At 40.6% G+C, this 144,179-nt stretch overlaps 1 long non-coding RNA gene across 1 annotated transcript; it reads right to left on the reverse strand.

The window, feature by feature from the left end:
• Positions 1 to 564: 564 nt before the first annotated feature.
• LOC141923122 (uncharacterized) lies at positions 565 to 82,236 on the reverse strand. The gene is made up of 6 exons (XR_012623192.1): positions 82,191 to 82,236; positions 81,494 to 81,542; positions 71,675 to 71,798; positions 51,886 to 52,090; positions 41,677 to 41,801; positions 565 to 1,681 (listed from the first exon to the last, which is right to left on the reverse strand). It is a non-coding gene; the product is annotated as an uncharacterized LOC141923122 (long non-coding RNA).
• Between the last annotated feature and the right edge of the window lie 61,943 nt (positions 82,237 to 144,179).

Here is a 144,179-nt window from a genome sequence, read left to right on the forward strand (position 1 = left end):
GACTCCCAGCTCAAATTGCCCTGTCCAAGGACACTTGCTTGGGCTGCTGTCTTGGAGTCAGAAACTGCTGTATTTCACTGGCTCCAAATGAATGCCTCTCAAGAAGATGGAAGATAGTCCTGGGAGGTGCCCCTGGACCCCTGGAAGAAGTTGAGGGATTGTGTTTCTTCTGTTGGGAACTTTTTTTTTCCTAGAACCTGGAACTGGGTGATTACTGTATTTAGTGCAGGCACATTTTATGGGACGCATTTGCAAACCTGCCTTGAATCATCTGAAAAGCCATCTCTGTGTGAGGGCCCAGGAGCTCATGTGTTCACAACACCTGCTCTATAAGACCTCTTATTTTTGTTCAAGCCTGCATGCTCCTTTCAGAAAGAGAGCATTTTGGCCCTCAGTTGGTAGCAAATAGATGATGGATTGAGTTCCCCCTGCCCCAGACCCAGCACACCTGCATGTGATCTGCTAGATCTGCTGTTGGGTGATCTTAGTGTTCAGTAAGGCAGAACCCCTTTGTAGCGCTTCATGGTGAGGTTATAGTGTGACCGTGGTGCATTTGCCTTGTGGATGACATGACTGAAGGACCTCCGTGATGGTCCTCTTCCCTCTGGGAGGGCTTCGGAGACTGACGTCAGGCCAGAGAGCACAGAGCTGGTCTCCGCCTGAAGAGGGATTTGGGATGCCTGAAGGCCTTCAGCGTGGACACAGGTAGGTTCCTCCAGTTTGGGGCACCCTGAGTCAGACGGTCTGAGGAGTGATCTAGCAAGGCCCTGTAGATGTGGCCAACACTGTCCTTTCAGGGTTATGTGCACAGCTCTGGAAACCTCTTCCCCCATGTAATCCTGCATGTTTCCCAGGCTTTTGAAACTTGCAAAGGTTTAAAGAGGTTTCTCTGCACAGGGCTAACCTGCTTGGGAGGCGGGGTAGATTTAGGAGGGGGACTAGTGGAGCTCCAGCCCTTCGACTTAGCTGCTGTGTAGCCACGCAGGTTTACACAGCACCTGCGGTCAGCCCAGGAGCTTGCAAACTGCACCGGCTCCTCCCGGAGCACAAAGAGATGCTTTCCCTGCACACACCTTCGTTTAATGAGCAGTAACTTCCCCCTGTAGACAAGCCCTTGGGCTGCGACAAGCGGCCATCCACTATTCTGTGTTTGTAGGGTGCCTGGCAGGTCCTCGCTTTAGGTTGGTACTTAGGCGGTATTGTAGTAAATTATAAAAGATCCTCTCTTTGATGCCTTGTGGGAGAAGGCACTGGGCCTGATTTCCCCCTGCCTTGTTCCTTGTGTTGTGATTCGCACAAGTCGCTATAAACTGCTACCATGCTGATTTGGTAACCACTTTGCCACAGGTATAAATTACAACCCTGGGTGCACAGCAGTGGGGGAATGAGGCCAACCATCTCTAAAGGTCAAAGGAGCATTCATCACACTGCCAAGTCTACTGTGACTTCATTGTGACTTCACATCAATCAAAGTGCTGTTGTTGTTAAAGAATTTCAAATCGATACAAAATAAATAATAATAATAAAAAGAGCCACACTTTCCTTTTCTGCTCCTTTGTTCTGTGCAGAAATGTCTTGTCCTCTAGTCTTCCCAGACAATGTTCCTGGGTGTACAGGTTACAGGTATAAGTGTACTTAGCTAGCAGCAGAGTACAAAGGGGTGGGATCATTCTCAGCCAGCCTAAAATAGAAGGGAGCAGTGGTTAGAAACAATCACTATAACTGTGACTTCCTCAAACAGCATGGCTCTGATGTCAGATACTGGGAAAGAGGAAGCAACGGTTAGCATGCATGATGGTTTAACCAAAGGTGCAATTTGTTCCAGCTTTCTGATGAAAGGCTCTCCCTTGTAAAAAGGAAATATGAGTGGAGCAAGCAACTAATGTTAGAGATCGCCAGCTGTACAGAAGTAAATGAGGAGCAGATTCGGTCACCCTCAGCTGCCCGGCACAGACTGCAAGAGCACATGCTTGCTCTCAGTTCTCTCCTCATATGCCTCTGCTTTGATCTGGAGAGAGCCTGCCCCCACCCCCAAAAAAACAGAAACTCCTACTTGATAAGGTTAAATTACAGTTCCTAAAAAAACCCCAAACTGAAATAATGTAAAAACAAAGATTATGCTATGTTTGACAACTGTATCAGGATTTTTGTCTACTGCTTGTTTTTGGATTAAAGCATTAAGTTTGCTTTGTTCGATTTGTTACTAAGTTTGAGCAGCTTACAGTTGCTGATTTCTGGGTATGCTGCATTTATCTGAGAAAGCTGATCATGAATCAGTGTCACGTTAAAATATGCCTTTAAAGTTAGGGGAGTGGTTAACTGAGAATGTACTTATGAAATTCTGAATTCTCCATTTGATGCTGCATATCCAACACACATGCACATCCCTGGTGTTTCTGTTGTGTTTCATTTTGTTGTTAATTAGCCATGATCTAACTTAGAAGTTGCCCTGCTTGAGCAGAAGGTTGGACTAGGTGACTCCCAGAGGTCTCTCCCAAGCTGAAGTGTCTCTGTGGTCGCTCTGTGTGACGATGGCTGGCAGAGGAGAGCAGCAGGCAGGAGGATCTGTGGTGAACCTCAGTGCCGCTGCTCTTGTGACCCACTCTCAGCTGATCTGGGCACGTGGTCCCCACTCAATAATATGAAGGAAAGTTAGAAACCTGAAGCTTCCTCTCCATCAGACCTACAGAACTGCATTTATAGAAAAGTGCAGGAAAAGGTAATTTTCCTGCAGCATTTATCAACCATGTGATTGAATTTACATGTTTTATAGATGAGTTATTTTGGAAGTCCAATGGAAAGGAGATCTTTCTGTATCAAAACATAAATTCTACTGACTTTTCACAAGTCTCTGTATGATCACATTGATCTCATCCCTACTACATTCTTTAAGTCTCATAAAAGTAAATTTGCTGGGCCTTCATGACCTGCCAAACAACTGCAGCCATTCTGCCATACCCAAACTAGTGGTCTCTAGGTTTCTAGTGGTCTTTTTTAACACACTTGCATGGCATCAGCTCAAATTCCCTTCTCTGCAGCAATCTGAGTGTCTAAATTCTGCTCAATGGACAACCACGGGACAGTGACATTGACCTATTCAAATGCTGTGAATGATATGAAAAAGCATTAAAAAAAATTCAGTAGGAGTTGTTAAAGGGAAGAAAATTCTATCAGTGGTTTGGGAAGCATTCTTCTCGTCCAAGGAGCCTTGGCAATAGTCCTGTCCTCTTACAGGTATGAAAGATGTGCTGGCCACAGGACTGTCCGGTGGACAGGCTGATGTGTTGTCCATTGGGAGGGAGTGTCTTGATTTTGGGCACGCCTGGAGCATGCACTGCTGCTGTGTGGGGGCTCTGCCCTGGAACTGGAACCTCACCTTTGCTGTGAGTGGCTCTTCGTTCCCATGAACAGCAACACCAGCCTTGTTCACCACTGGTCATGACATCTAGTGGGTTAACCGGTCATCCCCACCCGCTGCGTGCTGCCCATTGCTTACCACCTCCTTGTGCTTTAGCATCTCCCACAGCAGCCCAAGCAGCTTTTGAGAAAAGGGATGGTGACAGCAGCAGGACTGAATGAACTCCCTACCTTGACAAGTGTTGTATGTATGTATTAACTATAATTTTGTAAAGCCAGAAGCCCTGAACATGTGTCAGTTACCTTGTAATGCCAAAGAAAGGAACATTTCTGGCGGTAGTTTGTGAGTGGAGAGATGAGATGCCTTTGCAGGAGCTCTAAAGTGCCCCTGCTGTAGGAGGGGGCTGCCCTCTCCCTGGACAGGCAGAATGAGGAGTCCAAAACTGAAAAGTGAGCAGTTGTGAGGGGTAGTAACTGAGGAGGAAGGCCCACAGCAGAACGGCTTCTTTATCTTCATTTTTATGAACACCTCTTTAACTTCAAAACCTATTCAGCACTTGGTACAAAAGACAAAGCCAAATTTTTTGTGTGTCTAAAGCATTTCTGATGTGTCTCTCAGCATAGCATTTAGTCACCTGTTGCTCCTTTAAAAACATTTTAAGTGGAGTCCTGGCTTGAATTAAGTGGGGCTGCAGGCTCTATTGCCAGTGAGAGTTACAGGCAGAAGTCCATGTTTTTTTGATGAAAATTAAATTGAGACATTTTTATTTAAACAGGAGCATCCCTTAATCAACATAAAGGCAACTCATCCCCAAGTTTGGAAGCTACTGTACCATCAGGTTTGCAGTTTGCAGTAATGGCTTCTCCATTCTCCTGTGATGATTTAAAAAAAATACCTGGATTTTTCTACTGATGTGAGGCCCCAGTTTCATAACTGAAAGACAGTGCAGTGTGCTATCATGTGATGTTATAATTATCAAAAAATGATGCATAAGGTCAAGAGAAATGTGCTGAGTGAACCGGGACATTTGGAGTCTGTAGGCACTCGGCCTTAAGGCTGAAGGACATTAATGCTTTTGGCATCACACAGAACCAGTATTATGTTCATGCTGTGGTAGGGATTTCTTTTTCCATAGACCTCCTGATTGTAAAAGGGGATTCCAAAACTCACATGCAAGCAGCAAGTGTCTCCAAGTACACTGTGGCACCCAGCCAGGAACAGAAACCCCTGTTACTGTCTGCTGCCGTGCTACACTGATTGGACATCGGATAGCCATCCGAGCATGGTGTATCATGGCACTCGGGAGTCATGTGAGAGAGACATCAGGAAACAGTAGCTGACAGTCACATCACTGCCAGTCAGAAAGGGATCGGTGCTTAAAAGGAAGCCCTGGATGCTTTCAGCATGACTGAACCCACTGCTAATCTGCATATGTCTGGTTTAGAAGTCACACCATCATAAAGATGCCATGAGCCAGGCAGTACCCATATGTCATTCGTGTGGTGACAGTTCCTAAATATCCCGTCCCCCACAGCTCTATTCCTAAGCATAAACAACAAATAAGAGGCAAAAGGCAGAGCACACAGGCTGTAAAGCATCCCAGTCCTGATCCCAGTATCTCTGTGTTGCTAGGATTGTTAGATTTTTATACTCTGGTTGTATTTGCACATCCTCTTCATCATTTGAAAAAGAAGATTGTTGCATTTGCCAATAGTGTCTCATTTTAGTCCTAAACCAACATTATTATGTGGGTTGACTGAATATATCACTCTTAATCAGATGCAGAAAGGCATACCTTACCTTCCTGACAGTGTTATGGACCACATACCATTTGATTTAGTCTGGTGACAGGGTTGTAAATGTGGAGCTTCACATCAAGCTCCCCGCCAGGGTGGTGCCTCCTATTCCAGCCTGAATGTAAATACTGCTGGAGGTGGGGGCTTGGTTCTGAGTAACCAGAAGATGAATATCAGTGCTGGTGTGTGTTTGCCTCTGGTTGTGAATGCAAGCATGAGCTTGAAGCAGAAAGGCAGACAATTTTGGACAGATTCATACGGATCATTTTGGCCATATGGCTAAAATGAATCAAAGCTCAAATTTGATGAACCCAGATCTGTGCAGAAGTGGTGAGCAATATACGTGATACATATTTTTTTCAGTGTGTTGACTTCAAGGGAAGACCTGTGTGATGTGACTTTCCAAAATACTTCTCACATGGTAGTGATAAGTTCAGTGATGAACTGTGATTTCTACAGCAGACTGAAATTCAGAAACACAAAAAGGCTTTCATTTATTTTCATATAACAATTAAATTAAACGAAAGTTTCCCAATGAAGACGGCCATACCATGAATCTGTGAACAATTACTTCTTGAACCAGAACTGACTTTACCGAAAGTTTCATTTCTTGCAGGTCTTTGTTTATCTGCTGTGGCAGAGGTAAAAATCTTTGCTCAAGAGGTTGTTGATGAAGTCTCCTGCATTGCATGTAGAATGACAGGTAAAATGGTGGTGAGCAGATCACAGCCCACAATTTGGTTAGCACTCCCAGGTGAGAGGCCTCTGGAGCATAGCTTCAGGTTGCAGGCTACCTGGCAGTCCTTGCCAGAAATGCTCCAGGTTACCAGGGAGGAGGAGGGGAGAAGTTGTGGATATGCAGAACCTTTCTTTTTTCTCTTTTTTCTTTCAGAATCCAAGTACATGAGGCAGCTGTTCCAATTGCAGGTGCTCTTCAGGCTTCAGGCTTCAGTAAAATAGCGCTAGCCCGGTTTCTGCTGGATCTGAATCTGGGATACAAAGTGTATGGAGCCAAAACTAAAGCTGAGTCAGTATGTCTTATCTGGAGCAACCCAGCTATTCTGAGCACTTTCATGTACTAGACTTAATCAGTTTTGTGAGTTTTGTGAGGGTTTTTTTTACTGTGTGTCTAGACAGACCTCATCTATAAGTAAGGCCAAATGCCCCCAAATTCTTAGTTATTAAAAGATGTTTGCATCAAGGTTTCCAAACATGTCTGAAGAAGTTAGGTATCTCAACTCCTACTGATTTCATGGACGCAGTAGGAGTCAGCCAATCGGCCTGTTTAGTCATATTCGAAAATCCCACAAAGCTGTCTTTCAGCAGCTTTGAAAACCTCTCTCCTAGTGCTTTCTAGAGTATGTTGTCATTAATATTGAAAGGTCAGTCAGGGTTGCAGCATTATTTGGACAGGACTGATGTGTGTGGAGGAGACACATGCACATCACAGAGGAAACCTGAGTCCTGCACTGGAATGCACAGCTAAGCCTGTATGGACTTTGCTCTGCATGGATAGAGGCACTTCTCGATGGAGATGGAAATGTAGACTGAGAGTAATATCATTTAAATATAGGCATAAATCCTGGATCAGGACCCAGATATTTCACGCTGAACTAACTGATTTGACTGTGTACTCTTTTTTTTTTAAGAGTATAATTCATGGCACTCAATGCAAAGTTTACTCTAAATAATTCAACAGTTGTGGGCCCTGTAGGTATTATTGCATGATAACTAGCTTTCCTGGATTAATGTTGCTTATTCTACTTTTGAATAAAGCTAAAAAATTAATTGTTACAAGCTCAGAGCTTACCTTGTTTGATCTCACATACCCTTCTTTCTGTAGAGTTGGAACTACAGTGACTTTTGAGGGTTGGGTACAGTGCTTGTCCAAACTCATGAAGATGAATAAAAAATAATATATGTACTTACCTCAAGGACACACTAACAGGAGGCAAGCAAAGTCACCATGGTGTTGATACAGATGCTCCTAGTTGAAATGACATTCTTGGGCTTAGGCATTTGTATTTACTTTATGGGCTGTTAACCAAGTACATAATGTTTTGCCCAGAAAAAGGACTTACATGAGCTGGATTGCTCATTTTGTGGCTTCCATGACATGGGATGGCTTGAAGGAAACTAGTAGCCACTAGAGAAATTCTTCCTTTCAACCTGTCTATCCTACAACAGCCATCTTCTTAGCCCTTCTCACTCTCCATGTTCTCCACTTGATTCTTGAGAATTGTTTTCTCCTCCTTCAGTCTTCCACCATAAACTTCCTATGTCAGAGTAGGAAGGGGGAGACAAGGGGCATACACATAAGAAGGAAAAGTACTGTGAGGAAAAAAGAAGGCCTGCAAAGCCTGGAAGAAGAGTGGTATCCGGGAAGAAGGAAAACCCCTGGACAGCAGATAAGGTGAATGAGGGAGTTGGCAACGTGTAGTTACTAGCACAGTGGGGCAGCAGTGTCACTTTTGCTGGTCAAGATCTGTGCAAAGCCTTGGGCCAGACAAACTCAGACAGCTCAGATTTTCATCTCCTCTTGACTTATGTGTAAGGTCTGTCTCAGTGGTGCACTGCCTACCAAACCTGATCATGAGTATACAGCATAAATCAGGATATGCAAATCTTTGTGTGTGGGCATCTCTCACCCTGATCCGCCTTTATCCTTATCATTTCTGTTCATCACCTGCAAGCGCATAGTGCTATCTGCTCACCAGAGCATTTTTTGATGAAGAGTATTTGTGATGATGGCTGGTTGTATAGCAGGGATGGTAAAATGCTTTGGTGATTTTTGTCTTGTAACGATTGCTGCACCAGGAAGCTTCGGTATTGGTTTTGTCTTGTTAGAGGACAGAGAGTGCCTGCGATCAGGTCTGTGGTGAGCACATGCGTGTCTGTCATTACTGGTCAGAGCTAACCAAGCCAGACAGAGAGGTGGAAATTTCAAAGAGTTCAGTTTCTGCACACTTTGTGACCACAGGTAGCTGTGTAGAGGGATGAAAACTCCCTCCCTGAGCTCGATCAAGGCGAAGTCTGTACTTTGGACATGGCCCGCTGCTGAAGAGCTGTGGAGAGACACTCTCCTGGAGGCCACAGTGGTGGCAAGAGGAGGCAGCTGCCCCCAGGAGGCTCCACTGCCCCAGCTCTGTGCCCACCGGGATGACCGGGGGGTGTGGGGGTCCGTGGGTTGCGGAGGGGAGCAGAGCGGCCGTGCGGGTGGGGCCCGGGTGTGGGGTGCAGAGCTGTTTTACAGTTATTTTATGGTGGCAGCAGGCCGGGAGCGATGTTCCGGGGGTGCCAGTGAGCCGCCCTGCTGCTCTGCCCCCCCCTCATTCCCCTGCCCGCCTTTATGCCTCACTGCATGCTCCAGAAGAGGTACAGTTTCTGCTTTCCCACTTTCTCTATATACCTTTTTTATGGCTCAGTGTTTGCCACCCCCTCCCCCCTTTAATTTTTTTTAATATACCCTGGAGGCTCTCACTTCTCTTTCCTTCTTCCCCAGGGACATGAACAGCAGCAGTGACTCCTCCGGAGTTAGCCGGGAGAGTGAGGCACAGAAGAGTGAGTTTGGAGCAGTTTTCTTTTCTTAATAGAGTCATGCGAATGGCTCCCTTTTTTTTTAACACACTGCTCTTCCATCTTTCCAGAGCTGACCCATATAACAGCGCCACCTTCACACACGTTTTGTGTGGATAAAAAAATCAGCTTTTTTTCATGAGCCATTTGTTCACCCCCCAGAAGGGCAGAACTGAAAAAAGGGAGGAGACGGTCATTGGATTAGGGTGTCCTAATGTCAACACCAGGAAAACAGTAATGAGAGAGAAGGCAAAGGGGCAAAAGCATACAAGGAATGAAAAGAAAAATGCTGGATGCGCTGTAGTTTTGAGATAATGGAGGAAAGGTTATTTGCTAGAGGAATGTGGAACCTGGAGGTTAAGGGGCAGCAGATGTTAAGTAAACAAACACATTTGAGCTTATAGTCTTCTGGCTTTTCTACCATCCACTGAAGAACTAATTAATGAAAAATCTGGCAGCTTGGATCTCATTGTCCAGAGAACAGACCACAGGAAAATGTGTAAAATTTTGGCAGTGTTTTAGTCATAAGGTCAGTCTAGGCACATGAATACTGCAGCTCATTTAGTTACTCTGTCCTAGGAATTTACATTAAAATTATCTGCATTTTTAACAATCAGCAAATCTGAGACTATGCATTCAGAAGGTCAGAAATTAGCTCACAATTCGATGGGTTTTTTCACTTTATACCAAAATAGCATTGTAGCTATCTAACAAAAATCTAGTTTTGCTTGTATTTTTGAAGCACACTGGTAATATGACAAGAAAGAAGAAATAAATGGGGGATATGTAAACAGGAGAACACTGACATACATATTCCATTAGTGGAGACAATGATATGCAAATTGTCAGCAAGTAAGAAGAGAGGCAGCGTAGAGATCTCATATTTAAATCTAGGAGGACACATTATTAGACCAGTTTTTGTTATAAGTGCTTTCTCATAGTTTTAAACAGCAATGTCCTTTTTATAAAGTATCCTGTTGATTTTGACTGGGGGAAGAGTCCTTCTTACAAACATCATGATGCAGGTAAGAGCTGCTGATGTAAAAAAACCCCAACTCTGTGGTGTACCGAAACACTAAATAAAGGAGAAGTGATATCTGAGGGAGTAACAGGATACCATTGCACTGACCTCATTGTTAATCTTGATATTTATTTGATTAAACATATCCTTTGTTACAGTAGAAAAGAAGTAGTGGCAGAATTGGCTTTTCCCTCCACCAGATTGTTGCAGAATCTAGGAACTTTGCCAATGAAATTACAGGGGAGTTGGCTGTGGAGTATGTGAGGCCTCAATCCCAGATCTAGGTAAACTGAGGCATAACCATATCCTCAGGAAGGAGGACAAGGCAGTATTTCCAAGCATATAATTACTATAGAATGTACAATGGGAATTGCAATACATTATCTTTGCCCCAAACAGTAATGCAATTACCAGTCTAGGTTAGAAGTCTAAACCATATCTTCTCTCTACCTGATCTTGGCTGAATTTTACAGCAGATATAGAATAGAAAGGGATGTTAAGGAAGTATAAATAGAGGGTTAGCTATATTCATGTTAGAAAATGTAGCATTCAAACAGAAATTCCTAGAGACATCTTTTTATAGAGAGGAAGACACAGGGATGGATATTCCATGTGTTAGCATCTAAGAACAAGAAATACATATTCACCCTTTTCCATAGCACACTGTGAAGACATCACTGACAGGCAAGAGAAGGGGGCATGGGCAACTGCAGGGCAGGGAGTTCTCAAACATGACTAGAGTCAACATTCCCAAATAATTTAAACATTAAAGTGACAAACACAAAGTCAGTCTCCCTCTCTCTGGTGTGAGGCAAGCAATAGCGCTGTGTTTCTGCTCATTTGCTTCCAGCTTTCTGAGCAAGCAGCCCACAACAATGATCTGATGCTCTCAGTGTCACTAAAATGGAATCTCAGATATTAATCCCTCATGTGCACAGGGTCACATGTTGGTTTTGGGACACCATGGGTAAGGTAAAGAAGGACAAGCCTGAACAGACTGCACAGCTGAAATACAACCCTTTTATATCATATCCATCATGTGTTTTTTCCAGGGGGAAAGGCATGATCAGCAGGGATGCTAAGCTTTTTAACCTTGAATGACATCCTGTGATAAGCCCAGGCATACAGGAAAAGAAAGAGGCAATGGCTTCCACCCACCAGAAGTCTTATATTTCCACAGTGCTGAGGCTGTGATAATTACGACGCATCCAGCTGGTGCTATTATTCAGCCATTCCTGCAGGAGAGGGTCAGTCATAAGCAGCATAAAGATTGCTACAAAACTTCACGGCGGCAAAAAGTTAATTAACAAAAAGCAGTTAACTATTCCTATGAATGGCAGGAACAACTTCCACAGCCATGTGATTATATTTGCATTCAGTGCAGTGCTTAAGATGCCTTGCTTATGGGCCAGAAGCCCACTGTGCAAAGTGCTGCATGAAACGGGTGAATGGAAAAAGGAGAGAACAAACTCATAGTGGCAGTTGTCAGCCTGCTCTTGGAGGAACAGTTGTTGCAGTTGAGCCAGTGCCAGTATAAAACTTGCAGTGGGAAAAAGGGGGGAAAGAATCACAGCATCAAGAGAGCATCAGCAAAACTATTAGTAGGGGGAAAGGACAAAAGGTTGAACGCAGAAGCTGATGGACTGGAAGATGCATGAATGCCAGGTGAGGGATTGTATCCAGGAGCAATGGATAATGCTGAAAGAGACTTGGTCATGATAGGAGGGGGAATTTAACAACAGAGGGAACAAAGAGAGAGACTATGGCTTGATGAGGTGAGAGGGAAAGTTGAGGCATGGCTGCAGACAGCATGAAGACACAAGTGCAAATAAACTAAAACCTATAGGATCAGGTTGTCATCAGCACACAAGCATCTGCATCCGAAGATGAGTGAGGGTGGAAAGAGGATGAGGAACTCTCCAAAATTTCTTAGGAGACACAATCTGAGGAGAGTTATGGCTGAGAGCAATGTGGGAGCAGAGAAAGGGCTTGGATACAGGGTTATTCAAAAGAGCAGAAAGGAAGAAGAAAAGAAGAAAGAGAAAGGGAAGGGAGCGTGAGAGAAGAAGAGGCATCTTTGTGAAAAGGTGGCCTCAGTGACAATGACAGCAGAAAAAATGCATGTTTCTGTCAGGCCTGGGAGATGGTGGAGAAAATAGTTTGGCTGTCTGCAGTAGGTTTAGAAATGCTATGGACATGCAACAGACTTCCAGGGACAGGAGGGAAAACCTGAGTAGAGAAGCATTCACATTGGGCATGTTGCCATCAGAGGTTATAGCAGGAGAAGCTAGTGAGGGCAGCAAAGAGGAGTGTGGAGACGGACAGGCAGCCAGGTTGGGTCAAGTGTCATCAGAGGTGTGACAGAGGAAGGACAAGGTAGGGTCTGTGTTTGTGTTACCGAGTAAGGTGAGAGGTGGGAAGAGCAGCAGACAGAAGTGTGAGTGGGACAGAAACCAAAAAAAAGGGCTCAAGCAGAGCAAGTAGGCAAGAACTGTATGTGGGAGGAGCTCTTGGGGAGTAACAAAAAAGCTAGAAAGCTGAGTAAGTTTCATCTGGGGGGAAAGGGGAGCACTGTGAAAGTTATTGTGGTACTTCCTTGCGTAACCTTTCTTTGTAAGGAGAATGGAAGGGGTAGTTGAGATTTCTTAGCAGGGGTACATGAGAATTAAGCCTGAGGTAATAATTTTATCTTAAATGCATGGTTTTTTACATCCATCTTTGTGGCAAAATTGTACGTAGTGACCTTTTCTGCAGTCTTCTCTCCAGCACCTCATTTTGCCAGCTTTTGGAGAAAAAGAACTTGTCTTAGACCATTCCTCAGTGCTTTCCTGGGCTTCTGGGCTTTGGTAGGATAGCTGTCTGCAGTTATTTTTAGGTGATGTATAGATTTGCATTTCTTCAGCTGGAATTTCCTTGTTGTTTTCAACCCTACTAGGTTGTCAATCTCAGATCTTCCCCAAATGCTTGAAACTGTTCTTAAAACATGCTCTAAAGACTTTTCATCGATCCCACCGTTCATCCAGCTTCTTCCCTTTCTGCCTGTAGACCAGCTGTACTGGCTAGGATGTCATTATAGGAATCATCACACCAAATTTCTGTTAGCACTCTTAAAAATGCATGTTCTGTCAATGACTAGAAGTGTTCATTTTCCTTGCCTTTGTGTTCAGACAGCTTCCTACATTCATACTTTCCTTTTTCTTCTAAATCTTTTGCCTCAGACAGAGTTCATTTTCTGTCTTGCTTTTTATGTTAGAAATACACACCACGTCATTTGAGTTAAACAAAAAAGTCCCCTATTCCTCTTCCCCTACACTGTTTGAATAGAAGCCTGTGTAAGAAGCCCTGCCAGCTTTGAAATGGGAAGGCTGGTAATTTTTTTGCTTACATGGAGATCATTTTAATCCAAACAGACTCTCATTACGAAAGATATAAAGGACATTCCATTGCTTCTTGAGTCCAAAACACTCTTAAACTGACACATTTACCACTTGGTCTCAGTTTGCACAGCACAAAGCACATAAGAGTGCTTTGTCTGCAGTGTTATAATGCTGTTCTTTCAGAAAGCTGATAATTCTCTAGCCTGAGCTTTGGCATGATCTCACTAACAAAGCTCAGCACATGGGCGATAGGGTACATATCTGAGGGATGCCTTATGTCAGAGGCCTTAGTTTGTGATAGCACTAAGTGACCCCTGTCCTTTCTATATGCCTTCAGCCAATGTGAGACAACGTGAGCTACAATCACAAGCATCCTTTACACGCCAAGACTTCAAGCCCAGATCACTATCATCAACAACTACTTGAAGAGTCTTTACAAGCTAATTGGGCTGTAAACACTGCTTTCAAATCTGTAGGAACTTATTTATGGCCCTGAGAAATTCAACCTCAGCTTTAATGAAAGGCCAAAACCAAGGAGGGAATCTGCTCAAGACACCATTGGTCTAATCACTGACTATCTCTTCATGTATTAACTGTAGTGTCTAGAAAGAGGATGATTTGGACTGGGCAGCAACTGCCAATCTTCCTGAAGAGAAGAAATAACTTTGTCTGAGGATACTTGATCGTTTTCTACCTGCCAGTCATATAGGTGAGAAGGTGAGCCTGCAGCTATCTGCACAGGCTGCTCCAGCTCCTTGCAACCCTTATTAGCACATAAACTATGGCATATGCGCTATAGTTGCCAGGTACTTTAGCTTTTGGACTGCATACAGCTTTTGAACATTACTGTTATAAATTGAGACCACAATGGACTATAATTCACTCTTTATTAATTATAGCAAGTAGAATATGAGCAAAGACAGCGCTGGACGGCAGGGGAGTCTGCGCTCCGCCAACTGCCGTGCTGAGTAGTTCAAACAGTCCCCTTTTTATACATCTTTACTTCCCTGCTCATGAGGTAGTGGAGGTACTCCGCGCATGCTTCAGTTGTTGTTAGGGGGGTCGTTTCCTGCCTCCTGGTATTTGTTGAGGCTGAAGTAAGAAGTCTTCCCTCTTTGTCTCATAGTTGATCTTTCACTCATATATCCTTATATGGGCTGTCTTGTCCTGTTTCTTGTCGCTTTCCTGGAAATCTGGTGTTTATCTTGCATGAGCAGTATCTGGTTCAGTTTGTGTGAGCGATTACAGTTATCTTATCTCACACAGGCGGCGTCCAGTGGTTGTTTGCATGAGTGGTTTCTGTCGTCTAACTTTACCTTGAGCTTAACATAAATCTTAATAAACAATACCTTAGTCCATAGTTTCTCACAATCCCCCCTTTTTCTTTTTATCCTATTGTTTATTAGGTGCTACTTTCATCTTCATTCTTGTAAACAATTTCTTTTTCACAATTTTGACATTTATTATAGCACTCACAATAATGATTTTCGCGTGGCATAATACATTCACAATAATTTTCATCTTCATTATTAGATACACTTTCATATTCTACTCTCGAGGTTAAAATAAGCAATTTAGCTGTGTCAAACCGTTCTTTAATAAAATGAAAAATATAGCGTAATATACAAGGCCCAAATATAAGTCCCAGGATCAACATAATAAGCGGTCCTGCTAAAGCCGACAACAAAGTGGTTAGCCAAGGTGAAACATTAAACCAGTTTTCATACCATGACCTGCCCGCTTCACGATCCTTTCTACGTTGGTCTAACCTTTTCCGAAGTTCGGACATGGTGTCTTGGACAACTCCCGTATGGTCAGCAAAAGAACAACATTCTTCATTGAGAGCTACACATAACCCTCCTTCCTTCAAAAATAATAGGTCTAATCCTCTTCTATTTTGTAGTACTACTTCTGATAAAGACTTTACTGAAGTGGCTAAATTTTGGATAGATTGTTCTATTTTCGCTAAATCCTCATCTACAGCCATTTGCAAACCTTGTAATTCCTGACCTTGTACTAGAGAGGCTATACCTGTGCCTGCTCCAACTCCACCCGCTATCAGTAGTGTAGCTAGGGTTACCGCTGTAATTGGTTCTCGTTTTTGTCTATTCCGGTCTCCCTCAAAGTGATGCAATATTTCTTCCGAGGTGTGATAGATTAGACGAGGAACAATAATTACCTGCACGCAAAACTGAGATTGATCAAACACATTTAGAGATAGACAAGGCGTTATTCCGATGTCTGAACAAACCCATTTAGCTCCTGGTGTCGGGATAGCCCATTTGTCCTTTTGATTTTTGTGTTTCTCTATATTGGTATTAGTGACTGTTCGGTTGCATAAAGGCTGATACTTTTCAGGCACTGTACCTATACATTTTCCTTGACCCGTTACTAATTGAATAGTAATTCCTTGCGTATGATTCCTCCGGCCATCCCATGGACATTCTCGTGGGTTTGAACCGTTAGACCATCGAATCCTTCCTGGTTTTCCAATTGCCTCAAAATATGGTGGTCTAATATTATAACATAACCAGCATTCTTCAGTTAAATTTGGTTTGCTTTCATTAAGGGTACGATAAGAGGCTTGCATTAGATTCCATAAAGGGTCTTTGGATTCTAACAACTTTAAATCCCTGGATAAGGAGAATTCAGTCATGGTACCATTAGCTGTTTTCAAGAAGGAGTCTGGGGAAGGGGTTGCGATGTTCACGGGGACAACTTTTTTTTTAGAGAAAGTGGGTGGATTCAGGACCGGATTTGGTCCTACTGGTAAAGGATCGTGGGGTATCCTTTCTTTTATTATTTTGAAAAAGCTTCCTCTATCTGCTCCAGGTTCCCAATATCTAATTCCCCAGGTACGGCCAATTAACCATGTGTCATCTTCTGGTTGTTTAACTTCAATTTCTATTCTGTCGCATTCTGATGGAGATGATTTCACCCCCCTTACAGATCCCCAGACCCCGGAGCCGTCAGATCCATGTTGTGGTGGAATGCAACCTGGAGGTCCCCAAGTGATACTTATATATTTGTCTCCTTTTGTTGGCCAGTCTGAGGCTATTGTCTCGCAACCCCAATAACCGCAATAAAAATGGCCTGGATAGTTGCAATAACTCTTTCCAGGATTGGAAGCTGGACACACATAGAAGGCTTTGGAGTTGGCTTCCGTCGCCTCCCAGCCTCTCTGGATATCGACCGGAATCATTGAGACTAATTGGACAGTAAAATTCCAATTTCCCGGAGAGGTCTGATTTTGTATTAGTCTAGATTCCTGTAAGTTATATAGTTTCCAGAGCATTGGTTCATGGGGGTTTCCATTTGCTTGGGTTATTATCAGTAACAAAACTAGCGGTATACCAGAAAAAAAGGTGTCTGTCAATTTTGCCAATTTAAGTATATTTTTATCATCCCTGGGGAAGTTTGGCCATTGTTGCTTTTGTGTCCCATTGTTCTGATTCTTTTCTCCACAGTTTGTTCCTCCTCTGCCTCGCCCGTCGACTCGGTTGCTTCGAGCCACGGGGTGTACCATCTTCTCGGCAGCAAGGGAATTCTTCAGGAGAACAGCTGTTTTGGGCTTTCTGCCTGTTTATATAGGCTCCCCACTTTACAGCTTTAACTAATGGGATGAGGCAAGGCACAGTTGGTACTTCCCTTCTTACACTTTATAGCCAAGATTTCAGTTACAAAGGGGATTGGTTCATTGGAATAGTAACAATAATATTGGGGGTTTATTCCTTTGGTAAAAATTTCCCACCACTCATGGGATTCTTAAATAATTTCTTGTTTAGATTCTGATTGCTTTGATTTTCACTCAGTGAGAGTTCTTTGGATTTTCCAACACTGTGTGCAAACCCCTATTGAAGGGTATCCACATTCACAGTGAGTCCACCATTTATCCTGGCATACCATACACTTGGAACAAGCAAACGGATAACAATTGCGGTTCAAATTATTATACTTAATTCGTATATCTAGAGTGTTTATATCAACATATTTTCTATATTCAATATTGTGTGGTTGCATGAGTTTAACAATTTCCTTTAGTACATTTTGTATGCTTCCATATATAATATACGAAGAGAGAAATAATTATTGCGAATATAAACAACAATACACACTTTATACCAAAAGGTAATGCGACAAAATAATCAAGCAAAGTTTTTATCATTACTTTATCTTTTCAGGGTTATCTTGGTGTCACCTGGAGTACTGATTACTTTCCAGTGGGGTCTTGTCACTGGGCCTTTAACGCGACTGGCATGAGTCCATCCACGCTCAGCAGTCCGGACAGCTGTTTCTGTTGTAAGCAAAATAAGATAAGGTCCCTCCCAATTGGGTTTTAGGGTTTCTTCTTTCCATGTTTTAACTAATATCCAGTCCCCCGGTTTGAAAGTGTGAATTTTTAAGTCCAATGGAGGTCGTTGCACAATCAGCCCATGTTCCCAAAGTTTGTTACGATGCTCTGCTAATTGTGAAACATATTCATTAATTACATGATCTCGAATTAAAACATTTGTTTGTGGACTTTCAATTCTATAGGACATTCCATATACCATCTCAAACGCTGATATTCCTATATCTGCTCGGGGTCTGGTTCTGAGTATTAATAGTGCCATGGGTAGGCACTTGATCCATGATAGTTTGGTTTCTATCATTAATTTAGTCAAAATAGTTTTGATTTCTCCATTCATCCTTTCAACTTTTCCCGAACTTTGTGGATGCCATGGCGTATGGTATTCCCACTTAATTCCCAGGTTTTCTGCTAGATCTCTAACAATTTTTGACACAAAATGTGTTCCTCTGTCTGAGTCGATTACATCAGGTACTCCATATCTAGGTATAATGTGTTCAAGTAATACCTTAGTAACCTGGTTAGCAGTTGCCTTGGAGGTAGGAAAAGCCTCAACATAATGTGTTAAATGATCCACCATTACTAATAAATATTTGTAACGCCCTACTCTGGGTAGTTCAGTAAAATCCACTTGTATGTGTGAGAAAGGTCTGTATGCTGGGGAACGTCCTCCAAGAGGTTTTTGTCTCGTGTTGTTTCGATTAACCTTTTGACAGGTCTCGCAGGCTGCTGTGACTGTCTTTGCTATATTATATACGCCTATACAGGCAAACTGTTGATTGAAATGATCAACTAACGCCTGGGTTCCCCAGTGGGTTTTACTGTGTATTTTTGAAAATATTTCGAGTGCTATGCCCTTCGGCAAGACTTCTCTCCCATCTGGTAATATGTACTTACTATCCCGTTCCTTAGCTCCCATTTGTTCTAGTTTTTCCTTTTCTGCAGACTCAAAACTCAAATTTTTACTAACAGGTACTGGTTGTATAGTCAAAATCGTATTATAATTGCCTGCCACTCGTTTTGCTTCTATATCAGCTGCGTTATTTCCCCTGACTTGATAATTTGTACCTCGCTGGTGTCCCTTTATATGTACAACTGCTATTTTATTCGGCACTTTCAATGCCCCCAGAACTCGCCGAATTAATTCCGGGTGTATCAATTCTTTTCCTTGTGAGTTAATAAATCCTCTTTCCTCCCATATTTTTCCAAAGGTATGTACCACTCCAAACGCATAGCGTGAGTCTGTATATATAGTTCCATCCTTTCCCTTCAGTGACACTAATGCTTTCCACAATGCATACAGCTCACAGGCTTGAGCTGACCAGCTGGCACTCAGGGGGCCTGATTCTATTGTCTTAAATTCTCCTTTTTCCAACTTAACGATGGCATATCCGGACAATCGTTTACCTTCCACTATTCGTGATGACCCATCTATAAATAATACTTCCCCACATTGTAGTTCTTCTTCTTCTAAGTCTGGCCTAATGCGTGTCTGTTGTTCAATTGTTTGAAAACAATTGTGTAATAGTTCATTACCTTCTCCTGGGTACAAAAATTCAGCGGGGTTAACTGCTCCAATAGTTTTTAAAGAAAATTTAGGGGATTCTATGAGTATTCCTTCATACTTCAATAGTCGGTTATCTGTAAGCCATTTTTCCGCTTTTTGTTGTAACACTCCCCTGATGTTATGAGGTGCATATAAGACAACTTCTCCATTAAAGGTAATGCGATTCGTTTCCTCAAGTAATAAGGCAGCAGCGACAATGATTTGTAAACAACTTGGCCAACCCCTGCTCACAGGATCCAACAGCTTCGATAAGTATGCCACCGGCTTCTTTTGTCCGGCCCATTCCTGAGTTAATACTCCGAATGCCGTTCCTTCATGTATGTTAACGAATAAGTGGAATGGCCGCTTTAAATCTGGGAGGCTTAAAACTGGTGCTTGACTTAGCTCCCTTTTGAGATTAGCAAACTGCTCTTGATCCCGAGGGGTCCACTTGAGTATTTTGTCTTTAGACAATTGTTCGTATAAAAATTTAACTTTAAAGCTGTAGTTCTCTATCCATTGTCTACAATACCCAAATAGCCCTAATGCCTGCCGAATTTGCCTCTTAGTGACAGGCATAGGTAATTCTAGAATTCCTTTAATGCGCTCTGGGTCCAATATTTTTTTGCCATTAAACAAATAATGTCCCAAATATTTCACTTTTTCCTCCACAAATTGTAACTTTTCTTGTGATACCCGTAGTCCCTTTTGTGCAAGAAAGTTTAGGAGTCGAATGCTTTCTTTTCTTACATCCTCCTTATTGTTCCCTGCTATGAGCAGATCATCTACATACTGTAACAGCACGTTTCCCGTTTGTACCTGGTATTCTTTTAAGAGTTCTTCCAGGGCCTGTCCAAACAGATTAGGGGACTCAGTGAACCCTTGGGGGAGCACGGTCCATCTCAATTGCTGTCTTCGGCCTGTCTCTATGTCTTCCCATTCAAAGGCAAAATAATCACGGCATTCTTCTGCCAATGGACAGGCCCAAAAAGCATCTTTTAAATCAGCCACACTATACCAGGAGTTATGGGGTCCTAGCTTGCTTAACAGTGTGTATGGATTTGCTACTACAGGGAACCGGGTGATAGTTCTTTTGTTTATTTCCCTTAAGTCATGTACAAGCCGATATTTTCCATTTGGCTTCCTTACAGGCAAAATAGGAGTGTTAAAGGGTGACATACAAGGTTCTAAGATTCCTTGTGTTAACAATCGATCAATTTCTGGTTTTAATCCCCTCCGTCCTTCTAAGGATATAGGATATTGCTTTACCCTTACAGGTATGTGGGGTTCGGAAATTTGAATTTTAATCGGTGGGATTTTTAATTTACTTATTGTATCCGGAGAGTACCAGACATCGGGGTTGATTTGGTTTTGATCATCCATGGTCAAGGGATAAGCAGACACCGTTAGCTCTTGATTTTCTACTTTGATTTCTAATTGTAGTTCAACAATTAAATCCCGTCCCAACAGATTAAATTCTGCTTCAGGGACGAGCAAGAGTTCACCCATTCCAAATTTATTTTCAGTTTCGAATATCACATTTTTGATTTTGCTTACTTTAAAGGGTTCTCCTTTTGCCCCTATTACTTGTACTTTTTCAGGGGAAGCTTTACATCCCTCAGGTATTTGCCTAATAGTCGATTTCTCAGCCCCTGTGTCTACTAAAAAGGTGAACTCTTGTTTATGGGGACCTATTTTTAACTTTATCAAGGGCTCATGATGACTCCGGTCCCCTAAAATATAGAGCCCCTGACTCTCCTATTCTGCTTTCAATATTTCCTCATCTCTGATCCTTTCTCTGCAATTCTTCTTTATGTGTCCCTTCTTTCCACAGTAAAAACAACATCTCTGTTCCTTCTTTACTACTGCGTTCCCTTGTTTTATTCCAGCAGATCTGTGTTCACCAGTTCGCCCGTTGCGATCCTCTCTGACAGCTGCTACCATCATTTTTACTTGTCGCTTGCTGCTCTCTTCTTCCCGCCTTACGTAGACTTTCTGAGCTTCCCTCAATAATTCATCCAACCCTCTATTTTGCCAGTCTTCTAGTTTTTCAATCTTTTTTCTGATATCTTCCCATGATTTTGCTACAAACTGAGTTTTTAGGAGCGCTTGCCCTAAAGGGTCGTCTGGATTTACCCCAGAGTACAGTTGAAGGACTTTCCTCAGTCGTTCCAGCCACTCAGTAGGGCTCTCATCTTTCTTTTGCATTTCATTAAATGCTTTATTGATATTCTGGCCACGGGGTACTGCTTCTCTAATCCCCTGAATTACTATAGTTCTCAGATCTTGCATATGAGTTCTATGCACCGGATCCTGATTATCCCAGTTAGGTCTTTGGAGTGGCCATTTGATATCTGCTTGGGGTCCCTGGGCATGCTGAACATCCCACAGTCTCATTCCTGCTCGTCTAATCATATCTCTTTCCTCGGTAGTAAATAATTGACCAAGGATAGATTGCATCTCATCCCAAGTATAAAGGTTTGGTCCCAAAAATTGATCTAATCTTTCTGCCACTCCAAGTGGGTCCTCAATCAAGTTTCCCATCTCGGTTCTTTTAAAATCTCGTAGGTCAGCCGAGTTTAGGGGTACAGAAATATATCCAATCATAGGCTGAGGTCCCCCCATGGGCATTTCCCTTAGAGGATACATCTGAGCTGCCCCTTTTTGACTTCTAGTCATGCGTCTAGGAGGAGGGGAAGACCCTTGTTCCGACTCCGGTGGGGGAGTGGGAGCTCTGGGGACCTCGGGAGGGGCTACGGGAGCAGGAGGAGGAATGTAAGGAGGGGGGGTTAGAAGGGTTTCGTCTAACTCTTCCTGCTTTTTCTTTTGTTTAGTTTTTACTTCATTCAGTGGGTAAAGTTTAGCTCCCGGTCTTTTTATCCATACTTCCGCATACTGACTCTCCTCCGGGTTAAGGGGTTTTTTATTATTGACCCAGAGGTTTAATTGCTGTCTTACCCAATCTTCTTCTGACCCATAGACTGGCCAAAAGGTATTTTTAGAAATCTTCTTCCCTCCCCATATCTTAGTACAGTATTCTATCATTTTCTGCTTATCTTTCCCTAGGGTTCCAGGGAAATACCTCCAATTGTCTAAGACATATGCCAAAGGGGTATTTTTAGGTACAGTGTGTACCCTTCCCATGGGAGTCGAAGGCTTGCTGCCCTTCGCCCCCATCTTCTGGAATATCCACAAACATACACTCACTCACTCCCCTTGTTCCTGGCCCAATCCCTCGCGGGAGATGGGAAACGCAGTACTTAAGAGTCCACACTCGCTTGGTTCAGTATATCGAACCTCTCATTCGTTATATTCCAGGAAACCCAGTCCCGCCCGAACGGCAAACCTGCGAGCAAATTCGCAATATACTTACGCGTCCTGCGTCTTCGTCCGGACTCCCGTGCACAGAATTTTTATGGGATTTTACCGGTTTTCTCCTTTGCTCACTATTCTAGAATTTAGGTTCGTCGGTAAGGTTGAGGTAGGCTGTCAGTCGCGGGGCCGCGGATTGCCGCGGGGCGCCTCCCCGGAGGACAGAAGCCCACCGTTCCTTATCCGAGTCACGGCACCAGGAATTGTTATAAATTGAGACCACAATGGACTATAATTCACTCTTTATTAATTATAGCAAGTAGAATATGAGCAAAGACAGCGCTGGACGGCAGGGGAGTCTGCGCTCCGCCAACTGCCGTGCTGAGTAGTTCAAACAGTCCCCTTTTTATACATCTTTACTTCCCTGCTCATGAGGTAGTGGAGGTACTCCGCGCATGCTTCAGTTGTTGTTAGGGGGGTCGTTTCCTGCCTCCTGGTATTTGTTGAGGCTGAAGTAAGAAGTCTTCCCTCTTTGTCTCATAGTTGATCTTTCACTCATATATCCTTATATGGGCTGTCTTGTCCTGTTTCTTGTCGCTTTCCTGGAAATCTGGTGTTTATCTTGCATGAGCAGTATCTGGTTCAGTTTGTGTGAGCGATTACAGTTATCTTATCTCACACAGGCGGCGTCCAGTGGTTGTTTGCATGAGTGGTTTCTGTCGTCTAACTTTACCTTGAGCTTAACATAAATCTTAATAAACAATACCTTAGTCCATAGTTTCTCACATTACCAAGAGGGAATGTATTTGTGAATAGAATGAAAGGGTTTGGCCGGAGAGCAGCTGAAAAGCCATCTCCCCCTTGAGATGTGTAAAATGCCTACCTGTCATGTAGTTAGGGCAGCAAATATTTATGGAGGATCTGTAAGGACGCTCATTCCAAGTCCTGTGAAAATGTGGCTGCAAGAGGTTTTAACTGACCTTACCTAAGAAGTCTGAGCCTAGCTTGAGAGGGGCAGTTTTACACCTTCACTTTGAGCATTCTGAGCTCTTTTACAGTGTGGCATGGATTTCAACCAGTTCCTAACCTACTCCATTAAGTGAGATGACAATCAGGCTTTCCAACTTAAAATGAAATATTTTTCATCTCAACCACTCCCTATGGGTAGAGAGTAGATGGATATGGTTCAAAATGTGGATTGAAATGGAAAAGAGACCAAATTTTAGCACACAGGACACCCTGAAATATTGCCTCTCAGAGAATGAGTTAGATTGGCAGAATGGAGACTAGAAAACAAAACTGTGTTGAGAAAAGAAAACAACCCTGTGGTTCTCCAAAAGGGGCAGTCCCTCCTGATAAAGAGACTCTGGAGGCAGCTGTCTCCCCTATCTGCACCGCAAGTAGGATGCACTCCTACTTCCTGTCTGAACAACAGAGAGATAGTGTGAAAAAGCCACCATGACATTTGACATTTCTTTTAGTTTCCCTTTTTATAGCCAGACAGTGTGATTCACTGGGGTTCTTCTTGAAAGTGGAGAGGTGTGAAAAGAAAATTCACTTATAGGGCTCACATATTGAAAGGTGACATTCCTACCCTTATGACTGACTCCAGAAGGGCTGAGAGCAGGTCCCATTCATAGCAATGTGTACCTCACTTTCTGCTCCATCATAGATACAAGACAATTCCCTTATGACTGCGGTTCTTCTGCCTCCTTGACCCTTGCCGCACAGGAGTCTAATCTAGGCCAGACACATAGGAAAATATTAGTGTCTTGGCTTTTGTTCGGGTGCGTTTGTTTTACAGTGCTCTGGAGCAGCTCAACACATGCCCTCTCTCTTCAAAGCTATGTAAGTGGAAGATGCAACACTGTGGAAGATGGTGAACAAAATGGCAGGCTTTAATAAAAGAAGCTTACAAAGGCATTCTACCAACCAAGGCTTTTTGGAGCTACATAGAGTCCTTTGCTGCGCATGAAGTATTTAATTTATCTATTGTCTCAAAGATCTACTTAAGACTGTGCTGGGAGACACAGACCCCAAGTACTCATGATAGGCATGTAGCTAGAGGGAATTTCAGAAATTAGAACAGGTCATTAAAACACCTAGTCGCAAGTGAGTCCCATATGCAACATGCATATCCATCACATAATACTTTTCTGAAGTCCTTTAAATGCAAGGCAGGAGAGAGTGAACTATTCACTGCTCAGTGCGCTGGGGTGACCAGAACCTGTAATGGCATGGCCTGTGTGTGACCGTTTCTGTGGTGAAGCTGGGCCCCATGTTTTCACTACTTCTGTGTTTTGCTTGAGCATGGTGAGAGACCTGCCTAGCCAGTACCACACACAGCCACTTTTTCTTACTTCCCAGCCACATCCCTTGCAGGAGAACTTGTTTATCTTCTGGGGGGTGGGGGCACTGATATTCCAGTGGGGCAGTATGCTAGTAAAGGGCTTGTTTGTATACATACATATATACATACATGCAAAAACATTTACACAAACACACATGTGCACAGACACATCTGCAAATGTACACGCACACAGACACATGCATATGTACCTACAGTATATATAGCGAGACATATATCTATATATATATATAGATAAAACTATGTCTGTGTAGCTTTGCCAGTGATTTTCCCTTTGTAGACAAGCTGTGTCTGTGTGCATGGAGCTCCTGAAAAGTTTCATTAGCAAAGAATAGAGCAGGTAGCTGATGAGCTCACAGAATTGTAGAATAATTTAGGTTGGATGTGACCTCTGGTGGACACAAGTCCAACCGCTTGCTTAAAACCAGGCAGGCCTCTGAGCAAGATGAGGTTGCTCAGATCCTTGTCCATCTGGGTTTTCAAAATCTTGAAGGATGGAGATTCCACAACTTCACTGAGCAACATGTTCCACCGTTCTTCTCCAGGTCCAGGTCTTTTTTCTCTGTGTGTATGTGTGTTTGTGTGTGTGTGTGTGCAGAGAACGGGGATGGCAGGAGAAGGAGGGAGTGCCCACAGAGGTGTGTATATGCTTGTTCACAAACAGAGTGGTGTTCACAAAAGAACAATCCCAAATTCTGTTTCCTCTTTGTCAGGTGAAAAAAGCACTCTGCCACTGGCAGTCAGGGCAATTGCTGGACAGCTTTTAAAATAATCTCCATGTTAAGCAGAATTGCATGTTGTAATCAGTGAGATATTTTTAGAGAGAATATGCTTTTAGTTTGGAATTAGTCTTGCAGTTATGCAAGGATTCACTGCTTTTAAATAACTGGAAAAACGAGTGCCTTGAATTTCTTTCACATTGAGATCTATTGTCAGTTTATTAAATTCAGATTTATTGCTGACTTTCCTAGCCAAAAATAGCTGTTAGCACACTATAACAGGGCATAAATTTGAGTTCACTGAATCAAAGACATTATTAAAGAAAAAAAATTACTTAATGACCTGTCTGATCTAATAAATCCTGCCATTCGCATAAAACAAGATGACAAGAATTTATGTCCACTAGATGTGTAAAACGAAGGCAGTCATGGTGGTTAGGATTTTAAATGGTTTCTTTAACCATCTGGTCTTCACCATAGACTTGTAGGTAAAAATAAGGTAAGGATAGAAATGGCTACGTAAGATGCTATTACGATGATAGAGACATTTTCTTATGTATCATTAAAATCAAAGAAGCCAGATGGCTTGAGACTTCTGAGGTTGTCTGTGGGCCACCATGCTTCATGACTGGCAGAATCCTCTTGAGAAAAGACCTGCTTTTAAACTGCAGGCTTACAGTATGAAAGGAAACTAATCATAGTCCCTGTTCAAGAAATCCTGTTTGACAGTCTGACATGAACTTGCTGACCACCAGCTCCAAGTGCTAGCATATCTGTAAAGTGACTTTTCTTCTTATTTACCATGGATAATGTCTGACTGAAGATGCCTGTTTCTAGCCTGCCCACCACTTGCCTTGCAGCTGCTCCCTCTAGCTACTGCAGTGGCCCTCATCTGTGAAATAGAAACCACCTTAATGACAGACTCTTCAAAGCCTGACTGAAATTTGCCCTATGCTGTCCTCTGACGACCTTCAGTGAGCTAGCAAAGAGCACAGGGTTTTCAGCTCCCTCATACCCTTGGTGAGCTGCCACTTGCATGAGCACACAAGTTCACATGCACTTTTCTGTAATGAAGTAAAAATAAGAGAATGCTTTTTCATCTGTCATATACTTTTGCATTTACTGAGCACCTACCGTTCATCATCTGAAAGTCAAATAACTAACTTTGTAGTTTTACCATTAGGCTTCATTATACAAACATATAATTCAGATTCCTTAACATATATGTTTGTGTATATACATATATTCTCATTAGATTGTATATAAGCAAAAAGTAATTCTGAAGACCAGTTTCTGTTTAGTTACAAAGCTTACATATGCCTAGAAAATTTCATACACCCGTGGGCCATGCCTAAACTTTATTTAGAGTCAGGCATGTTTTTGTTCAGGCTCAGCCACCAGTCTTGTAACAGATGCCACAGAAAGCCAAGTGCGTCTCTTCTGTTCTCCTGGAACAGCATTGCCCCAGGGCCATCCTTGGAGGCATCAGTAGAGACCCAAGTTTCTTTGTTTGATTCAAAGCACATCAGCATAAATTCATTGATTGAAATGTACTTTGGTTCCATTCATTCCCACTCATGTAGTGGTCCCTCATGGCAAGGTCTTGTAACTGTGGCTCGAGCATCACCATTTTTGCTGTCACATCTGGGCTGAATTTTCCCAGGAGCATAAACACTCCAGGATGGGTTTCCTAGCACAACTTCAAAGTGGGCACTCCCATGACAGCATTTCAAAGTGCTTTTCTTTTTTTTCCAAATTCTGAAGCGTGCGCGCACACGTGTGTGTGTGTGTGTGTGTGTAGGACTGATGTGCCTGGGATAAAGGGTAATGGCAAATCAAAGAGGGGATCTGCTCAGAGGGAAAATGAGAAAGAGAGGAAGGGGAACAGCTTTGTGAAGAGTTACAGCAGATAATAGTGAGCTCATAAAGACCGTGAAGAAAGGGGAAGCAAGTGGATGACTTAGGTTTAGGGAGGCAGTGCAAAAACATCCTGCGGTCTTCAAGAGTACAGCCTTTTTGTCTGGATGATTCCTTGCAATGGCTTCATTGCTTCTAAGGCAGGGCATCCCCCATTTACCCTCTTTACTTCCCTTTGCAGAATCCTGTAGGACACTTGGGAGCAGAGGAATTTTCCACCCACAAGAAAAAAGCCCAGATGGCCTGGCAATGTTGAACTCCCTTGCCTCCAGGGCTTCATTGCTATGTCTTTTCTGGTGATAATATGTCAAAATGCAAATATAGTTGGATTTCAGGCCCCCATGTGGAGCTTTTGCCTAGGAAATGTAGCTGATGTTCACATCATACTTTCATGTATTTATTTTTGTTGGTAAGTTTGAACATATTTTCCTCAGCCTGCGGTTCTCTTCCTGCTGGTTGTACACATGTAGTGAATAATTCATTTCTGAGAATATAATTTCACTTCCTTAGTCCTGATGTTTTTCTGCTACAAATCCAGATGTGTTGCTCCATTAGTTAAGTTCTTCTAATGTTAGCATTAATAATAATAGGATTTACCACTGATGGCAGGTGCATTTGCATGTTTCAGCGCAAGGCTCTATCAGTGGACATCTGTGTGCCTTGAAAGCGTGCCCCACAGACAGTGATGTGATTTTAGGGTTATACCAGCTCTGCCTATTGGCAGCTGTGCAATAGGAGACTTTGGGGAAAGAGACAAGTTAGTCCTCTGTAGCTTTCTCATTTATGGTTAAGATATGGCCAGCTATAGAACTGATAGAAAACTTGTTCAGGTCAGTGTTGTCTGTCCAGTTTGCTTCAGCATGTCTTCCCATGTTTGAATGAGATGGAGCATAGCTGAAGCTGAGTCCATGATACATATCAGGACAGGGTAAACAAACACATTTTAGGAATGAACTGCTATGTATTTTCAGTTGGTGGAAGTGAGTATGAGCATCTAACCTTGAAAAAGTGTAGCCCAGCATCTAGTACATTTATGTCTCTCCAGCCCTTTGCTGAATCATCTGTAAATCCTTCACAGCCTCTTGCCACTGGACACAGGTTCCATCAAGCAGGGTACCAGCCAGAGATGGCTTCTAGGTTCACCATGCCAGAGCAGCAGATGGAGACGTTAACAAAAGAAGAGATCTTCCCTGCAGGGAGTCTGTCAGGTGGCTCTAGAAAGGAAAAGGATGCTGCCCCTGAGGACCAGAAGGTCTGAGAGTATTGCCCCTCCTGGAGTCTTGTCTGGCTGGGCTTAGGGCCAAATTAGAGAACGTGCATCTGAGGGGTCCCCCTCTTCCTTCGGTGATCTTGAAGACAGCTCTCCTACACAGCTCTGACCCTTTTGACCCAGTCACTGGTTGGTGTTCCCCAGTTATAAAAAAGAACGCCTTCACAAATTAGAAATAGATGCCCCCAAACACCACATTAAATTTCTCTGTTCATTCCCGAAGTTAACTGTGCAACAGGGTTTCCGGGTCAGACCTACATTTAGTAATGTATAGATGTATACTAAAAATATATTGGTAAAACTAGATTTTTTGTGAATGTAAGGTTGCTGTTTCCGAGGGAGAAGGCATATGGGATATAAGGAACATACTGTGCATGAAACATGAGTAAATAAAGCTGTCACCAAGAGTTTAAAGTCTTGCCACTAGGCTGATCCATACTCATGGGGTGATCTTGAGCTTTTAATGAAAATGAATGCTCTCGTCCAGAATGATCTAGTCCTCTAGTTAACAAAAACCACAGGAAATAAAAGGAGAAATGTAATGTGTTTCAACAAGAGTGCACAAAAGCTTTGTGGGTAGCAGTCTGCTCTGGCCCTCAGAGAGGGGACTGATGGATGCAGAATACAATGAACATATAGTTGTAAAAGTACTGGCAAAAGAAGGTGATACTGTCTCAGTTGCTCAGCTGCATCCCCTACACTCATCCTCACTCTTTCTGTGCCTCTGTGTGAATTGAGGTGTTGTCTGAAGAAAAGTGCTAGAAAAAAGACTATCACAGGAAAGATACATGACATACTCAAAGCATCATTGGGTTTTACATGCCTGTATCAATATTCCAGCCACTCGGGCTGTCTAAAGAGTCTTACTTGCTTTAAAAAAGAACCTCTATTAAGACATCTGGGTTCTCAGATGGTCCATGCAAAATATTCAACAGAGTAGGGCTTTGCCTTTTGAATCTGGCTTATACACTATGCTTATGACATACTTGAAGACACCCTGTACATCACATAATTCATTTGATATGACTCCATTTAGACTGTCTCACACCCAGAGACACGCAGCTGATCAGGTGCTGAATATGCATTATACCAAGAGGAATTGCAGACATGTCATACATCTAGACAGCCTCCAAAGAATAAGTGATGAAAATTACATTCAAGGTCAGATGGGGGAGCAGTTGGATCATGGGCAGCAATTAGAACATCAAGAGAGGAAACAAAACATTCTTGTTGCAGGTCCCCACGTCTCCTGTGTGGTTGCAGTTGATCTGTGAAATTCAGGTCACTTGCCAGGTTTGTGTTGCTACATTAAACAGCATTACAGTAGAAACAACATTGTACTGCACAAGGCTTCAAATGAAGTCGTTGCAATACAAAATGAATGTGAGAGCCAAGAATGAAGAGAAGGGACACGTAACCTTTTGAAATAAATATACGCTCTTCATTTCTAAATTAAAAGCAAAACCAACTGGGAGGAGAGTTTAAATTTACCTTTTCCCCCTTTCTGGGAGAAATTCTGACACTTGGTTTGGTGGGGCCCAACCCTGGGCCAGCAACAATCTCAATTAAGCTGAGAAGTATACGCTGAGCCAGAGTGTATCCAATGGCAATCAAGCAGTAGTAAAGGAATTTTTTTAAAAAAAAACAACTTCCAAAAAGAAAAGAGGAGCCAGCTGTGTCCACTGAGCATGGGAGAAAGGCTGTGAAATTGGGAGATTCAAATGATGGTGTACCAGTGTGTGCAGGGCTGGGTTTCTGAGGGGACCTGACAGCGGGATGCTGCCCTCACAGCGGGGAGGAAGAACAGGAGTGCAGGCTCTGTCCGCTCAGCACAGTTGAGCGGGATCACAAATAATAGATTATAGACATGTGCCTGTTTGATGTGGGTGTGAAATTCTAAATTAGCTAACAAAATGGTGCTTTGTATTAATAACATGCATGCAATTTAGTCCATAATTTCCCTGAGAGAATGGCAAAGTTAAATAATTAAGCATGCCTCAAAACAGGATTATTATAGGGTTTAAGAGGAAAAAAATATAGCTGCTAAAATTAAAAAAGGAATGTAGAAACAATGCCTCCAAACCATGGCCGTTGTATATAGCATTTTACATGTTAGTTAAAGTAGAAACAGCTGAAAATGAGTAATCTGGATGCATCTATTAACCTCGCACTTTAGTGAGAAGAATGATCTCTAAAAGACTGCACAAAGGTCAACTGATGCTGTTGTTAATCACTTTTAGAGTGTCTGTCTCTAGGAAGTTTAGAGCATCTTCTCCTAGGGAGAAGGATAGGCTTTCACCTGTTTTTCTTAGAGACACACCAGGTCAGAGTCAATTTTTTTGCATTGATTTGAGTAGATCTGCTGATCATTTTTCGTTTCCTCAGAGTAACTGTTGCATATTCACTGTGCGTTAATTTAACCCCTCTGATCTATGCCATGTACTTGACTATTCACTTCATGTTTCTCCAATGTATCTTTGTGTTCTATTATCACATACATCTTTTGGTTTTTAACTGGCTTTTTTTTTTCCCACATTTCAGTGAATCTGAAAAAAGCAGGTTTTAAAATTTCCCAAATACATGGGCAGAAACCAAACAAGGTAAATCCAAGATGAATTAAAGATAGCTTTAATCACAGTTACAGAACAGGTAGATTTGAAAACCATGATGCTTATGTTATTCAGTCATTGTGCATACTTCCCTGTTCTGACCACTTCATCTTTAATTCTTAGCTGTGTTTACAGTGACAGATAAATATTCCCTGTTGTCTTGTACTTCCCTGCAGAGTGGATCATCCACTCAGTACATGTAATTCACATCCAGTGTTGCAAAGAACAGCAGCAGAACAATTTTCATTTGTGGTACGTTCCTCTAAAGGGAAAATATTTTTAAAGGGGAACAAAAGGGAAGACAGTAGATTTAGTGAAGGCATGTACTAATTAACCTGTAGAAGTCCCTCTCTCTCACATTCAGAAATCACACCAGAGATGCTCACAGTTGCTTTAGCAGCTGCATGCACAAATTCATCAGCAGTGCCTGGAATTCTGTCCCAGCTGAAGTCACTGAAAGTTTTGCCATTGATTTCAATGGAGCCAAGACCCCATGCTATGTTTCCAAGGGCTTTTCTTTCCTTCCGGATGTAAGTCCCTAGCTTTTACATTTGCAAAAACAGTTTTATCCAGAGAGCAGAGTGGTAATAATGTCAGCTCTAACTTTTAGACGATAAATGTTTCTGAAAGGAGAATGTCTTTGATTCAAAACAGTGCTAATTCTGAATATATTCGTATGAACATAAATATTGGTAGTATTTGGCATAAAGACCAATACTTATTTTTTCCAAACTGACCCAGGTGGCCCAAAACCCAGGAAGAAGAAAGGACCTGCCTGATACATTACTGTCTCATTAGTGGTGCTCATGCCCAATTCTGTTTTGAGTGTGTTCACCATCTACTGAGACCTGTACTGTGTAATGGGAGCTCACATGTGTAACAACTGCATGCTGTGTACAAGGGCTCTAGTGGGGGACAGTTTCACTCTGAGTTGATGTCTCAGACATCAAAAGAAAGCATCGTCTTTTATTTACCTTGTGACAAAGCTACTCTAACCTGGCATCAGTGAATAGGACAGTGCAGTCTCATACGTAGGTGTATATACCTACAGTATACACCCGGAAAAGTTTGACCCTAAAGGAGAATGTTTGGTTTCCAAATCAGAAAAGTGTAAGGGAAGAATCCATTCAGCTGCGACCATCTAAAACTGAAGTTTAGTCTATATTAGTGATCTTGGCTTTGTCTTTAATTAATCCAGAGAAACAGGAGACAATTCATCCCATCTGCAGCTAACAGCTGAGAAGAATCAACCCCTGGAAGTACTCATCTTTCACTATGGACTCCAGTAAATGAGTATTTGACTTCAAGATCTGAGTGGGCCAAATAATTTCTGTTACTGCATACATGTTTAAAGTACATTGCAAGGTTGTTTCAGATAGCTCTTTTAATATTCTTTGGCAGGTCAGAACACATCCTCTTTAATTATTGATCAGATAAGCAAGCAAAGTTTTCCAAAAGATAGCATCTTTAGAAAAAAAATGTTTTCCCTTTGGTTGTGTACCATTGCAGGCCAATATCACAGGCCCAGAGGTGCCATCTCCTAGATCACCTAGCTTGGTCACAAGTCAATGTCATACATTATGACTAAATTTCTCCATCATAATATGATCGAGTTGAGTTAAAAGCCCTGAACGATTAATTTAACTATCCCAATTCCTGAAAACTTAGTCTTTGGTATCAGATACATTCACCTTAGAAAACCTTTATTAATAAAATCGGTTGAAATGGCAGGAACAGGTCACTGCCTCACGTGTAAAACAAATTAGCTCTATGGAGTTTGAACAACGTACAAGAGTATATGAAAGTTACTTTTCCTTTCCAATAATCTGTTACAGTATATTTAGGCATTATTATTAGACTCTAATTTTTAAATTACTAAAACTATTATTCCTAATTTCCAGTATTTTCCACAAGTGATATTTTCTGGTCAGTGTCTGCATTTCTGCCTCCAGCCCACATGACCATAGTGTGGTTTCTCCCTCTAACAAATTGTGTACAATTTCTGGAAAAATCAACCTTCTGATCAATCCTGTTTGCAATATGGACATACTTGAAGGTTTCAATATTCCACAGAAAAACTGAAATTAAGCAGTCACTGTCACAGGTAAGTTCAAAAGGGAGAGCTACTGCATACCCCAGAAGAGAGACATGCAGAAAGTGATGGCCCTTGATGCTGATTAATTAAAACCAAATCACCAAAATCTCTAAAGTAATTCAATCTCCTACTTCTGGATGGTTGGTAGCAGCACCTTCTTAGTTACTCACACACTGAGCATGATGCCATGAATCAGATCAAAAAGTGTTATTTGTAACAAGATCTCAAACCTGACCTGTCAAATCAAGGGAAGAATTGTTGTTTCATTTTATCTTTTTTGGCAGGAATCACCTGTTTCATTAGTGTATGACCACGTTCAGCCTGTCTGTGACCAAGTTCTTTGTTCAAGGTAGAACCAGTAACGTCTGGTTATTGCTGCGGTAATTTCTTGCTGCACAGTTCCAGTTGTTTGCCACAGAGAGATGTGAGGGTGGGGTTCAGCTTGCAGATTTAGACTTCAAAATTTAATGTAGCTTTACAGCTATTGAGCTGACCAAATGTAGCAACTGATTTTTAGGTGTGTTTGAATAGCCCTTAAGTTTCCAGTGACTGCAGGGGCATCTTGGACACCTTGCTCACATGTAGAAACCTAAGTTTAGGTATCTTAATGTGGATCTGAATTTCTACTTGGATACTGAATTGGGATTTGTACAAAGAAAAATTGCCTGTGCTATTTGCTTCTTTAGTTCAAAGACTACTGCATGCAGTACCTCAAAGGACTAGTTCTCAGCAACCTCAGAGTAATTTTGAGCAATTGCTGATGCTGACTTTACATCTAGCTTCCATCTTTCCATGTGGATATGGAAACAATCTTTTGGCTTCCACAAATGCTTGTGACAACAGAAGACTCACCACCCAGGTTCCTCATGCTTGAAGGAACTCAGCCAATGTTTCAGCTCTATTTTAGCTATTCATTTACTTTCCAGATCCCCTAAGTTCACTCTGTAGTTGTGGGTGGTCAGGAATTTTCCCATGAGAGACTGGAATGGAGTTTTCCCTCTGTGGCTGGGCTGAGCTGTGCAGTAGGTACAAACATGATGTTCCCCTAAGACTAGAGATTTCAAGATCAAGAGGGACCTTTATGCCTGTTCTCTTTCACCAGCATGTGTCTTTGGACAGAGCCTGGAGTAGCCATTACTTGATAAAAGGAAGTGGAGATGTAGGCAGGTTCTTTTCCAAAAGACCCAGGGGGAAATTGCTGTTGCTACAGATGCTGCTCTTGGTTCCTTACAAACTAAGCTTGTAAGCACGCATATTAGAGTATACCTGTGCTGATATTTGGTCTATGCTTTTTTCTGTCAGTAGAGACCCTAAACCATCATTTGTTTTTGTGGCAGCTTTGCTGTCAGATTAAGTCTTTCAAAGGGGCTTTGCCTTTCAGTTGTGCAAGAAATTAAATCCCAGCACTTTCTTTCCTTCCCAGCTCTGCTCTGCAAGTTGGATTTTGCAGTAACTCTGGGTAACTGCATCTGTGGAGCAGCAGTCTTTCAAAGGCTTTACTTTTTTGGGTCATATTCTGTGTAACCTTCTTATCCCTCACAAAGTTTGGCAGAAATGCACATTTTGAATCCCAGTCCAGCATTCCAGGGACATGGATAGCCCAGAAGAGCAATTCCCAAAGTTACCACACTATTATGACTGCTGTCAGTACTCAGAGTTTCTTGTGAGGTTGCTGGTGTTGATCTCATCAGCTTTTTAATTAAAGGCACCGGTCAGTATGGAACAACTTTTGACCACCAGCCAGTCTTTTGGAGCATGGCTTAATATCAGTGGGTTAGAGCAGTATGCCCTGTACAATTTCAGTAGTGGTAGAAGTGGATTGAGAAAAATTTTTTAAAAAATAGCGTAGTGTCACGGAAGAATTTTCGAACCCTGAAGCACCTTGGTGGTGTAAAAGTCAATAATGGAACTAGAAATGCTGGTTTCATGTGAAACTGAACCAGAAAATGTATTTCAAAACTTGCTGAAGGGAACAGTCCAACAATAATGGGGAAATGTGGGTGGATGGAAAAGGCTTCCCATGTCTCTTTTGTATGTTTCTCTATCAAAATGACAAAGGACCAATTGTCTCCAAGGAATAGTAGTTGCAAGCTTGGAATGCATTAAAAAATGATCAGCAATACTGGGATTGGTATATATGTAAAATGTGGTGTTTGTGCTTTAGTTCCAGTCTGTTTCCTTATACTCAAAGTAGCATTCAACTTTAAATACTTTTTCAGTTTGTTTCATTGCTGTGTCAGACCTGAGGTAAGTAAAATGTTCTTATAGGCTGGGTTCTACAATGTGAACATCACTCCTGCACTTGCAAGGGTCCTTATTCATCTAATTGTAGTCCCTGATGGAATTTTACCAGATGATCTGAATGAATCAAGTTGTAAACTACAGTATTGAAGAAGATAAGAATTTTGGTTCATTTCTGAAATTTGTACCACCATTTAAAATTACATAACAGCACACCATTCTGCAGCTTTTATTTACCTTTTCCAGATCCTAGTATAGTCAGTTCCTCTAAAAGGTGCATGAATCAACCTTGTGTGTATTTACAAAATATATCCTTACTTTACAAGGTAATTTTCATTGCAATGCCTGCCTATGGCATGCAGTGAAAAATGCATACTGTCATGGAATCCCAGGAACATCCTTTCCAAAGAATGCTCACTGAAAAAATGGCACTTGACCAGGTTAAATGGTTAATCCAGTTTTAACCAAATCACGAGTACTGTATGCCTGCCATGGTGTTCCTCTGCCTCATGTGCTGGAAGGGACTGGCCACGTGTAGAGAGGTGGCTGGTCAGTACACTTGTCTGACTGTGGGAGTCAGGTATGGGAGAGGCTGGATGGTGTGGGATGGATACTGGAGAGACAAGAGGAACTAAGAGCTGGCCACTGGAGGGACTGGAGGTGCAAGCCCGCTGTTGGAGAGACCAAGGAGTGTGAGGGTCAGGCACTGGAGAGACCATAGGTCTGGACCTGCTACCAGCGAGACCTGTTTCCTTATGTGTGTGTGCCCATGCATGAGGTACCAGCGTGGCAGGGGGATCCAGGGGCCAGTGATTGGATAGCCTGAGTGTCCAAGGCCGCTTGCTGGGGGATCTGTAGTGAGTGTATATGTGTGTGTATAGGTATCTGTCAGAAAGGAGGTTTAAGTACCAGCAGTTGCAGTGGGGCTGTGGGTGTCAGGTACCAGCAGCTGGGGAGACCAGGGATCTAGGTGCCAGCTACTGGAAAGACTGAATATCTAAGGGGGGATCTATATTGTATATATCTCTATATATGCATATGTTTTCTTCTAATGGACTTTCATCTTGATCACTGAGAGAGGGAAAAAGGATCAGGCTACTCATTATGTTTTTATTGGTGTGGGCGTTTCCTGTGTACACTGATCTGTGTGGCCAGTGGTGTATATATATATGTACATTGAGAATGTTTCCACAGTTTCCTGGAGAAACCAGCTGCACATGACTTGGATGGATGTACTCTTCACTGGGTAAAAAACTGGCTGGATGGCAGGACGCAGAGAGTTGTGGTGAATGGAGTTAAATCCAGTTGATGGCCAGTCACAAGTGGTGTTCCCCAGGGCTCAGTACTGGGGCCAGTTCTGTTTAATGTCTTTATCAATGATCTGGATGAGGGGATCAAGTGGACCCTCAGTAAGTTTGCAGACAACACCAAGTTGGGCAGGAGCATTGATCTGCTTAAGGGTAGGAAGGCTCTACAGAGGGATCCAGATAGGCTGGATCAATGGGCTGAGGCCAACTGTATCAGATTGTCCTGGTTTTGGCTGGGATAGGGCTAACTTTCTTCCTAGTAGCTGGTACAGTGATGTATTTTGGATTTAATATGAGAATAACATTGATAATACACTGATGTTTTAGTTGTTGCTAAGTAGTGCTTATCCTAAGACAAGGATTTTTCATTTTCCCGTATTCTGCCAGTGAGGAGGTGCACAAGAAGCTGGGAGGGAGCATGGCCAGGACAGCTGACATGAGCTAGCCAAAGGGATATTCCATACCATAGGATGTCATGCTCAGTATATAAACTGGGGGTGTTGGCCAGGAGGTGCCAATCACTGCTCGGGGACTGGCTGGGCATTGGTCAGCGGGTGATGATCAGTTGCATTGTGAATCACTTATTTTTCTTGGGTTTTATTTCCCTCTCTCTTTGTTATCTTCCTTTTCGTTACAATTGTTGTTGTTGTTGTTATTATTATTATCATTATATTCTATTTCAATTATTATACTGTTCTTATCTCAACCCACAAGTTTTACTTTTTTTCAGATACCCCTCCATCCCACCAGAGGGGGAGGAGTGAGCGAGTAGCTGCATGGTGCTTAGTTGCCAACTGGGGTTAAACCACGTCAGAAATTCAAGAAGGCTAAATGCTGGGTCCTGCACTTCGGTCACACCAAGCCCATGCAATGCTACAGGCCTGGGGAAGAGTGGCTGGAAAGCTGTCCGGGAGAGAAAGACCCAGGAGTGGTGGTCGACAGCCAGATGAATATGAGCCAGCAGTGTGCCCAGGTGGCCAAGAAGGCCAATGGCATCCTGGCTTGTATCAGAAATAGCGTGGCCAGCAGGACTAGGGAAGTGATCGTCCCCCTGCACTTAGCACTGGTGAGGCCGCACCTTGAATACTGTGTTCAGTTTTGGGCCCCTCACTACAAGAAAGACATTGAGGTGCTGGAGTGTGTCCAGAGAAAGACAATGAAGCTGGTGAAGGGTCTAGAGCACAAGTCCTATGAAAAGCAGCTGAGGGAACTGGGGTTGTTTATCCTGGAGAAAAGGAGGCTGAGGGGAGACCTTATCGCTCTCTACAACTACCTGAGAGGAGGTTGTAGCGAGGTGGGTGTCAGTCTTTTCTCCCAAGTGACAAGTGATAGGACAAGAGAAAACAGCTTGAAGTTGTGCCAGGGGAGATTTAGATTGAATATTAGGAAAAATTTCTTCAGTGAAAAGGTTGTCAAGCACTGGAACAGGCTGCCCAGGGAAGTGGTTGAGCCACCATCCCTGGAGGTATTTAAAAGACATGTAGATATGGCACTTAGGGACATGGTTTAGTGGTGGCCTTGGCTGTGTTAGCTTTATGGTTGACTCAATGATCTTAAAGGTCTGTTCCGACCTAAATGATTCTATGACTGTGTGTATGTGTCTGCACATGCCTCTTGGGAATACATACTCAGCCTCACTACTGGCCAGACCTAGAGACATGGAGCTGCAGCAGCCTCACCTCTGTTGGGCTACTATATGTTGGGCAAACCCTAACACAAATTTTGTCCTGTTCATCCTGTCAAGTGAGTTTGCCCAGTCTTTTTTTTGTGCATGGCATCCCTGCTTGCTTGCTGTAGAAGTTTTGCAAAAAGGAGTCAAACATGGAGTTTCAGCTCTGAATTATTTCCAGAAGAGGAGAGAGAAATGTTTGGGGAGCCTCACAGCCATGGGCTTTGATTAACCTGTCTTCTTATGGCAAGGCAAGTGGATTATAAGACCATGCTGAAGTGAAACAAAAGTTTAAATTTAAACACTACCTGTCCTGGATTGAAAGCACTGTGAAGTTAGGGTTAAAGACTCTCTGTGGGCAATCACAGAGAGCTAACTGCTGTGTTCAGGTGACAGTCAGGATCTACTTTTCAGTGAAGACATTTTGGAATTTTTTTTGGTCCTAAAAGCTCCTCAAAATCCATAAAGCTCTGTCGTTTCAAGTATATTGATCCAGTGCTGACATGTGTTGTTTATAGAGATTGGAGCAGGCACTGATGCTAGCAAAGACAGATCCATATTACTGCCTCACTCTTGTCCTGTGTGTAACATGTCAGCTGACATGTATTATGGTCATGTTGTAAAAACTCACTCTTTTTCCTAGTTCTGACTCTCCTTTGCTGAACAAGACAGTAATATCTTTCCAGGGACCCTATTCCTTGTGATTATACAAGGCTCCAGTGGGCAGAAACAAATATGAGTGTTGTTACCTTCAGTCTTTTTCACAGTTCTTTTCTTATGATGCTTTGGAGTTTTTTCAGAGCTGCTTTACTAGTGACAGTCAAAAGGAAGACATGGAGATCATAGTAGCTGATAAGACCCTTATGTAGGTAGTCCAGGATCTTCGAACCAGGGCTTGATTTTAAATGCTATGGTAAAGCATGCAGTGTCTCCAGTATGGATGACTCTGTCAACCAGAAAACATATTTTTTCTTGAAAGTCACTAATGACTGGCTTACACTGTGAGGTATAACAGGTGGCTATACCAGATTTGGGGAGATGTAGATGCATTGCATGTATTTAATATTTAATCTAAGTTGGGTTAACACATGTACTAATTTATGAATGGAAATCAGACAAGGATTTTGGAAAATAGCCTGTTTTTACCCACATAATAGCTAACCAAATGGCCAACAATAGTTTTCAGAGATCTTTTTCAGAGAAGTAAAATGCCTTCAGTGGAACTAAACTTACTGAAGTATTTCTTATTAGTAGTTACACATCTTTTTGCATTCCACATGCAGGAACAAGAGCAGACCAAAAGAAACCTGTTTCACTCAGGTCATTCTAGCTGTCTTTTCACAACAAAGAGCCTATGCTCAGTTTCCAAATAATGAACAGTTTCCTTCTCTCCTGCTTTGCATGGAAACAATTCCTCCTTTCCCCCAAAAAACAATCAAAAAACCCCCACCCCCAAAGAGAAAGCCAGTACCAAATGATCAATAAAATACGCACAAAAATGTGTGACTTATTACATTTTATGCTTCATCCTGAAACCATTATAAAAGTTCTTACAACATTTTGGCAGTCATTTCTAAAAAGCTGCTCTGTATTGGAGAGGGAGCATATGCACCATGTGATATGACATCTGCCACAGTAAGTAAGCTTTTAATTGAATATTTGAGGAAATAAACATGTAAAACCCATGTAACTTGATGTCAAATAAGTTATTGTTGCCTCAAGGCTTTCTTGATTTTTTCCATTTTTATTTTTGGCAGGAAAGTTTGAAATATTGTACATATTGGAGACAGGAGCACTTCACATACAATCGTCCATCAGGACAGAAAACATAACGTCGTATTATTGCTGCTACAGCAGCCCCCCCAAAATCTTGGCAGTTATCAAAGTGGCATTTGGGATCTGAGATTAACAATGTCTCTGCTCACATCTAAATATATATATTGAGCGCAGAGAGGAAGAAAGGGAATTGACACACATTCAATTGACTGCTGTACCAGTACTAACTACAAACATCTTTCTTACATTACCTCTGTGTTTCTTTTTACTCCTGTAACCTTTCACAACAAGCAGTGTGGTGTTTTCTCTCCCCCTCTTCTCTTGCAAGTACACACATATCAGCACAGGAAGCTTGTGCAGCTCTGAAACGAACAGTGTTGATCCTCCCCTCCTTAACCTCACCATCTTCAATTGCCCCTCATCTTTGTGTTCCCCTGTGCTGCACACTGGCTTCAGGTGAAGCGTGTGAACAGAGCCAAAGATTAGCGTCTCTTCAGGGAACATATCCCTCCCAAAAGACCCTCCTAGCTCACTTTTCAACTTTTCCACTCATCTACAATGGTTAGTTGCTTTTTATGTCCTCAGTAAGACATCCGCCAATGAGATATACTTCAGTCCTCTGGTAGGATAATAGATGTAGTTTTTTCCCCACCCATTCAATATCTGGTGGTGCTACAGATCTCACATTCTTGTTTGAGTAGCCCATGCTGCTGGAACCTATGGTTCTCCCCAGGCAATGTGTTCCACACTGGGAGTTCACTCTACAGGTTCAAGCTTTCTCTTTGACCCTTCTCCAATTGACTGACAATGATGTCAAAAGTGATGGTCTGTGCAGCTTCTTACAGGGTGATTCCCTGCGTCATCACTGCATTTATATTCACACAGCAAATCTGCACAATCCCATTTGAATTAATTTAGTGGGTGAGATTTTGTGAGAGCCAGGTATCAGATGCTTTACTAAAAAATCCCCAGGCCCTTGATATTTTAAGCCTAATTCTCACATCATATGTGCTGATCTTATTCTCTTGTAATTCACTTGGGCCAGGTCCTCCTCTCACTTAAGAGTACTATAAACTTTGATTTCCACAAGCTCAGCTTCAAAAGGGGAATCCTGGACCAAGGGAGTTCCTCTTCCCATTAATTATGCCTTTCTGCCATAGAATTCCCTCACCGATATTTGGCATGGATTTATCTTGTACAAGCCCATAACACTTATTGGCCACAAACCCAACATCTCCCAGTTGTTTAAAGAGTCTTCTCTAATAGTTACCCCATTTTTCAATTGAGCTGTGAAGCAAGAGAGCACTACCAGGCACAGATGGAAAATCAGACCATGATGTCTCAGTAATACCAAAAGAAACACAGACTCACTTCAGACAAGATATGTCAATCTGTGAAGGGAAGGTGGAGCCACTGGTTCTCCAGAGCAAGGTCTTGGTCCTGCAGCAGCATCTCAGCATACTCACAACATGCAGGATGCTACACAAGTTCTGGGGCTGCAGAAGAGAACATAGGGGATCTGTCACAGCTTCAAGGAGGCTTAACAAGGTGACTGACTTCAGTTTGAAAATGAGGAGCCTACGCATTATGGTTCCCTATGTAGTATTTAATTGGTTGTGAAATTCCATCTGTTTTGCTTCACTTCATATTTTCAACTCGGCTGCTAAAGCTTATAGCAGGCACATGTGCCTGTTCTGGAAAAGCAATCAGGAGGTCTAGAGGATTTGGTAACTGGGTAGGGGGAGCATGGGATGATTGGGATGGCGGATGGGTTTTTTTCTAGGAAAAGGCCATTAATAGGATGCTAAAAGGTCCTATACTGAGACAGACACCTGAGGTTAGAGATTTAGACAGGAATACTGATACTGGGACAAATGAATGGCAGCCTATGCACTCACCAGGCCCACTCTTTCATGTCCTTGTCTAATTTAGGCAGCATCACTATGACTGAAACCAGTCGTAGACTGGGGTTTTTTGTTTCTTCACAGCAAGATGGGCTCAGAAATTGACTTTTCCTAAATGAGAGCATGTGATTGAGAAGCAGAGCTGTACTGTGAAGCATGGTCTTTGACTGGCACCTGCAGCAGACTGCACCCTTGGGACAGGAGACCTGTTCACAGGATGCTGTGCTCTCCTTCACACAATATATAGACTTCTCTTATCAAGGCTCTCTGTAACAACAGCAAGCCACTGCCTGTAGAACAGGATAGGTACATCCACAAATAAGGGCTATTTATACTTTCTGTTTTGTTGGCAGTTGGGGAAGAGGTAGACTTAGCTTCACTAGATGCTTGAGAAAATACACACCTAAAAGGCTTGGCTTCCTGGTTAAGGGGAACGTAATATTTTAGCCCAGATGGGCACTTGGTCATAAGTGACCTCTGTAGTAATGGAGGCTAGTCTGGGGCAGTGTCCTGCTTCCTTGTGAAGTGTCAGTATGTGGCACTGGCTAGAACCACCACCTGGAGAGCCTGGAAAGATCAGGAAAACAGTGGGAAGGAAGGAAAGGAAGGAAGGAAGGAAGGAAGGAAGGAAGGAAGGAAGGAAGGAAGGAAGGAAGGAAGGAAGGAAGGAAGGAAGGAAGGAAGGAAGGAAGGAAGGAAGGAAGGAAGGAAGGAAGGAAATCCACTTATTTCACCTGTGCTTCTCTTGAGCTGGGAACTCAGAGCTAATGTGTAGGTGGAAGCCATAGGAGGAAGAAGACAATGAACTCAGCCTTCCTGTGGTTCATCTGGGGTCGTATGTGAAATGAGATTGACAACACTGACAGAATTGTGCTTAGAGATGTGTGCCTTCAGCTGTCTGATATAGATCTGCAATACAGATATCTCATGACCAGAGGCACCAGAAGGTGAGCCAAAAAAGATCTTGTCAGAAGCCTTAAGGTCATTCCTGACCTGAGTTATTAGAGAAGTGAGCAACTTTTCTGATGGCAGAAGCCTGAAAATGAATGATAACAATCTATACTGGAAATCATGGTGAGACTTTAAATAGTAGCCTACTCAAGGCACAAGGAATTCTAAGTGAAGAACAGAAAAAGGAAATTTTTCTTGGACTTTATGATTAGCAAAGCACAGAATGTGAATGATTCTGATTTTTTGGCATGTTTGTGTTGCCTTGTTTCTGGGAGACCAGTGTTGAAGAAGGCTATGTTGAATCTTTAAGAACCATCTTATCTACTGTATCAGTCAGGGACTTGGCAAACATTTCAAATGTGAAAAAATAAGTCTCAAATGTGTTGATGCATTGTTTAGTCAAGTGTATATTTTACCAGGTTTATTTGACCCTCACATCTATTTATTGATGGCTACTTTAAAGCAATCTATTTCTGCAGGACACAGTTGGCACTGTCTGAGTGTATTGTCTGCTGCAAAGGAGAGAGGAGATGTTAAAAGCATTAGTTTGTCATTAAAGAAAACACTGAAATTAATTTATTCAGAAGCAAATACAGATGACGTAGTAGAAGTTGTTAATATCCTAACCACAAAATAAATAAAATTGACATCTACAGTATGGATAAAATTAAATAGCCTCTCTTAAACACATGCACACACACACTTTCTTATATGATGCAAGTGTTAATATGTGCTTGAATATCCTTATTTGCCCACTTTAGCATGCTGTAGAAGGTTACAGAAGCCTCTGTGTAGCGTAACCAGACAAACAATAGCCTTACCCCTCTTTATTTTCAGGGGCAGTATGAAAAAAAATCTCCTTGTCTGACCCAGTTACAGTTACTTGTCTTTCCAAAAATATTTTCCATATGGAGATCTCCAAGTCTGAGTACCATCTGTGAGGACTTCTTGGGTTTCTTTTACAGAGAAGTCTCTGGAGGAAGCCCAAGTGCAAGACTGGGCTAGGCTAACAAGATTTTTTCAGTGAGAAACAAGGACACTTGTGTGTGGTGGGTCCTACTTCCCAGTCATTCAGTTTTGGGTAATTCCTTAGTCAGGACCGTATGGCTCACTGGAAATGCTGTGCTGCAGATGGACCTTGTACTTCTGTAAGAATGTATGTAGCCATGCAGTTGCTCTGGGGTCTCCAGGATGGATGTTTTAAAACAGCAGTCAGGCTTTGAAGTGGGTGTCCCATTCACTCTGGTATAACTTAGTTCTGTTGATCATCCCACTGTATTTTCTTGTATATGTTTCTACTTTCTGAGTTGCAAAGCTACACAGGTGGAAACACCTGAATTTAATTTGAGGGGGATAGTTTACTGAAGACTTCTGAGAAACAAGAACTGAATATTAGATTCATGTTTTGGAAAGAGACAGGGAACTGTCTGCATCCCCAAAGATATGTGATGTGGTGTATTATACTACCTGATGGTGCATTGGCTCATTCATGTGGGATCACTAATATCATCAGGACTCAGTGAATGCTCTGTGTTAGGACAAAAAGTCCATGGCTACATTTTGTGACATTTGAAAAGCCAAAAGCAAGAGAAGGAGGGAACTATAGTGAGCTTTTAGCAGAACTATCCAACAGAGATCTGGACATCCTTAGAGTGACCTCCTGGGATTATGTCAACTTGATTTGTTTCAAAGGCTTGTCAGCTTTTTGAGACAGTAGTACCTCAGCTGAATGCTGCAGAGATCTGTCAGTACAAGCATGGCCACTGTCCTCCCCACAGAAGTTAAAGGAAGCCACCACCACCTGGCTATGTGTCATACCCATATGGAAAGCTTAACAGTGAACAAATCAAGAAAATGTCAAAGGTGGAAGGGGAAGCAGCTACATTCAGCTTTCCAGCTGTGTTTCTTGGGAGTAGGAGATTGCAAACTAGAAGGAAGACAGTAAGTCTTGTTTGTTCAGATGGGGGCTAGAAAGCATCCTGCTGTAAGGTGAGCAGCAAATGTGTTGTTTAAAGAGGCACTGAGGCTTTCTCTTAGCAAAAGGCACAGGTATTAGTGTCTGCCTTTTCACTAGCTTTGGAGAACACAGTTTTTGTCCTAGTACTGAAGGGACTGCCCAGTTTGTGCGAAAGTCAGACTCAGAAATGGAGGATGTCACTAGTATAGCCTCTGCAAAAGGATTATACTGCCCTGGATTCTCTGGGTCCCAAGAAGTGTTTCTGACTTGGAGCCCTACAGCAGGAGTTAAGGGTCCCTGGAGGGGAGCAGAAAATTTCTGGCTAGCCAACCAGCTACCTGGCAACTTCTAGTCACCCTGCTGGGCATGATTTAGGACTCACCTAAATAGGCAAATAGACAACATTGAGCTAACAAATCCTGGTGCAGACGCTTTGTTGTTGTTGCAGCGTGGCTGTGCCTTTTCTGCTCTGTCACTCTGTCCGTGGTGGAAGGCTAGAAGATAGAGGAATCCTGACACCTGCCCTTCTTATGCAAACTGCCCCAGCCTCTAAGTGTGCCCTCAGCATCCTTTGCACTACCTAAGTGGATGAATTGGTCTCTTCCAATGCTGTCCCTGAAACATGACAGCTCTGCACCTCTCCCACTGCAGAGTAGTCTCTTACAAGGCACATTCACAGCTGCAATAAAAAATAATGAATTTGGATGGACAGAAATGTCACACTGATGTCAAGCAGAATGAAAGGGACCCCAGAAATTTGCTGTTTTTTTCTAAATAATATTGTGTATGCTGTTTTGCACGAATTAAAGCACACTGAGGCCACAGAAGAGTAATGATTACACTTAATGAGAGGCAATTGAAAGGTATGAAGTAGTTCTTCCAAACAAGTTCTAATCGAAGCTGGAACCATACAGACACTGCGCTCAACAAGCTTTCCTATGAATAATGCACCTAATTACCATCTGCTTTTTTCATAACATGGATGAAAATGTGATCACATATAAAATTCTCACTGTGTTTCCTAGGATACAAGGTGATCCTCATTTCAAACTAGCTTAAAAATGGCAAATGAGCGAACTTAATTTTAATAAAAACAAGGAAACTCACACATGTGAAATATAATCTGCACACTTCTGATTTCATGAAGAAGTGTCTTTGTTTGCTTTTCATACAAAACCTAGTGAAGAACTTGATAGTATAGCGCAACAAGGCACTTCACACTTGTGGTTTAGACAGTCCACATGGAGGATGGCAGCATTTCTCCTAAGGGACAGTGTGAGAACAGTGTGAGAAAGTTTCCATATTAAACAACGAAACAGTAAACTCTACCAAAAGCTGATTTTTCAACAATCTGAGTCAAAAGATGAGCATAAATGACTCTCATGATACAGCTTTTTTTAATTACCACCATAGCTAGCTAGCTTTTTATGTAGTGACACTAGTAAGTACACTGCTTAGTGAAAACAGAGAAAGCTAAAATTATACTTGTTTTACTTGCATCAGCCTCACAGCGAAAGGCCTGTATCACAGAAAGCTTTTTAAATAGCATGATGTCTGCAAGACACTGTGAATGTTATTCCATGTCAGAAGTGTGCCTTGTGCAGAATTAAGGAGGTCAGCAGGGATTTTATAATCTGAGCTCCCAATCCTTCCAACATTTGCTGTCAAGCATAGCATGTACTATCCACCAAAATATTTCCATTATTTCAGTTATGTTCCTCAGACTAATTGAATGGTGTGATGGAGAAATGAAGACAGTGCCTGCCCATCTCCTCATGTTCACCAGCACAACCATGGTGTTTTGTGACATAAGAAATTTATGAGAGGGGGTATGGCTTCTCAGTGTTCATGGGTTGTATGCAGCACTAAATGTTAAGAAACATCTCAAGACCTATGTCTTCTCAGTACCATATCTGTTTACACCATAGACAGTGAAGATGTCCAGTGTGATGCATGGGAGGGACTTCAGACAATATGATCACTCCATTTCACTTCTCTCCATCACCTGAGCCTGACAAACAACACTAAAAGCAGTTGGCTGGCTACTGTTATGCCCTTTTGACTTCAAACATATCCTAATATGACATTAACCTCATCTTACCAAACAAGACATAGTTGGATTAATCTGCTCTCTCCTGCTTCTTAATTAACAGGAAGTTCAACCAAGCCATTCCCACACTGAAGACAGAGAGCTGCAGCTCTGGCCTTATGGACTTCCACTGCTGCCTTGGGGCCAAGTGGAGCAGTGGGGAAGAAAGAATAAAGCTGTAACTGAAGGGAAGCTCAGCCCTTGTGCTTTGCAAATCTTAGGAAATTCTCCAAAAGTCAGATCTCCTGCTCAGAGACCAACTGTTTCTGAGGCATCCCACGTGATAACTGTTCCCATTCTTTCCATTCTCTCCATTCCCCAAGGTGGAGAGGGAAGGAGGAAATGACAACAATGCAGTCGGGCTGATGTGATTACATATTCTGCTGAAGGAGCTTGTGCATACTGAAGGCAAAAGGCTCAGCAACGACTGTGACTGTGCGTATCTCTCGGGGAGGTGCTGCAGATAATGATGAGTCTGGTAGTCTTCCAGCTCTCCTCCTCCCACATTCTTCTGCCCTGAGGAGCCTGTCCTTTATCGGTCATTCTGGAAGAGGGCTGAAAGTAGGGCTAATCACAATGGTGAGTGTTGGCCCTGGCTTCCCTGGACATCAGGGTCCTCTTTGCTCCCCTCTGACCCTCTCTACGTAAAACTCCATGAGGCAGGCACAAGATTCATGTGCACACTTCTGTCCTCTTTACAACCTCTTCTTTGCCAAGGACTGTGTATTTGTTTTAGTTAAAGAAGCTTGTGACTGAAAACAGCTGCAGACTGAGTGGAAAAATAACACCTAAAAATAGCCTCAGCCTGAGAGCACAATGTGCATTGATTTTACTATGAAGAGTACAAGAGCAGGGAGATGGTGACTAGGCTGGTATGTTCTAATACGTCTCACCCTGCCATATTTAGAGTGCATGTAGTAAGCCAGGCAGCCAAGTCAGTCCATGTAGGTATTTGACTGCTTTGGAAGGGTTCCCAGCAGAGCCACTCCAACTACAACAAATTAGTGTGGTATTTTTATAAGCTGACAGTGAGGAAATCACCCCACAATATTACCATGTTCTGCAGAGAACAGAGAATACCTAACTGCTGAATAAGGAAGACAAATTTCTTGCTGATTGTTTCCACTCAAAATATTTTTCTAGAATAAATTATCAGGTAGATAATATAATTTCATTCTGTCTGCTATATGCTGGGATGGGACCTGAAGGAGAATCCAGTTCTAAATGCAGAGCACAGGCCCAGATGCATTAGTTTCTCTTACAGTTTTCCCAACTTCAACAAGCCAAGCCCATGCAACAGCTCAATAGAAACACCTGTTCAGATTCACTACCACAGACAACAGGGGTGCTAACATCTCCATCAGAGACATAATTTTTATGTTATGATGACTATGACTACCCACTTAAGAGGTTGGTGGCAGGATCATATGCTACCCTCTTAAGAGATGGCAGCTATAAAATAAGGACCATTGTCAATGAAGACCCATCCCAGCATGAACCTGCCCACTGCCTGGCCACCACCAGGCCTTAGGCCATGGAAGCAGAAGGTGAGTGTTGAAGAACCATGTTTTTTTCAAGGCTAACCTAAGTAATGAAAGAAGGCACAGTTTTAAAGATGGAAGGGTTGTCGGTTCCTGCACCTGTTGTCAACAAGGGCTATAGTTCTGCCTTCATCCTCTTTTCTCTGTAGGTTTTGAAATATTACTAGCTCATTAACTGAGCAGTGAAAATCTGCTCTGAGAGGCAGAAGAGTGCCCTGTCAGGAGTTTTCAAATTGTTACTATGCCAACTACATGTCTAATATCACCCTAACTCCTAATGGAGGGGACTGCTGTCTGAAGAGTGAGTCAAGAAGATACCAGGCCTAGAGAATGGGCCTGGGTGAAGAAATTCAGTTATGAAAAGCTCAGTATTGTTAAACACCTCTAAAATCATTGTGTTTGTTACATATTTATCTGCAAATTTCAGACAAATAGACATTCAGCCACTTGCAAGATAAGCTCCAGCACCTTGTAGGTGTTTGTGCTATGACCAGATCTTTTTTGTCCTTTTAAACAACTATCTTAAAACTAACTAAACTGCCCCTCACAGTGCATACACAGAAAATTTTTCTCTTTAGAAGATACAGCTCGCTTGGTCTTAATGAAAACAGGAAGCTGAGAGAAGCTCAGCACTTCATCTGTGATTGACAGACTGTCCCTCACCAAAGGGATATTCAGAATAGTCTTTTTGGAGAGGCACCCCGAACTCCTTTCTGCAGTGGGCAGGGGAGACATCTGCCTGAGTTTACAAACATCCAAGCTCGTTTCTGACTTGCTCACAAGGAGACCAGAACAGTTTTCCTGGTGTGCTGCCTTCAGGGGAACCCTGAAGGTAGCATTGCTACCCTTCTCCTGGAAAGTCAGTACAGCAGGGTGAGGTGAATTAATGCCACTGTTGGTCTTGTTCAAGGGCAGCACAGGCAGATGTTGATCTTTTCTGAAGGCAGGTATATCCTGGTTTCAGCCTGGTGTTGCCTGAACATGCACCCATCGCTTGACCTTAATTTCACTGCACTTTTTTAAGGGAGGGTGGACATCTGAGACTCACACTCAGGAGATGCTGGATCTTGAATTTTGTGTTGCTCAGACTTTTTGCAGATACTCAAAATGTACACGGATGTGCAAAACAAGGTTTCACTTCCCTGCTGCATTATTAGCATCCTCACAACCTAACAAAATAAATGTGAATGAAAATGTTAACCAAAACATGATCCATTTACCTGGAAAGACACAGGTGTGTGCTTTCCTGTAAATGTTCAAGGGCTGTCCCCTTTACTGGCACTAGTATTTTCATTTTTTTCTAAGTAAAAAATGCTTGTGTGTGATATGACCCAAGGATCTGAAACAAAGTGACTTGACCTCGCTGACTGATTATAGAGTGAAGGAAATTCATTTCTGTTTAGAATATCTGTAATTAATCCATATAGTAAGAAATTAATTAGTCAGTGTTGGAAAAGTATAAATAATTAATAATTGAGAAATAAGTGCAATCTGGTCATAGATTTCCCAGGAGAAGGAAGATAAAGTGTTTGATGTAAATTATTTGCTCAGCTTTACAATTTTGATAAAACATGTTTTTACTAAGAGCAAAACCAAGTGAAACAGAAATGACTGCATGGTTAATGAGTCAGACATAAATGATACTGTACTTATTGGAATAGCTGATTGTGAGAGATACACCAAAAATGGCAAAATGTGTGCACACAGCAGATAAAATGAAACCATGTGACAACATTTGTACTGTAGGAGAGATAGCTTTAAGCAAAATTGCTAAAGGTAAGTTAAAACTTGTACAATACTATAGATAATACAAGACCTAAGGCTAAAACAAGACAAATGTAAGAGTATTATATGTAGCCAGAAAGTTTTTCTGTGTATGATTTGCATATATGCACATCCCCAGAACTTCCTACAAGGCTTGCAGATTACTTAAATTTAGAAACTATTGCTACAAACTGTTTTCTATGAAAATGTCATGAAGCCATTGGGTTCCTGTGGTCCTTGATAATGAAAGTAAGCGGTGCTTTCGGTTTTTATGAAAGGACCAAGCCCCTGTAAAAAGGTTAATGAATCTAAGAAAAACTTTGACCATGATCTGAGTCTGTGGTGAAACCCGAAGGCATGTGAGTTTCACAGAATGCTAGACTTTATTTGTTAAGAACATTAGATGAACATCCCCAGGGAGGTAGATTTAAAACTAAGTGCTAGGGAAAAAAGGAACAAGGTACAGAGTAGAGACTCATGAAGCAAAGGAGAAATGGTTGTCCAGGCAAGGAGGTGGAAAGAAACAGAGATAAAGGGAGAACTGCCAGCAGCATTAGAGGCAAGTTGGAAAAACTTCATCAGTGCCATCTGAATTCAGTGCCTAAGCAAATGAACAGAAACTTCAAACTATTGAAGTCCTGATTTTTAGCCAATAATGACATTTTAATATGAGAATAAATATATTCCTGTGCATTTATCTGCGATATAATATGAAGTGTTTCTCCCACACTGCACTAGACACCACGCTAACATGAATATTGAGTAACAAAGTCAATCAAATGTATATACAGCATGAAATCCCATGTTCTGAACTGTACTTTGTCAGTCCTCTAAAGATTGAGCCTCTGGCAGTATTAACTAGGCACCTAAATTTGTAATCTGCCATTGAATTGGTCTGCATACAATGTCCTGAAAATGTCTTTTAGGGGCTTAATAGTCCTGATGCAAAAAGACAAAAAAAGATGAAGAAATCCTCCTAAAACAAATCCTACAATCCCAGTATATGAATGCTTTTTTTTTTTTTTATTTTTCACAGGACACAAGTCTGCCCCTTGGGAAACATATCTTGTGTAGGACTATGGGGAGAGATCAAAGTCCTATACATATCTAGACACATTGTTCGAAATTCATGGTTTCCTATCATCTCGTTTGTCCCACTCTGTAGAACAAGCCCTAGGATGGGCAACTGTCCAGAGGGTGCTCCCCTGCCATGAATACAAAAGCACAGTCTCTAAAAATGCAAAAGGTGATGGCACTGGGATGCTGAAGGAAAGCCCTTCTTTGACAGCACCTACAAAAGCCAATTTTCTCCAATTCATTTCCACAAACTAGTGACTCCAGAAGAAGATCTGCCTTGTGGGCAGAGTTACTCACCAAAGCACCCTGGAAACTGGCTGTTCCCCACGATACTTCCAGGCACACCTGCTCATGGATGCCAGGTCATGCCCTGAACTCAGGGTGTGGACTGTGGTAGGGCTGTGAGACGTGACCCCTTGGCTAAGGTCCCTGGCACCGCACTCCATCTGGTGTGCCGGTGGAAAGAACATCAACTTCAGCATCGGATGGAGGGTCCTGTGAACTGAACACCGACTTTGTCAATCTGGTTTGATTAATTAGGAGATGGTCAATTTCTGGTGAAGTACTATGTCAGTGCTTATTGCTCTGACTTAACCAAGACTCAAATTTCCTAGTTTCAGATAAAAAACCCTGCAAAAATATATTTTTTAAAATTTAGATTTAGCTTAATCTCCCAGCAGTCTGTCTCCTCAAATAACTGAATGTACTATGTCTAATACATGCCTCCAAAAATTTTCATGAAGATAAAGAAAATAAGTGGTTTTTCCCATAGTTTCTCTACATAGTGCTTTTAGGTAAATGCTTACATATGCTTTGTATCGGATATAACTAAATAAATTGTATATGTATTTATGTCTGAGTTTAGTGCATCCAGTTCTTTATTCTTCCTCAGTTCCATTTTCATTGACTTTTCATTGAGCTGATTCCTACAGCATTCTTTCAGATTGGATATCTATTTTCTAAAAAAAGGCTGACTCCCTTGCTGTTTTAAATCACAATAAATCTCTAGGTTACCTTTGTGTTTTTTTTAAACTTGCACTTTCTGTAATTTCTCCTCTTTGAATAGTCTTTGCTGTAAGTTTCAGGATTTTTATTTTGTGTCAGAGTTTGTGCAAAAATTTTAGGAAATTTTTAATCAGCTTCTTCAATTTGCAGTCATCAGTCTATTATGACAGTACAACATCTTCCCTAAGAATGACAGATTGAGTCTTAGGGGGATCCCTAATAAAAACCCTTTCTTCCTTCCCTGTAACCTTGCAGTAGCCCTGGATTGGTTTTATCTAGGCAAAGAAAACATGCCGCTGAGTCTTAACAAGTCCACACATACTTCTTCAGAATTGCTTATCCTTTAGGTGCAACACAGGTCATTGAAATTCCCCATTGTTGCAATGTGGAACCAGAGATATGTTGAAGCAAATTTCAAGGGCAGAAAGCTCTTTGGTTCGAAGGAATTAATTTACTTTCCACCCTGCTAATTTCAAGTCTTCTCAGAATATCTCATCTTTTCTTTTACTTTTTCTTGATTTGTCTGCTTTCGGTTTGATTCTATTTGGCATATTGAAATCTCAGCTGGTCAACATCTTCTCTGTTATGTTGAGCAACATAACATTGATACTACATCTTTGTTTCTTCGTATATGCAAAGAAATAGGGAATTAAATGTTATTTTTATAAATATCATGCTCCTCAGGTGATCTGCCTGATATTTTCTTGCCTTAATTCACAGGGTTAAATACAAGGAACTTGTAAGAGGAAAAAGAAAAACCACAGCTGAAAATGAAACAAGGGGATTCTCTAGCTATAACAACCAGGTCAGATTTTGAGAGTTGGCTTAACCTAATTCAAAACCATATTGTCCTGACAAAGAGCCTTCCCACATTTCTCTGATCCTGAATGTGTGTTCCTGCCCTTTCCTTTAAGTTAGTCCAGCTGATCACAGAGGTGGACGGTGAGTTAGATTAGCTTTTCACTAAGAGGAGCTGGCACAACTAGGCTAGAATACATGCTTAACTTTTGGCCGACTAGGTAAGGTTAAATGGATTTCTGTTCCAATTAGTTGTCTTGTGCTTTTCTGAACTGTTAAATAACAGCCATATACAAAAAGTGTTGGCATTTCCAGGATGGGTGAAAGGATTAAAATTTGTAAAGTCATCTAGATTTCAGATTTGTTTGGAATTAAATGTACTGTAACAATAAAGTTATTGTTAGTCTTCCACTGAGCACTCCCATTTTGCTTCATAGCCTAATAACCACCAGAAAAGACATTTGAAAACTTATTGTATTATTATTTATGATACATACAAAACAGAGAAGAAATGCCACAATAATAATTTAAACATACTCAGTTTTAGCACAGAAAGCAAGATCAAACTAATTAAATCCGTATTATCACTTTCTGTACAAACCACACACTGTTCTAATGTGCTGTAAATTCAAGTTCCATTAAATAAAGACCTGATTGTGCATACATATGTATGTATGCATGAGAGGGGGGATGGAGAGAGAGGAGATGTAAAGAGTCCTTCCATCTTCTGAGACTTGTTGCAGAACTCCTGTTAGCTCCGAGAAGCATTGGGGCAGAGACTTTAATGCCTTTGTGCAGTGTCCGCGTATAAAAACAGGAGAGTAGTAGCACTGCTGTTGTTTCCTAAAAGTGGTCTGGTGAGATGGGGTAGGTGTAAGATAATGAGTGATTTGGCACAGAGCATTCTTCTGTATTCTGCTCTGAGTCTTGGAGATACGTATTGGCTCAGCTGATTCCTTTAATAATACAGCTTCCAGGTCTACACGTGCTGCTCCTTCTCTGCTCCAGAGCCGGTGATGGTCATGGCTTGAGGCCACAGTCTAATACTGTGTCTCCAGGAAGGGTGTTGTTTTTAATGTCAATCCAATGTTGTTTTAAAAGAGAGACAAAGAATTAATGCATTTCCTGGGGTCCCCAGCTTTCCTGGATACTTTCCAAGCTGTTTCAGAAGTCAGTATTTGCTAAAAACTGTCAGTAAGCTTGTGACAACGCTGCAGCATCTCAGATGCAGCAGCTATGGAGCTGGTTGACAGAAATATGCTGAAATATGCCAGCTTGCTGAATTTGAAACATTGCCTTCAAAGGACATCCACTAGTATTTGCCATGATGATAGCCAGCTATCGGTCTTGACCATTTCCTTGTGAGTTTGCCCAACTGTTTGGTTATTGAAAGCTGCTGTGCCCACAGGAATGGACCAGATCTGCCAGACAGATCTGACTTGCATTCAGTTGGATGACTGGGCGACTGGGTCTGAAAAAGCACAATAGGTGGAGGGATGGCTAAAAAAGAGCTAAGGGAATACCCTAAAATATTGTTTCCAAGTATTTGGCCAGAACAGTTTTGCTGGCTTATTGCTCCTGTCACGGTTATTTTCCTTGAATGTTCTTTCAAGATGGTCACTGGCAAAAGTTACTGAAACCTGTACATTTTAAACCAGGCAAAAAGTGAATTTCTAGTAGACAGCTCTGATTCCAAGAGATATTTGCATCCAGTCAGGAAATAGGAGGAATAACGTGTAACTTATTAGACTAATAAATTGGATAACAATGAGTTACTTGCATAACCAAAGTTATCCATCCTCATATCATGCTGCAGGTATTCTAAAATGGGCAATTTTTCAAAAAACATCCCAAGATGTCATCCCTAGATAATTTGGAAACAAAGTTAACACTGAAATGTATTGAATTATGTATTTGCTATAAGCAGCTTTCTCATTTATAGATATATTTCCTTTCCCCAAACTACAATAATAGCGGCAATGCAGAAAAACACTCATTTACATTAGCTGTATACTTGATACATTTCTGCAGTCCAGGGCAGATGACTGTTGAAGGCTGAAAATTCAGTTCTTCATTATTAAAAAATACCAGTCCTTGCTATAGGAGTTAATGATTCAGTGAGAATTATAATTATAGTCAAAGCATAATAGGCATTTTGCGCCCCTTATAATCGCTGCCAAGAAACTATTTATTCAGCTAAAGAATTAAATCTTTGTTTGTAAGCTCTTTCTTGTTCACAATAGAAATAAAAGTGTGTGACTTGGCTCATGAGCAGATACCAGTCTGGCTATTTTACTAAGAGTGAAAAATAGGCCTTCATACAGAAGGACTTGTAATACTTAAAACAATTGTTTATGCATATGCACCTCTATGAAATCCAGTGTTTAACTCCAGTGAAGCTACTGATTGCTGTTTTCCTTAATTGCAGGTGGAAAACTGTGATATGCTATATGTTGGATATTGCATGCATCTCTGGCACAAGCAACTAAAAAACCCACAAAACAAAAAACTTAAAAGCACTCCAGACAGATATGATCAAAATCACTATGGAAATGTTCCCATATGAACTGAGATATAAAAGTTTATAATTACTCAGAAAAAAATGAACAACAGAGGAAGTAGTGGAAGCCAAGAAAATAATAAATGATGCAGATGAACTGGGCCTTTTTGCTTGCCCCTTCAACTCTGTAAGAACAGTTCCTGAAACTACCTGATGATCTTTCTCAAGGAGATAAAGAGGAGTGAAAATGACATACCAGGTGCTTCTACATCTCACATGACATTTCACACAGCTGTAATCAACTTACATCATCAGAAGAAATACGCTGACTTGGTATGAAGAGTCCACTGCTGGTAAATTTAGCATGCAAAGTCTTTTAGTTTTAAGAATGCTAGGCAGTTTTGTGTAGAGTCTATTGGCTGAAAAAAGCAAATCCTTCAAAAGGACATCACAAAGTAAGTTCTTTTAAACCCAAATCATTATTAAGACATTCAGTTTTGTTGTCAGTTGGTATCATGGAAACCATATCTCCGTGAAAGGAAAAGACATCAATGAAGATAACAAGAACATACAAGATGACTATACCAAGGGCCTTGGTAAGGCAGAGGACACCTTAGCGGTTGTTCCTTTTCACAATATCTACTAGTAGCTATACTTTTCTAATTAGGTGAGATATCCTGGTTTAACTCAGATGGCTCTACATTTAGAGCAATCCAGTCCTCAAATTCATTCTTCATATTGAGGTAAGAGGCCAGGGCATAAAAGATACCTCATATGATCAAATCTTTCTATGATAATTTTATTTGATCAGGTACATAGGCATAAATGTAACTCAGTTTGGGTCTATCTATACAGTTATGCTTAACAGGGAAAACTTTTATATTAGGGATCCACAGTTACAGAGCCTTGGCCAGCTGCTAAAAGAGAACAGTAATTTGCTGAGAAGCCTATACCTTTCCTAAATCAAGTGCCTTCACTTGTGTCTTGTATCATATGTGCTTTGTACGGAGGTAACTTATTTTAAGGTAACTTATTTTAAAATATTCATGCCAAGTGTTTGCGTGAGTGAATGGGAATGTGCATTGTACATCCAGGCAAGAACAAAATGTTGTAAGAAAGGCTGATTTAAAGTTATTTCTTATCCCAGTAAAATGAGGGATACTATAAGTCTGCTTTTTATTTCAAGATGTCCTGCTGTTTGGGTCAGATCCTACATTGTGTCAGTAAGAATTTTGCCGTTAACTTCGAGAAGATCAAGATTGGGGCAGCCACAGTAGTTTTAATAAATGTAAATCTCATTAGAAATACCCTCTTTTATAACAAGTGCCAAGCTGTGCAAAGCTCCAGGCTACATTACCTTACAGCATTGACTGAAATGGCAGAAGAGGTTACCATCCCCACTAATGAATTTTTTTTATTACTCTTTGCAAAGAGTGTGTTACCAAAAGCCTAGTAAGAAGCAAATTAATCCTTTAATTGAAATACACTAGTAAGGCTTAAATCATATTTAAAGAATTATTTTCTGGTCAGCACTGTTACTTCCTAAATCAGTCTAGGAAATGCCAGATCTTTTTTCTCTTATTCTTGTCAATCATTGTGTTTTGAGAAAAGAGCTGCTAACACTTTTGGAGGGTGTCTGCTTACCTGTTACAGACAATGCCATAGACATCAGAAATGAAATCTTCCTCACACTATCAACTCTGGTTATCAACCCACTAGCTAGGTATATGGCAACAAAAGAGAAGTGTACAGGGATTCTTGGGTGCTAAGGACCATCCCAGTGGTCTTTAACTTCACCTTCCCTTGGGCTGTTACTGAGAAATTAAGCTGCTTTACTTTTACTTTTCCTGCTGACCCTAAGAGATGTGTATCTATAAAAGCAAATGCTAGGATCATAATAAGCACAGTAAGCTGGCTTGAGCATAGTAAACTGTGTGAGCTATGAGCTGGAGACTACTGGCTTGTTCAGTTTTAGGCCTGCCTTGTAAGATGTTGTGGGGTCAAAATGATCACCAGTATAAATGGCTTTCCAGACTGATGGTGCCCATTCCTGATCAAGTGTATATCTGATGGGAAGGTCATTGTGTGCAAACTTTTTCTTGCAGAAAAAATGGTGAGTACTGAGCCAGAGGAACATGGCTTTCTACCAGCCTTCCAATAGACATGTCCTGGGAAATTCAAGTCTGCCCAGTTCCGTTAGAAAGAATGGGTGGCCAGCTGAGAGATAGATTTTTGCTAGAGAGATACAATAAAGAGGGGTTTTATAGTCAAATGAGAAAGTTAATATGATACTTTCATTTTTAACAAAAAGACAAGTGAATCAATGCAGGTTAATCAAGAATGAGCCTCATTTTTTCCCCAAATGTGAAATTAATTTGTATTGGAATTTTTAAGATTTTAATTTCATTTATTTTCTTTTTCTGAATTTCTGCATTTTCTGGTAATAGAAACAAATACGGATACAAAGTTCCTAAATTATTTACAGTCTGGTTAAAATAAACCAGTATCTATTTTCATTTACCTTCTCCTATGAAAACATTTTGAGTCAACCAAGTCTGTGAAATCTCTAATCTGTTTTCTAAAGAAAATAACATTAATTCAGCTGACTCGCTTCAAGCTAGCACTCATGCATGCAAGAGCAGGAAATGCTCTAGTATGTTACAAAAATATACTAAACATATGACTAAAAGAAACAATCATTACTTAAGTAATTGGTTCAGCCATGACAGGTTCTCAAATTTTTTCCACACTCTTATTACACACAACAGAGTACTTCTCTTGTCCAGACTTGAACAATAATCAGATACAGCTCATCAGTGAAATCACAGGCAGCCCCTAGAACCATAAGACAGTAACAGAAGCAGACTAAATCCATGGCAAAATATTTTCTCCTCTTTTAGTTCCATTAAAAAATATATATAAAAAATAGATTGTATGTCTCCAGAAAGGATGGACCTGATTCAAACATCAGATAAAAAAGCTTTCTGTTTTGGGAAGGTTTGGATATTATATTTGCATTCAGTTGTCCCTTTATTCTGCCATGACCCCAGATGGTCTTCTTGACCTAAGGACTGCTACTGCCACACAGAAACGCGTCCAGAGAAGATCAGAACAGGATCTGCTCCTCGAGTCTGGGCTGAGCCCACAACACCACTTTTGTGGAGGGTGACTAGATCCTAATGCCAGACTTGTACCCGCCATTTCAAATACTGTGACATGCCAAGAAAGTCACACAGGATGGTGTAATTAAAGCCTGATTCTACTCAACTGTAGAGCAGGTTTCCATGAGCAAAACCCATGCTCAGCTGACCACAGAAGAGTAATGGCAGTGAAGGGAACACCTGGATGGTCTACAGCTTCCATCCTGGTTCCTGGGTGTGCTTTGCATCATGAAGAGCCATGCTAGGGTGAGATCTGCTGTTCCTTAGCCAGATCAGGGTTTGGGAATGGCCAACATCCTGGAGGGGAATTCCTGGGGACCTCTCCTGTGCATACACCCATATGAGCACTCAGTGTCACACTGTTGAGAAGGAAAAAGACACCAATAAAGTAAGGCAATTAGCTGTCATTCAGACAAAGAATCATTTCAGAAGCAAATGAGCACTGGGCATGAAAGGGCAGTAAAACTCTAGCTGTGGCACCTACACAGCATCTACTAAAAAGAGTGCAGGCAGTAACATCTGTTTTTCAGGAAAGTTCTGTTTTTCAGGTGATTTCCAAGATTGTTATCAGCCCTGTTTGAAAAATAAGACTGCAAAATCCACAATAATTCTTCAGGTAGAAGAATGATGCTCTCTGATTTTGACACTGCTACTCTAAGTGGGCTTTGTTTGTCTCTACCTGCTAACAGTACCAGAGAATGAAACAAAAGAGACCATGGGTTTGTAAATGTAGAAATCTGAAACAGGAGTCAAAGTATGATGAATTGCCAAAATCTGGAGAAGAAGATACTGAGATGAATAGAGATATTTCAGCAAAAGCCAATACTAGGAGTCATTAGCCCAATCAAATTATGCAATAGTTTTCTCTACGTGGGATCAGCAAAAGACTAAATTTAATTCCATCTCAGCAGAGGCAGCCAATCTAATCTTGACAAATTCTACACATGATGACATCATGAGTCATAAATACTGAGGAAAAGAGGAACAAGAGGCAATAAAATGGTCGCAAGGATTAAACAGATCATGAAAAATAACAGAATAATTTTAAGTGGAAGATATAAGTCCTGCCCAATCATCCTTTAGTATTATCTACTAGCACATTTCTTTATATCTCGCCCTGTAGAGTGAACACTAAGAAAGTGGAATCAGACAAGATTATGGACTTTCATTTAGCAGAGACATTTTAGTGAATATGAGCATGTACTTTGTTCTGAACAAAAGATCCCTGTGCTTGAGATGAATATGTGCTTAGGAGATGGGAAACCTAAATTGCCCTTCATGGAATTCCTGTATCATCTTGCAGAGATGCTGTAGAAAGGGAGAAGACCAGGGGGTTAAGTCCTCTAAGCCAGGATATTTCAGGAAGGTTAACAAGCAGTCAGAGGCATCTGTAGAGAGTACTGAGACTTCGGTGAGCATCACCGTTCCTCTCAGTGCCCTCCTAGCACACTGGCTCTGCTTGTTACCCATTGCCCATAGATTCTCCAAGGCCAACAGAGAAAGCCAGGTTGTTCACAAGACAGACAGAGGATCCCAGACATGAATGCACAGTCATTTACATTTTATTTCTACCTTCATTCTGCTCTGAGGAATAAGAGCTTGCTTTCACTCCTCATCCCTCGGTTCATCCCTGAATCCTCACGGATTGTCCTGGAAGGACAAACTGCCCCTTCCACATAGACACAGGGAGAATTTAACAGAGAGGAAAGGTTATGAAAAACCAAGAGGCTGCCAGCACCAGGCAAACACTTACTTAATTCCCGTATTTCCCAGACAAATATATGAGCTCCACAGAATATTCAGAACATACAGTGTTTTGACCAGTGTCCCTGTACCATCATTATGGTGTTTATTTCTGCTCATTCTGAATCTGAATGCAAAATGTTCACAAATAAAGGCACATATAGAAGTGTTTTGACGTAACTGTGCTTTACTAAATGAAAATTGCATTGACAATTCTTATGACTGTTTAATACATAGAACATTGTAGAGAATCTGGAGGCTCCAGGATATTTTGTGAGTAATTGTTTTGTATGTTATGACATGTTTTTATAAATGGGTTATATCCTGTCCTTTCCAGAAATTCTAATTTGTAAATGAAAATATGCAAACTATATATGATAACTTTTCTTACTTTAGCAACTTGTGCAGAGAAGTAACTTAGCCTCTAAACATGACAAGTTTATTTGTTCATTTATTTATTTTTAAATTCTAATTAGAGAAAGGAAAAGGGTGGCAAGAGTCTTTAGTGATTCACATTTTAACAGCCACATTATAATTTATTAATTCCCAACTTATAAAATTTTCACAACCTCTTTCCACAGGAGTCCAAGAGCGACTCAAATTTATTTATTGTTTCTACGTAGGGTGTCATTAAATATTTGTTATCTCCTAAAGTTTGTTGGGAAACGGGATTATTTTCCACATCAAATCACACCAATGCTAATGGGAAAAGCATTAGATGTTGACCCAGCAAATTAAACCTTAAAATATGAGGCTCATTGTTATTATTACATACAGAAACATTTTCTGTGCCTCTTATTAAAACCATCTTAATCAAACTCATTGTATTTTAGCCATGTTTTAAAATAATTAAGCCAGAATATAAAAGACGTGAATATATAAAGGGAACAAGTTCCACTTGAATATGTTCAATTTAACTTTTTTAAGGAATTTTCCAATTGGTCTCCTTTGACATTTAAACTGATCACCTACTAAGAAAAAAAAAATACACTGAGAGATGTTTGTGCTTTTCTTAAAGCTTCCTAAGATACTGCTTCTATTATATTCTCCAACAAAACCAGAAAAGCAGTTCTGCATATATGAAGCTCATCTAAAGAATATTTCTGCAAATTCTCATTTCCAACTCTTCATATTTTCTTATCATTGTTTCAGTAAGAAGGACGAAAGTATCTTATGATGGGGTTCAATATCCTCTCCCTCCGGTGGTTACTCTTACCTCGAGAATTACTGAGGAAACTCTCCTTCTCCTCTGATTCATTTATGGATGTTCACTCCACAGTTTGCCACAGTGGACACTGCCCTAATTCACAGAATTCTCACTGGGACCAGGCCATTTTTAATATACTGAAACTAGAAGCAGGATTCCTGTCTGCAAAGTCCACTTGCTAGGTGGACTTCCTGTGTTCTTCCTTTATCAACAGTGGAAATAGACTCAATATAGAAACTAGAGTTTAGTGGATGATTAGCATAGGTATTTACCTTAGGATGAGAGGGATCATGCCCTGGGTTCTACTGATTAGCTCTGAGCTGGTTTTAAAGAGAGTCTGAGGTCTGGCTCCAGTTGTTTGTCTTTGCAGATGTCACAGGTCACCTGTGAAATCAGAACACACGTTTCATGTTGCTACTGTTTTGTGTATCTGGTGAGTAGTGAGGGGTTGAGAGCTTTATCTCCTCTGCCTTTCTGATAAAAAAATAAATTAATTAATGACAACTAAAATGTTTTGCACCACATAAGAATCTTAGTAATTTTGTCTTAGAAACCACAGAACAAATGAGTACAGCAGATCCAACTGGTTACTCATCCTACTCCCATTGGAAACACGGAGCTTCCCCCACATACCAGTTCCTGATCAAAGGATGTAAATGATTGGCCCTTTATGTTTACTCACATTTAAAGAACATAAAGCCAAGAGATTGCTTTCTGTGCCTTATGGTGCACCTCTGCATGTGAGGAATTGGACCGCAGGCTAAGGAACATCACCACGCTTCCTGATACTCAGCACACACTGCAGCTGGCAAATTCACTATCCAAGGTGCATCTGGCCTCTTTTCACTAGAGTAACAACACACACTTGGCAATGGACTCTGCCTTCACTGTTTCGGACACGGCACGGGTCAGCACTGCTCTGCTCTCCCTGGTGTTGAAATGTCTCTTCATTTACTCGTTCATTCACAGTTCTACAGGTGCAAAGACATCTCAGTTCCAAATCAGGGCATGAACCATTTGCACTCTAACACTGCTGAACATTTATTTGTTGCATTGAAGTGGCACTCCCATTCCTTTCTTACCAAATGCTTCATAGACTTGCTAAATTTTCCTAAATTAGTATCTCTTCTTAAAAATGTAACATAGCTGTGCATTAACACTGCTGCTTGAAACTGATGGTTTTGCAAGCCAGACTCTTAACTGTGACAAGGTGGAGAATTTGTTATGAATTTTGCAATAGGCTCCAAATTGAGCTCGCAGTTCAAGGCTTGGTTCAGCAGTTCCTGATCAGGAGGCCTGTGTGGGGCAATGGGAGTCCTGCTTTCCTGATGCTTGAACTCCCTGCCTAGTTTCCAAGGAAAGGCAGTGCTCACCATGTTTTTGGAGCTTTTTTAAGTCAGCAAGAACTAGTAAGTTCTTCTGTAATTTTCTGTTAAGTAATTGTCTTTGTTACATTCAGAAACTCTACACAAAGGCTCTATGCACCCACATGTATGTATTTTCCACTAACAAGTGCCTAACTCTTGAAGAATTAGGTGGAAATGCAATGTTAATCTTTACAGTGGAAATACCGATACAAGAAAAGACAGAAGAATCAGCACTGAACCTAGGCTAAGGAGTCAAACCACAAGGTCTCAAAAGCAGGTGTTAGGGAGTGGGTAGAGGAAACAAAGAGGGGCATTTGCCCGGACTCTGTCCATGCTCTATAAAAATTCAAGTGAAAGATCCAATGTCTGGATCCTTGCACAGCAGGCTGGTAGGCATCCAGGAGGTAAAGCTAGGCCAGATTCTGTTACATGGGCATATTTTCACACTGTACTCATAACTGGTAGCTTTATAGTCCTCTGACCTTGGTGGTAAAAGCTCCAGGAAAACCCTCTGGAATTGAGCCATGTACATTTGCTGTAGTCACAGGAGTAACTTCTGGCCTGAACACTTACAGCTGAGGCACTGCATGATTCTCCAAGCAGAGGAGCAAAGTATATCCTACTCTTACCTGAAGACCTGAGATATATTTTAAAATTGCATGCTGATTTTGAGAAAATGCGTCCAGAGAGGGTGTGTAATCTCTGTCTTTGGAGGTTTTCAGAACTTGACTGGATGAAGCCCTGAGCAACCTGCTGTAACTCTGAAGCTAGTCCTGGTCTGAGCAGAAGGTTGGACTAGAAACCTCCAAAGGTTCCTTCTAATGTAAATTTTTCTATGATTTTATGACCCTATAGCTCTCTTATTTTGGGGACTAAGGTTCTTTGTTGTACTAGACATTTTCCATTAAAGCCATTTCAACTCATAAACTCTCATGTAATGAGATATGCTACATGTGCCACATTGCTGAGACCAGAAGTCCTAGTCTTGGTGCATGCATGGAAGAACTACTTATCAGCATTTAACTAAGACATTGAAAAGTACATGAATACCTGCTTTACAAATAGCACTCGCCATAGTGATGGCAAGAATTTGACAAGCTCTCAAAGTGCAACACCCAGATAGCCTGGATCTTAAGAAATGTTTCCCAGAAAGGAACCTTTTACCAAGAAGTGGTTTGAGCTGTTGTGGTGTCGGTGACCAGGCAGGCCTGCCAACGCATGCTTCACTTGGTGACACAGACTCCATGTGGGTCATATGTCCCGCTGGCTCGTGCCACTGCCCTGGCCATGGTCCCTCCTTCTGTCTGTCACTCGACAGCCCTTGGGCAGCCAGCACAGAGTGTACAGGAGGGACACGCAGAGGTTTTAAAAAAAATCTTTCATAAAAATAACTCAGGAGACTCCTCACACCAAAGCTGGAAATAGCAGAGAAAACACCTCCCATGCTGGTTCAGAGGGGCCTGCGCAGCAGGGAGGAACCTCTCCTTGCTAAAGCTCCCAGTTGTCAGTTTGCATTTCGACTACGTTACTGCAGACTCCCTGAAGCTGTAACTGTTCTCTCAGAGGCACTGTACGTTTACTAGCGATATAACAAGGTGATCCAATCAGCCATTTAATGCTCGCAGTGAGCAGCGTAGGAAAAAAGCATCACCATGTGCTTAATACCGAAGATAAGCTGTTGAGGTGGAAGGAAACGGTTAGATGTTGTGTCACAGTCAGACAAAAAGAAAAGCCTGATGGATAGTCCTGGGAAGGAGGAAAGGGCAGGATGAGATCATGGGGAAAGATTAATATGAAAGGAGATGCAGAGTCCTCAACAATTTGTATTAGTGCATTTATGGAGAAACAGCAGTATCTGCTGAAATTCAGAACCTGCTCTAAATAGGACACAGGTGTCATCTTTGAATGTGCTGTATACAGGCTTTCCAGCTCAACCTCGTGGTGCCCAGGAGAAACACTATAATTTTTTTATATCTTACATGAGAGGAGATGGGGGCAGGAGGGAGGGGGAAATGTTGAGGAATCAGGGCAGGAGGAGTGAAAAAATTTGTGTATGGTGTACAAGGAATAAGAATGTGGTTAAGAGGGTTTTTTTCTTCCTTTTAATCCCATAACAGATTAGGGAGAATATTACTGGTTAAGGATTTTACCAGAGGAACTAAAGAATGAATTCCTAAGCCCAATTTTTTTTTCCTGTAGTTTCAGAAAATGTATCAAAGTGCCAGGGTATCTGATTATTCAGCCCCTGCTTTGGCATCGTACAATACTAACGAGTGCCACACAACATGTATTGAAGATTCAGAGAGAAAAAGCTGTTGGGGTTTGATAGTGGTTTGGATCTCAGAGAAATCTAAAAATACCAAATACAGCCAGCACATGTGCAGTGGCTTAGCAAGCTGAACATCTGGGAGTATTCTCAAATGCTCCCCTTTTGTCTTTCTTGTTATGCTACCAGAGAGCAGCAAAGTGCAAATGAAAACTTAGCAGGTTTTTGTAGTGCTTTTAAGTTCAGATACAAAGACATTAAAAACAATAATGGGGAACATTAATACATGCCAGTTTACAACCCCCATTTATCCTAGTCTTAGAAGACACTTCTTGTGCTGTGCTGCATCTCTCTCTAGTTTTCTGGATGAACTATTATGCTCACTGTGGAAGTATATGCACAATTAGCATGTGTATATTGACATTTCCCTTATGGTGTGATTTAACTGAGAATTGTGGAATGCTTTGCAAACTCAAAATGAGCTTCATATAATGAGGTAGAAATAGTAATCATGTCACCCACCATTCAAAGACATCACTTTTGTTGACACAGTACTTGCTTTTGCTACAGTGATGGCAATGCAAGAAGCTTCCCTGTAACTCAAAAGCAGCAAAATAAAGATCCAGGTCCAAAATAAAGAAAGCAGTTCTGCTATTCTATAGAAGTTTTGCTATAGACTTCAGTGAGATGAGGATTTCACTCAGTCGTTTGATTTTTGCTCATTTATATTACACAATCTCCTTTAATAAGACTAAGGGAGTAACTACAACTATGTCTCTGGGTCTCATTCGTGCTTAACACCTAGGGGTCAAAGAGTATAACATCTTCATAAGGCTATTTTCAAGTCTTAGACAAATAGGACAGTTCTGGAATCTTCTGGATCAAACAGTAACTTTCCCAGACATAAACATATTAAAAGCTTTTATCAGTTAGAAAGGAATAGAATTTTACCAGTACTCTACAGCAACAACAGACAAAGGGTGTGAAATGACAGCAGCCAAGGCCACAGTCTGATTTAGGGGGCTTGGAGGTCATCCAAAATAAAAGGGACAAAACCCTTTTGTTTTGTTTTTTTTTTAATGCATCTTTCAAACTGTTCAGCCACATGACTGACATTTAAAAAAAATATGTCAATATAGGCTCTATGGTAAACAATGTAATTTAAAAAAGAAAAACAGGGATGCTTTTAGCTAATTGAGTAGATCTTTTCTTTGGACTGTGGTTTTCTTCACATTCTCAGGTGGGCAGTCAGCACTATCTCCTGGAAAAGAAACACTTATAGAAATAATACTCAGAAGATACAAATCAGCACAACACCCCCAAGTTCACACTGTGTTGGGCTATAAGTAAACACAGAGCTATGGAGGAGGCCAGCCAAAGAACTTCTGAATAGTCTCTGCTATATACTTGTTTCAACAAAGAAATTACTTCAAATTTCAGAGGCATGAAAACAAGGTAAGAGCATGAAAGAGGATACTGTTTATCAAGGGCTTTGGCTTCTATATGGCCGAAAGGTATTGTAAGAAATGCCATCATCTTGTAAGGTGAACACAAACCATATTGGACAAAACCATATCAGTGAATACTGACCATATGAACTGACTTGACAAGACCTTTGTGGACTTACAGAGAAATCCCTGAGTTACAGAGAAATCATTTACTAAAGGTGTAACTTAAAAGATCTATTAATTCCACACCAACATCTTCCAAATGTTTACAGACTGTCATTCTGTGATCACTATGCCCAGGACAGTCTCCAACTGTCACATGACCCACAAGTCCTTCTCTCTTCACAAACAACAGGGTGCCTTCCCTAGTTGTCTCCCTCACCAGCTGTGTCAGGAAGTTATCTTCCACACACTCCAGAAACCTCCTGGACTCTTTCCTCTTCACTGTATTGTATTTCCAGTAGACATGTGGTGAGTTGAAGTCCCTCACAAGAAAAAGGGCTAGTGATTGTGAGGCTTCTCCCAGCTGCTTACAGAATATTTTGTCTGCCACTTCATCCTGGTTGGGTGATCTATAACAGACTCCCACCATGATATCTGCTTTGTTGTCCTTCCCCCTGACTCTTCCCCATAAACACTCAAGCCTATCGTCACCATCAGTAAGCTGTAGATGATCAAAACTCTTCCTAAAATACAGGGCTACCCGGCTGCTTCTCCTTCCTTGTCTCTCCTGTCTGAAGAGTTTATAGCCATCATTTGCAGCACTCCAGTGGTGCTAGTCATCCCACCATGTTTCCATGATGGCAACTATATCACAGTTTTCCTGCTGCACAATGGCTTCCAGGTCCTCCTGTTTGTTGCCCATACTGTGTGCATTGGTGTAGATGCACTTCAGTTGGGCTATTGATCCCGCCACCTTTTTTGGGGCAGAAGCCTTAATTCCTACATAACCATTCTCAGGCACTTCTCTGGTTTCGAACATACCAATAACACTTGTGTCTTTGCTGCCATGTTGATTTCCATCCCTTACCTCCACTGAGATGGCAGACTGAAGGTCATCCCTAGCATACCATCCCACAGAGATTGGCGTGCCACCTCCTGGCTTATCTCTAGCAAGTCTGATTTTATCCCTTTCCCCTTCAAATCAAATGTGTTGATTAGAACATGGTAACTCACAAAGACAATGTTTCTTGAAGCTCAAATATTTTATAATATTAGTTAAGGATCTTGCAAAGGCTGAGCTAAGGAGGCAGGTGCCCTGTGCAGTTGTGTAGGATAGTACACCCAGCCCCACAGCATGGGAGACTGCTGGTTGAACACATTACCTGGTTCAGTGGGGCTTCTCTGAAGACCTGTATCAATCTTTATAACTATTTTAATAATCTAAATCTAGCTGGGATGGACTTTCCAATGATATTTGCCACCGATTTATTTAAGAATTTTAATTAGGTAGTCATCAAAGAGTAACTGCTTAGAAAATCACTAATTGTTTCTGTATGTTCATCCTTAACATGGTGCCCATAAGCACCATTTACAGCAGTCATTGTGGGCCACAGCCATCAGTAGCTATCAAACTCAGACTCTGTGAATCAAAACCAGTGAATTCGTCCCCCCACCAAAAATGAGGAGGCTCTGCAAAGCTCTTAGGACCAGTCACAAAGTATATATGGGGTACTGCATCCTCACACACAGAATGATGGTCAGGGAGTTAGAGTTTTGTTTTCTCAGTCCCCTTTCTCTAAAATCAAAATAGAAATAGACAAATAACCTTTTCATTTCTTACCCCTCTGCTCCCAGTAAAGACACCAAAGTGAGATCAATGTAAAACTAAGCAATAAATGAAATGGAGTATTTTGGGGGGATCAGGTGTTCCACATCCAGATCATCTTTAAAGCCTCAATAGGGAGAGTTACAGGCAGGCCACAAAAGCTGAAGAATGGCCAGATCACAGGATTTGTAATTAGAGTGAGTACATGGTGCTTCCTCGCTGGGGAAAAAAAAAAAAAAGAAAGATGAGCAGCTGTCTCAGCAATATTAGAGTCAGTGAGGACTCCCAATGAAATCAGATACTCGTCTGCAGAGAAAGTGAGTACCGTACATCCATCAGGTGGGCATGTGTCACAGCTAGTTGAAGAGAAATGGCTTCTAGAAAGTTAAGCTTCCTCTGAAACCTCAGCACATCTATTAATAAGGGAGAATGAAAAGAAGGCTAGAAAATAAACTAGAAATACAAGCAGTAGTCACCTGAGGCTGCACATGATTAACTTCACTAAAGCACATTACATGCCTCTACAAGGAGAAAAATTCAAAGAAATACTTTATTGCATTAGATAATGGTAAAAATAAACCAGTGTGGCTTACATACCCATGTGTAACAATTTCAAGACTCAGACAATTATTTGGGACCTGATTCTGGTTTTACACCAGTTCTATATTGGTATAACTGCATTTATATTGGGATAAGTTTCAATGGAGTAATTGCACGCATCCATCAATTTAAACAGACAAAGATGCTCCCAAGCTTTTGTCTAAGCTCTGAAAAAATACTAGGGCTTGTCTGAAGAACTGTGTTCCAAATTTTATCCTGCAACATGCAAACATTATTTTACTGTTGCAATGCAATGTCTTCAAGACAGTCAGTAAAGAAGACTGGGAGCCAGAATAATAAGCAACACAGTTTTCAATAGATGCTGACCTGGGAGGTCTCAGAGGTGGGGAAATTAACACAACTGGGTCTTTTGTCTCTCTGCTCTGCTGCTAGCACTATGTCTCATATCTATTCTGCACAGCAGAACAGCATCGCTCTCACTGCAGGACCCCATCTGCCAGATGTAACTGGTCACTGTCATATCGGTAGCTATCCCTTGGAGACAGTACAAACAACATGTACCTTCCTCTGGCACATCCCAGCTGAGACCTGCTGTTATCACTGCTTGGCGAGCACTACAACAGTGAGAGGCACAAACCTCCCTTCTTGCCTCATACGCTTTTTCTCTTCATGTTTACTGAAGTCTCATCACCATTTCGAGATAGGACTCGGAGGTCTCCTTTGCTGTCACCTAAGTGGGTCCCATAAGGTGCCGACAACAGCATCCACCTTGTGGAGTCACAGAGCGGGCACGAGGGGCAGATGTGTTAAGAGGTACTCGGGATCAATGTGCTGGGTTTCCTCTGAAGCCAAGCAAAGGGGCCAGCAGTGAGCAGCAAAGATGGAAACATCAACCCTCTTTTTTTTTTAACCGCAGAGAACTTTTATTGTGTCTGTGTTTCCATAATGTTTCTAAACAATGTTATGACCTGAAAGTGAAACAGAATTAAGTTGAATCTAATTTAAAGTGCTTTAAAAACAGGTAATTGGCAAAGCAGACTAACAAAATTATGTGCCTGCAGGACGAGGTGCTTTTATTTCTCCTCAGCGGAGAAACAGACTTCCATGCAGTACCGTGCCTCTTTCTTCCTCTTGCAGGCAGGAGAACAAGAGAAGTAATAGCATCAGGCAAATATTATTCTTCCTTTGCCTTGGAACAGGCACTGCTTCCCAGGCAAGTGAAATTGGTACCATTCTGCGACAGTCAGATAGCAATTAATCTGCACTCCCTCCACAGCTAGAGCCAATGGGGCTTCCATCTGTCCACCCTAAAATGCACGGCGGGCTGGGATCCGTGGGGAGATAAGCCATTCTTGCTGATCCTTCTCGTGCAGACAACATTGCTGTGAAGCCTCGTGCAGCAGAGAGGCTGAATGGGCCATTGTAGCCCAGCCCTGTCCTTCTCTGTCCTGGGAAAGGAGGACTTTGTCATCAGGACTATGCCAAAAGGCTTGGCACAGTCTCCCTTTTGGTTGCATAATGCAACTGTTTAGAAACTGGTGCAGGGACATAAGCTGGGCCCGAAGGCAGAAAACTGCCCAGAGCTGTGACTGGCATAGACAGCACGTGTCCTGTGTACAAAATTTTCTACCTAAAACACAGATGACAACAGACTAAAACACAAATATACAAAAAACCCTCACTGACAATGTATATCCTTCCTCAGGATGTCCAAGATCCAAAATTGAAGATTTACAACGTAATAAACTACCTCCAGAAAAGAGAGTCAGCATGGCACTTTCGGGTCCAAGGACAGGTGAATCTCCCTCCAGGTTAGCCATGGGAAATCTCAGCATTTCACCAAAGCCAGCAGCCTGGGCCTCCTCTGCAGCTGCCAAGGACCCAGCAGCAGTGCTGTGGGGTGGCCCATCTCATGTGGACCACTTCCCCCAGGGTTGGGGATGTGTTCTAGATGTGACCTTCTCTCACTTGCCATTTACTGGTTCAGATTCTGGTTCAGACCAGATATCTGATTTTCCATGGCTCAGACTAGGGGACATGGATCCTTCCCCTTCTACTGCTTGAATCCAAGCTTGTACAGTGAACTTTCTTTTCTTTCACTGCTAGTTTTTGACCAGATCAGCATTTTTGGTCTTAATTTGATAAGCTGACATGGCTTGGTAGCAGAATTTTTGCAGGGCTGTTTATGAGTGTTTCTTATAAATGGTATGAATTAATTATTTGGTGTGAATTTACACTGCATGTCACAAATTTTAGGCTTACGTGTTTCCAGCAGAGCAAACATTCTCAACTGCCCAGGCAGACAGCTGTCTTCTCACTCACAGGTCCACCCACGTAGTCCACCCAGCCCCAGCAGCAGGCATGGAGTGCCCTCTGTTACAACACCCTAAAGAAGCAGAATTTTTCTGTTAACACAATACAGCTTCATTTCTAATGATCTTGTAATGCTGTGCTCTAATTGAGTTTTAATTTCTTTTATTCAATCCTGCAAACTGCTAAACTCTACACTTAAAGAAGTTGCAAGACGAGCTTATAAAGTTTTCTACATTTGCCTGTTTTGTTTATAAAAAGAGTGTATAATGACATATGTTCTTTGAACCAACTTTTAGCAATTAAAGTTGTTTGCTAATAAAAGTTTGTTGGTTTCATAACACAAACAGAAATGTGTAACTGGGCTATACAAGCAAACTTAAACTCATACTTCAGTCTGATCGTTTGTGTTCCTCACTTCATCTGCAATACACTGCAGAATATTTTACAAAAAGTACTTTACACAGATGAAGCTACAAAAGAATGCTATTAATATTTAATTAATAACTAGAAGACTCATTACAGAGTCCCAGATTTTGTAAATTCATCTGTATAAAATGTCATAAAGACACCACATAGGCAAGTTAGCACGTCTATGTTGATAGGTTTGCTTACAGGAATGATTTTTGAGGATAAAAGAACTTACTGCAGTGCTGGCTTTATCAGCATGGTACTCTTGCAAAATAAAATGGCCCTCAAGAATGCTGAATTTTAACCTACAAGACAAAGCCAGGCTGAGAAGATAGTGTCAAGAGAGAAGTTTGTAAAGAAAATCCAATTTAAAGAAAAGGCATTCAGTGAGACATTGCAGTTTCCCTTCCCGGGAAGGGAAACACCTACATACATCAACCACGTGAGGATTTGTTCCTTTGTCCAATAAAAAGAGGCATATTACAAAAGCACACTGCATAATCAGCTGAAGGAAATGCACTAGTTTGTTTTCTGCTTGATGAATAATCAACATACAGTTAATTAAGAGGAAAAATGTATGCTAATGCATTCAATAGTGAAGTTTTTAGCTACTCCTATATACGTTTTAGCAACTGAATGTGTGCAAAATAACTTATTTTGCAGGAAAAGAATACTAGTTGAAAACATCAGCTGTGCTTAAATATAATGCCCATTATATGTTATAATTTCGTGACTTGAGAGAACTTGTAGTTGCAGAAAGTGTACTACAAAAACTCTGTATCTTCCTGCACCAAATTACATAAAAGCGAGCAGAATCCAATTGAAATTCAATTAAAAATGAGATAAAGCAGAAGCATAGACCTCGCTTATATATGGGACTTCCTCCAGCTTCATCCTTTGCATTGTCAAAACTCAAACAGACGGAGCAGAAGGAGTGCATTCAGTTCTGAAACTGAAGCCAGAACAACAAGCAGAAGATCCAGGCAATCTGCTGTGTTCCTCACAAGGAGAATTTACAAATAGTGGGAATGTTTTTAATTGTCCGTCTCTCACAAAAGGAAAGGAAAATAGCTTAATGGCAACACAAACTTTTAAAGTCAGACAAATCTAGGAGCATTGTGTTAATGCTCCGTGTGCACACAAGAGGTGTAAAAACTCAAGCACCAAAAACTTACATACTGTAAAATCAGGAGGGAAAAAAAACCCCATGGAAAATCAAGCTGAGAGAAAACTGGGGCGGATCTACTTCTGTAAGTAGCCATAGATCCATTGAGCAATATGGTACAAAATGTTTTCTTAGGAGTTACTAAAGCTGAGTGCATCAGCCCTTCTTGTTCACCCTTATTCCCTACCCTCTCCAAGGTAGACCCTACCATACATTTACTCGTGGTCTGTGAAAGTATTGTCCACATGATATGTGTTGTTTATAGACATATGAATTGCAACTTGTATGCATGCTTTTAGTTCATGTATTTCAACAGGCAACTGTGAACTTCACTGTCTTTCTGAATAGGTGGGCTAGGCCCCAAATCTTTATAAAATAAAATGGGTATCTAAAATCTGATTCAGTAATCTATGGTGCCTACAAAATGTCCTCTGTCCCCTTGCTGGCAATCAGTGCAGTTTCCCTTCTTACTAAGCGTAACCCAATTATCCCAATGCAACATTATCTGCAGGGATAGGATAGGTTCCTACCATTTGCAAATATGTTGGGTTTTGCAGCTATGTTCAGAACAATCCTCCATGTAGTAAGCAGGCTCCAAGGTGCTCCACAGCATCAGAAACGGTAGGTACTGACTGAATTTTGGTATGAGTGTGGCACTTACCAAGGAATGGGGAAACAAACTTTTCCCCAAACCCTATTCTGGACCTTTATTTCGTCACAGCTGTGTTCACGTACAATCCATGTGATTCACGTATATGCTATGGCACGGGGCAAAGCATATGCAGCTACTACACACGCGACCTTCTGTGCCTAAGCAAACGCATTTTGAAGAGGGAGCAACTATAAAACCTATATATTTAAATGTGAATATTATAATATCATCTTCATAATTATCATTCCCCTTGCTAGTTTCCAAGATGCTCTGGGAGGATCAAAACACAGCTGCTTCCCTACTGAGAATTTTCACACTTATACCAGCCCCAGGTTTGTTTCTGTCCCGGCCAACAGACGGCACAGAGCTGCTGGTCCCTGGGCATGGCAGAGCTACGACTGTTGACTGTTACTTTCGAAAGAAGGCTAAAAACTGACAGGCTGTTTGAATACAACTAAGGAGGAAAAAGGAAAAGGACTTTGCTCAATCCAAATGATGGTCTTGCAAATCTTGACTGTTTTCCTTTAAGCTGACTCCAACTAGCAATTTTTTTCCTCATTTCTACAAGAACATCAGCATTTGAAACACCAGTGTGGGCTTAAAGAGAAAATGGATTTTCACCATATGAACTGTATGCATAATTTCCAGATAGGAAATGGCATGTTACTTTATTCACATACATTCACATTCATTTATTCACATGAAAAATAGTTCATATTCTCAGCTATGATTGACATAAGGTACGAAGAGGATTTCTTCTGTAAAAAAAGCAAACAAATTACGAGGAGTAGGAAGCAATAAGGTTGTTTATTAACACTCTTCTATCTTCACCCTCCTGCCCACCCCATCACCCATGAAATGGCATTCCAAATCCTTGACACAAAATGATAATATATAATATCAACCATACGTTCTCTGCCATTCCCATCTGAACCTCCAGCACTGCAAATGTAGTCATCTTCTTTCCACAGTGGGAAATAGCAAACATTCATACTTGTGCATTACCTTTATTTGGCACTCAAACCCCTGTGAAGTAGAAATTTTGCCATTTAACACAATCCCAGCCTCACAAAATACAGCCTTTCAAAGGATAAAGAAAAAGCCTACAGTGTCTGAACAGATTCAAGACACTTTACTAGCATTCTTGCAAGGCTCCTGTTTGATTTGCATGATTATTCAGGTGATGGAGGTTAACTACCCTGAGCAATGGGAGGAAATCAAACTATGATCTTACATGCACAAATATGCATAGACTGAGGTTTTTAAATTCATTTCCTAGAAGATTATTTGCAGTGCCTATAGTAACGCCTATTTTGTTAATTTTAGCTTTTATTACAACCATCTCCAGGAAACAGCAACATTCCCAGAGAGATTCCTTGAGCAGAAAAGAAACAACATTCATGGAATACATTTCTTGTTGCAAATTATTTACCTGAGGCAAAAATGTTTATCAACCTTTCTAATTTGGTGTATAGTATAAGCTCCTGTAATATGGTGAGCTCAATAATTAAGTGGTTGCACTGTCTGATGTTTAAAAAGCCCCATTATACAGGCAGTGCTGAATGTAGTTTTCAGCCATTTGCATCAAGGGACAACATCATGCTCATCTGACTTGTGCAAGTTCTGGCACTGAATGAAACAAGACAGATTTTTTTCCCATGGTTTGTGTCAGAGACCAGGAAAAAGAAGTTTAATGAAAAATTTAGTCAAAGTAAAATTTAGTTACAAAGATCTCAAAGTTTATAAAGAACTGCAGGTAACTTCAAAAATTATTGGGTAGCTGTGCTAGACTCAGAAGGTGTGAATTCCCTATCACAGCAAGGCATGGAGAGGAGGAGCAATATCTGATTCTCCAAGGTTCAGTAAACGTGGAGCAATTGTAATTAATCTTAAGTGACTCGTGACGCAGTATCACTGTAGCACAGGATAGATGACAGAGAGGCATTCCCAAGAGACAGAAGTGAGTAATCTGGTGCCTCGTGGAAAGTGCTCAGAGACATAAGAGAGAAGTCTGACTTAGCAAATGTCATGGTGCATCTAGAATGACTAGAGGTGAGCCAACGTCCTGCTGGTGACACTGAGGACAGGATTCCCTCTTGCCTGATTACTAATGATAGACACAAAGCACTTTCACTGATCAACCAGTTAGGGAAAATTCCTCCCCTTCTGGCATTACCCCCTTCCTCTTTGTTTTATAGATTTTAAAATAAATATGTCAAAGGTGCAATGTTTCTGGAGCTTACAAGAAAGCTTGCAAGGGTCTGTGCCAGCTGGGTCATTTCTGTATAGCTGCTTACAGCAAAGAGGACTTATGTGGTACGTCCTCAAGGATGAAGCTTTACGAGGGATGCAGAGAACAAAGACGAGGTGGAGGGAGTGGGCAGAGTCAGGGAAGCCCCTGGACTCTCAAGCTGCGTGCAACAGGCAGTCTGCATACAGATGGCCCAAAGGGAAGGCCATCGAGAAGCGGTCTATGAGGGACATCGGTGCAGACGGTGCAGGCTGCAGAGCTCAGCACCGTGTGGAAGCAGCCTGAGGTTGAAATGGCAGTTAGAGGGTATTGTCCTGCACTGTGAGAAACTGGGATTAGATTCTGGCAAGGATTTGGTGATTCATTTCCCCAGAAGATTTTAATTTAATATGAAGAGAAGTTTTTTTAGAGGTAAATGTGTGATGCTTGGTAGAACTTAATTAATTAAAGTTGGCCAGAAGCCAGACCATCTTGGTCTGTGATTGTTTCTGCTTTTGTTAGTTGAGGAATATTGGACTGGATCAATACTTCCACTGAGAGCACTGGCACACACACCAGGTGCTCAGGAAGGTGCCGTTTGCAAGAGGGCTCTTCCCTGTGAGTTCAAAATGGATCATGGAAAGATTGAGTAGCATGGGGAATCACTGAGCTGCTGAGCGTATCTCCTTTCAGAAAAAATGCGATCTATTATTTGCAGTCCTCATAGGCATGCTAGCTGTTTAACCACGTGGCTGAGAGACACCTGATCCTGCCTTTGAACAGCTTTGAAAGTAAATTATGATATGATTGATATGATATGATTGATATGATATGATATGATATGATATGATATGATATGATATGATATGATATGATGATATGAAGTCAGACAGAATAGGTTAAAGGAAGAAGGGCAGGGAGAAATCAACAAGATGCCCTGTCATTCATGATAAATATATATGTATGTAATTGTGTATATATATGCATGTGTATGATCTATACATAATTTATCCAGAGAGATATGTTCTTTAGCTGTTTAACTTTCACTTTCTTTCCCAGAAGCTGTTTGTGTGTTTGTAAGTGTGGTTTTCCACTGTTTTCTGGTTGCAGGGCCACGTTACATGTGAAGAAGTGTCTTTTCTAGCTCAGAGAGCAGCAGTTCTGCTTCTGAAGTCAGTGTCCTTAAATTCAGGGCCTGCTCGCGGTGAACTCTCACCCAGAAGTTTTAGGTTACTGTTGTCACCTCTCATGTGCTCCTGGCAGCTGTCACAGTCTGCCACAAAAGTACCTGTATTCCAGCAACATCAGAAGCGATTTCAGTCAAATCATCAAAACCAATTAAAACAAATAACTAAGCATACAGAAGAATGCACTCAGCCTAAGATGCTCTAGTAGACCAAAGCATCTGTGCACCCAGCTGTTTGGTGTACGAAGCAGATGTGACAAGATCTTTGGATCTGGTGTTGTTTATGTATCGGGAGATTTGGGCTGGATGGATTCACAGGCTATAACAAATGTCCTCATTTATCCTTGCTTGTTCCTATGCTATAGCCTATTCCGGGGGACAGACACATAGCATCCAGAGAACCCCATATATCAGGGACATGGAAATCTAGTATATTTGCTGACAAGTCTCTATAAAAGCCAGCTCAGAGAATAAAGGCTTTTTGTGAAGCTTCTAATTCTTGAAAATGAATTTTCTAACTGTTATTGAGAGCATGTTCAGTAATGTGGAATATAACAAAAATATTCTTGGAGTCCCTACACAATTCTTATTCAACAAAATTCCCACAAGCTTATATGCTAATGTGTTCTGACTCATGGGATTTTTTAGTGTGGATCTCCTAATATTTGGGATTTCAATTCAAGTGCTGCTTTTGGAATCAAATGCTTTGTTAGAATCTCATTCTGCCCTCAACCTCTTACCCCCAGGGTTTCTATCTCTTCTGGTTGCAGAGAAAAGCCTGAAAACATAACCCATATTAAGTCTCAAACACCAGACGGCAAACAGAAATACACAACATTTATTTATTTTTTTTAATCTCCTGATTTTTAACACTTAGAGTTGGCAATATTGCAACTGGAATTTGGTTTGAATGAAGACTGAGGGCTGAATGCCAACTTGCTCTCTCTCTCTCTGAAGAAAAGCAATGCCTGGAAATGCCTGGAAACGAAGGGCCTGATTCACAACTTCCTTCCAGGCAGCTCATGCTGCCTTACCCTGCCTGTAAGCCTAGATCCAAATATTCATGCATATTCCAAACTAGGTCCAAATCCAAATAGTACAAATAGTCTCTTTCTTTAGAACATGCTAACCTCAAGCCTAAAATGCTTTCATTTTTGTCATATGTGAAATCTGTATCTATTTTAAATAAAGCCATCTATACTTAAAAACCATCTCTAAAACCTCTGGAACAGAGTATGCAGAATAATGTGAGGATGTCTTTTTAAAAATAATGATTTTCCCCTGTTGTGTCTCCTGCAAGTGTTGCCACGAGTAATATGGTGCAGCAACAACTGAAAAAGCACTGCTTATTCTCTCTGAGTAAAATGGCTTCTGAATTCACATGTCTGGACTGCAATGCTTCCTCAAAGCCACCAAACATTGGAATTCAATAGAAAAAGAAAAGCTGGTTCTACCATTTTCAAAAGTTCCAGGAATTTTAGTGAATGTAGATGTATCTACCAAAAATTTCCAGTCTGTCGGTGTGTCTACAAATAATTTCATCTCCTCTTTTTGGATCAAAAGAGGTTAATTTATTGATTTCTTTTTAGTTAACAAGAGATTATTTGGGGGGAAAAAAGCCTCTCGTCTCCCACACACCATGCTAAATCCTCTGTGTATCCAGATATACCAGAGCACCAAGGGTGAATTGTCTGTGTGCATATACTTGTACTGCCAGCAACGTTCCTCACACTGCTCAAACAGCACAGGCTTACAACTTACAAAAGGTAGTTAGCATTTGTCTGCATCCAGGTCTATGTCTCAGTTTTGGGGCTCTGGGCCTCAGTGTGCTCTGGTCAGCCATAATGAACATTTTGAACAGTACAAACTATTGTAGAAATCATTTCATATTAAGAGTTAACATGAAACTCTTTTTAGAACAAAGGATGTTGACAAGGTGACAAGTTTGATCGGTCACATGAAACTGGTGCTACAGGTTTTGAGTATCGTCTTCTGACAACTCAGGCATTAAGCCACAATATACTCACATATAGATTTAGTGCATTCAAGAATCAATGGGAAAGGCAGTACAACAACTACTCAGAAGGCTCAAGTTTGATTGCAGTGTTCCATGTGCATTTTCCTGGTGCTCCTCTCCATAATGAGTAACATAGCAATGTCTGGGATTGCTCATCATGGCTCAGAAAGGCTCTTCTTCGTAGCAACAGGCAAATAATTCCAATTTGTCCTGATTTCATGCATTTCCTAATGCAATCCCCTCCACCACTCCTACAGCACGCTCTCGCACACAAGCAGTGCATGAGGAGGGACAGAAACTGGCCACTGCTGTTCTCAGAACTGTCTCACTCATTGATTTTCACTGGCAAGCACAAGGTTTCTGCAGCAGAAGCATACTACCTCAGCTGCTACCGTCTTGTGTCACTGAAATACTTTCCATCAAAGGGAAACCTCTGCAAAGCAGCAGAGCACAAGGGCTAGCTGTCAGCTTAAACTTTTGTAATACTTAACCCTTTTCCTCCCCTCCACAGTAGCTCTTCAGATTAAAAAGTTTCTCTTTGCCTTTGGTAAGTCTCCTCCTGCCACAGTCTAGTGCAAATATTTGATACTGTAGGAAATCAGATATATTGGCAGCAGGCTGCATGGGCTCTCTTATGAGTCTATTTTATCTTTTAGTAACCTGCCTGCCATTTATGACCACAGAGTAAGTCTAGTACTACTATAATTACAAAGTTTGTGTTTGCTGCTGTTTGCTGGAGAGAGAGAGAGAAAATGGTATCAGAGCAGTGAGAGGATGTTACTGAAACTTCCTGAACACTACAGACTCCATCATGGCCACCCTTCCCCTTGTCGAGAACTGACAGCAAAAGAACATAAACATACATAAACATATCTTTGCATACACTACATATCTTGCATACATAAACATATCTTTGCATACACTACAAAAATTTGCCTGGACACTGCAGTAAAAACTTTGGAGAAAGTACCTTTGTAGGAAATGGCTGAAAATTATGCCAGTGCAGCTGAAGCACAGTTATTGCTACTTGTAACTTGTGACAGCAAACAGAAAATGGCTCTGGTAATGAGCCATAATTCTGATATATTCATTCCTTATTGGTATAAGGTAACTGGCAGATTTACCTTCAAAATATAGATGAGCTCACCTCTGCTCCTGATACGTATGGCTATTGGCTGTGTGTCACTGGTGAGCCATGTGCATATCACATGCTTGTGGCATGACAAAGGGAAAACGGGTTCTGCCTCCAAAAAGATGTTTAGATATGTTCTTTCTTGTACAATTTTAGCTGTCATGTGGCAGTGGATATCAGAGACATTACACACAGGACAGAATGTTTGCAGTTACATTCCTATCAAAGCACCAGAAATTATAACAAAAAGATGAAATTGTGATTCCTCAGCCTGATAAGTAACATCAGTAGTTAGCCTTGCTACTGTGCCCCACCAGCATGAACCATGCCCAGAGCAAGAGAGTCACACAGATACTACACACTGTGCTGGCCTGGGGTGACCCTTAGGTCCTGAATGCATTTTATTCTGTAATGGTAAATCTAAGACCTAGCAGGAACCAAGGGGGACTGGAAAAGACAGGTTTTTTACAGTTTATAATCAAAGGTACACACTTATGGGTTTTTTTCAGACATGCTTCCCTTTCCCTAGCTTTTAGTTTCAGTTTGTATTTTCTAAACCATCAAAAAATACGCATCAGCTAGTGGTAGAAACATGATTTCCCATGGAAAGAATCCCACATAGGGTAATATTACCAGGATGACATGTTTTTAAATAAAAGCATCTAAAGAGAGGTATGTAGATTCATTCATGTTTAGTCACCTAACTAAATGGATTAACCTATAGAGCATTAAACATGTACAGTTCTCACTGACCCAACACCTGTCCATGACTTGGTGGAGATTTCACTGCCCAGCTGTGGAAGCACATATGTGAAAACAGCAGGGTTGATTTTAAAACCCAGACCTAGCTCTACAGACAACCAGAAGTGGGGGTTTTTAAGAAAATGAAAACATTCACTGTAGTGGGGAAAGAAACAGCACTGGAAAAATTAGTAACAGGAGAATGTAAAAGATTTGATTCTGTTGTGATCAGCATACCGAAATCTTGACTTGTGTGAAGCTTATTCAGTCTCATGTTGAAATCAGTCTGAAAAGGGAATTAGCGTTAAGAGTAGGAAGTACAGAGAAAGATTAAAAAAAAACACTGTAAGCTTTCCAAAACATTTCAAACTTAAAATCCGCTTCTAGGAGGTTCCATTTCAGCTTTCTTCCTTAACTTAGCTTCCTGCTAAAACTTTCTGGTTAAGCATGCTGACGGCAAAGCATTAAATGATTGCTCCCTAACTTCACTCCTTTCTAGGAATTCATTCTTCGGTGCAAATAAAGATGTTGCTATGCGTGCAGAGAATAACCTATTCCCTACAAAAGCATGTGGTTATCTCAAAATCCTGGGCATATGATGATGGCAGTATCAAAGTATCAGGCGTCCTGAGTCAGCATGCTGAATGAAGCGTTTCTAACCTCTGCAAAGGGCAATTCCCTTAGGTCAAGTTGAGTTCACTAGAGCAATGCAGGAAAACCCATATAGAAAAAGCTGTGCATGGGCCCCAACTTACAGACTTGATTTATGGCTGCAGCACAGTATTTTCCAGCATTTTCAGGGGACTCTTACACTGAAAATCCAAACTAATTATCTGAAAATAACATCTGTTGCATTCAAGTTTCAAAGCATGCACCTATTAACAAGAAGGATCAGAAAAGCACTGATTATTTACACATCATCTATTTCAACTACCTGGTAGCAGTACTGGAATCATAATTTCTTGATCCCTGCGTCCCTCATCACACAGCAAGAACTCATGGCTCCTCCAGGAGACACCAGAATAATTAACATACCTTTGAAACATCTTCACCTTTAACAAATGCAGTGGGACTAAGAACACAGCTTTGCAACTAGACCACGAGACAAAAGATGCCAGCCATTAAAAAGCAGGTTTGCCAAATCTACCGCTGAGTTTCTTTTTCTTTGCTTATCTGTGTATCTGCTGTTGTACAAAAGAGCTTTCAAGAACTGGCCTGAAGAAGCATTCTCATTCTTTCTTCCCATAAAAAAGCAGACCTGGCACAGGCACAGTAAATAAAAATAACAAGCATATGATGCCCAAGATGCATGTGAACATTAAGTGACGTTGGCAGCCCCCGCAAATAGAACTCCAGTTAAAAATAGCCTTTGTCTAAATGTGGAAAGTGAGTAAATATAGTAGCAGTTTCAGCTTACTATAGAGGCTTACAGGCTCCAAGTAACAGAGCTTATTATAGAGCATGTGCGTCAGCGAAGGGGAGAAAAGGGAGAAAAGAAAGACGACGCATTCTGCAATTAGTATCTACAATAAGACATAAATTAACTTTTCCCCTCATTATTTTTCTTGTTTAAAAAAATGGACAAAGGAAGGATCACTTGTGAATTGTTACAGTGCTAACGAGAAAAAGAGCTGGGACTGAGGAGAAAGTTGAAGCTAGCACCAAAGAGCAACACAGGGAGCTTTTTTGCACAAAGGCTGGTTGCACAGAAAATGAGACGTAAAAAGAGACGACAGGACGGATTTTGATCTCAGTCTCTCTGAAACAAATAAGGAGTACAGTAACCTGGCTGGAGGGAGCTCTCCTGGATTTGCATGCACTCATCTGACTGAACATAAGCCAGTGAGCCAACTTCTGAGTTAACTGAAAAGAAAGTGACATCAATGCTTTCCCCTGACTCTATTCACTCCCTACTTTCAAGGAAATCTCACGAGTTTCCGGTGATTGCAGAAGTTGCTTCACTGAATCAGTATATCTGCTTTACCTCATGTTTCACTTCATAAACAATTTGCAATGTAGTTGAGGCTGTGAAAGCCCACAAACAAAACCTGTAGGATATCTTATACCTGAGGAAGAGTACCTGCTGCAGAACGGAGGTATACATTAAGTAACATCCTCAGGATGTTTTCTCCAAGTGTGATGCTGCAGGCAGGGGATCCTTCAATATTTTTAACATACTTTTTTAACTGAATTGACAAAAAGGAGAGAAACAGTCCCTCTTTTGTGTCTCTGATCTTCTCAAATCAGAGGTGAGGGTGGGAAAGATACTTCTTATTTCCTTCAATGGTCATTACAATTAAAGCAAAACTCCCCAAGTCCTTCCCTCATTCACACAGAAAAGGACAATTTTCATGGGGTTCAGCGTGCTTCAGCTTCTGTACAGGGTTTCTTCTCTTCTTTGCATTGAGAAGAATGGGGTGACAGTGCATAACAGAAAAATAAATGTTTGGGAGTGTTACATGAGATGCAGCATGATATAAAAGTTGTGGCCAGCTAAGAGTTGTCAGCAAAGTTGCCTTATTCAAATGGCATGGTAAATAAATGCTATAAATTCCTAAGTAGGGCCTAAATTAGCTTTTGGCATAGTGCATCACTGTAACAAGTTAATTTTGCAGCTCCAAGGAAGAGCCTTATATGGTTCACTTAAGTAATCATGCTAAATGAATGTTTAAGTAAGAACCATTTGCCAAATGCAAAGCAAGAACCATATATAACCTCTTACACAACTACATAACATAGCAATGCTGGCTGTTTTCCAAAATTCTGGTTTATGTAAAAACTGTATCTGCTAACTCCAACCAACACCTGAGCCAAAAATCAGCTACCTGGGAAGTACTAGCATGACTGTTTAGGATTAATAAATCAGCATTTGTCCTGGTCTGTCTTCCTTACAGCCATGCAAAAGAGGCCTTTTTTTTTTTTTTTTTGTCCCCCCCTTCTCCTTTCCAGTATGATAATAGTTTTGGCAATCTCCTTTAGTTTCATTGTTTTGCTAAAAAAGAAGAAATGAAAAAGGAGGGAAAAGAGAGAACTGATATGCTGAAAGCTTCATTAGTTATCTCAAGAAATTCAACCTCCTTCTAGTCTACTGCATCATTGTTCTAGTATTTGTGCTGTTTCTCTGGTATTCTTGTCTTACAGCCATCAGGGGCCGCACAAAATGTATTCAGGAAAGGCAATTACAACATAAGCTGTGTAAGCTTAATACTGATTGCTTCTCCCTCCCTCCCCCCTTGCATCCTCCACCACCTATAAATATGGCAAGTTAAACTATTAGGGATAACTGAAAAAGTTCAGACAGACATGCCTATGTCTATTAGTCATCATTCATACATTGTACCAAAATAACCTACAATAGATGCCGTCTTGTTTCTTGCTAGAGAGTGCTGTTGAGTTCTTGCATTCACAATAAATCTGTTTGGAAGACTGCCCTTAAAGAGTTGCCATGGTGATTATTTTGGTATCACAAAGTAGAAGAAGCTAAAGTACTTACTAGCCGTATCCAAAATCTTGTCTTTTGGGGGAGAAAAAAAAGAAATCAGCAGATGGCATTTGTCAGAAATTCAACATTCTGATTATTACTGGAGTTGTGTTTTTGGAGGAAATCTGGGGTTTGAGGTTTTCTGGCCAGAAAAGGGAGAATGAATGGGGTGAGGGGAAGGGATTGGAAAAAAAGTCAGTATATCTGAAATCCCTTTAGCTTGGCTATTACAACAGTTTAGGAATAGTTCTTAAAACAGTAGGTGTTAAGTAATGAAAATCTTTGAAAGAGCCTCCTTCCAGACTATTTACTAAATACTTAACATACTGTAACATGAACAAGGGGAAATTGTTATCTCCTTGTGAAAACATTGCAGACTTCCAAATGGTTAATTATAGCTCCCTTTTACACCTTTCTTAAGATGGAATCACAACGGGAGTTTTAGAAGTGTCCCAAAGAAATCCAGGTATCAGCCTTTCTACTCTGTACAGTACAAGTGCAGGAATGTGACTGTTCAAACTAAGCTGTATATTTGGTGTGACTGGTAACCCAAAAGGTGGATTTAGGCTGATTTAGTGAAATTAGTGCATCGTTTCATGCCAGTACAAAAGAAAAAAACATATCAGTTTAACTGCTCAAATGACTATTTGCTGAATTCTCCAGTCAATCTAATGTCTGTATATGGATTTTACACAGATTTAAATTTTAAAGTATGGCATCAAATTGGGACAGGTATGTGTGCTACCATGCACTAAGACATGATGTTAGGTATCTGTAGGGCATTAAGGAGCAGTAGCTGGTCACACCAGCACAGTACAGTACCGTACAGATACTAGGTTGTGTTCTAGAAGCAGCATAACTACATTAGGAATGGGCTATGTGGCTCAGGCAGAGTGCCATGCTGACAGGGCTATAATGCTTCTCAGATTTGGAGTTAGCTCAGGTATTACTGCAGGAGGCTGCCTTGCATGATTTAGGGGCGTTGCAATGTGTCATACAGCTTTCTTCATTCACAAGCCTCTCCTTTTGCTCCTTTTAGCTGTCAGTTTTCCTCTGAGGCAATAGCAGCTTCCACTTCTTCACATACAAAGAATCCAGAGTTTTGGTGAAAAACAGCTTTGTTTACTTTAAACTTTATTTACTTAAAACTATAAAATTGGCCCCTTTCTGGTGAAAGGTGCCAGATGAGCAGCTCCAGGAACTGAAACTCTTTATTCACTCCAGAGCTCATTTGCAGCCCATTGGAGTCAACGACAAGCCTCTAATTGACCAGTTTTCTGGCTCCTGGGTCAGGCCTTCACAGAACCGGCAGCAGCTGTGCAAACTCCCTCACACTCCCTCCCCAACGCACCTCTGAGGAAGAGCTCAGGTCCCAGCACCGGGGAGCTGGTTCAGCCTGAAATGCTCCTCAGAAACTGCAGCTACTGAACGGCAACGGGTCTTCACCTAGCTGGTGATTAGCGTTTCTTCTTCCAAAGAGGCAGTGTTCAGGGATAATGGAGTTTTTGCTGCCTCTGACACCTCTGGTGTGTGTTCTCCACCTCTGCCTGTGTCAGGCCCAGGCGTGGTGGTACGATGCCAGCAAGGCAAATTAAAGAGTCCACAGCACCTCATCTCACCTTGAGATGAGCCGTGTTCAACTACTGCCCAGGACAGCTGGTCACTGCTGTCCTTAGGGATTATTCTTGTTTCCCAAACTGTTTTCCATCTCTGTACTTCGGTGCTTTTTTTTTTTTTTTCATTTTTACTGCCAAAACTGGAACCTGACTCGTGTGGGGAAAAGCAAAAGGCAGAAAAAAGAAGAACATCAGTATGACAAATCCTCACCCCTCCCTCCAATTAAGGCACTTTGAGAGGGGAGGGAGTGATTTGTTGAAAAATTTCCAAGAAATCTTTCACAGGACATGCTTTATTAAGAAAGAAAGAAACACAAAAACAAAACACCACCAAACAAAACCCCCCAAAAACATAAACAAACCCAACTTTGTTAGCTTTAGTTTCCATTTATGTATGGCTGCCAAGATTTCAGAAATTACTTCTGGTCACTTCTGACCAAGTAAGTTTGGCTTCAGGTTAGTGACCGGTTATAATACCTTTCTGCACCATAAGCCTCTGAACTATCCAGGCCCTGTTAGCATCTGCAGAGCTGTAGAGTGACCCAAGAGTCCTCAACAAAACTGGTGACAACTCTTCACAGGCAAAGGATAGAAAAAGTGAAAACCTGTGATCAGAAAGGGCAGAGATGAAGAGTACTGTTATGCAATAGCAAACTCAAAAGGACAGGTAGGGATGGCATTATAAGAGTGAATCTGAAAATAATTCAAATAAATTGCACAGTTAGTAGGAGGTTCAATAAAGTAGGCAAAGATACAGTCCTGAGAGGAACATTGAAATTATTTTACTCAGTTTCTTCTCTTAATGGGCAGAGAAATCTCAAAGAGGTAGCATTTACTGGTGATTTATTTCTATTGTTCAAAACCTTTGTTCAGCACCACATCATCTGTAAAGACAATAGTTAAGCACTGTGTACATGATTAAAGTTTCCTGCTATAATATGAATGCTGTGTCTTAAAGTTTAGTTTCACCAAAACTCTCAAAATATTTACTGACACGTAAACAATACCTCTCTGTTTCATGTTATTACCACCAAGATTTCCCCGAGGAAAACATTTGTTTAATAATTGACTTATGGCAGGTGTTAGAATGAATAATAGAATGTTAACCAGGGAAATTTTTGGATGAAAAGTCTGAAACAGTGCACTAGAAGTTCCAGCAAGTAGTATATGCAGAGCTCAAAAAGTAACAGATGATGCGTAGAGTCAGCTCCACAGTAGAATAGGCACACTCCATGGGCATCTTCACTGAAGGTAGGGTATCAGTGTAAGCAACTTGAAGCCCTGGTTCAAAGTTATCTGAAGCCATAGGAAATACTCTGTCGGCTTGGCTGGAAGGACATGACAAAGTCTAGCTCTAGAGGTCTCACACATTACCCTTCATTTGGGATGAGATACTATTGAACAAGCTTTGACAAGAGGCTGGAGAGGATGGAGGCCTGGCGAGTAACCTGCTGAGTGAAAGGCTAGGCTAGACAACAACAGTGTTTGCTGTTTGACCTCTTTTTCTTTATTGTATCTATAACTTGGACGGACTAATTAAAGTGAGCCTAGGTCTGATGATTCTCTCCTAGGTGCTTCTCCTCTCAGAAAGCTGGTTCTTACGATCCTGTTTGTTCACATACTGCTAAATTATCAGTGTGTTCATTTTTATCTCTGTCAGTTTTATTTCCTTATTTCTTGATGTAATGAGTTGTCTAATTACTGCGACATCAATTCCTTAAGGAACTTCAAATAATTACATCTGTGTATTTCAATGACATCCTGAAGAGTTTGGGGGAGGTTTGCTTCAGGCTCAATAGCATCAGGTGCCTCCTGATACATACACTTTCTGCCAAGATCTCCATTCTTCCCTACTTGCTGAAACATCTAGAAACAAATATGTGTCAGTTCTAATTAAAACAATCACCCAGGTACTGGATCTGACTCAGGGATTGTCACTGTAATTTTAAGAGCTGCTTTCTCTGCACAGTTGTACAAAGCATCTCATGTTATTTGTAATCTTCATGTTTCAGTGAAACCATGTTTCAGTTTTTCCTTCCCTTCATTTTCAAAAAGGGTGAAATTATACAGTTGCTCTTGCTGTAGTTATGTATACTCAAAGGAGCAATAGAAATAGCAATGATCCAGAGAAGTTTGCTTTACTTTGTTCCAGGATTGGTATAGTCTGTGATGCGTTTTCATTTTCTTAATGTGCAAGCAGAACTGCAGTCCTGTTTTCCTTTCAATGAACCAAGGAAGGCACAGGGGGAGCTGTGTAGAAACAGCAGTGGAAGTGGGGCACCACACTGGTCTCTGAGTAAGATCAGCTCTTGAAACACAGTGTGTTTCACTACTGGTGACAGCTGAGACACCTGGAACACAGGATACTGTCCCTGTATACTGTACTATCACTCTGCATTAGTAGACAATCACCACAGTAACACAGTAGACATGCAGGCTCCTACCCCCCAAAACAAGCAGTCACGAACCATCTGAACAACACATCGGGATTCACCCTTCTTAGCTTCATACATCCATACCTATGCCAATCACCTAAACTTTAAAGAAAAAGAGGCATTTCTAGAGTGGATTAATCTCAACCTAATGCAGCTATGTAAAATAATCCAATTAAATTATATCACAGAAACCCCCTTTTCCAACGCCAAGTTGGATGGGGCCTTGAGCAACCTGATCTAGTGAAAGGTGTTCCTGCCCATGGCAGAGGGGTTGGAACTAGATGATCTTTAAGGTCCCTCCCAACCCAAACCATTCTATGGTTCTGTGATTCCCAGACTATAAAGTCAAGAATAAAAGCTTATGTGTTGTAAGGTCCCTCTTACTTCTGTTAAGGGTATTTGGGAAAAAGCTTGTGCTCTTGGTAGAGAGACTCTTGAAAGAGATAGAGAGGTGGTGGGGTAGCCTGTATGTTAGGGAGTGTTTTGACTGTCTAGAGCTTACTGATGGTGATGATAGGGTCGAGTGTTTATGGGTAAGAATCAGGGGGAAGGACAACAAGGCAGATATCATGGTGGGAGTCTATTATAGACCACCCAACCAGGATGAAGTGTCAGACAAAATATTCTATAAGTTGCTGGGAGAAGTCTCATGATCACTAGCTCTTGTTCTTGTGCAGATGTCTACTGGAAATACAATACAGCAGAGAGGAAAGAGTCCAGGAGGTTTCTGGATTGTGTGGAAGATAACTTCCTGACACAGCTGGTGAGGGAGACAACTAGGGAAGGTGCCCCACTGGACCTGTTCTTTGTGAAGGGAGAAGGACTCATCTTTGTGAAGAGAGAAGAGGAGAGAAGGGAAGGTGATGTGATGGCGGGAGGCAGTCTTGCGCATAGCAATCACAAAATGATAGTTTTTGGTTCTTGAAGAAGTAAGGAGAGGGGTCAGCAGAACTGCTACCTTGGACTTCTGGAGGGCAGACTTTGGCCTGTTTAGGAGCCTGGTTGACAGGTCCCTTGGGAGGCCATCCTGAAGGGCAAAGAAGGAAGACTAGACATTCTCCAAGAAGAAAGTCTTAAAGGAGCAGGAGCAGGAGCAGGAGCAGGAGCAGGAACAGGAACAGGCTGTCCATATGTGTCAAAAGATGAGCTGGCGGGGAAGAAGACCAACCTGGCTGAACAGAGAGCTTTGCCCGGAACTTAGGAAAAAAAGGAGAGTTTATGACCTTTGGAAGAAGGGGCAAGCCACTCAGGAGGACTACAAGGATGTCATGAGGTTATGCAAGGAGAAAATTAGAAGGGCTAAAGCCCAGCTAGAACTTAATCTGGCTATTGCCATAAAAGACAATAAAATTTTTTTCTGTAAATACATTAGCAATAAAAAGAGGGCTAAGGAGAATCTCCATCCTCTGTTGGATGCAGGGGGGGAACATAGTGACAAAGAATGAGGAAGAGGCTGAGGTACTTAATGCCTCAGTCTTTAAAGGTAAGGCTGGTTGTTCTCTGGGTACCCAGCCCCCCCAGCTGGAAGACAGGGACAGGGAGCAGAATGAAGCCACATAATCCAAGAGGAAATGATTAGCAACCTGCTACACCACTTAGACACACACGGGTCTATGGGGCCAGATGGTATCCTCCCAAGGCTACTGAGGGAACTGGCAGAAGTTCTCATCAAGCCACTTTCAATAATTTATCAGCAGTCCTGGCTAACTGGGGAGGTCCCAGTTGACTGGAGATTAACAAATGTGATGCCCATGTACAAGAAGAGACAGAAGGAGGACCTGGGAACTACAAGCCTGGCAGTCTGACCTCACTGCTGGGGAAGGTTATGGAGCAGATCATCTTGAGTGCCATCACACGGCACATACAAGACAACCAGGTGATCAGGCCCAGTCAGCATGTGTTTATGAAAGGGATCTCCTGCTTGACAAACCTGATCTCCTTCTATGACAAGGTGACCCACTTAGCAGAGGAGGGAAAGGGATGTTGTCTGCCTAGACTTTAGTAAAGACTTTCACACCATTTCCCACAGCATTCTCCTGGAGAAACTGGCTGTTCATGGCTTGGACAGATGTACTTTTCACTGGGTAAAAAACTGGCTGGATGGCCAAGCCCAAAGAGTGCTGGTGAATGGAGATATGTCCAGTTTGTGGCTAGACACAAGTGGTGTTCCCCCAGGGTTCAGTATTGGGGCCAGTTCTGTTTAATATCTTTATCAATGACCTGGATGAGGGGATTGAGTACACCCTCAGTAAGTTTGCAGGCAAAAGTAGGGGGGTGGGTGTTGATCTGCTTGAGAGTAGAAAGGCTCTACAGAGGGATATGGACAGGCTGGATAGATGGGCCAAAGCCAATTTTATCAGATTCAGCAAGGTTAAATGCCAGGTCCTGCACTTGGATCACACCAAGCCCATGCAATGCTACAGGCTTGGGAAAGAGTGGCTGGAAAGCTGCCTGGGAGAGAAGGACCCAGGAGTGGTGGTTGACAGCCAGATGAATATGAGCCAGCAGTGTGCCCAGGTGGCCAAGAAGGACAATGGCATCCTGGCTTGTATCAGAACTAAGGTGGACAGCAGGACTAGGGAAGTGATCTTGCCCCTGTACTCCGCACTGGTGAGGCCGCACCTTGATTACTGGGTTCAGTTTTGGGCCCCTCACTACAAGAAAGACATTGAGGTGCTGGAGTGTGTCCAGAGGAGGGCAACAAAGCTGGTAAGGGATCTAGAGCACAAGTCCTATGAGGAGCAGCTGAGGGAACTGGGGTTTATCCTGGAGAAAATGGAGGCTGAGGGGAGACCTTATCGCTCTCTACAACTACCTGAGAGGAGGTTGTAGTGAGGTGGGTGTCGTCTCTTCTCCCAAGTAACAAGCAATAGGACAAGAGGTAATGGCCTCAAGTGCACCAGGGGAGGTTTAGGTTGGATATTAGGAAAAATTTCTTCAGTGAAAGGGTTGTGAATCATTGGAACAGGCTGCCCAGGGAAGTGGTTGAGTCATCTCCCCTGGGAGTATTTAAAAGACATGTAGATGTGGGACTTAGGGACATGGTTTAGTGGTGGACTTGGCAGTGCTAGCTTTATGGTTGGACTCGATGATCTTAAAGATCTTTTCCAACCTGAATCATTCTATGATTCTATGGCACTTAGGGGAAGAAAGAAGGGAAGAAGGTCAGGGGTATAAATGTACCAAACTGCACAGTCAGAAGACTACACTTACTATAACCTTGGGCCTTTCTTACTAGAACATTTTACATGGATGTGGGCGGAGGCTTTTTTAAACATTAATGCTCCCTGGCATATGTTCTAAATAAATGAGCAGAATGAAAGAGCATGGAAAAAATATTTTGTACTGGGATTATTAATCTCTGTGGTATTCAGCCACTTCTTAGCAACAAACATTCCCCTGAGGAATTCTTTCAATCAGAATTCACTTCTTGGTCTCTGAGTCTTTTGGGGCATATTTGAATTACACGTGGTGCATGAAATATATTTTGGGGCATAACCACAGGGCAGTTTGGAAAGACCTTGGGGATAGTTTTGTACACTGTGAGCAGATAAATTGCATTTAAAATCATCCAATTGGAATTCCAGTGTTCTTGAGGAAGTTGCTGCTTGAGATCAGCATGAAATATCTCCCAGCTGAACACAGTTATGTACCAGTAAACAGCATCGTACCCTCAGTAGCAAGGTCCAATTGAAACACAGTTCTGTGTGTCCCATGCAAATGTGTTATCAGATGCATGGTATTCGGTTTTAATCACATTAAAATCCATGATTAGAAATGTTAGGGAGCAGCTTAATGATTGGAAGATTAGGTGATTTCATTCATACTTCAGAGACAGTAATGAACATTTTTTTGGCATGGGAAGCAATAGTTGTGGTTTTTTTCTTTAAAGTATGTCAACAGCTTGAGACGATTACTTCATCCTGCGGAGGGCTGTACAAAAGGCTGCACTGAAGATAAGAATGGATTTTATAATTAGATTTTAAGTACATATTTGAATAGTAAGCTGGAAGTTGCATATTCAGTGGTCACTCAAATTGTCATTTATCAGAAACCTAACGTGACTCTGTGGCTATTCAGCACATTATGGGGTAATCCTGCATAGAAAGTTCACAGTGGATGATGTAAGGGAATGAGTCCTAGAAAGGTGCTCAAGCCTCACACTTCTTTTCTGGCCTTTGAGAACAAAACCTGTGCAAACAATGGAGACTCGGGTTGCTTGCCATCATCTCTGCTTCTGTTCCATTTCTCTGGAAGCGACCTTGGAGTTGTAATAATTTTATTAGCAATGTAATATAGGTATTACATGTAATACAGGTACCTGTAATACCTATATTATATGTTGGTATAAGGAAAAAGTGACCTCTGGAAGGTCAAATGTAGCCAAGTGGAAGTACTGCTGTAAGCCTAACCATCCTTTTGCTGCTGTCAGGCTTGGTTCCTGCACTGAGATTTCCACCACCAGATCAAAGAAACCAAGCATGAATATTTTTCCCCTTAGAGCAACATCATGCCAAATCTTTGACACACAGTGAGAATGGTGTGAGTGTGTATTCAGAAGTTTATAATGGTCACAATCCATAGAGATTGTAAATGGGCCCCTGATCTCACCTAACTTGCGGATATTTTTACATTGCAGACACATAAATTTAGGTTCTCTTTTTAGCCAGTGGAAAGAAATAGGCATTGCTATTGCACCATTTCTTTGGAATGAAATTAATTATGAGCTAAAATGCTGGGAGAGCCCAAAGGCAATCTCACTGTTGTCGTGAAGGCCAGGTGGAATTGGCTGGAGCCACAGACCCAACATGTGGCCCCAGTCTCATCTCTTTGACCCAAAATTATCCTGCCTAACTTCAGGCAGTTAACCAAAGCACCTGAGTTCAGAATCTACCATCCCAGACATAAAGGCATACAGAAGCCTCCCATCATGAAAAATATGGTGCTGTTACTGCTGCTACACCTTCTGCTGTGTGATCCTTCACCAAGTCCAGAGCCACTGAGCCAAGCTGCATCTGCTGTTGCAAGCTGCCCATCTCTCTGCACCTCTCACAGGTACCTTTGTGTACTGGATGTCTCACCACTCACCCCACTCATCTAGCATGAGATAAAGGCAGCATAGCACTCCATCTCAGTGCACAACTTAAGAGAACAAATCACATTTCCTGGATAATTGCTATTGTTTTATCTATTTGGTAACTAATTTTCATTGTGTATGCCAAGTTTCAGAGGCCAGTTAAACATTTGGCACCACTAAACAATTAGCAGATTTTAATTTACATAGCAGTAGTCTTCTGGCAATCACATTGACTTACAGGAGAACAGTTCTTTGCAGTTTATTGATATTACATATATTTCAGACATTTCCTAAAATAAATACTGATCAATTGCTAGAAAGATCATTATCAAGACTAGTCAGTCATTGCGTCTCAGAATCTACTTCCTGCACCTGCAAAGTCTCCATTAGTCTGCTAGCTGGACTAACACCTGTTTTACTTCACTGTGCCTGTCCTAGAATTAAATAAATAATTAACATGGGGAAATGTCAAATAAGGCCTTTGAAGACATTAATTTTTGTAGGATATTTTTCATACTGTGAGGAGATAAGGATTATTGTTCAGTTGCTCTTTCAGTATCAGCGTACATTTTGGTCTCCTCTAAGAGTAATAGAGCAATCCATTTTGATTTTGATGTCATCTGGGACAATAGAAGATTTTCTATAGCTGAGATATTTAAAAAATACAAAAGTTAATATGTTAAATTCTGCTTGTTATTCAGTTTACAACTGTTAGAGTTGATAGGTTAAAAATCCCGATTCCTTTGTGGAAAACTCTGACCAAATAAAACACAGAAAGAAGGAAAGAATGAAATGCAGTTTTGTAAATATCTTTCTCTGGTTCTCTTGCAATTAGCTACCTGGAATCTAATTTAAAAATGTAAATACAGTAAAATGTAACTTTGATCATCATTATCAGACACCAGGTTTGTGCTGCGTAGCCTGCCAAAGACCATTTTAAAGACAAAGTCTCTAGCACTTTTCTAACAGGTCTAATCTTTCATACTAGAGAAGGTGGAGGGGACCTGTTATTTTGATGAGGAGCGTTTTTTATCAGAAGCAGTTCACAATGGAAGGGAAGGCAGGCTTTCTTGCTTTCACTGCATTTTTCTTCATTTGCTTTGTTTTCTTTAAAATTAAACTCTAGTAAACTTAATTTTGAAATGAAACAAAACATTTCTCTAAAGAAAAATCTAAGTATAATTCAAAAGCTTTGAACTGAACTGTCATTTCTTTTTGAAAGAAAACAATGTAATGCATTTTACACAGATGTTTCAATTAACTTGAACGGATATTTCTTAAAGGAAAAACATCCCCTCCACATTCTTCTTTAGAATTAGTCTGTTAGAAACATGCTTTGCTTTCACTAAAAGGTGTTTGCTGTTCTTGACACAGAAAGGGATCTCTGCCCCGATCCTTGCTGTCGTCTGTGGCAAAAGGCTATGTAGTTGAGCCTTCTCCACTCTTAAGTACAAGGTAATTGTTGAGGGTGGCTGCCAGATTGCATCCCTTTCTTTTTCATACTTTTGTGCAAAACCTGTGCACAAAATATCCTTTTCCCCACTTGCACCCCTTGTGTAAGCAGTGGACAGGGACAGACTGTTTCCAAGCCCACTGGGGTTGAGTATTTTTTTCTCATAGTGCAAGAATGGGAGAGTGATCAGGGAGGGAAAATATCCAGTGAAGTTAGCAAGTGGTAGGCTTAAAGACAGCAGAAGAAATCATTTTTTCACACATCAGAGAATCATTATGGAATGTATTGCCATCGGATATTGGGGAGGCAGGAAGAGTAAAAATAATTCAAAGGGAGATTAAAACAAGTTCACTGGCAGCCTATACAGCTATCATATGCTAAAGTGTAGAGACAATATCTGGCTCAAGAAGCCTCCACATTCCTGGTTTCCCAGCAAACCACTGGAAAGTATCTCTGTAATTGCCTTGTTCTGCTTCTCTTTCTCTAAACATCTGCTGCAGGCCACTGTCAGAAAATGCGTGTTGGGCTGGCTGGACTTTCAATCTGATCCACTGTAGCCATTCTTATGGCATACACTAAGGGGACGAGACTATCTCATCCTGCACACCAGTCACTGAAGCTGACAAGATGCAGAAAGGAGTGCAAACTGCGCCCTAATTAATAGTGATGCAAGAGCAGCTCTGGAGGCACTGTGCCTCCCTAAGACATGACAACTTCCAGAACTGGCACAGGAGTGATAGGGGCTCTACACTATCCCTAGAGCATAGCTTGTTGCTTGATGCCATAGTTTAGTACTAAGTATGCAAGTGCATTTTCAACATAGCTGGTGGCAGAAATTGCACTTCTAAGCTGTCTGGTGGATTTATATGCTTAAAGGATTATGAATTATTGCAAACCAGTACCATTTACAATGTTTTGCTTTATATCCTACAGATCCAATTACTTGAGGGCATATTTGATTGTATATGTAGTTAGAATAGGGTTTTGCTCTGGTTATTTTACATTTTCATTACAGTAAGTTAATACAGAGGCAGACCTCAATCTAACAGACTCGTGCTAAACTTCAGCAGTATTACTTAACTGAGTAAAGCTAAGTATATGAGTAGGTAAAGAACTAAGCACAAACCTCAACAAGCAGGCATCTCTAAGGATGGAACCACACCACAAATAAACAAATCTGGAAGGATATAAACCACACCTAATCCTGCTTGAATGACAACAATTGTTTGTGCCTGAGCCACCGCACACAACGAGATTTGAACAAACAATTTCGGGGGTAGGAAGCAGAATCTATTGTATATAATACTGTCCAAGTAAATATGAAAAGACTGCCAGCTTTGCTTGAATAGTCCACCAGCTCTCATTGGGAGTTCAAAAGCAGTGAAATGCATTTGCACAAAGATGTTCATCCTGGTACTAACCTAGGAGGTGTACGTAGCATGTATCTGGCCATGAAGGTCTAAGAGAGGAATGAACACAAAATGTGAGCCAGGCCACAGAGAGAATAGAGATCTGGCAGAATGCACAGAGATGTCTATTCCACCTGCATTCCAGAGAGACTGAAACCTCAAATCTTATCTCAGGGATCAATTGTTCCGTATCAGTACCAACCCTGTGTGAAACTTTGTATCACAAAATCCCAGTCAGGAGGGACTCGTACTCTGCTCTAGTGTTCTTATTAGAACTAGCGCAGAGCACACCTGCACAAGTGGAGTGAGCAGGACGCACTCCAGTATGTCCACCATGGGTTGAGAACAAATGCAGTGGACAGGCATAGCTCACAGGATTGAACAACTGTGATAGTTTTCACTGAGAAAAACCCATCCCAAAACCACAAAGAAGGAGAAGGAATCCTTTCAGCCTCCCAGTAGGACCTACAGGGTTCATTAAGGACCAAGTTTTTCCAACCTATTATCTACTACCTTTTGGAAAAGCTATTATGTGGTACAACTGGGATAATTCTCACACAACTGTCACAAGGGGAAACTTTCTCTAATTGTGAGCAAGCAGAGCCATAAAGAGGCATTTTGGTACCTAGATCACCTTTCTTTTTGTATTCCCAGTTAAGACCATTAATGCTTCATCCAGCTACTCAAATGAGCTGTACCTCTTTCCTGGTCTGCAGAAGCCTCTGCCCAGCAGGTTCTGGTTTTAATTACATCAATTTGACAGCTATTCAGAGTACCTGTCTTTCTTCACCAGCCATTCATACAACTCTGTAAACAACTGCAGCATAAATAAGTAATGGGTGGTTATAGAGAAGACAGACTCTTTTCGGAGATGCATAGTAATAGGGCAAAAGGCAATGGACACCAGTTGCAACAAGGGAAATTCCAGCTAGACTTAAGGAAAAAATCTAGCACAATGAGAGGGGTTCAAACACTGGATCAGATAGCCCAGAGAAGATGTAGAACCGCGATCCTTGGAGATATTCAGATACCCACTGGACAAGACCCTAAACAATCTGATGTAACTGTGGAGATAGTCCTGCTGAAGCTGAGTGTTGGACTAGAGACCTCCAGAGGTTCCCTTTTCCCTAAATGATTCTGTAATGGTAGTAAACCTCTATCAAGCAAATGCACCTTTGTAACTAATTACCAAAGGAGACATTTTGTTATTAAAGAAAAAAAAAAGGATATTGAACGAGTTGATGTCCTTTAAAGAGTACAGAAAAGACCATACAATTAGAGCAAATACAATTGCTAATGAGGAGGAGGCATCATATTAACACACAGCTGCAATTACAAAGCATAGTAGTATTTTCCTGAGAGCCTGGAGTAAGGCTGTACTTGTAGTTATTTAGGCACAGAGGTATAATATAAGTATGCATGACTGTGCATGGAAACTGCACTCTACATGCAGCAAGGGTTTTGGTTACTTTTGCGAAAGTAGCCATTCCTTTGCATATGTTCCCACGCCAATCCTAATATCTATTTGTTGAAGGTACAGACTGTAGCTTCATGCTTTCCATCACTGAATTATCCAGAAGTCTGGCCAGTAGGTAGACAAAGGTAGGTAAACACAGTCTGTCCAGATTCATACTTTAAGAATGTAAAAATAGACAAATTAGTAAAGCACGAAACTGTAAATTCAACTGCCATTTGTTTTAGTTTTTATGAACATTCAACTTAATTCTCCCCAGTGCAAGAACGATTTTGACAAACTTCAGCAAGTTCAGTGGAGGGTCACCAAGACAGATGGGGAGGACTCCCCAGACTACAGATGAAGAAGATGGGAAGAGCTTAAGCAGTGCTGGAACCCTCTTCCAGTTTCACATTGTCTGGTGCCCCCACACTGACAGACTGCTAGTCAAAGCCTGAGTACCTTTCATAACTGCAAGTTTCCTCATTCATGTTCATATTTCCTTCACTGGTTATGTTTCAGATGGAGCTTGGTGTTTGGCTCCATGTCCATTGTATCTGATCAAAACTGGTTTAGATCACCTCAAAAGACTACAATGACCAGCTTTCCCCTTCATGACCCCTGGGTGCTATTACCACGGTTTAAACCTTTGATCCCTCCTCCCCTACCTGACAAATCATCTCTATCTTTTAACTAAAAGAATTCAGCACAGAGTGACAGTCACTGGTTCAAAACATTCCAGCCCGGGGAAGGAGTGGGGAAGATTGCAGCCTCTATGCACAGTGTCTGCTCCCCAAAGCAAAAACAATAATATAGAAGGGAAGAAAGGAGAGATTTTCCATTACTTAAAGAGGAATTTCTAGTCTGCTGGGAACAGACCCTGTTGATTAGATATAAAATTTAGATGCTGAAAGACACTACTGTAAAACTCCAGGAGCTCTCAAGATACAGAGAGAGTGCCACAAAAAGCAAGAACAAAAATCAAGGGATTGTGCACAACTTACTTGCTAAATCTACAGCAAACTGGGAACACTGCCAGACCAAACTGCTCCAATGAAGAGAGGCATTTGCCACAACAAACATTCCACTCCACATCCTGGATCACACAGTTTCAAAAAGACATATTTGAACAGCAAATAAAATGCAATGACAATATCAAATTTAACATCAGAGAGGAATCTTTTAGTACCTGCCAGTCCTTTGAGTGGAAGGGAAAAAATCAGACAAGCTAAGGCTCCACTTTTTGCTTTCCACTGTTTATGGTGAAATGACTTATTCAGAGGACAGATACTGTGAATATGTGAGCTGTGCTATGACCAGCTGGCCTATTTTGGATTTCAGCCGCAATACACAGATGGAAAGTATGTTTCTAGATTGCATGATTTCTTTTTAAAATCTGCTTTTTTTTTTTTTCTTTTTTTTTAAGCAGCAATTACTGAGGTTAAGGAGAAAGTGTTGCAGTTCCTTTGAAGCTTTAAGGGAGTCCAAAGATCATTCAAACTCCATTTTCTGAATGTTTTTCTAAAGACCTGCACATCTTTTGTAATCCTACTGCTAAAATCTCAACACAGGTGACAGAAATTATATGTTGTTTCACAGCTTGCCCTATGCAAAAAGCATGAAAAAAGTCAAAAGATTTCACAGAGAAATATGAAAGCTACCATGTGTATTTGCTGTCTCTGTCAACATGAGCTACATTTGGTTTGGGCAGGAGTCTTTCATTATCAACACCTCGAGAAATATGAGGAACTGGAGAAAATAGAAAGTAGGACCGTTCTAGGTGCCTTGCAGCATTGCTAGAGTCAAGTTGTCAAAAACAATCTCTCTCCCTGTGCAAGATCAATTTGCATACAAACTGCACAGGCTGAATCAGTCCTCTCTTACTTGGAATGCTGCGTGGCAACATTTCTGGATTAACTTCCATTAATCATTCCTGGATCCCAGCACTTTTCTTTCTTTTAAACCCACACAAAAAACCTCACAAACTCACTCAGGCTGATGTCTTCTTTCAGATTACAATTGCTATGCCAATGCCCTGTTTAAGACTGGTATATTTTACTTCGGTGTTTATAGTGACGTATTATGAAGTAGGTTTAGTCCGTCCAAAATGTAGTGCTCACACACAACTAAACCAGGATGCTTTATGAGATAATGGGAAAAGGAATGGTTCCAGGTGTACCCATACACCCAGCTGATTTCTACTCTTCCTCCTTCAGGAGACAGAAAATGAGGAAGCTTCCTAAAACCAGGAAGCACAGAGCTGTAGTCATGTCTTTCCTACCAGCCCTCCACAAATCCCTAGTGACAATTGTCCCATAAAAATCTGCATGGTGAAGAAATTGAAGCTCGAGACGTGATGTTTTCCCTACTTAGGGAAGTAGAAGAGCCAGCTCAGGCCTCAGTAAATGAAGAGTAGACCTGGTTATAGAACAGATAGATGTTTACTTCTGGAACTGACCCCCACTTATCTTCAATCCAGGCTTTGTTACTCTAGTCAGGTAAGTCTTGTTAAAGTAAGGTTTTATTCCAAAATCTGAAGCTGTACTAAGTGCAGTCGCTTGCTGGTGAAACAAACACATAAATAACATGATTTTATTTTACAGGGAAAAAAAGCTCAACAACTCCCTGCTTTCCCCTGTTCTCCCCCTCCCCACACACAAAGCACTTTAAAGCCACAGGATTTTTATGCACCCATAAACAAATCAGCGGTTTAGCTCTCTTCTTGTACTGACAGGAAATGGTCTTCTGTGACCTGGAAAACTCAGCAAGTTTCTGAACAGATACATCCACATTTCTGTGTTGATTTTTTTAGTTGTTCTTTAAAAGAAGCCTACAAATGTATTTTTGTTGAAGACCTTGGTCCTCCCATAAAGAAAAAACACACTGTAGAAATTATATTTTTAGGATCTGCAAAATCATCTCTAGATAGCTTCAGAGTGAGCCATTTTCTCTTTCTTTACAGATTGTCTGTCAGACAGTGAAGAAACCTTGTGTAAGTAGACCTGCATTGTAATGTTTTGCCATGCACCATGATCATGTATTTTCAGTGATCTAGTATTGATCAAGGGTAGCAACTGACCTAAAGAAAACAAAAAATGAGTTCCATATGATACAAAACATCTTGTTTATATGATCCATAAAAATGTGTTGCAATATTCCCACAGTGGCAGCTGCCTCTTTGGACAGACGGGCTCTCTAAAGAGGGGAAGACAGAGTATAGCCATACCCACAACAAAGAAATACGTTTGATCAAGTCATGTACCAAGGAGTACCTTCGCTGTTCAATCAGATTCAACTCTTTTAAAATGACAGAATTTTTGCCTCATGTTGATTTAAATAGGCAGTGTTCCAGATATCTCCACTGAGAATATCATTTTAAAACTAGGCAAACAAACAAAAAGAAAAGCCTCTTCAATAGTTTTAATTTTCTAGAATTTGCCAAGGCTGCTTACTGTTAGGCTACTCTCCCTGCAGCACTATTTTTTTGGACAGGGAGTCCAAGCCCCCTGGTTTCTTCAAGCCTTCTGCCTTGTAAGCATTGTGTCCATAGAATGGGCAACAATATGCAATTATTTGAAACGTCAGAACTAAACAAAACAATTCACATTTTGAGTATCAGGTGTCAACTTCTCATAGCAAGCCATTTGCAATTAACTTATAACAGAAAAGTCAGAGAAATATTATCTTTTAAAACTTACAATGACAGGAATTTTCTTTAATTCATTCAGTTTTGTATGGGGGCTTCACATAATTTCAGTTGAGTTAAGAGAGCCGTACTATGAAGAAGAACAGTTTCTCAAGCGTAACTCCTCCATCAGATTCTTTTCCCCACACCATCTTATAGACACATCTGTTGATTTTTCTGCTTAAATTTATTTTTAAACTTCTCAACAGAACATTTAGAAGTATTAGAGGTCTAATACACTAATGTTTTTACTAAGGTTACCAGTAACTTTAATATTTTGAGGAGTGTTAGAGGTCAAAATAGACTGAGATGGGCTATATTTTTCCTTATGCATCTTAGGCAATATTGCTTTTAAGATTTGAGTCAACAATAAGCAACATAGCCCATTAATGGGCAGGGACCTATTTCTGAGTCCTTTTTAACCGGGTACATACAGGAGCATTTCAATGTGTAAGAAAGATCAATAGTTTACAATACCTGTATCAGTAGGTATTCATGGTATTTCCCCTCACAGGATTCAAGTAATGAAAGAAGGATTTACGTCAGCATGTAACATTCAGCACAGGTCTACATTCTCCCATTGTCTTGTATATGAGGCTAAATAGCAAACAGAGTGAATTAGAAAGAAAAATAGGGACCAAGAATTTAAGGCAAGAGTGCAAGATATACATTTAATGCCGATGACTGAGTGACTTGTGTTTGCTCTCATCTCTGTATAAGCCTCTTGGGAGCTGTTGCAAGTCACTGGGAAAGCCTTCAGTATCAACTTCACTGATCCTCCCTCCATTGAAAATATGTCTAATAGTCCTGCTGTCACTGTATTGTAAATTAACCCTGAACTGATGTGAACAGAGTTGCAAAAATACTAACATTTTCAAGTTTTTTCCTGCAAAATAAATTTTAAAATATTTTAAAATATTCACTTTTCTGGTAGTTCTTTAATTTCTGATCATTCAACATGACATAAAGCTGACAACCAGCGTTTGCACAACGTCTTAGCGCCCAGTAAACTGAAAAGAATCCCACTTTGTTCTGCATACAATGCAGAAAACAAGATACATGCCAGACCACGCTCCTACAGTTTCCCTTTTTGATCCTCGCACCCACATCTGTCCAGTCTCAGGCAGATGTGTTCTCACAGGGCCAATCCCGCCACAAAAGCTCCTCTTTCCTTGCAGTGGTGCCTTGCCTTTAGAGCTGGCTGTCCTGCGGCATTGGGAGAGCCGATGCGGTCGCGTTCAGCCTGTCGGAAGGTGGCACCATGGCGATGCAATTGACAGCAATGTCCCCAGGCGACTGTGCTCCTCTTGCTCGACATTGGTGTCAAAGTAAAACCTGAGTTATATATTATTTTTCCGGTAGGATCATAGAACACTAATCCTGTGGTGGTTGGGTAAATGGTAAGAATAACTACAACTCTCATAACAAAATGAAAGGAAGGAAAAAATATTGTCACTACCTTCCAGTACTGGGTGGCCAAGATGGGTGACATTGTACTCCACCTTGCTGAGAGCAAAAGTTGTAGAGTCATATTCTAGGTAGGAAAAAAGCATACGGAAAGTATGAACCAGGTCAGGTTAGTAACAACAACCATTAAAAAATAGTTTAAGTACATACAGATAAAATTAGAAATGCCTGTGTGAGATACCTAATGTGGGATATGAGTCATGTCTTGTTATACTTTCTGTAACTATATCAGTGCTAAGCAGATAATCAGAAAAGTTTGGGTCTGGTTGTTGAAGAACAATTAATGGTATGAACAAATGAGACTGAGAACATCAGCATGTTTAATTCTTTTTTCATCACTCTTTACAGTTGCAAGCCAATGACTGACAGATCAGAGACAAAGACTAAAACAGGTTACTAGAGCAGGTTACAGAATATATTTGGTTGTTTTCAGATCAGCTATGTCAAAAAGATGCACTGTGGAATACTCTGGGTCAGACATTTGTCACAAGGAGATTTGCTATTCTTTTTGAGAACCCACAGAAGAGAGGGAAATGCTAGAAGATTTGAAAAGGACAAACTCCTGGTTTAATTTGTGAAGGGAGAAGGAGGTTGGGGAATGGGGGTGGAAATCACAGACTTATCTTTACTTCTGTTTTCAGAACAAAAATCTCATTAAAAAAATAAGGAAATGCAGTATCTTAGTAGTTAGTATCAATTTAGTAGGTAGGATGATGAGATGTGCTAAGAAGGATCTGCAGTAACATCTGTTGGACCTCTAAGTATTCAGTATTTTTATTAGAGACTTGGAAGATGGACTGGAGAGCCTGCAAACTTAACAAGCACACAACACAAAGCTGGGAATGACTGCAAGAATGAAGAAATACAGGCTTAGAATACAAATGATCTTGACAAAATGGAGGAATGCCTAGAAAAAAGACTGGGTGCAGTTCAGTCAGAACAACTGCAAATATTTATACTTGGGTAGGAAAGAGAAAGTGCACAAAAATGGAGGGAAAATAACTGGCTAAGCAGCAGTTTGGCAGCAGTGGATCTAGGTATTATAGGAAATCACAAGTTGAATTATGTATCAACAGTGTAATGCTGTCATGAAAATGGCAAATCATAAAAAGATAACTATGAGGAAAAATGAAAAGAATTGAATCTTTTGACAGATAGGGCATATTTGACAATGATAGAAAATGGATAGCAATGGGGGTCTTTCAACTGAGAATGTGTAAACATATTTTATTCTGAAAAGAAAAAATAACAAGGGAAAATAAGAAAGGAAACAGACCAACATAGGATAAATGTATGATATCAATTGTTTTCTTAAGGGAATTTAACCAATTGCAATTTCACTCTTATGCTGTATATCAGGGGTTAATATCTGAGTAAAGATAGTTAAATTGGCTTTTTATTATTGAATTATAATCACTTGAGCAATTATAAAAACAGGTGTTGCTGATTGAAATCAATTATTCCTTCACCTGATCACTATACAGCTGATAAGAACTCAAGATTGCTACACAAGTACTCTCTCACTTGTACTGAAGCCTTCTTGAAAGGCATTTATTAAGCCAAGATGCTCTGGAAAGAAACTCCACTGAAGGACAAGGACAAAGATTAAAATCTTCTAAGAAAGAGTGTGCAGGCTGTGGTGTCTGCAGATCTTGGTTTGATCATTAAGTAGCCTTGATACTTAGTTGACTGTTGAAAAGAAGTGTTTTCAACATGTCTACAGGAATTTTCTCAGGCTTCTAGACCTATCATTTAATCTTAAATCTTTCAGTCTATGAAGTTTGCAAGGGTACAACGTAATAGTATGTTTAATGGCTCAGCTAAACAGAAGTTAAAGTGGTAGATAGTGTGTATTTGGTTTAGCCTGAGCAATAAGATGACTGGAAAAACACCAGGGGGTTCAAAGGCAGCAGAAATATTTTCCACAAGCAGCTGGAAAATAAGCTTGCCTGCAAACCCAGTGGATATATCTGCTGCTCTAAATGGAATACCGGTACTTTGTATGAAGTGGCAGGCATTATCTGAAATACTTTAATGGGACCAATGTAATTCTATATTGGTGATAATATGGAAAATGTCTACTCTGAGATGGTTTATCTGCCATGTAATGGATGCTCATTCTGATTTTCCCTTTGCCAGAACCTTCCCTCAACTTTTTTCTAAACTGGGGTAAATTAAGTGGGACTTCTTTCCTCAATAAATTGGTTACACATTAGGGTTCATTAGTGCCTGTTAAAATTTTAACATGGATTCTTAATCATTCTTTCTCATTGATCATCCATCCAATATAAAGTTTCATATATTTGTGTCACCATCATAAATGACGTTATACATCATGTTTGGCATCACTCAGTCAGCAGGCTGTGCATTCTGAGTACACTTACTTTTACATGTTTCTGAGGAAAGTCCCATTTCTTTATTAATGTGGAAATCCATTGCCTTTGTTTGCACAAACATGCATGGAAGTCAGCAGTTTGATTACTATTGTTGTGAAGCTGAGATAAATATGGCATTTTGAAGTACTTAGATTCTTCAGCCTCTACAATGTAACTCTAGTTTTCACTCTGGCATAATCTTGCCTATTTAATGATCTCCTTCTTCATATTTGATCCAATTATTTTGTAGATGGAGCAGCAATTACTTCAAATGCAAGCTGTCCCAGCTTTAACAAGTACAGAATTTATAATAAGCTATCTACAAGTTCTTACAGAAAGTCAAATGCAGAGTTATAACATTGGTGCTTCTACTGCACTGTTACATTCTGCCTTTGCTCACTTTTGTTTGAGTAGTATGACCTAAACCTTTGCTCCAACTAAAGCTGTCATGGAGACAGGGCTAAGTTAGAATTTAACTAGCAGTCTTAACACAGTCTGTCTGTCCAGCTGCTTTGCCTTTTGAGCAAGGCAACACTGACAGAAAACGTTCTCAACAGGCTACTGTAAATTCCTCTCTCAGTTGATGATCTATGTTGTGTGAAAAAGATTAAGGCTTTCGGTACAAGCCAAAATATTCACTGCCAGAAGTAAAAGAATAAAATAGCTTTTAAAGAAAAGTATTTCCTATGTTGGGAAGAATTGCTTTTGGGGACATGTTTTATGAAAAGACCTTCCTAGTGGGTTTCTGAGCTTCATCTAACCCCATCTGTGCAGATAGGTTCCCAGGAAGATGTAGACAGCTGGACACAGGTTACAGCAGCCTCCTAGAGAATCTTTTCCAAGTCCTCAAATCATCAGTGGAATCATTAGTGATAAGTTTTACTAGATTTATAAAGAATAAACCTCCTAGAAGCAAAACTGGCTGATCTTGTGTTAAGAAACAGAAAACTTGCAGGGAGCAAGAATGTAGTAAAAATTGACTGGTATCAGAGAACAATTGATGCTGTTTCATGAGAACTTTATATCAAAAACTGCAACTGCAGGACCGTCATGCAGAATGAAAACTTTCAGAAAATCCAAGAAAATGCATTTATAGGCTTTGAATTCAACTAGTAAAAGCTATGTTTTAGGTCTTTTTTTAAAGCATCTCTAACTTGGAAAAGAATATAGGGAAATCATTCATAGCATGTACAATTTAGGACGCTCTCCATAAGTGATTAAGTACCATAATTAAAAAGTGCGGTCAATACCTTAGATATCTCAGAAAGGTTAAGATTTTTTCAAAGGCACTGACTTCTACAGATCATTTCTGGAAATAACTGTTGATATGTATACTGTGTGTATACTATTTTTCATAGTAAAAATTTGAGCTGCTCTGGATACATGGATGAAATGGTATATATTTCTCCGTGACACCTGATTTAACATACATCATCAAATAACATTTTCAGGGTAAAATTACTTTATTGAATTCCTATGAAGTATTTCCATAAATATCCTTTTGTATTTCTGTAACATTTATGAATACGTCATGCGGTGAATTGCCTAGTGAAAACAAAACAACACAAACTCCAATCTGACTAACGTTTTCATTGAAATATTTTGATTATTGAACAATTTCAATCACAAATCTGAAGGCTGAAAAAATATAATTGTGATATTTGTGTGCTATTAGGAAAACCTGTCTTAACATTTTAGAAAGGAAGAATGGCATTTCTAATACTAATCTGGTTAAAATTGTGAAAAGCTATGTAACAAAAGATGTCTTGAGCCTGCAGAGAAATGCAGTAGTTTCCAGGCCTCAGTCTTTGAACCACCATTTGTGTATGAAGCTTTGCAAGTGACCTGCTCAAACCAGCTTTGCTGGTTGGCATTTATTGCTACAACTTGCTAACAGTTACCTTTGATTTAATAAGTCACAGTTTCAGACATTCTGTGGCCACCAAGCATTACCTGAGAATGTGCTAGCATGTGGGGTCCCAGCAGATGGCATATATCACCATGGTTCCACCTTGCTACGGGACACAACACATCTGACAACTTCCAGTGTGTGACTGACTCTTTGTCAGGTTCTGTTGAGTTATGGTAGTTCACAAAGAAAAATTGCTTGGGCATTACTGGCTAGAAAATAGAATAGGACTTTTTCAGCTTAAGCTTGTATTTAATTTATAATGGTTATTTTTATATTAAAAAATATTCAGTGATGATGTATTAAGCTAAAAAAAAATATTGAAAATTCAGAGTAAACTCTTTGGTTAAAGAAAATTTTGATGGCTCAGGCTATGTAACACACCACAGGTGAATTCTAAATTCTCACTGACCTCTGTACACTGTCTCACATGAGGAAAAAGGGGCATATCAGAGATCTAGATGTCCAATTCCAAAAGTGTGCAAGAGCACCAAGAGCACTAAATCAAATCAGTGTCAAAAATGGGTATTAACATTTTATTTGTTCTTCCCAGTTCTTAGAGTTTAGAAGAAATTGAAGAGGCCTCCTTTATGCTTGGGCCTTTTAAAGAGGTAGAAGTACATTTCTAACTGTACTAACTAAAGGACTATTGCAAGACAGACATCATCAGCTATCTGTGTTTTTATAAGCTAGTTAATGAATGGAGCAAAAGCAACTACTTTTTGAACCAGATATTTCCTCACATACTTCCTAATGTCACAAGATAACATCAAGAGTTCTCATTTGGCATTATATTTAGAGAGGGTGGCTCTCATCCCACAAAAATGTGCATGTTATATCTGGTCAGGGATGGTCTGAAGTTCTTTTTTTGTTCAATGTCTTCAGTGCCGACTGTCCAAAGCTACAGTCTGAATGACGGCAATTTGCACGGGTGAAATACAAAAAAAAAAAAAAAAAAAGCAGGAGCATATTTGAATCCCAGGGCTGGGCCATGATCACAGAGCTACCAGACTTTTCTTGACACTATCAATTTCTGTGCGATTCTACAAAAACATCTTAATTTTAAATTCCCTGTACAGTGCTCCTATTCACTGCATCATATCCGTCCTATTTGGGACTGTTCATCCGTCTGGGGCCTCCCAAAGCTTCTCAACAACATTTGGATGATTCTTCTTTGTAGGTACAGGGAAAGCTTACCTTGGTCTGGAAAAAGAAAGTCTACATCAGTAGGCTAAAGATGCCTCCTTAAAGAGTAACTCGAACTAAAAATTAGATGTCAGTCCAGTGTGAGTTTGGTTGCTACTGGAGTAAAAAAGGTCTGATCACCACCTGAAAATTTAGAAAAACTTACCATTAAATACCCACAAAAGGTAGATCACATTTCTTGCTCTTTCATCATAGGAGGAAGTGTTCCAAGTACTGGTAAAGTACTGATAAGTTGGTAATGATATGTATGCTTTAATACCTAATTGTTAAAAAAGACCACTGACAAATTATTTTTATAGCAGTGGAGGCTCTGTGTTAAACTGTTTTGTATCTTCTATTATTTTCAGTGGTAACCTAAAATGATAGCCCAACTCTACCAGTTCCATGATTTTCCTTCACTGGAGAGGCACAAGGAAGAGAAAGAGAAAAGGAGGCAAAAGCATTATTCTGGGACCAGATTGTATTCATAATTACCATTCCCACAAGACCATCAGTTTCTTGTTGCCTTTGCTGTTAATGGTCAAAAAATGGCTTTGGCTCACAAAGAATTGAAGTGGTCTTGTCTGAATTTCCAACACAGATTTCATCCCTCTTGCTTGAAGAACAAGATGCTTGAAGCTTTCTTACTTTCTACCTTGAATATAGGATTTTAGAACAAAATCCCATCACATTAAAATTTATACTTTGTTTGGTGTCCATTTAGGGAAATGATTCAACTTTATAAGCACCATTTAAAACAATTTAGAAAGGAAAACTCCTCAGAACAACTGTTTTATAACTTCTTGATGCTTATTTTAATCTAGTAAAGTGAAGATATGTATAGTATTATAATCATTATTAAACAGCAATCATTCATAACAAATCATAAAGATTTTTCTAATATTTAGAACAGCTTACCTGTCACGGCTCTGAGTGCACCAATAGGCCTTAATGGCCCTGTCCAGCCTGACCTGGGACCTCCACCCACATTCTCTGCCCAAGGGCCAAGGAGCTCCTTCTAAATTCAAGCCTTGTTCTTCACTCCTTCCTTGAGCTGTGCTATAACTGTGCTCAGGCATGGCTGGCTCTGGCTGCTGGATAGACCCTGGACCATGCTGCAGATTTGTCTCTGGTTGTGTCTCCTGAATGGACCTGGTTCATGGGTCTAGTTTATCTGGGATTGTCCATGGACCTATTATCAGCACTTCACTCACCCAGATTATGTGCTGTGGGACTGCACCCTGGTTAGTAAGGGTGACTGTCATCACCGCTGGCTTCCATCTTGTCCTCCCTTGCGGTGCAGCCTTGCTCTTCTTTTTTTCTTCAAAAAGAAGACTATTTAAAACACCTTTTCTCTGAAGACAATCCAAATTTAAAAATATGTCATGAGATCCACTGTGGAATAAAAAATACTTCTCAAAAACTTAAGGAAAGTTAAAGAAACGTTCTTTGCATTGAGCCTGAAAGAAAACTTAATGGTAAGAATTGCATACTCTTCAGGCACTTCAGTCTATTCTCAAAACATGTCCCTTCTCCTTCTAAGATCTGGGGAATTTAAAGGAAATTTGATGAGGGCCTCAGCCTCATCCTTCCAGGCTTTAGACTGGAATAGCTAAAATAGCTAAAGGCAATAGTAAAAATGGACAAGTTTTAATGGCCAGTTCCATAATTCCTCTCCTCTTTTCAGCAGAGCTCATAGCCTTGAATTGGCTTCCTAAGTAGAGCTCAGGGAGAACAAGGACAGTTTAGGAAAAAATCTACAATCAATATTTGGGGGAATAGGAAGACAAGTATTCTCCTAGACCAACTGACAGGAAATCTAACCAAGATGTATATTATAAATTCTCCTTCTTCAGAAAAGCACTTGTACATGTTTTGGCCTTAAAACCTCTTCCAGACTCAGACATCTAAGTGATTTCCTTTACAAAACAGAAGCAATCCTAATGATAGGCCTGTGTCACTGAAGAATCTAACAACTGATGCCCTCAGTATGTGAGATGCCCAGGGTCATTTCCTTCTTCATCCTAAAAAGCTTTGTGAGTTTCAGAGTTTTGAGGTGCACCTGGAGCTTTTTTCTTGTAGTAACATTATGAAAAAAAAAAAACCTAAAAAGTTGACTATTTTAGAATATGAACTGTAACAATTAAAATTTTTATTTAAAAGAATTCAAAGTCACTAGATAAGACAGACTGGAAATAAGAAGCCCTCACAGATGGGTCTTTGCTTCTAGAGTGGGTTTCACACAAGCTCCACGACATTCAGAATTACAGCAAACACTGTTCTGTCCTTCCTGACCCCTAGGAATTTTTTTTATTTCCATTGCCTCTGATGTCTACATGTCTGTTTCTTTTTCTTCTTGCTGGTTCCTGTTGTTCTGAAGGTTCTGAATGCCTCCACGTTTCTCTCTCCCTGGAGGAAAGCTCAGTTATTCCCAAATCAAGATCATGTCCCCTCTTCAGAGGGGACAAACTGACCTGTTCATTTTCTTCTTGGAAGAAAAGGTCACCCAAATAAGACCAACCTCATAAAAGAGAAATAGCCTTCCAAAAGATTCAGCTCTGCAACCCTTACGCTAGAATCAGCAGCCATAGAAGACTCTCTAGTTCTCCCTGTCACAGTGCACCTACAGTGCAGAAAAGAGCAAATGATACCCTGAATCAGAGGATAACTCAGGCTGGAAGGGATCTTCTGCTCAAAATAAGGTCATTCATGAGATCGGACTGGATGGCTCAAAGCTTTATCCAGTTAGGTGTCAAAAACCTCCAATGTGACTAAACAACCTCTCTAGACACCTGTTGCCATGCTTGACTATCTTCATGGTGAAAACATTTGTCCCTGTATTCAGTCTGAGCACCTCTTATAACAATTTATGCCCATTGCTTCTTGTCCTCCTGCCAAGCACCACTCTGAAGAGCCTAGACCCACCTCCTCAGTAACACCCTTCGTAGTTTTAGAAGACTGCTGTTACATGCTCCTGAAGCCCTTTCATCCTCTGAACAACCCTTGGTTCCCTTAGCCTCACATGGCAAGCACTCCAGCCCTCAGCCCCCTTTGTGGTCCTCTGCTGAACTTGCTCCAGTTAATCCATGTCTTTCTTGTACCGGGGGTCCCAAAACTGGATGCAATATTGTAGACATGATCCAATGAGTTCTGAGTAAATTGGGATAATCACTTCCCTCAGTTTACTGGCTATACTGTTATTAACGCAGCCCAGGATGCTTTTAGCTTTCTTTGCTAAATTTGCTAAACTTTGCAGGGCAAGCTGCTGGCTCATGTCCAGTTTGCTGACAACCAGGACCCCCAGGCTGTTTTCAGAGGAGGTGCCCTCCAACTAGTCAGTCCCCAGCCTGTTTGTATTATGCATGACAATAAAAATGTCATCCATTGCCTGTGTGGTGCAGGGCCTGATCCTACAGTTCCCTCAAGGACAACCCTCCACATTCCCCAAGTGGCATAAGAAGAGTAACCAGTCCCAGAGGCTGGTGCGCCCGTCTCCCAGTCTGCCACAGCCACACCTGTGCCTGATGACAGACCTCGCTGATTCAGACCCTGACCCACAGACTGAGCCTGGCCTGGCCTCAGGCCTGCCCTGCTGGTGACCAGAGCCAGACTGGACCCCAGCTTGCTGCCTTGCCTGCCCTGCTTGACCTAAGGCCAGCCCCTCCAGTGGTCTGGATGCCGGGCACCAGCCCCATGCCTGCCCTGCTCGCCCTGCCTGGGTGCTGCAGGGCAGGAGCTCAGGCAGGGGCTGAAGGCCCCGGATAGGTTCTGGGGTGCCGGGGCCCAGGGGCCGTGGTGTGCTGGGGTGCTTGAGAGGCTGGTCTCCTCACACTGCATCGATGGCCCTAGCAACGTGTGCCTCCATGACAGGCGTTTTGGTGGCTATGCAGGACAACTTCAGCTGCCCAGAGCCTGCTGCAGTTGGAAATGTGAGAAGAGAGGATACTTTTCCTCAGCCATGGGCACCAGTAAGAGCTCTTAATGGCCGTACCTATGTCCTGCCTTGTAGGTTCCTCCAACCATTTCTTCATTTTCTACTAAAATGTTCGCTGTTAGTAGGTAATGGTAGGATGGAGACCAAGACACTGAAGGGGAAAAGTAAGCAAACTGTTCACTCTGATATGGTTCTCTGTGGCTCCTGTTAATCAGACAGTGGAAAAAGAACAGGGTAATTTGGACTGATGGACTGCAGATACAGGAAAAGGACATTTTCAGGATACATACATAGTTATTCCGCTGTGTTTTATTACCAGGCTGCTTCAATATAAAGCCAAACTTAGCTGTCGCTATCAGAATTAATGATGATGATGTAATCTGAAATGTTAAAAGATTTTAAATTTGATTGATCAATAATAGAATGTTCAGTGAAAAGACCCCCTGTAAGAAAAAAAATGCCCTGTGAGATTTTTTGTTTTCCCAAAATATTTTAAATTCATCTACTAGCTCTATATTATCTCAAATAGAAAGCTTTCAGCTCCTTTTCTTTATGAAAGTATTTGAATTACCAATTTTTTAATTTGTAATTTTATAATATATAATGTATCCATTTACAATAAATAATACAATTACAAATGCAAAGTTGAAATCCTTTGCCCAGATTCAGTTACCTCCAAACTCACCTCTTTCTTTCTGCCAGGGGACCCACGTCTCTGTTGATCTTGGAAAGTGTCAGTATCCAGAAGCTTCACTGAACATGCTGCAATTCTGAACTCAGCACTAGTTATTAGCTGCAGTCTTTTCCCCTCATATCTTTATCAACACAGTACAATACACACCATGATAACTTATGATTGCTGAGGGCTCATTAAAAGGCACTGATATTTCTAGTGATGGTGAGACTAGATTATGTTCTCTTTTTCCTATCAATAGATTATTTTTCCAACAGTCAGGAATAAGATCATGACAGGTGGATATCATACCTCTACTTGTTAGAAATCAGTTTACATCTTACTTATTTCTCAGCAAAGGATTTTTCAGAAAAAAATCCCATCATTTGCAAAATAGCAAGCATTGCATTCACCTCACAAGGAGAAAAGGTGCAGAGCTATTTATTCTGCTGATCTGAGTCATATTATAACTAAGTATGATAGGATTGGCCTCTAATTTTTTTTAAACAATGAGCAATAGATTAGGGGCTGCTTAGCTATTCTTCAGTCATTAACACTATACCTGTCGAATTCTCTGTGCTTAACAAAATCCGATAATTGCAGATAGCATTAGTTCTGCATCTTTGGAGAATGGCCAGCACAGATTCTAATGAAATAAGCCGACCATGCAATGGGGGATTTAGGAAGTACTGCTATGCTGCCTATAATGACTTTTTATTACTGATTAAATAATCTCTGAATCTGACTGTTCTGCAGTATTTTGCAACCTTACAGTAGCTAGATTCCAGTACTTTATGAAAATAAGAATAATGTGATTCTCAGAGGGTGTAATCTTTTGACAATGGAGGCAAGTTGTGCAAAACCAGGAGCTCATTAGCTAGCTCATTGCAAATTATATTAAGACTGGATTCAAGCTGTATACACAGAGTGTCTTGGAAAGTATATAAATACATTCAGGCATATGCATTTTGAAAATTAGTATATTCATTCAGTAACATGAACAATGTTTCATGCTCATGCTTCATAGTCTCTGCTGGTTTTTTTGAAGGTTTCTAATTGGAGTTTTAGGCTGGGGTCCTGGCTATGTGAAAGGCTATTCCTCCCTACAAGCCTCACTTATGTTGTATCTCTGAACCATTGCAGCAACTACAGTATTTCTGCTCTTTGTCCAAAATTTTACACTGTCTGTATGGCCAGATAAGACAGTCCCCCTCCTTACAACAGAAGGATGCCACAGTCAGAGCCTCTTCTGTAAAACAACCCAGAGTGTGGCACTGTTCTGCAGACCCTGTAGCATGCTCCCATCCATCCACCTTGCAGAGTTTCTCTTTCAGATGGGATGGGCCCCAGCATCACAGTGGAACAGGGACAGTGACTTCTCTTATTTATGTAATTTAATTTAATTTATGCACAGACTTTCTTGATGGGATTGATTATAGGGCAATTCACCTGGATTGAATTTCTCTTGAAATGCATGTGTCTTAGAAGACCTCAAACAAGCATAAAGAACTGCTGCAGAGGCCTTGTTTTCAAGAAATGCACTCTGTAAATCAACAGTAAGAAAAGAACTGGAGGAAAAACTAAGATCTCAGCATCACTAAATAAATTAACCAATCAAATAAAATTTACTCCATCACTTTAAAAATCAGTCTTGTCATCATATGAACTCATGCACTACTGTGATTAAGAAGTATCAGATATTGTCAGCAGCATAGATCTCAAGAACAATAACATATATTTTACTCCAGTGGAAATACAGTCCATGGTATTAGTCTTACATTTCAATTTATTAAAGGTTCCTTTGGATACCAAGAGATCTGTTGTTGCGAAAGCATCTCTTTAAGGCCAGGAACTGTGTTGAAAAGACATGGTGTGTGCACTGGAGAAAACATTTGAAGATTCTTGCAAATAAAATGGCACAGGGCTTGGCAAGACATATTCTTTGGCTTTTTTTAAAAAATGAATTTTTAAATATACTTTAATATTACATTGTCCTAAGGATACAATGACAATGTTTGAGTTTTGGTGACCCTGAGTGATTTGTAAATCTTGATGTTGATGAAACGCAATCTATCCTCAGGAAAGACAGCATTATTTAAAACATTTGGGAGGAATTTTACTGTATTCATTACATAGACTTCTTCTTAACCATAACTACAACTTTCTGGGACTTCTTGTCATATTTATGCTTCTTACCAGGAGTGAATATGGTTTGTATTTAACAGTTATGATGAATAGTTTTTATGCATCACAGCAAAACTTGATATTTTAAATTTATAGTTGCTTTGAATTTGAATCATGAAATATTCATTACATTTTTCACAACAAAAAGTTCTTCTAACAAATCATTCACTCAGTTCACTTTGTATACTAATTTCATGTAGGTCTAGAACACAAATTCTGTGCAGAAGTAGGAGCATTAACACAACAGGCAGCTGGTTACCAAACATTTTGAATCTGAGTATTTGAAGAAATAATGTGACTTTAATTATTTTTCCCTCGTAGGCTGGGATGGAGTCATAAATTCTTTGTTTGGGAAACACTGCTCAGACTCTATAAGTTAATGGTATTTTTGTAAGCAGAAAATCAACACTCCTTGCTCTGTTCTGCATCACTGTCTATATCCATAAAAAGATGATATGAGCTCCCATAACAAGTTTTAACTGACAAGATTTTGGCACGTTCATCAGCTTCAGACCTATTTAAAATATGCATGTTCTTTGTTTTACCTGGGTATATCTGGTTTAACTTTTCTGCATATATCTTTTCATAGCAAGATGAATCACCATAAAATATATTCTTATATGAAAATATGGAATAAATGGTTTACATGGTTCTTTACCAACCTCTGAAAATACAGGTTAGGGTTGGACATTGTACTGTTCGGCTTGGTCTTCAACAGTTCATGGGAAGCTGCTGACTTTTTCCATATCCATCCAGCCAGGGTTGGCAGTGCTGGAGTGCAGAGGGAATATTACACCTCCCTGCTTCAGATTTTCACCACTGGTGGTGGCCAGACTAGGCATAAACAAACAAACAGCGAAGAGTCATCTACATTCCCAACGGTTGGCCACCACTTTAGTTGAGCCATTGATTTCAGTGGCTGGAGAGGAAATGTAGAAAGCCTACACTAAGTCTGTTGCATTTTAATCACCAGACTTTTGTTGTGATTAAGCATGATGATCATTAAAGCCACAGTGACCGATTATATGTATTTTTATTGGTAGGATTGATTTAGGAAGGTTAAAATTTGAAACTTGAATTGAGGTTCTTCCCCAGAAATTTGCATGGATCAGTGATTAATCTACCAAAATTGCTACCATTCTGGAAGCTCGTTCCATTAGAAAATTTAAGATACATATTTGACAATAGACATAGCTCCTAGCTGCCATTCAGTAAGAGGACTACAGTGGAGTATGAATTACAGTTTCTATACTTAAATAAACTTTATTAATAACAAATTTTCTATATTTTAAATTAGACAGTGAAAGATAAAATCATCTGTTTAAATTCCAAATGAACCCAATGTTTGTTTTCCTTCCAAAGCACACAAAAAATGTTTCATTTTGTGGGTTTCATTTTACTTTTAAAGAATATTCCAAATTAATTTTAGGCAAATATTGTGATGAAATTTCTTTTCATTAAAAATCTCAATTTTCTATAAAAGGATTAGAATCAAATAAATCTATTTCCACATTTTCTTCAGACTTTTGCCTGTTATGGTTCAGAAATTCTAAATGGGTAAGTTGTTCCAATCTTCTTAAAATCTATACAGTTTTTTAAAATGTTATCATGACTTTTGAAAATATGCTCATGAAAAGTTTCTGTACCATGATGAGTAAAATGTAGCTTGAAATGCATGTTCCTTAATTTTTAATTATGTGTTCTCTGTTTTTAAAATGCATACAAATGAGAAGTCTGAAAACTTTTCAGTACAGGACTTCATCTTTCTTCCAAAGTCCTTATACTTCCGACTATCCTGTGGGTAAAAAAAAAGTAAAAAGTAAAAGAAAAAAATTAAAAAATTAAAAAGTAAACTAGAATACATTCATTTAATTTCTGTGATGCAAATGTTTTTCAATCTGAATCATGATTTCAACACTTCAATGTGCCTGTGCAAGAATCAGACTATGTGTTTGATTGATAGATTTGCTGAAGACAGAGCCTGACCAATATCTCTTTTAAGCAAATCCTTAGAAGATCAACATTAGTATCAGATCCAGACAAAGAAGTGATTCCAGCCACAAGATACCAGAATAAAAGAGAATAGAGAATTACGACTGTGGACTCAAAAGACAAAGAAAGTGCTAAGAAAAATAAATATAAGGTTGTTAATTAAGACAGTAAAATAAGGGGGAGAGGTTACATAGAAGAAATTAAACTAATTCTGAAGCGTAAATGCAGACATAAAACTGGAAATTCCATCATTAGACAATAGAGTATGCAAGAACACAACCCTTAATCTCTGCCGTTTCTTCAGTATAAACAAATCTGCTGGTTGCTAGCATTATTGCTGAAAACAGATCTCATCAAATTGTACACAGAAATAAGTTTCATCTTTTGGAAATAAAGCTATTAATTTCATTATACCTCTTTGTCTATGAAACCTACATTTAAGACCAGATTGAAAACAGTCAAAGACACAGTTTCTGATTAAGTAGTCAACAACCTGAAGGCACTGCTTTCTCTAAAGCCTTAAATAAAAAAAAAAAAAAAAAGTAAATAGGGAAAGGGGTCCAGAAGGCAGGATCTAATGTAATTTAAAACTGGAATTACATCAGCAGTTTCAAACAGATGGCAGAATGTAGAGATAAATGTGTTAGCTCCTTTAGCTTATTTGGTCTCTCCATTGTTTGCATCATTAAAAACAGGAATAGTTTACAATTTAAAAATATACTGTGTATTATAAATTGGGAAAATGGACATGCACCTACTGAGTGGAAGGAGGTAGGATTAAATTAATTTGCCATACTTTAATGTACAGAATCTGGGATGCTTTAGGCAAGTCTGCAAATATGTTTCCTAGGAAATGAGATGAACAAAAATATAATGACCTTGAAATTATACCCCCAAATGTCCCAAGTATTTAGCAACCTGGCTCAGAAGTGGTAATTATATAAAAAATACAAAAGATCCTTAATTGCTTCGGTTATAGTGTATCTAGGCAGGTCAGTTACTGTACACAGCTGCAAAAAATGGTACGTGATTAATAGGGGGTTGCTTATGATAGCACTAACTAGCTAGTGTATAGTGCAAAACACTCATTTCTTTTCCAATTAAAGAAAAAAAAATCTGGTTTTGATTAGGCTCTTCAGAAGGTCTAAGTCTGTAGCAGCAAAATACTTCACTCTCATGTTGCTAAAGGTTTTAGTCAAGGACCAAGGAGCATATATCCATGAAAAACAGAAAGATTTAAATAAAATGCTGGGATGAAAATGCTGCAAAGATCAAAATAAGGCACTTCAGACCATTCTGGTTAATCTAGTTTGTTGACTGTAAAACTAAAGGGTAAACCAGTTTAAATAAATAAGACTGATACAGGTGCATCTCCAGAGCTGGAAGCAGGCACAAACTTTTCCTGTGATTCGTTAAACTGCAATTAATCATTCTTTCCATGTAGCTCTAAACTCATTCCAGCAAAGTTTGAAGAAGGAAGCATTCAAAAATAATGTAAGAGAACTTCCAACACTTCAACATAGTATTGCAGTTCCAAGAGATCTGGGAGAAACATTGAACTGTATGGAGAGCTCTCCAGATTTGTGAACTTCTTGTGGTTCACCCATCATCAGGTTGGGCAAAATGTTCAGTCATGATCCTTAGAGCATTGCCTGAAAAACATGCCCTGTGGATGAGTCGCTAAAATGGACCCTGCTCAGACCAGAGTGTGCGCATATTGAAAGTATGACTTGGTCCTCTGTGATTCTGGAGCTTGGCTCACTCTGGGTGTGCTCTCAGTTTGTCCACCAGCTCTGCTGAGCTCCAGACATGACTCCATCTAGGTTTGGGGAGAAAGGACCAGGAATTAGGGGAAGGGGCACAAAAGGCAACAATCAGTGGGGCTGAAACCCAGCAAATTTGTGGGTTTCCTCTTGTCGTCTCTCAGGAGAATCATGAAACTTAACAGTGACGATTCAGTCTTCATTCCTGGGTGTAACATTCAATGCTTCACAGGGGTGGATAGAGCAGCTTGCTCAGGCATTCATTAAGGATTCTCCTTGCAGATTTCTCCATATCTTGACAAACTTGGTTCAAGTGTCTGAGGTCACCACAGCAGCTAGAGTGTGATGATTTTTTTACATAGTAAAATATGAGAGTCTAGGAAATGAAACAAGACCTTCAACTAAATACTGTTGTGACAAATGGGCTTTTAAAACTGTTTTCTAACTCTTGGTGACCCCCACAGCTTTGTCTTCACTTCAGAAAAAAAAGTTAACAGCTATTTTCCTAGTTTCTGGTGTGCATGTGTGTGTATAACCATATTTGATGAACTGAAATCCTGCCCAATTTATAGTTTTCAGAGAAAGTAACAGACAGTTTTTAAAGCCCTTAAAACAATCATATTATTCCCTGGCAGAGGAATAAATTTAAACGTAAAACAGAATTATTTTGCACATGATTTAACCATTGTTATCCTGCACATTGAGTGTGATCAGAAACTACAGCATTAGATCAAGCACTGCGAAAAGAGGTCTGGGAAGAGATTTTCAGAAACAAAGATAGACCTGCATTCTGCTTTGCTTATCACTGGGATCATGGAAGTTGATAAAGGGGGTCTTGGAATACAGAGAAGTAATACAGCTTTAGGAATTCCTGGAAAAAATCATGAATTATCTTACCAGGGAATCCCTCTTGAAGTCTCACTGAAGCCGTCTGTGGCAAATCCCCTTCACTGCCCTTAAAAAGGCACAGTTTGCCAAGCTCTGTGGCCACTCGGCTCTGCTATAGGATCATTGTGTGCCCACATCTTTTTCCTGCCCAAGTCTCCTTGTTCCTCAGAGAAGAGAACAAGCTAAACTTTCCAGCAGATTTTGGATTTGGTGCTCTATAATCTCATGTTTGGCATCTATTCAAGGACCAGTCAAAATCTCATTCAGAGAAAGCAGAATTTCCTGCAATCCAGGCAAAAGTCACACCAAATGGTCTAATTTCCTTAAAGGGTCTGATTTCACATGTTCAAATTCTGTGTGGATAATGATTTGCAAGTGATGTCTTTCCTGACATCAATCCTATTATAGATTGCCATTCACCAGATCAAAAATAAAATTTTTATTTTTTAGAATTGAAATGCAGAACAGAGAGGGTATCCCCCCAAGAGAAATCTGCACAAAACAATATTAACTGCAAGGCAGGTCAAATGTTCACTGACACATCTTGACAATGCCCCTTTTCTTTACATTGACTCTATTTGATTAAACTGATTGAAATGCATTTCATACTTGTGCTTTGTCAGTCTACATTTTGGGCTTCGTGAACAAAATGATACTAGATTGACTTACCCAGATACTTCACAAAGCTTGTCATGTTGCATTAATTAATGTTGCTTGTACAGCGTGAGAATATGGAGATTCATCTTTTCATTTCTGTATTTGCTTTACAACCAAATAAGGGGAAGATAAAACATTACATTGGTAGTTAATAGATATTTTAAGTGTCTTCATTTCTTTAGAAGCATGCAATGGAAATTTACAATAATTGTCACAAACGTTATGTAACATCAGTTACATAAATACATAAATACTACAGTAGTAACCAAGAGTGGTAATGAATAAAATGAACTATGCTTTCTATTTTTTTCCTTCCTTTTGGTTAATGGATGGTGCAGAAACTGATCATATATGCAATTACCCTTTAGAAACCTGAACACAGAAAATTTTACTAAATCTCCAAAGTCTTGGGAGGAGATTTTGTACCAAAGTCTTGTGACATTGATAGTGAAGTCAGTAGAATTTTATTAACTTCATTTACAACGCAGTAGTAAATCTAATTTATAGATATAATAGCCATTTGGGCTTTTGGAAGTTTTTTATGATATCCAAACCCTTTGTTGTTAAACACTATGCCTTAATAATGCTGAAGTCCATTTTAGTGCATTTCTTTTTGTACTAAAGAAAACAAACAAGCAGTGTAAAACATGAAATATGTCAATTAGTTTTATGAATGCAATTAGAAGCAATGATGTGAATGCATTGTATTTTTAGGTGAGAAGCTGAACAAAACATCATCAAATATGATTGTCATTCAAACAGATGTAAGATGGTCGAATACAATATTTCTCCAGAAGCTGTCATTATTTGGTTTTGTTAAAAGCCCCTTTTACCTTTTACTCCTTAGTCATGAGATCCACAAAACAGCAGTTAAGTCACTTTTATACTGGCTCACTGTACATACATTGCTTTATTTCAGCAGCAATCGAGTCAGAAGTCCAGATGGAATCTATAGAAGCTCCATTGCCAAAAGTTTGTTCACCATATTTATAGCTTACATGCCATAAAAATATATTAATACATCTGAGTGCCTGAGGAAGTATGTACTTACCCTGGTACACTAAATTATCTCCTGAACTCTGCATCTCAGTTCTCCCTTCTTCTTCTCTTTGTGGCATAGAGGCTATGAAAACCAGTTCTGATCCTGGTAACTGAAATACATTCTGCCTTTGCAAGGAGAAAAGTTGGAGGCCGTAACATCGTGCTGGTGGGAAGGAGGGCAGTAGGTATACCAAGCATCTGATGAAAGAGTGAGGCTGAAGATTTGCAATGGTATGTAGTCTGCAGAGAGAGGACTACACCAGACTACACCAGCTCCACACCAGACTGCACTTCAGACACCAGGGAACTCTATACACATGGTTTAAGCAGCCGAACAGACACAGTGGTCCAGAGATGTGAATTCAAGGCCTTGTACCAAAGGTTGCGTCCAACTGACCTGGTCATTTGAAGTGGAAGGAGTCGTCAGTTGGGGTGCATCAGCTACAGAAACAGTCATGCCATTAATACGGGTTAGCTGGGCCACTTAGGTTTGAATGTGGCTTTTCTACCTTTCTGGACCTCAAACCCATACCTGCTTCCCTGTAATTTGTGTATCATGCACTTTTACTTCCAAAACACAGAGAATATGACTGTGCTTTCAACACATCTTTTCTCTTGTGGCTTTCTTACAAATTTAAACTAAATAACAACTCTATCTTTTGCTTTTCATTATATACTTTTTCTTAGGAATAAGAAAAAATACAAGATAACTACACTGTTGCTTTAGTTTCTGTTAATGGCAAAAGTCCTCTGGGCAGGGGGAAGAGAGAAGGCAGAGAGGAAGGGAGGGAAGAGGAGGCAGAGAAGAGAGAGAAGGGGGAAGAAAGGAAGGAAGAAAGAAGGGAAGGGAGGGAGGAAAGGAAAAAAGAGAGAAGGAAGAAGAAAAGAGGGGAGAGAAGAGAGGAAGAGAGGAAGGAGGGAATGGAGTAAGGGAGGAAAAGGGAAAGGAAGGGAAGGGAAGGGAAGGGAAGGGAAGGGAAGGAGGGAAGGGAAGGGAAGGGAAGGGAAGGGAAGGGAAGGGGAGGGAAGGGAAGGGAAGGGAAGGGAAGGGAAGGGAAGGGAAGGGAAGGAAGGGAAGGGAAGGGAAGGGAAGGGAAGGGAAGGGAAGGGAAGGGAAGGGAAGGGAAGGGAAGGGAAGGGAAGGAAGGGAAGGGAAGGGAAGGAAGGAAGGGAAGGGAAGGGAAGGGGAAGGGAAGGGAAGGGAAGGGAAGGGAAGGGAAGGAAGGGAAGGGAGGAAGGGGAGGGGAGGGGAGGGGAGGGGAGGGGAGGGGAGGGAGGGGAGGGGAGGGGAGGGGAGGGGAGGGGAGGGGAGGGGAGGGGAGGGGAGGGGAGGGGAGGGAAGGGAAGGGGAGGGAAGGGAAGGGAAGGGGAGGGAAGGGAGGGAAGGGAAGGGAAGGGAAGGGGAAGGGAAGGGAAGGGAAGGGAAGGGAAGGGAAGGGAAGGGAAGGGAAGGGAAGGGAAGGGAAGGGAAGGGAAGGGAAGGGAAGGGAAGGGAAGGAAGGAAGGGAAGGGAAGGGAAGGGAAGGGAAGGGAAGGGAAGGGAAGGGAAGGGAAGGGAAGGGAAGGGAAGGGAAGGGAAGGGAAGGGAAGGGAAGGGAAGGGAAGGGAAGGGAAGGGAAGGGAAGGGAAGGGAGATCAAATGAGGTGAGCATAGGTAATAGACTATAGAAGGAATGAAGTTTTCAACTCAGTAGCCAGAACTGACAAGATGAACCTTTTCAGACAGCCCCATAATATGAAAATTAGGCTACAGGTTGGAGCCAATAAATCCAAGGAAGAATATGACAAATAAAGTACAGCTGTGCATCATATTTGTAATAATGCAGCTTAATTAGAAAGTGATTAGAAAGCATAATGGTTATCAAATGGTGCTTATGCCAGAGATGCACTGCAACTCATCTGCAAGTGCTATGAAACCCTTGCTGCCTCACAGAAACTTAGATGAGATTCCTCTGTTACAGGCAAGATACCAGTTATTGTTTCTTATTGCAGTAAAATGTTCAGAAATTCAGTATTGATAACTTCCTTTCTGTTCAATTCATTAAATTATTCTGGTTTTATATATAATATTGTATAAATCTGCTCTGGTCCATGAATAATATTTTCACTTAAGTGTTTTTCAAGTAAGTTATTTGAAACACTTTCCTCTTCTGTAACTGGTCTTTGAGGTTACTTGATTGCTGACCTATTTGGTCCAAAGGCTGAAAACACTCACAAATGCATAATTCCTGACTGAGGTGGAATATAACTTTTGTAAGATATCCAGTACTGGCTTACAGAATTCAAGTGACAGGAGCAAGGTTCATGCCTAGGTAAGTAGCTTCCAGGGGTCAACTAACCACACCAAGATGTAGGCACATAATTTCTAGCTTAATTTATCTACATTTACTGTGCAGAAATCACATTTCTGCCATTTTCTTTAGTGTTCAACAGCTCCTGTGTGCCATAAATTGAGTCTTCTTTTAAACTTTTTTTATAGAAACTAAATAGCATATTGCATCAGTCACACTTACATAGGTTTTACAGACTTGTAACTTCTCTGAACTCTTTCCTAATGACAGACTGTTTGGTGTATAGAGACTGGATAGGATTTTAGTGGCAGTTTTTTCAAGGCAGTACCACCTTCTATTGCTGCTTGACAGCCCTGCTTTTTACAGAGCATGTTCAAGCACTCTTACCCAGAGACCACAGAACTTCACACTCAGCTGTTTACTCTGTTTCCATTTAAGTCTCTTTCAGAGTCACCACTTTCCAGATTATCCTCTCTGCAAATATGAGTTTACTCTATTTCTGCATGTATCATTTGAGCAGACCCAGCCCACATGTCTGTATTTTCTAACAACTGATCAGTCCTTGTCCTATTATTACTTTCGAACCTGTATCTGCAAAATGGGCTAACACCACACTCACATTTTTGTCCAGATAAATGTGCTGGAACTACTCAAGATGGCTCGCAATAGTTCACTGTCATGAGTGCCCCTGATGATTTTGATTACCCATTGGCAGTATTAGGATGAAAACAGAACAGCAGTGATGCATGTCTGTGCAGGTGTTGGAGGCTGTTACTCCACTCAAAAGCAAACTATATTTGCCGTATTCCAGAGGGTCCTTTACAGAACCGCTTGTGCCCATCTATTCTTCTGATGACTGCTAAGTGGCACTCACACAGTTCACAATTTCTTAGATGGACGAAGGTATTTGTTCACAAACAGGATAATTTCTTCTTTCCTGAGTCTTTTTCATTCATTATTTAATATTTTCCTCCATTAAAATCTTTATCCTGGTTTAAGTTATTTGTAAAACAGTCACATAAAAAAGCAGGCTAGAAATTATTCCCCAACAGCAAGAGCAAACATATCATGAGTAGCTCCTGTGTGTTCACATCAACTGCCCATCAAACAGCAACCTGTAGCAAACAAACAGTTCAACATACCATGAACAATATTCATTTATATGTTGCAGATTAATATTTGTGATTGATTCTCAAATAACAGAAGTGAGTTTTGTGCAGATGAATAATTGAACCAACCTTGCTACCTTCAGTACATCCTGTTAGTTTAGGCCAACCACATTCAGCTGGAATGACAATATTTAATGGAATACACATCATGCTGCATAGTTTGCTCAGCCAAAATTGTCTTCTGCTTGAGTGAGCCAGTGTATATACCACAGAGAAGCAATGCCAATTACCTCCTGGTGGAATCTCTAGAAAGGTTTTGGAAGATCTAAGAATGCACACAAGTTACAGTGAAAGCAAACGAACCATGAAGTCATTCCTGCAGTTAAAATACTGCATAGTTTTTATGGTACATTTTTGAATTTTCCAAAGCATAAAGGAAATTCCATCTTAAAACTCTATGTAGACAGTCTGCCTGCCTGTGAGAGGGCATGAGAGGTACTCTTGGGTTTTTGACTTTCCACTACCTATTATAGTGAAGTATAAGAATGGGAAGTATAAAATTATATACTCTGGTAACTGGAGGCACCAGAAGGATGTAGCACAACAAAATCACCAAAGAGCACATCAGGTGAAGATGGGAGAGTCACATGAGTGTGGCTGAACCTCCACCATCTTGTCGCTCCTTTCTAGCTCCATCAAGATTTCATCCCTCTGTCCCTGACCATGAATACTAGCACCACCATGAAAAATGCTCGGTATCAAAATTTCTTAACAATTGAATACAGTAGAACGAGTTATTCAATATCACATTTGAGTTAATTGGATCATAAACAAACTTGAGAAGGTTGCAGGTTTAGTCTGTCTTCACTGTATAATATGAACAAAAGCTCATACATTGTGAGCAACTCACTAGGATACTTGCCTACAGCTCTGTGCAGCAGTTAAACAATTGGTTTGGCATTTTCAAAGGAACTTAACTGGTTGCCATGCCTCTTCAATGTATCTATATTAAAAATATACTTATCTATATTTGTAATGTGTTAAATACTTTCATATTTCATGTTACATTTAGGTCTTCTTTCTGTGATATTGCCAGTGTCGGAGAAGGATGCATTTCAGTAAACTGTCTGCTGCTCCTGGATGTAGATGTAATATATGTAACTGAAAATGAAATTTCAGATTTGTTTCATGAAGACAAGATACATTTCAGCTTTAAATCTTGATGTTAATTTATAGCCAAAATGGATGAATTTTTCTCCTAAGTCATAAAGGACCAGTTAATAAATTGGTCAGTCTCCTCGCTCGGTTAATATATCAGAGAAAGAGGGATTCTTTAGAAACATTGGTATAATGTCAAGAGGAGTTTAGATCTGGAGTCTGCATTTTTAAAAGGAGACATATTTTACTCTGTAAAAAACTGTATTTTACTGCAGAAAACAACAGTTGGTTTCTGTGCAGTTGCCTTGAGACTTGTTTAGCTTCTATTATCTTCAATGGAGATGAATATGTATATCTGAGGAAATATTTTGGCCTTGAAAGAAAGAAAGAAGGGAAATAGGAACATTTGGTTTTGAGTGTCTGTATAACTCCAACTTATTTTCTTAGTACAGCTGAATCTACTGGGGACTATTTGTAGAAGGTAGCTTTTCTCACACTGAATACACAGCCCTAAAGAGACTTTTGTCTGGTGCTTGGTGGATGACTGAAGTGGTGGAATCAAAAGACTTTGTTCTCTGGGACATAGTCTGGTAGGTGGAAGGGTGGAAGAGAGCCATTTTATCATCAGTTTGTGCTTATATTGTTTTGTTGTATTTCCTCAGCTAACAAACTCTTTCCTGGTCATGTGTGTCTCTGCCTCTTCAGAGAACTATGGGAGATGTTAAGTTTTCCAATCTTTTAGGATAGGAAAGAGGAAAGAGATAAGTTATTTCTCAAGAAAGACCTCTCGAGCCTTTTCCTTTGATATGACACAGTCAGCAGATTCCCAATAGTGAAATGCTACCTGCTTTGCTCCTGTCCACCTTTCCAGTTATTCTACACCTAAATGAAGCAGGTGTAGTACACTTCTCAGCTAAACCATGGCAGACCTGTATATCAACAATAAGTATATTAAAAAGAACAGGCAAATGTGTTGACACTCTTCTCTTTGACATTCCTTTTTCAAGCCTCTTTTGATAGTTTCCTCCCAGAAAGAGAACGAGGAGTGTGTGCAAACACTTGTTCTCCACATCAAGCCTGACTGAACAATTTCTCTGCTATTCTGAGCTTCTGGTGAACTGAAAATTACCAGCTGTACTGAATTGCGACAGTGAGTGTGTGTGTGTGTGTGTGTGTGTGTGTGTGTGTGTGCATGTGGAACAAAAGAGATAAACAAAAACTATCATATGACAGCAAATTCATTTTCACATTTATGACCCAATCTAGCATTTTAATTCAGTAAAATACAAATGCAGCCTCACCTTCTGACTAAAGATTATTTCTTGAAGCCCTCATATAAGCATATATGGAGCATATGCAGAACAAGAAATCCTCTAAGGCATTTCCTGGTTGAGACATAGTTAACGAATAGGGCAACAAACACAAAAGTGCAGTCATCATTGCATAGGTTTAAAAAAGAAAATGAGATTGGGCTATGAAAGAAGACAGGTATTTTAGACGTATGTGGCTTCCACTTCATACTTCAGCATGGCTGATCCACATCCAGATATGGTCAAAGCTGATCAATGACAGCTAATTTTGTAAACAGAGCTTTTTGTTATCAGAGCTTAACTAGCTAACACTCCTCAACTGATCTGCAATGATAAACAGTAACTCATTAAGCTGAAGTTACACATTTGACATCCTTGATGTCTATACTCTTAGTATTAAAGTGGTAACAACCTAAGCTTTTTTTGGGTGTGCTATGTCACCCCTTCCATGTCAAAGTAAACCACAGTAGCTATAAAAATCCTTGCCAAAAGTTGACTTCAATAGCTGTCTACAGAGTCTGCCAGAATACTGTTGGCCAAGTCATACTATGTGTGCCTTGTAGGGTCGTGGCTTTAAAAGGACAACAGATTTGCCAAAATCTATCCATCTTTTCAGCTGGAACCCTCTCCATCACTTGTGAAATGTAGTCACATCTAACAGGAAGGAAATAGACAGCAACCATCAGTACAGAGCACACCTAGCAGAAAGTAAACAGTGTTCTTAGACCCTGAATGGGAGCACTTCATGTTGGCAGAATGGGACTGCCCAGGCTGAATTGCATCCTGAAATAACACTTTTTAAAACACTTTCTACGAATTCCACTTATCTGAGAACTGGGAGCCAACTACTGTATCTGCGTGTTCAGAAAACTGAAACCCATACCTGATTTTCTCAAAGGACATCTATAAATGCACTGTAAAAACAGTCTCCTCTCTGAACTGTCCAGACAATCTGTTCCAGCAACAGGATTGCTCTGGCAGAAGGCCTCTCCTCAGAGGCTTTTTAATCAAATATGGTCCATCTTTCACCAAAAGTTTGATGTTCTGGGCAGGGGCATGGGCAAGAATTGCAGACTTTGAAAGTCAAAGACCTGATCATAATTTCACATAATCATGATCAGATAACCCCTACATGTGTACAGAAAAGCTCTACACTGCAAGTGCGGCAAGCCTACTACATCTGGGACAGGTGATCTGCGTTGTACAGGCACAGCGGGCTTACAGTAAGTGTGTGGGAGACAAGAACCCTCCTACTTTTAGATCTGGAATTTGGTGGCTTTTATTTTACCTAATAGAGCTGGCAGAAACACAGACCAACATGAGCTGGTAGACAGCATGAGAGATGGCTTGCTGCACTGTCCACTCTGGTGGACTTAGGGGATACAGTTCTTGTCTCTTTCATGGACTCAGAATCTCAGGATGATGGGCTAGAAGGAGGTCACTGATGAACTAAAAAATGAGACAAACTCTGATTGCCCCCACTGCCACTACTGTTTGTTCTGCTCTGAGTATTTGCCATATCTGAGTTTGCATGGAAATTTGCATGCAATATCTGTGTGTCCAGGATTACCCTTATTCAGACTGCATAAATGGATGGTGCTCTGATTTGGCAAGATGAGGAAAAAGCAATGGAGACCTGCATTCTGGACAGAAAGACTTAAGTGAGACAAAATGAAAAATGTAGAAGACGAGGGGAAAAAAGATGCAGAGGGAGTAGAAAGAAAAGGAATAACAAGAGACTGGGAAGAAAGAAGAAGGACCAGAGTGGACAAACAGGAACAGGTGAAAAGGAAGGAAAGGCAGATGAAAGCACCTTGGGAGCCCAGAAGCCATGAAACATTATGGTTTTGCACATCAACTGGTATAAAGGATCAGACTGATTTTCATAACTGAATTTGCCAGGGAGGGAAAAGAATGAAGAAATACCCAGCTTCAAAGGCCTGGGCTGAGGCTGGGTGTGAGCTCATTTCACAGTAAAACTCTAACAGCAGGGAAAACTGTGTGCCCATGTGTAAGGGGAACGCTGGCAACAGCGCTGTCAGTGATGGCACTACATTTACTGACCATTTGGGAGGCGGGGGACAGGACAGGGAGATGCAAACAGCTTCAGCAAACACTTCCAAGAGAAGAGAAAGTGGTCAGTAGAGAACTCCCCCGATCTCCCTCTGTCACCCATGTTGATTGATGAACCTCTCTGCGGCTCTGTCCTGGTCTTTTCAGTGAAAGAATCCAGCCAGCTTTCTCATAATGGCAGATGTAATTAAAAAGGGGATCAACTTCAGAGGAACATAAAACACACACCAAAGTCTGTCTCTTTAATGATATCCCCTACGTACTTCACTGGCAGGGATTCTGCTAGTCTAATACCTGTTAATTTTCTTTCTAATTAGGGCTATAGCTCACCAGAGGCTGTTTTATACTTAATTTGTTGGGGTTTTATTATATGGCTCAACAGTCAGCCAACCACTGTATGCATCATGTGATCCTGGTTGGATCTTTCAGGCATTACTGCACACTGAGGCCCTTGGAGAGAACGTGCCACTACAATTTGTGAGTCACCCATTCTTTCTCTGCCTAGGTCTTGTCATGTGTGTGCTTGTCAGGATTCATCTCCATCTCCATTACCCCTGGGGCAGAAGTCATAGTTTGTTTCTGCTCACTTGTCTGATTTTTAGCAGATCATATTCCCATCTTCAGAACCTTAAGCAAGTGCCATCTTTGGAGAATTTAAGGTGGAATTCTAAGTGATGATTTAGTTCAACTCAAAACCATCTTTTAATTGACAGAAAATATACTCAGTTCAATCATTTTTCAAGGTTGACGTAGACTGCTATACAAAGGAAAAAAATTCAATTAAAAGTATTCTTTGCTGTTACCAAAAAGAAAACTCATTCTCTTAACTGTTTTCCTTGTATTTCTGACATTTTTAAAAAATACTTACTTTCAAAACTTCGAAATGAAGTTGAGGTCTGAGGCAGATTTTACTTGTCTGAAACACACTTGAGATCTTCATTAATTCTATTTTTGCCAGAAAGGTTTGCAACCAAATTATGCACCAGTTAAACAATTAGCTTGGAAATTATCAGGAGAAAAATGAGAGAGTAGATCACAGATAACAAAAGTCTGTGGTGCTTTAGTGAACAGAACATAATATATGCCAATGAAACAACATTTTATTAAGCCACTATAAGCCAGCCCAGGGGACTGACCAATGCTTGTTTTGCCTCTAGGATGTCAGCTTCCAGGTAAACAAGAGTATTAGTGCATCATTGACTCCAAATTGGTGAGCAAAGAAGGTCACCAATAGCTGTTAAATAGTAAGCCTCATCCTCCATCTCTGTGGATGCTAGGAAGGATGACACCTAAAAGTTGTTCAGTCACACACTGAGAATGATGGTAGCACTTGTTATGTCATCCTAAAACAACACATGAATTCCAGAGAACCACTATCCTGCTTATCTGAATCCACAAAGGGCTTAATTTTCATGCAAGCAATTCCCATGACTTTGTTATTGCAGCTCTTACAGAAACAAGATAATGGAAACTCTTGCCTCTGCAGCAGAAATAATCCGCAGAAATTTCCTACTTTCTCCACTGTTGTCTGGTAGGATTTTACTGAGAGAGATGGAGAGTGCAAGGTCAAGATAATGGTGGTTGCTGTTGAAAACCTTCAGAAATAATACAGTAAATAAAAATAATAAGTAAAATAATAAAAATAATAAGTAAAATAATAAAAATAATAAATATAAATTAATTCATCTAGCCAAATAACCTAAGCAGCCCATCTAGCCATACATCTAGTAGTTTTCAGTACATGACCTAGCTCCAGCTAGCTCAAAAGAAGAGCAATTTGTCTGAATCTGGTTTTTGTCTACAGAAGCATGGCTAGTCAGACAATCTTCAGAGGTATTTGGATGGGAAAACTACAGGAATTAGAATTCCTGGATTGGCAAGTTTACGGCAAAGTAAAACAAGGAAGCTGGGCTTTTACCTACTGTGTACAGGTGTACAAGATGCACTTGACAATTCAGAAGTGCAGTTCAGTTACCCTCCATCAGCCATGGAAGACTACTTGTTCCAGGAACAAATAAACTAGGGCACGAGGTAATGTGTTGCTTCTTTTCCACCCAGGAAAAGAAATCATCCTCAACTGAAACAACATATATGAGCTGAAAAGATTCTACCTTACCCTCCCACGGAAGAATACAAAGCACAGCAAAACAGACAACCCAAACTCTACCAACAAAAACTCTCAGAACTGAAGGAGCTTCAGATGATGACAGGAGTTTTACTGCAGATGTGATATAACCATATTTTTCTGAACATGCCCTGGCAAGCCTAAGTAGATCTCTAGAAGGGAAGTCCTTGCACAGAGGAAAAAAATAGAGAGGGCAGGTTTGCACAATACGCATTGAAATTATGCATCTCAGTGTCACCCACTGCTGGGTAGGCCTAACAAACATCTCTGAAAGACAATGAACATATGCATGAAGGTCGTGTCCGTTAGGAGTCTTCATATAGAACAGATCAGATTCTTGACCAGGAAGTCTCTAACCCAGAGGCTGCTAGAGTATGGAGGAAGGATGTAACAAGGGCAAAGTCACTCCAGAAATTGGCGAGTTGCTCTATACTTCTGCAGGCACCTGCAGTTAGATCCTATCAGAGAAAAAATGCTGGGCTGGATGAAACTTCTCCACACAAAGAGCAGCTCTTCCACTCTCTACTGACCTGTCACCAGTATCCCCTCCTGCCTTCAGTGCCATTTCCATGCAGTGCTCCAGTCTCTGGCCTCCTTAAGAGGTGCTGCAAGCATCAAGGGACATTACTGCTGATGCGATCATCAATGACTGCTGCTGGAAATCCATGCAGAAATATGTGTTGTGCACAGGGAAGCAGACAGCAACAATATCCAGCTCTCCTTCCCTCTCTCCCTTCCTCCACCTGTAATTGAAATTCAAGGAGTCTAAGTCCCACTATCTCCTGTCAGAAGGATATTTCCATTCCTTGGGGATAGGGTTAGCAAGGGCAAGCCATGACTTAGTGGCATCCCTCCCAGCAGTGTGCCCATACCACGTGTCTAAATACCAACATGTGCATGTAAGCACTTGATTTTAGCCAGGACTTTTTGGATGTGCAAGAATGGGGTATAAGAGTAAATTCATGTACATAAGCTGGTCAAAATCAATGTTTTGCTCCATCTGTCTGATTTTCCTCACAGAAGGGACAGAGGGAAGGTCAGATAGTAGAAGCACCTTTACCCTTTTAAGACAAACTACAGCCTTGCACCTCCGAGGCGTGAGACCTCCTCAAGTCCTGAGTAGTTTGTGGTGGCAAGGTAGGTTCAAGGTCAAGCCTGACATGCAAATCGTCAAGTCAGGGTCAGGCCAGGTCTGACAGTGGTAGCCAGAGTCGTACACATTCTCATGATCACCAGACAAGTCCATAGTGACCAGGCAGGTTCGGTGTCAAGCTAGGAGCAGAGTCCACAGGTCAGGATCCATCCAGGTCAACAGGTCCCATGTCCAGGCATGACTGCAACACAGCTGGAGCTAGAGACATGCACACTCACAGCATAACTCAGGCAGGGACTGAGCTGCAATGGAGCCCCTGAGCAGAAGATATGGATGGAGGCCCCAGGTGAGGTCGGACAGAGCAACTAAGGTCCATTAATGCATTCAGGACCCTGACACAGTTTTTCTAGGAGCTGTACTACAGGAGAGGTGAAAAGTGCCAAGAAACTTTGGCCTGAGCCAAGGAATATCCAGCAAAATAATGAGCCCCAGCTGTCCAGCAGGGCTCATGCTGCATGAGTGTCAGACAGGCTCAGATGTTTCCTGTCCCATCTTTTTGCCCCAGAACATTTGAAAAACAAACAAATAATGGTTAGAGCCAATATACAGTGACCATTCCCAAGAGAAGAGGCAGCCAGCCAATGAGACATTTGCTTTCCTCACACCCAGAAAAGCCAGCAGCAAATTCTTGAAAGATGGCTAGGAGGAATATTAAAGGCTTTGGGTTGCAATGGATTTTAAAACAATCATTGTAAAATTTAGCACAAAGTACTATATTAATAGAGTGTTTTCATAATGCATGGTTTGCATTGCAAGGGCACAGAGCCTTACCTTTGGATTTCTCAGCTTTTCTTGTTTTCAAATTCACCCTTAGGATTCTGATCATGACTTTTTTTTAAATTGAATTTCTCTACAAGAAAACAAGTAGCTGGGTGAGCACATGAACTAGTACAGTCTAATTTTGAACGGCTTTTGGGCTTGTGATAACTGACTTTTAAACTTCTTAACCCTATTATTAACGACCAGAGAATGAAAGTCTACGCAGGAACAAAAACTTTGCTGTGGCGTAGATTCCCTGTTGTCTGCAGCCATAGGCTCTTAATGAAACATTTCCTGTGGCTGGTCATTCATAACAACTCTTTTCCAAGAGCATCTCTGACAGATAACAGACAGCTATTTTACTCCCATGAGGATTAAGAGTATCACCCTTTTCTACTTCCTGCCTAATTTCATGAAGCATCTCGGAACAGAGTATGTCTGAGATCTCTGTCCCTCTATCAGATCTCACTGAAACTGGCTAGCAGATACAAAAGACACATGCACACAAAGAAAGGGAAAGAAAGAAAGAAAGCAGGATTAAATGAGTGTCATTCCATAGGAAAGCAAGCTAAAAATAAAAAATATCAGTAATCTAATTAATTTTCACAGGCTATAAAAGCTCTGTAAAAAAACAGAAAAGTGGGAGGTTTTGAGGGGATATATAAAAATAATAATAAGTCACTAGTATCTTATATTTCCTTCAGATACATAGATCAAACTGTCTGCAGACATTGAATAACTTATGCCTTGTCTGTGAGGCAAAAGAGTAATGACATTTATAAAATGGAGTATTACAAAGGTTTTGAGTCTTGCGCAAGATCAACGAGAGTCCATTGCAGAATTGACAACATGTCCTGGTTTGAGTGAGTGGCAGGAGTTTTTGGTAGCAGGGGAATGGGCTACAGTGGTGGCCCCCTGTGAACTTTAATGCCTAAAACTACTACAGGGTAAAAATTAAATCTTTATTGTATTGCTCTTTCAATAACAACAACGAGAGAGATAATAACAGGAGTATCACTTCATCACATTTGACAAAACAGAAGAGCAGCCAGCTATTTTCTGAAATCTTAATGTATTAGGGAAGATACAGGTTAATTCCTTTCCTTTTTATATGTGGTATTTGCCAATAAAAGAATCATGAGAAAGATCATAATCTTTAGGTATTTCTTCATGCTTCACCTCCAAACTGTAATAGTACTCTCCTTCCCTACCTGTTTTGAAGCATATTATCAAAAATATGGCTGGAAGTGTTCTCAAAAATCAGCCTATTTCCTCCTTTTAACCCACATCCAGCCATACCTGAGAAATACTTGCCTAAAATAATGGCAAATATCTCCCTTAATGATGGAGATTTAACAGCTTTCTCAGACAATATAATTCAGTACTAGAGTACCCTTTAATATTTTTTCCCTTGATCTGGCCATGAATCTCCTTTACTGAAGTTTAGACCCATTATCTATTGTCTTATGCCTTGTGAATGCTCTGAGAACAAACTATTCCTTCTTAGCAACCACTTGCATACCTAAGGAATATTTCTCCTGTCTTTGGAGTTCTCATTTTCAGGCTAAATAAACCTAATTCTACTTTTGTTTTCCTTGTTGATTACAATTTCTAGTTATTTTTTTTCATCTCTGCAGAGTACATCCATTTGGTCCACTTATTTTCTGAAGTACGATGCCTAAAATGGTATGGAACACTCCAGCTGAGACTTCCATTCATCCATATTTTGATATCTCCATATTCTTTCGATTTGATGTAGTCTTGTGCAAGCAATGTCAGTGTGTAAGGACATGCATATTTGAAAAAAAAAAAAAGGCACCAAATTGAAAACTAAAGAGTTAAAACATAATATGAGAGTTTGAGAGACACAAACTGTCAGAAATGAAGAAAATTAGTGATAGGATTATTATTAGGAATAACTAGAAGTTCAGAAAGCAAACATGAAACCTCATTTCCTCCTGATTGGTGCCCTGCATCACTGCAAGCATTATAAATGGCCATAAGGTCCTTTAGAATTCAAAGACTTACCAGGCATCCTCTCCTTGTAACCTCATATCCAGTTCCTTGCAGAAGCCAACCCCAGTGTGATAATAGTTGCAAATTTTCTTGAAGTGCAAGTTCTCCAAGTGAATCCCTGAAGTTTGTTCCTCATGCTTTGCTTTTCCCCATATACTAATTTCAGCAGGATCAAGCTATAGATATTGTATAGTAAAGAACTATTTCTGAAAGTAAGAAGATGAAAGCGGAATACCTTGATAGCTTTTTTCCAAATGTAGATTCAGTGAGTCTCTGAAAAAATGTGGGAAATTATTATTGACAAGACAGTCATCTGTCCTCCTTCAGTACAAGTTGAGGATGTTCTAGATGGAATGTGTTCCACAGTATAGCCGTGATTCCTGTCACATTACTCTTCAACCTAACTGAAAGTTACTGCTTGTGAAGAATTTCAGACAAGGATTCTACATGAAGTGGAGGTAAAAATAGAGGATTTTCTGTTAATAAGAGAATTTTGTAAGGCACATTAAGCCATATCAGTGCATTCTGGAATGACATGGTTTTCAAAATAATCTTGGTATAGTCACCACTGAATACATGCTAATCTTGTCCCAACACAAAACCTATGTTTACAGGCCTTTTCTAGAGGCCCTGGGGAGCTTCTGTGATTCACAGTTCTGTGACAACTTCATCATACAAGCAGTGCTCTGGCTACAGACCCTGAGAGCCAACTCCAGGACTTCTAAAATCTGAGGCTTGCAGCTTTCAGAGCCTACTCATTCCCAGAGCTTTTAGACTTACACTTTTGGGAAACCTCAGACTCTGCACATGCCTGAGAACCCAGAGTTTGGAAATATGCCTCCTGGATATCCCCTGAAACTGTTATGAAATACCTGCTTCGCCAGGAATCCAGCAACTCAGATGGGAATTCTACAGGGCACCTGTGTTATGAAGTAACGAAAAATACTTGTAAAATACTCAGGCTCAACAAAATCTTAATTTATAAAAGCCTATTTCATTTAGAAATTTCATTCTAACTTGTAAAGTGGAACATTTTCCCTCAAAAGAGGCAATACATATACATATACAGTTCCTTTTCAGAGGTGGTCTTTCCCCAGCAGTCAGGTGTTCTTTTTGCTTCACTTCAGCACTGGAGGGACACTGGGGAGCAAGGAGGAGGTCAGATATTCATAATTCCATTCGGCTAACAGCACGGTGGCCCTAATTTTATGAGTTTTCAAACATTGCTTTAAAGAAAGTTAATATGTTTATGGCTACATTGATCTTTCTCCATATAAAATCCCCTTCTGTTCAAAGTAGCATAAGCTCCATGCATCTTCCATGGTGGTTTTGAGCCAAGATAAAACAAGCTATTGATCTTCCAGTGTCTTGTGTATCATGTCTTCCACACTCTTCTTCTAAAATCTCTTTCCATAGCTCCAGATTCTTTCCCTGACTGAGGATTAACCATATCTATATTAAATATAAAACAGCCTCTGGTGAGCTATAGCCCTAATTAGAAAGAAAATTAACAGGTATTAGACTAGCAGAATCCCTGCCAGTGAAGTACGTAGGGGATATCATTAAAGAGACAGACTTTGGTGTGTGTTTTATGTTCCTCTGAAGTTGATCCCCTTTTTAATTACATCTGCCATTATGAGAAAGCTGGCTGGATTCTTTCACTGAAAAGACCAGGTCAGAGCCGCAGAGAGGTTCATCAATCAACATGGGTGACAGAGGGAGATCGGGGGAGTTCTCTACTGACCACTTTCTCTTCTCTTGGAAGTGTTTGCTGAAGCTGTTTGCATCTCCCTGTCCTGTCCCCCGCCTCCCAAATGGTCAGTAAATGTAGTGCCATCACTGACAGCGCTGTTGCCAGCGTTCCCCTTACACATGGGCACACAGTTTTCCCTGCTGTTAGAGTTTTACTGTGAAATGAGCTCACACCCAGCCTCAGCCCAAGCCTTTTGAGCTGCGTTCTTTTCCCTCCCTGGCAAATTCAGTTATGAAAATCAGTCTGATCCTTTGATCCTTTATACCAGTTGATGTGCAAAACCATAATGTTTCATGGCTTCTGGGCTCTCAGACCTTCCCTTCCTTTCACCTTGACTGATTCTTGAAGACCTTCAAGATCCAAGTGGAGTGAGACACTGAATTCCACAGTTTGATTCCTGAAGACAGTAGATCCATAAAGGTGTCTTTTTTTTTTTTTTTTTTTTTCCCCACTCTATCGGCTAAACAGGAGTTACAAAAGATAGCAACTTGTATTGGGACATTCTTCTACAGGAGAAATGTCAGTTATGAACAAACAAGCAGGTGGTTTCCTATTCAATACTTTCCATTAAAAGGACTTTTAGACTCTTTTGACATTTTGTTATGTGAAAAAGATCCTCCAACTTGACTGCATTTTTATATCTACTCTCCAAAATACCTACTCAGAGCATCTTCTGATCCTGTCTTCACAACTGCTACAAAACAGTATGTCCACGTAGTCATGATCTTCTAATCATGACTTCCTGTCAGAGAACCAGACTACAAAGATGGTGGCAACAAAACTCAGCACATCTAAACTATTAAGTTAAGCAAACTGAAATATACATCACCTGGACTTACACAATTGCATGTATTCCTCTTACAGCAACAGATAAGATAGAAGAAATAGCGCAGGGCAGTAGAAGGAAGGAACAATGGGTTAACAGTTAATGCAGAGAGAGAGAGAGGCAGTGTTGTGAATTAGATCAGCAAAGTGCTTTGATTCAGGCCGTTTATCTAGGGCCTGTAGAAGGTATCAGGAGACTGGGTACAGAAGCATTGCCAGCCCTGCAAAATGCAGGATAGGGCTCAGAATACCAATTTTTTTCCAGTCAACACAGTGTCAATGTCAATGCATTCTCTTTTGGAAACATAAACCAAAGAGCAGGGTACAGAAAAATTAATTGTTCCAAACCTGAGCAACTCCTCATTCCTCTTTTTTTTTCTTCCCTCCCTCCCACTTACATGACATTAAGGCAGTTAAGATTAGATAATACTTCTGCAAAACACCTTAGTCTGTTAGGTTCTTTGTAATCCAATTTTTATTGAAATTTATAATCCTGTCTGTTTATTCCCATATCTGTACCAGAAAGCATCAGTAGGCTCCAGAGCCTAGCTGACTCAAGATGGGTTTTGAGTAGCTCAATACCCAATGGAAACTGCTAGAAAGGAACAGCTATTGTCAAAAGGTGACTGAAATGTTCTGCTATGTACCTACTGATTCAGTGTTCAGTAATCTGTAATAAATATAGCTTAGACTGTCAGACAGCAAAGAAATTGAGGCCTGTCAGCCAAATTTTTAAACACATCTTAGCAATGTCATCTACTAATAGAGAACAAATGTTTACAGATTCACCTCTCCCTTCCTTGCATGTTATTGCCAAGAAAATACAAACCTACCCAAAAAATCCAGTGGGTAGCACGATGCAGATTCATCTTCATGGATACTACAACTCTTACTTAAGAAGAAGCGGTGTTTTGTTGAAATCCAACATTCATACCAAGACTGATCTCCCTTCACAGCCCAAGGGAGACAGTGCAGTGCATTGTTCATTTCTGTTCATTTCTGTGTTTCACTATCCTATGGTAAAATCCTTGACCCAGTGAAGTCATTACAATCTTTATCATTAATTTCAATCTTGCCTTATAATAAGTACCTACTTATAACTAAGGAAAGCTTACTTGTGCAAGGATAGAGTATTCTCAAAGTGCCATCTAAGGCTAAAATAATTCCCCAAGGAACTGAGAATCATCACAAATCTCATTACCTTCTTGTACAGGGCACTTTGAGTTTGCTTTCAGTAACATGAATAGCAACATGTATTTTTAAAACAAAACACATTTGAATATAATGAACATTACAAACAAAAGTTAAGGCAGTGAAGCTTTAGTAAAGCCAATGGTGATATCAGATAGTGATACAGCAAAACTTAATACAAAATTGAAAAAAAAAATCACTACTCCTGTTGTAAAAAGGTCAAACCTCTATTTTGGAAAGGCTTTTCATCTTAAATAAGCTACATCTAGCAGTGACTTTACAGTTGACAAAGACTTTGAAGCAGCAAAACCCTGCTCCATGTGACAAGATGTGGGACAAAATGGCGATGCAAAAATAGAAGGATAAATATAACTAAATGTGCCACTCAGAACACAGAAAGCTGGGGCAGGTGTTGTCATAGCTGTCAGATTTCAGGTTCCTTCTTTCTTCAAATTTTCCAAATTATATATTGATTCTTCCTTAACAGCCATGGAAAAGCAAAATAAGGACGAGATATGAGACTTTTGGTTTTAAATTCACAATTGCAAGTGTTTTGAAAAGCAGTCTAAAACTTCTGCATATAGGTTTAAAAAAACCCAAACAAACACAATTGTCTTGATTTTCTTTTCTAGAATTCAGAGCTTTACTTCTGAGAGATTAGGAAAGACAAGAGTTTCTGAAGAACAAAATAATAATCTTAAAATATTAAAGCCTCAGATAAAACACATAAAAATACAATTAAATATTTTATATAAATTAATTTAAAACAATTCTTACTTGTAAATGAGTAATCTAGAAAAAATTGTAACATGAAAACACAGGGTTTGAACTTCTTAATGAAGTCTCAGATGCAAAAGCATCCCAAGTTGTCTCATTTCTGTGAGGACTGAAATGAGAAAATCCCCACCATTGTGAAACTGTTACAAAAATAGCCAGCACTGGCAAAGGAGAGTCAACTGACTTCAGTAAATGAGGGAAATACTGGCAAGCATAAACCTTGACCTCTAGCAGTGATATTCTCATTTCAAGACTTAGATGTCTACACACATAACCACCTATTTCTGTCCGAGTCTACTCTTGCTGCAATCCATCCCTGGGCAGACGGCCAGTGCAAAATCTCTCCAACACAGAAGCCCCACTTAAGCCATGGGTTTAACAGGAACATAAAGGAAGGGAGTGGTTGAAAATAACCTGCCCTTACAAGGCAATCACATTTCAGGATTCCCAGGCTATAGAGAAAAGGCATCTGTAAACAGCAGAGTCTCTAAGTCCTGCCTTTCCACATCATCTTCTTCTCCTTGGAAAAGGAAACCTTGGGCAATTTCTGTGAAAGGAATAATCACAATGTGGGAAAGACAACTTTTAGTGGTTTTATTTTTCTTAAACCACCCCTCTATGGCTATACTAATAGCAGCCGAGCAGCGGAGCACACTTTTTCCCAGTTCTGTGCAACACAAGAGCAGGGAGATGTGTGCTCCTGGAAGCTCTTTGCAGATGGTGAGGTTTTTTTCTTTATGCCTTCATCTTTTCCGCTAGCTCATAATCTGCCCCCTAGCTTCCCTGGGGCCAAGAAGAAGAGGATGATCTTTATATAGCTCTCCTCAGGGACTGGGTGAATCACAGAGTAACATCTAATCCCTCTTGCACTCCGCAACTGTATACTATCCCAGCTGAATATCAAGCCACGGAAAAGAAGTTGCGGTTTTAAACACAAAAATCAGGCAGAAAGTTTACAGGCACAGTTAAAGTAGTTATCAGTTTCCACCATAAAATTCAAACTGAAAAATTAAACAAAGAAAAAGTAAGAAAATAAAACAACCAGAGACCAGAGAGGGTACAGAAAACACCTAGAAAGGCCAAGATACCATGTTCTTTATTTTGGCACTTAATTTATATTCAATTATTAAATTATATTCAATAGTCACTAGGTCAATCAGTTGCATGATTTTTTAATTTTTTTTTACTGGAGAGAGCAAGGAGCTGTTTTTTAAATGCTTGGCCACCATGTTTGGTATCTGAGCTGTATCTCATGCACTGTTTGTCATTTCACACCACTTAGAACAAATCCCAGCTGGCTGGAATCCTAGTCCTGTGGACTGTGAGTCATGGATATTAAATGACCATCATGTGAGCTCCTGCATGCTGCTACGGTTCGTGTATGACACTGTAAAGTTGTACAGTATCTTATCACAGAAGATCATCAACATGAATATACAGTTTGAGTGGGAGCACTTTCATAACAACACAAAATAAATTGCTTGTTTTAGCAAGCAATAAGTAAGGGGTAGGGATGTGTGAAGCTGAAGCAAAGGTACAGCATTTCTGTGTTTTTCAGGGGACCAGTAAGCCACCAAAAATCAGCTGTTGGTTCTGTAATAGCAGAACCGGGGCAAGAATGGAAAAGATTCTCTCTGTAATGGAAGGGTTTGCAAGAAACTTTGAATCTCCTCAAAGAAATCCTGTAGAAATCTTTATGACGAGTAATTATAATCCAGTCCAGTCTCACTGAAGTATCCTACCAGTAAAAGGAAGTCAACATAAGCTTTTAACAGTCTGTCTCTTAGGAACCAAAATAAATTTTGGGATTGACTAAAACACCACTCCCAGTTCAAAATTTTAAAACAAGTAATGAGATCTTCTTCACTGACGTGATACGGACAATCCTTGAAGTGGATAGTTTTAGTCTAGCAGAAGCCCGAATTAGAAGATTTACTGAGCAATACATTTCATGCTAATCAATGTCATGCAGGAAATTCATACTACCAATCAGGTGGGAGAAAACTTGGGGTAAGAAGGAAACCTTATTTTCAAAGAATAGCATTTCATACCTGGATTAGGTAGTTTTATTCCATTCTAGTTATGAGCTGGGTAAGTTCCTGCCATCGGTGATAAAACGAAAATCCATTTTAGACAACATACAGGCAAACCCTGTAAGAAATAGATGTGAAAGCCCATTTCCATCTTCATTAGCATGGGTAAATTACTCAGGCTAGAAATTGTTGTTATCCAGTCCAAACTATTATCCAGTTATCTTCTACAGGTTACTATGAAATCACGAACTGCTGTCAAAGGTTCTTATGAGTCTATAATGTTTCAGCCTTCAGTCACGACTCTGACAAAATGACTTCTCTAGCTGCCAGTTCCAGCTTAGATCTGTTTTTCTGTCCTGCGTGTGTTTTTCTTCCTCGTAACAGCTACCAGCTTCTTCCCACTATCCCAGCAGTTTCCCCTACCTTTGCTAATGTTTCTACCACATAAGAGGAGTGTAGCTAGCCTTCCATAGGTCAGCAGAGCCAGGTATTCATAGCTTGCACTTTCTAACACTTTTCAAGCACTGAGGCATTTAAAATGTATTATATTTCTTGAGCTAAGCATCAAAAACTTTGCATTTCAAGTCTGTTCATGGGCCAAAAGAGACGGTTAAAACTCACTACTGATGTTTTGTATGGCAGTCCAGGATTTTAAAGAGATAAATATGACTTGAATCAGGTGGGAAAAACTTATTCAAATTGATCCAGACATAATCAAAACCACCATTATAAAGACACCAGCCAGTCATATCAGAGGAAGATGAAAGCTGTTAATACACTGTATTCAAGTTACTTTGACTGTCAGAGAAAAGTCAAACACTATGTTGGATAGTATTAATAAAACCATCATGTTTTATCTTGCATTTTATTTTTTTAAATATAGGGGCAAATTTTTAAAATGCTGTAGAATTTGAAAGAGTTTAAGAGACAACATCTTCAACTATGGAGAAGATTTCATGGAAAGAAAAGACCAAGGGGAAGCAGGATTATTCACAGATGTATGAATGGGTATTAGATAAGAGATAAATCAGTCTCATTAACCAAATGGGAAGACCAGGAAGTAATAAAATAAAACATTAACATGAAAAAATGCAGATTAAAAATTAGGGAAATTTTCATAGCTATGTGAAAGCAAAATAAAGCCAGCTGTGAATGCAGAAACAAGGTGCCAGGAAAAGCTATGAAATTAATTTCACTGAGGATATTGGAGACACCAGTCTGTGGGGAGACACTTCAGCATAATAAAATCAGAGTTTTCAAGATGAAAAGACATGAACCGGGGAATCCACTCACTACCTTCTAACCTACATGATCAGAAATGGCTTCAGTTAACTAAATGTTATGTTGTCACAAGTTGTCCCCATTTATTACAACCCAGTTTTCTTGAGATACATGGAACAGACCAACAAGTGTGCTGACAACAGCCTCATAACCTGAAAGTGACAGCAAGGCCAGACAGATACACTGGGGTATCTGGCTAAAAATCATTGTTGTTTTTCCAGGTCAATTCTTTCTTTTTAATTTATCCTGATTTAGTGAAAGCATTTAAAAACTGTTTCTTGAAAACATACTGAGATAAATCCTCAAAGGGATTTTTATGAATAGATGTGCTTTGTTTCCAGCAAAGATTAATGCTTTTGCATAATGGTTGGAAAGCAGTTGTACAGTCAAAA

The sequence above is a fragment of the Strix aluco genome, chromosome 1 (assembly GCF_031877795.1).
Source record: "Strix aluco isolate bStrAlu1 chromosome 1, bStrAlu1.hap1, whole genome shotgun sequence".
Lineage (NCBI taxonomy): Eukaryota > Metazoa > Chordata > Aves > Strigiformes > Strigidae > Strix > Strix aluco.